Source organism: Dermacentor andersoni, chromosome 1 (genome assembly GCF_023375885.2).
Source record: "Dermacentor andersoni chromosome 1, qqDerAnde1_hic_scaffold, whole genome shotgun sequence".
In the NCBI taxonomy this organism is placed as follows: Eukaryota; Metazoa; Arthropoda; class Arachnida; order Ixodida; family Ixodidae; genus Dermacentor; species Dermacentor andersoni.
Genome location: NC_092814.1, coordinates 121,289,011 through 121,433,189, shown reverse-complemented (window position 1 = coordinate 121,433,189; position 144,179 = coordinate 121,289,011). Strand labels below are relative to the sequence as shown.

The 144,179-nt window shown below is 46.6% G+C and overlaps 2 protein-coding genes across 4 annotated transcripts; one reads left to right on the top strand and one right to left on the bottom strand.

Annotated features, from left to right (window-relative positions):
* The first annotated feature begins 27,769 nt into the window (after positions 1-27,769).
* On the top strand, positions 27,770-92,826 carry LOC126544027 (uncharacterized). The gene is made up of 6 exons (XM_050191214.3): positions 27,770-28,159; positions 57,845-58,012; positions 61,415-61,507; positions 73,283-73,372; positions 86,828-86,984; positions 92,483-92,826. The coding sequence occupies exons 1-6, from the start codon at positions 27,785-27,787 to the stop codon at positions 92,551-92,553; spliced, it is 954 nt and encodes a 317-aa protein (XP_050047171.2). The 5' UTR covers positions 27,770-27,784; the 3' UTR covers positions 92,554-92,826.
* An 11,712-nt stretch (positions 92,827-104,538) lies between these two features.
* LOC126544019 (ileal sodium/bile acid cotransporter-like) lies at positions 104,539-115,269 on the bottom strand. Of its 3 annotated transcripts, none has more exons than XM_072286900.1 (4): positions 114,566-115,269; positions 112,059-112,230; positions 110,173-110,862; positions 104,539-106,215 (listed from the first exon to the last, which is right to left on the bottom strand). In XM_072286900.1, exons 1-4 carry the CDS (start codon positions 115,076-115,078, stop codon positions 106,193-106,195), a joined length of 1,398 nt encoding a protein of 465 aa, XP_072143001.1. In that variant the 5' UTR covers positions 115,079-115,269; the 3' UTR covers positions 104,539-106,192. The 3 variants fall into 3 exon arrangements, with proteins under 3 accessions (XP_072143001.1, XP_072143005.1, XP_050047156.1); XM_072286904.1 differs by having other exon boundaries at positions 104,539-105,472; XM_050191199.3 differs by having other exon boundaries at positions 110,279-110,862.
* Between the last annotated feature and the right edge of the window lie 28,910 nt (positions 115,270-144,179).

The window sequence follows — 144,179 nt, the reverse complement described above, 5'->3', positions numbered from 1 at the left end:
TCCGTGAGACCGTTAGTCTGTGGGTGATACGCCGTAGTGGTGCGGTGAATAGTGCGGCAAGCGGCGAGTAGCTCATTAATAACTTCGGACAAGAAGACACGGCCTCGGTCGCTGAGCAGTTCTCGCGGTGCGCCATGCCGTAAGATGAAATGCCGTAAGATGAATGCGGCGACGTCGCGAGCAGCAGCCGAAGCAAGTGCAGCGGTTTCGGCATATCTTGTGAGGTGGTCTACTGCAACAATTATCCAACGATTTCCTTTAGCAGTGGATGGAAGAGGCCCATAGAGGTCAATGCCAATCCGATCAAAAGGACGTGCAGGACACGGCAAAGGTTGCAGAGGGCCAGTCGTATGAGGAGATGTCTTGCGTCGCTGACAGGCTACACATGACCGAATGTATTTGCGGACATAAGAATACATGCCGCGCCAGTAGTAGCGCTGACGGAGCCGCTCGTAGGTTTTCAGGACGCCAGCATGAGCTTGTTGGGGGTCGGCGTGGAAATACGTGCATATGTCGGAGCGCAAATGGCGAGGGATGACTAGCAGCCATTTGCGACCGTCCGGCTGATAGTTTCGGCGGTACAAGATGGCGTCCCGTAGCACGAAATGGGTGGCTTGGCGACGAAGGGCTCGAGGGCATGTAGCCTTTGAAGAACTGTGAAGAATGTCAATGAGAGACACAATCCACGGGTCTTTCCTTTGTTCAGACGGCATGTCAGTAACAGCAAGTGTAGCAACCGGGCACTCTACGGGTGAGGGTGGCGTTTCGTCGGATCTCATGGGTGATCGGGAGAGTGCATCGGCATCAGAATGTTGGCGCCCGGATCGATAGATGACGCGAATGTCAAATTCTTGGAGCCGAAGAGCCCAACGTCCAAGACGGCCTGACGGGTCTTTCAGTGACGCAAGCCAGCAGAGCGCGTGGTGGTCTGTCACAACATCGAACGGATGGCCATACAAGTAAGGGCGAAATTTGTTTAACGCCCAAACTATAGCCAAACATTCTTTTTCTGTGACAGAATAATTGGTTTCTGCCTTCGTGAGGGCACGACTCGCATATGCAACCACATATTCCGGAAAGCCAGGCTTGCGTTGCGCAAGGACGGCTCCAAGACCAACGCCACTGGCGTCTGTATGAACTTCGGTCGGTGCAGTCGGGTCATAGTGGCGTAGAACAGGTGGTGAGGTAAGCAGACGACGCAAAGTGGTGAAGGCTTGGTCACATGCCGGAGTCCAATCGCGAAGGTCACCTGGGCCAGCCAGGAGCTTCGTCAGAGGAGCGATGATGCAGGCAAAATTGCGTACAAAGCGCCGAAAATACGAGCAAAGGCCGATAAAACTTCGGAGCTCTTTCAGTGTAGTCGGCCGCGGAAATTCTGCGACAGCACGAAGTTTGTCAGGGTCGGGAAGGACGCCGTCTTTGGAAACGACATGGCCAAGTATGGTCAGCTGTCGGGCGCCGAAGCGGCACTTTTTCAAGTTAAGTTGAAGGCCGGCGGTGGCAAGACAAGTAAGGACTTCGCGTAGACGATAGAGGTGAGTGGTGAAATCAGGGGAGAAAACTACCACGTCGTCTAAATAACACAGGCACGTCTTCCATTTGAGGCCTCGCAGAATATTGTCCATCATTCTTTCGAATGTCGCGGGCGCATTGCAGAGGCCGAATGGCATTACTGTAAACTCATACAGGCCATCAGGCGTAATGAAAGCTGTTTTCGGGCGGTCGGATTCATCCACTGGCACTTGCCAATAGCCCGATCGCAAGTCCAAAGAAGAAAAGAATTCAGCACCATGTAGACAATCCAGGGCGTCATCTATGCGCGGTAGAGGATAGACATCTTTTCGTGTAATCTTGTTGAGGCGACGATAGTCCACACAGAAACGAATCGAGCCATTTTTTTTCTTAACGAGTACTACGGGCGATGACCAAGGGCTGCACGATGGCTTGATAACACCACGGTCAAGCATGTCTTCAACTTGCTCGGTGATGACACGACGCTCGGTGGATGACACGCGGTACGGACGCTGGCGTAATGGTGCGTGATGTCCCGTATCAATGTGGTGAGAGACGGTACTTGTGCGGCCTAACGATGCTTGGTTCCAGTCAAAAGATGCGTGAAACTCATTTAAAAGAGTAATTAGCCGCTCACGTTGTGTCGGCTCGAGGTCATCGGCAATGGAGCGACAAAAAACATCCGGTGGGACTCGGTTAGATGGCACATGGGGCGTCAGTGCTGTTACGTTGGCAGTATCGACGTCGTCGGCCATGGGGAAATGCACAATAGCGTCAGCGTCCACAGACTCGATGGTACCAATAGTCTCGCCACAGTGCAAAGCCAAAGTGTACGAATTTGGGTTAGAAATCAGTATTTCTGCAGCACCATGGTGAACCGTGAGGAGGGCGAAAGGCAACAATATAGGCTGGCGGCGAATGAAGACGGCAGCGGGTGTAAACATGACCGTCGCTTCGGCAAGCGATGCACATGAAAGAGGGACAAATACAGCACTGTGAGGAGGAAGGTCAGTATCTGAAGCTACACAGATCCTGCGAAGATCGTGAACTAGAAAGTCGCGAGATGGCAAATCGCACAGAACGGAGAACTGAACCTCAGCACGTGCACAGTCGATGACGGCATGATGGCGCGACAGAAAATCCCAACCGAGAATGACATCGTGGGAGCAACAAGTTAACACAAAGAAATCAATGGAATACAAAATGTCTTGAATCAGCACTCTGGCAGTGCACATAGCGACTGGCTGTACTTGTTGCGCACTGGCTGTTCTAAGCAATGGAATCGAAGGCTTTATGGTCACTTTCCGCAATGCACGACAAAGCTTCTCGCTAATCACGGATACAGCAGCACCTGTATCGACGAGCGCAAGGGATTTGATGCCATCAACGCACACTTCAATAACGTTAGCGGGGGAAAAACGAGGACTTTGATGTTCCGACGATGACGCAGTTCGTGCCTCAGGAACTGCGGAAATCAGTTTTCCGCCTCAGCAGTACTGGCACTGGGTCTACGACGCATGGGTGAGAGTGAGCGCCGACGAGGGGAAGGCGAGCGACGAGTGCCGTAGAGCTGTGACTGCGGTGCCGGTATGTCATCAGCAGCGTAGACTTCTGGTGGTGGTCGTGAAGGCATACGAAAAGGTCGGAAGTCGGAGCTGGGTCGTCGCGGGGTGCCCACGAAGGCCGGCAAGCGCCGGCGGCAGAAGCGCACTACATGACCCGGGGTACCGCAGGCATAGCATATTGGGCGGTTGTCAGCAGTGCGCCAAGGATTTGGACCCTGCTGCTGTGCACTGAAAAAGGGATCCGCCGGCTGGCGAGGCGAAGGCGGAGGAGAGAACACCGGCGGGCGAGGCGCTGAAGGCGGAGGAGAGAACCCCTGTAGACGAGGCGCCCGCGCAACGGCTTCAGCATACGTCAGAGGCGCGGCCACGGGAGCCGGCTGACACGGAGGTGGAAGAGCTTCGGTCACTTGCTCTTGAATTATCTGTCGGAGCGCTGGAGCCAAACATTGAGAAGGCTTCTCCGTGGTGGGCAAAATCGAGAGCTGTCGTGCGACCTCCTCGCGCACAAATTCTTTTATTTGCGTCAGCAAAGTTGTGTGGTTGTCGCCAATAATTAATGCTGCTAGCGAATCTTCCGTAGGCGGTGGGCGCCGAGCTAAGATGCGTTGTTTCCGTAGCTCGTCAAAACTTTGGCACAAATTGATAACTTCGGCCACTGTACGCGGATCCTTCGCTAACAACATCTGAAAGGCGTCCTCATCAATGCCTTTCATAATGTGTTTTATCTTGTCCTGTTCTGACATTGACGGATTCACGCGCTTACACAGGTCAATGACATCTTCGATGTAACTTGTGAAAGTTTCACCGTGATGTTGCGCACGCCCCCGTAAGCGTTGTTCTGCGCGAAGCTTGCGCACAGCGGGGCGCCCGAACACTTCAGCGAAACTTGTTTTGAATGTGCTCCATGTTGCGAAATCGTGTTCGTGGTTTCGGAACCAGAGGTTCGCGACGCCGGTTAAGTAAAACAACACGTTGTGCAACTTGGTGACGTCGTCCCACTTGTTATGTTGGCTCACCCGTTCGTAAGATGACAACCAATCCTCCACGTCATGATCATCGGTGCCGCTAAAGATGGCAGGATCACGCTGGCGCAACACACCGGAAACGATGACCGCCGGAGGCTGTGGTGCATGTTCCTGGGTGGTTTCGTCAGGCATGGTCGCAGCAGTCGGTAGCGTCCGGCTTCGGAGTTCCAGTTTCCGAGGTCTACCCCGCACCTCCACCAAATGAAAGGGGGTTTATTGCAGCTCGTACGAGGGATCGCAAGTAGCTCTTGATCGCGAGTCCTAGCCGTTCGCATCAGCAGCCCGAGCTCGGGTCTCGCGCCGCAGCGGTGGCAGTCCGCACAGCGCCACATGCATGTTACCCACTACAATATATATATATATATATTCAAACACGCGTCACGCGCGAACTTTGTCGCGGCTCCGCCAGATGGGGCAGCGTGTCCAAAGAGAAACGCAAGAGAAGAGCCCGGCTGCATACACGCCTCACACACGACGGGTATCTGGGTGGCAATACGGCGTGTCGCTACATTGCTTCAATGCTAATCGCAGTACCGTCGACATTAATCCTGAGATGGTTTTTGTTGAAATTTTTAGACTAGACAGAATTTTTAAAAATCACTTGTGGCAAATAGCGTAATTGTAGTCATTGAGTAGGATTGTTAGAAGCAGAGTCATCACTTGCTTGAGAAACCGAGATGCGTAATCGACTGCGTAACATTACAATTTCCAAGTAATACCCCTGTCAAGCGGGCAAGTTAAGTTCACTTACAGAGAGTGCCCCTTGGTTCAGGTGCAATTTCCCAAATCTAAACGTTGCCAGTACAGTGTATTCACAGAAGAGTGCACTCCGGTCGGAGAGAGTTCACGGAACGCACTTTTCTGGCCGAGTGCGTAGCCTCGCCGCAAGCGGTTTCATTGGTACGAAATGTAATGCATAAAAAAGGACACAGTTCATTTTAGTGAACAACTTTTAATAAAATTATAAGAACTCGCTTATATTCTGTTATAGCAGGATCCGATGCCGCCTCGTCGCACGCCGCCATATGGCGATATGGTGTACTCCATAGCCGCCATGTTGTTCTCGATTGGCTAAGCTAGGTCTTGGCTGGCATTGACTTGCAACACTCTTAAAATAAAATATCTATTTGTTTTTTGTTGAAAAAATTTGCTGAAGTTTTTTTTTATTTACAATGCAACGTAAAACAATCACTTTTTAGAAGCTTTTTATTTTTAATCTACATCTTAAAAATAAAGCGCGCTCTTAATCTGTCGCGATTTTTTTTTTTACTGCGAGTGCGCTCTGTTTTCCCGTTTAGCACCGCGTAGCCTAAAGTGTCACTCAAGGTCCCGAAGTGCACTCCACGTAAGTGCACTTAACTCGGCCGCTTGACAGGGGTATTAGTTTTTAAATAATTACGTAATTTATGGCCCATGTTACAATTGTTGCAGTGCATATCCACTTGGAATGAATTCTGTGGAGGGCACGGGTTTCGACTCTCGAGATATTAGCCATAAACGTTGCGGTAAAAAAAGACACGGCTGTTTTACATTTTTAACGAAACGCCGCTTTATGCATTGACGTACAAAATTAGCTGGAACGCCCATGTATTTCATCGCGCACATTGAAAAAAAAAAATTATGGGGTTTTACGTGCCAAAACCACTTTCTGATTATGAGGAAGGCCGTAGCAGAGGACTCCGGACATTTCGACCACCTGGGGTTCTTTAACGTGCACCTAAACCTAAGCACACGGGTGTTTTCGCATTTCGCCCCCATCGAAATGCGGCCGCCGTGGCCGGGATTCAATCCCACGACCTCGTGCTCAGCAGCCCTACACCATAGCCACTGAGCAACCACGGCGGGTACCGCGCACTTTGAGAATGAGTATCTAGAAACTGGCGTGATCATAAACACTTAAGTTGGTACGCCTTGTAAATTCACCCACTACTTTTCATAAATTGGTATATGTGCCGTAATTCATTAAAAAGTTAACTAGTGAATGCTTGTTAGTTAGTATACTATGCATTTCGATTTCTCGTCCAAGTTACGTTCGCCTATTTGAGTAATCCAGTTAAAGGATTAGAATTATATATGCTATCTGCCACAGGTGAACTTTTTGAAAATTTTATGTAGTCTAAAAGAGAAAAAGCACCTTATACTGTATATTAAAGCGATGGAGCGCCCCAATCACAACAAACACCTTCGCGTCGAACTCTTGGTGGAGAGCTATTGCAACGAAGTATAGCAGCCAGGAAACTACAGGCACACTATATACGGGGTTTCAACTAAGGTGCAGTGATTACTACAACACCTGCAACGTAAAGAGAGCAAAAAAAGAAGAAATGGGGGCTTTACTGGAGAAAACCACGATCTGCTTATGAGGCACTCCGAATTAATTTTGACCACCTGAAATTCTTTAACTTGCACCCAAAGCATGTTACATGAGCGTTTTGTGCATTCCGCCTCCATCGGAATGCGGTCGACGTGGCCGCGGAATCGAACCCACGACCTCGCGGTCAGCAGCGCAACGCCCACTGGGTTACCGTGGTTGGCGCCTACTTACGGGAACGCCTACGATTTAAAATTGGCTAGCTATACAACTTGACTATAAGACGACGCGATGGATTGAAGAAAATTTTTAACAGATTCCAGTGAAGCTAAATGATTACACTTCAAACCGTTCGCGAGATAAACCTTGAGTTCTCCAAGGGACCGTACAAGGGCCGTTGCTCTTTTTAATTTACATTAATGATATCACCTCCTACATAACTTCACTAGCGTGACTGTTTGCTGACGATTGCATCATTTATAGGCAAATAACTAGCCATTCGGATGTCCTTTCTTTACAATCTGATCTAATAAAAACTAACAGAATGGTGTAAGGCATGGCAGATGAAACTTGATGAGCAAAAGATTATATAAGCATCTAAAATTAACTTTAGCTTCGAACAAATGTGCTAACCAGTACACAATTAATGGGGTCAATAGTGAAGCGCTTTCTTCGTTTGAGCACCTGTGCGCCTTCTTTAACTTTGATCTAAGCTGGAATAATAACGCAGAATATATTACTACTAAAGCTCTAAAACCACTTGGTATTTAAGAACAACGTTTATACCTCGCGAATATGGATACAAAACTACGCGCGTACACCACCTTAATCACAGCCCCATTGGGATACGCATCATTCGTATGGAAACCTCATCATGAAAACTTTACGAGCCTGCTCCATTCAGTACAAAATAAAGCAGCATGGTTCATCACCACCTCAAACTCACGCTGCGAAAGCGTGCCCATTAAAAGAAAGATTGCTCATCTGACGTCGCTTGCCATACGTAGAAAACGTACCAGTTTTTTTTTTCAGGGCCTTTGTTCAGTGATTTGCCATAGGCTCGCAACTAACATTCTCCCCGCTCATCACGTTTCAGGCTGTAGTGACGACCATGCTTCTAAAATTCAACCTCTTTTTTTGCCCTAACTAAGAAATACCGAAATTCACCGCTTGTTTTATCAAGAAAATAATGGAACTCTTTAGCAAGGTAAAGTTGTAGGCCACTTGGTGAGACATTGTGAATAAAAAACCGCTACAGACACAGGGCGGAGGGAGACGACAACACAGGGCGGTACTAGCAACTGAATTTTTATTGAAGAACAGCATGGCTTTTATAGAACATGGCACGTGTAATCCGACAACCAAATAGTAACCAGGATGAAGCAAAAGACCAACAAAAAAATTTTGAAGATGGTAGAGACACGTGGAAGTGAAAAGCTGAAAGTGAGCAACACGAAATGTAATGAATAACATAAACGTGAGGCAACACACGGCTGTATCTGCCACCCAGTTGTAAAGATAGCTTCCCCGCAACGCGAATTTAATGGCGGCGCAGTCAGTTTGAACCAGCGCTTACATGTGCACTGTTTGCACGTTTTATGAGGTGGAAAATGTAGACGTCGCTCTCGTGGATGCAACCATGCACGCGCTGTATATAAACAAGCACCGTTACACGCAATTGCATCTCAGGGACTGCAGTCCTCAAGGACGACAGAGCTAGCCGTCGCTTGTGCACTCCACGAGCGGCGAAACGTCAAACGTCGTTACACCGAGGGTCCGAGGACTGTCGTATCAGTGCCATTAGGACGACGAAGGCACCGCCCGCAGGAAACGGGGACGGTCGGCGAGAGGCCGCGCAGCGCCATTATGCCATGGAAGCTCCCAGCGTTGTTCCTGGCAGCGGGGAAATAAGTCAGAAGGCGTCACAGAATGAAAGTCTTTCGCTCCTGCAGCTCGGTCGTCCTCATCTTTATGGCTGGTTACCGAGGGTCCCTATAGCCTGATTGAGCCTTCAATTCCTGACAACGCGTTATCGCACTTCGTCTCGATTTGAATATCACGGGTGTCGCCTTATAGTTGGACCAGTGTATACTGCATAGAAACACACTCGTGAATCAGAAAAATGGTCTACATGGGTTCCACGTTTTCGAGAGTGGAGTGGAAACGCATTCTGAGGGTTGCACTGAAGTACTGGTTACACCATATTGATCTTACATCCAAAAAGCACCCTCGGACACTTCGGAACAGTACTATGTGGAGCGCCAATGCATTTCGTATATAGCGCATTTTGGGGACGGCCACATGAAGCCAACGGACAATGAAGAAGCATCCTCTTAACTACAGGCGTCGCGTAGCTAGTACGTGCAACTCTGGAGCGGGAAACTGGCCAACAAACCTTCGTGTACCGCCTCACGACAGTAGGGCTGCAAAAGTCGAAACCTTTGCTATGCGATGAGCGAGAAGAGGGGAACCGAGGACGTCGATTTCTTGTTGAATACAACCACGTAAGGCCAATGTAATAATTAAATGCGTTCTTTTTTAATTGATACGCAGAAATAATATGAAAAAGGTAAATGAAAGTGGACGAAAAGACAACTTGCCGCCAGTGGGAGCCAATTTCGCTTCAAATATAACGAAAAAACAAAATCGAGCCCTTGGGCTCCCTTTATTTGGGGACGGATGTCTAGAGTGAATTTTTGCGAAATAGGCATGACTTTATTACTGCACGGCTTCAAGCCAGCATTCTAAATACGCGTATCTGCAGTGAATAAACAATGTGCTAATTAGTGGAACCTTGTTAACTAGCCATTGGGTTAACCATTGAACATTGTGATTTGTTGAACGCCAAAAACCCTCCGCGGTAGTCCAGTGGGTATGGCGTTGCACTGCTGAGCTCAAGGTCGCGGATTTGATTGCGGCCCCGGCGGGGCCGCCTTTCAATCAAAGAAAGTTATTTCAAGTAGTAAGAAAAGAAACAGCTCGTACATTGGCCCGAGCTGCGCCATTATACCGAAGTAAACATCGACTGCGATTGTTTTACTTTGTGTAAATTTATGTCTGACTATACTTTCATTCTGTTTTAAAACCCTCAGGTAACTGTTCCCATCTCTGCGTGTGAAATTGCCAGGCTTCGTATGCACGTTTTTATCATAACAGCATGGACGCGTCGTCCGCGCGGATTTTCTAGGACATAAAACGCTATATACCTAAAGAACAAACCAACACTTTAGCTTCCAACTAATTTTCATGTCCTTCAGTGAAACTTGGGTCGGACAGTCCTACTCATACAAATGTGAGCCCTTTTAGGAAAAAGCAAAATAGCGGCCTCCACAAGGTGCTAATAGAAGAGAATACATTAGAATATATGTAATAAGCACTAATGAATGGATTAGCTGAATTGGCTAATCAAATTCTAATTAATAACTATCATCATCATCATCATCCTGGTTACGCCCAATGCAGGGCAAAGGCCTCTGCCATACTTATCCAACTACCCCGGTCACGTACTAATCGTGGCCATGTTGTCCCTGCAAACTTCTTAATCTCATCCGCCCACCTAACTTTCTGCCGCCCCCTGCTACGCTTCCATTCCCTTGGAATCCAGTCCGTAACCCTTAATGACCATTGGTTATCATCCCTCCTAATTACATACCCTGCACATGCCCATTTCTTTTTCTTGATTTCAACTAAGATGCCATTAACTCGCGTTTGTTCCCTCACCCAATCTGCTCTCTTCTTATCCCTTAACGTTACACCCATCAATCTTCTTTCCATAGCTCGTTGCGTCGTCCTCAATTTAAGTAGAACCCTTTTCGTAAGCCTCCAGGTTTCTGCCCCGTACGTGAGTACTGGTAAGACACAGCTGTTATACACTTTTCTCTTGAGGGATAATGGCAACCTGCTGTTCATGATCTGAGAATGTCTGCCAAACGCACCCCAGCCCATTCTTATTCTTATGATTATTTCAGTCTCATGATCCGGATCCGCGGTCACTACCTGCCCTAAGTAGATGTATTCCCTTACCACTTCCAGTGCCTCGCTACCTATCGTAAACTGCTGTTCTCTTCCGAGACTGTTAAATTAAATTTTGAGACCCACCGTTCTGCTTTGCCTCTCCAGGTCATTGAGCATGCATTGCAATTGGTCCCCTGAGTTACTAAGCAAGGCAATATCATCAGCGAATCGCAAGTTACTAAAGTATTCTCCATTAACTCTTATCCCCAATTCTTCCCAATCCAAGTCTGAATACGTCCTGTAAACACGCTGTGAATAGCATTGGAGAGATCGTATCTCCCTGCCTGCCGCTTTTCTTTATTGGGATTTTGTTGCTTTCTTTATGGAGGACTACGGTGGCTTTGGAGTCGCTATAGATATCTTTCAGTATTTTTACATACGGCTCGTCTACACCCTGATTCCGTAGTGCCTCCATGACTGCTGAGGGGCGTGTAATCGCAAAACTAAACCCAGCGAGTACGTGAACATTGACCTTAAACGCGTATCTGCCAACTGTCCCGAATTTTCCGTAAAGTTTACGAATTTGGGCTTATTCTACGACTTCACGTAATTCCATCAAATTTTCCGAAAAAATAAACTATGTTCGCGGAAGTGTTTTAAAGCTTTTGAAAGGCTGGGTGGTGCAAGATTGCAAAAATACATGCAAAAATATATTGCGATAGTACCTGCGCCATATACCAGAAATGCCATATACCAGAAAGGTACTTGCTTTGATCAAGTTTATTCATTTAAGATCTCGAAGCAGGCAATATCGATAGCAGCGAAGGCGCTGAAAAAACTCGCCGCGATATAAAAATAAATTGTCAGTGTCTCTTGTTCCAAGTTTACTGCAGCCTGTGTGATGCATGTAAAGGCACATTGTACAGGTCCAACGTACAGTGCTCACGGAATGAAACGCGACATGGGGCATTTAGTAGAACCCTGCATGTGTGCAAAGTACGCGAGAGCACCATGCCATGTCGCAAAGAATTTGGTCACCAAGGGTGACGAGGGCTCCGATGTAGGTGTACACGCAAAAAATTACGTCGATGTAACACGAACTGCAGGCGGTGGAAACGAAAGTTTGCGCATTACTTAGCCCTAATTGACGCGTTTCATTCTGTGAGCACTGTACATCTTGAAACTAAGTTGACGCTTTTGCGTGCGAAAACCACCATACGATTATGAGACACGCTGTAGCAGGGAACTCCGGATTAATTTGGCCACTCGGTGCTCTTTAACGTGCACCCAAATGCACGGGCGTTCTTGCCTTTCACCCCCATCTAAACGCGGCCGCCGTGGCCGGGATTTGACCCCACGCCTTCGGCCTTATCACGGACAACGCCAAAAGCCACCACGGCGGGCATATCTTGGAATCTATGCGAAGCGAAGTTTTCGTGAGGCGGTCGCTCAAATTCTATATATTTGTCCGTTTCATTCCTGTGTCTTTGGCGTAAAGGACACTGGCACGCACGCACCCGTGCTACGCCATGTGCCACACGCGGTGATCATCTGAAAGATTTAGTTGGCGTTGTCACCATGGAGGTACACACGAGATTGTGGCCCAGTGGTGAGAGCACCGGGCTGCTTGGCCGGGGAACAGTGGTTGGGGCCCGCCACGTCACTCGGGGCGAATAATTCAATTTCATTTTTTTTTTTTTTTTAGTGTATACGCTTTTCCGCAAGACAGCAGCAGAAGCACCCAAGCAGGCACGGTTGGGCAAGTACGCGAGGGTTCGCAAAGAAAAAAAAATCGCCAATAAAGTGTGGTAAGTGTCGGACAGTGTGAGTAACGAAGGCAAAGAAAAAAAAATGCTTGCTCGTGGAACGAGTTGTGGCCGGAGAAAACGCCAGTTGCGTTCAACTTTTCCTTTTTGCTTCATTATTTCCTCGAGTGACCGCTCGCCGCGACGCTGACAGATCGTCGGAACCATATACCCGCGATATGGGTTGGATAAGGTGGAAATTAAAATAATGCGGAACAGCTTCCATCATCAGACCCTGCAATAACCGTTAAACCCATAGGCAATATGACTGTCACCCGTTACCTCGTCTGGCTTTTCCCTAATTGTGCAGCACATTTCGTTCAACATTGGCAACTGGAAACAAGAGTCGCTAGGTGTTGAGAAATTAAGCGATCTAAGGATCTAAATTAAGCGAATTACTAAAATTACTAAAATTGGCAACTGGAAACAAGAGTCGCTAGGTGTTGAGGAATTAAGCGATCTAAGGATCTAAATTAAGCGAATTACTAAGGGAGAGAGCCAAGGCAACAACCAGACAGGGAGTAAAATCGAAAATTCTTTGTGAAAATATTTATGGATCAACATCTTCTTATTTGAAAAGGAAGCAGAGAAAACGCCGCTGGAAGTGGAGAATAATTCCGTGTGTTTTGTATGGCGTTTCTACAGTTATCAGTCGAGCCGCCTATACTTCTATACTGTGCGAATGTTGGTGTTTTTCTAACCTTCCGCGGTTGGCGCAGTACGTCTAGAACCGCAGCGTCCTGCACTCTACGCGGTTGTACGAGACTGGTGACCACGCATCATTACGCAACCTCCCAAATAACAACACGAGTCGGTTTTGGCACTTGATAGAGCAATAAAGGAGGGATCGAAAAGAACTGTGATTGTTCCGCAAATATACATTTCTCTATAATTCTTCCAGAGCTAATTCAAATAACGCGACTAGAAATCTTAATTTTGCACTTTCGCTTGTTATCTTGTTCTTGGCAAGGTTCTTCCTGCGCATCTTTCATGCGCGAGTCCATTTGATGTGGTTCTTTGTTTGCCAAGTAAAGGGGAGGTGTATCTCACAGGCGTACCTGTGAGATACACGTTATTTCAATTCTCTTTTGCGGGTGCACCCGTCTTTATGGCGAATGGTGGGCATTATTCACATTTCTACTAGTAAAAGTACGTCCTCACCCTCATTTGCACCGAAAAGTTAACTTGGTTTGCCCCCCGACTTGGCTGCTGAAGCATAACTTTACGAATGGGCTTAGCGAACAGTCCAGAAAGCAGAGGTTGTGTTTTTGTCGTCGCAAACCACGAGCACGATCAGGTGTTGACACTCGTAAGCGAGTTTCGATCGTGGTGGCTACCTTGCAGAGTGAGGCTAGTCGAAAGTCGTTACTAGTGCGCTACCATGTGCTCCTACATAACCGCGCAGCAGCAAGTCTCCACCGTCGAAATTTCTTGGCGAATAAATTCAAGCATCGGGATACGAAGGGTTGGCGGTTGGGGAGGTGAATGGTTGGGTAGCGGACGTTCACTTGTTCCTCACTGTGCTGCCGAGACGTGTACCTGCAGTGACAGTCATCCAGAAGCTTGGGGAGACCCCCATTGCATACGCAGTCACTGTATATACACCCCATCCTCCCTTTTCTAAAGTGATAAGGAGAAGTGCTCTTGCTTCTTTATGCAGCACAAGTTAGCCGTTGTCAAGCCGAAAGTAACACGTCACCCTCTGTTCGTTCTCCCCAGTGGCGTAGCCAGAAATTACGTTCGGGGGGGGGGGGGGGGGGCTCACGCTGCAGCTCGGCCTCCTCCTTAAGAGGAAGCTTTGTGCTCCTACCTAAATACATGTAGAAAGGGAATTCGTTTTTCTCAACAACCACTGCACCAAATTTGACAAGGTTTGTTGCATTTAAAGGAAAAACTGAAAGTCTAGTGACTGCTGGTTTCGGATTTTTCATTCGGGTTGTCAATTTTATCAAAAATTTGGCCAAAATCGCAAATTTTCAGAAAACGAAACTATCTAGTTTATAACTCTAACTCAACAATGAAAATTGACATGAGAATTCTGTGAATTGCACCTAATAGTACATCTACAGTGAACAAAATTGATATATGTTACGCATGAATTAAAAAAAAATGTAGTATTGTGGAAATACGGCTTTTGCAGAAACCCTGCACACAACGTGACCAATTCACGTAAGCTACAAATTGACATACCAATTTAGGCCGCTTTTACTGTTATAATAGATGCCGTTTACAGAACAGCGATATCTGTTCTTTATGCAACGCTATTAGTTTGTAAACGTCGTGCTTATATTTTTTTCGAACTTGAATTTTTCGAAATATTTTAAACAAAATTCAGGCCCTAAATTGAAATTCCGCTTCCAATAGACACTAGAATTGAACTTTCTCTCTCAAATAGAACAAATTTCATTAAAAGCGATGCAGGGGTTATCACAGAAAAGCGTTTCTGCGTTTTACATGTATTTGAATAAGCCGCGTCAGAGTTGGGCCAGAGCTAAAGCTTCCTCTTAAACAATTTGTCGAGGGATGAAATACATGAATAATAATTGCACTGCCATTGCCAAAGATGTTGCAAACGAATTCTTGAACGCTACGCACTGTCAAAACAAGTAAAATATGTATTTTTTCATAAAATATACTCGTATGTGCCAAAAATTGTGCCCAAAATAACTTATATTATAGCTTCCACGTTTTCTGTGTATTTAATAAGTAAAGAAAATATCACACAATCTTTAGAATTTTATCAGTCCGAAATCAGCAAAGCAGTGCATGCCGCTGATATGAAAAATGTAAAGGCCATGGAATGAACAAGTTGAGGGCAAATACGTTAATGTAACTTTGTCATTCAAGAACTGTGTTTACATGCTTGTGCATATGCAACGGCCAGTGAAAAATCTCGATAACGCTCTCATTTGTTCCAATGTATTACGCAGGAGCAACTGTCACCGGTCGGGTATTGTGAGTAAATTCATCGAAATTATAGTGTCAACAGAGACCACGTGTAGACAGCAGGAGTTCTGCAAAACATACGAGGGCGAGTGAAATGAAAGTAAGCCAATGCGAATATATGAGAAACGGGGTACCTTATTTAAAAGTAGTCTCCATGAGCATTTAGACATTTGTCCCATTGACTAACGAGTCGCGTGATTCCCGTCTCATAAAAGTCCTTGGGTTGCTGCTTCAAAAAGTCAGCAACTGACTCACGTTATCGTCCGACACGAATCTGGTTCCCTTGAGCTGTTTTTTCGGTTGCCCCAAAATGTGGAAGTCGCAAGGCGACAAGTCTGGTCTGTACGGCGGATGTTCCAGCGTTTCCCACTTGAACTTTGCCAATTTTGTATTAACCAGATCAGCGACGTGGGGACGGGCATTATCGTGGAACAAGATGACCCCGTCCGTCAATTTTCCCCGTCGTTTGTTCTTGATTGCGACACGCAGCCATTCCGGCGATTCACAATACTGGAAACAATTGATAGTCTCTGAAGATTTAGCAAATTCTCTCAGTAATGGCCCCTGACGATCGAAAAAAAAAAAAGTCAACGCCACCTTTCCGGCGGAAATAACGGTTTTTGCTTTCTTTGGGCGTGATGAATTCGAATGTTTCCACTGTAAGCTTAGCCGTCGTGTCTGAGGCTCGTAATAGTGGCACCATGGTTCGTCCCTGATAACAATTGCAGACAAGTCGTCACCCTCTTTGTGATACCGGATCAGATGAGTCAAGGCAGCGCCGAACTTCTCCGTCATCTGGCGGTGGTTCAAAATCTTGGGCATCCATTGCGCACACAAGAGCCGATCACCAAGATGTCTTATGAATTATGGTGTGAACCGGACCGTGACTGATGTTCACCCGCTGAGTTGAGTTGAGTGGTTGTAGGCTACTGGTGGGATTAGCCTTGCAGTAGCTGCTGGCAATTGCTCCACCGTAGCGACACTTAAAATACATAAATCATATAAATCAGACACAGACCTCACAACTACACATAGTCATTCCTAAGGTCACCATGTGGAGGCCAAATCCGTGTCCTGCAGGTAATTTAATAGAAGGCGAGAAACCTCCTTCCTACCTAACTGGTTCCCGCGCGGGAAAACAATGTCCTGAAGAGAACTGTGGGGAATTCCTGCCTTCTTGAGGGACCCGAATAACACGCTCCTTTCCGCGTTATACAGAGTACAGCACATAAGGTAATGTTCTATGTCACCGCACACACCACACGTTGAACATAATGGAGACAACGCCAGGCCAGTCTAATACATCCACGCAGGGGTACGAGCAGAGCCCGTGCGAATGCGGAGCAGTAAAGTGGCTTGGTTTCTTTTGAGACCCTTAGTGAGCTCCACAAGGAGCTGAAGTGGCACGACACCGCTTCTCTGAAGAGTCTCTTGTCCTCTTGAGGCACTTTTCTCAAAGGATTCCCAGACAGCGCTCTATGGGCGAGGCTGTCCGCCATCTCGTTGCCTATGATATCTATGTGCGAGGGCACCCATAGGAATCGTATGGAGAAGCCTTTGATATGGAGATTGTGCACCGAGCGTAGGGAGCTTAGACATAAAGCATCAGTAGGGAACCCATGCTCTAACCTTTGAAGGGCGGATTTCGAATCTGTAAGAATGACAACGGGTTGAGGCGTACAAAACCGTAGCTTCTTTAGAGCTGCCTCAATGGCAACGCTTTCGGCCGTTGTGGAGGACACGACTGCAGTGAAGCGAACCGATCAATCATACTTCAAAGAGGGAATGTGAAAAGCACCTGCACTAGATCCTCTGACCTTGTCCACAAAGCCATCAGTAAAAATTTGAAGATGACGTGCATATTCAGTTTCAAGATGTTCCAGTACGAGCGAACGCGTTGCCGCCAAAGGAGAACTCCGCTTAGCACGAACGTGAGGAATTGTCAACGAACAATCGAGGCTCGCGAAAGACCAAGGTGGTTTCAACCTCTTAGTTCGACCTCTAGCGTCAAGACCCAGGTAACCAAGAGTATTAAGGGCCAAGTACGCTTGGGACTCGGATCTCTTTCGAAGGCTCTGTAGAAGGGCTCGACCGGCTATCGTCTGTTTGAGGCGGCCAATTTGCATCAATAACCTTTGTGAAGCGACTAGGCTAAGAGGTCTCGATAGAGACTCATAAAGTACTGCATTGTTAGGAGCAGTCTGCGGAACGCCAAGAGCCCTCCTTAGGCCCTTTCTGTGCAAAACCTCAAGTTGTTTCAGCTGTGATAGTGAGGGGGAAATTAAAGGGAGCTGGTACATTATTCGACTCGTCACTAGTGCATCGTGCAGCCTGATCATTGAAGAAGGGTGATTTCCTCATTGCTCACTTGCAACTCTACGGATCACATTGAGACGCGGAGATAGTGATGTCACAATAGAGTCCACAGCTCGTCGCCACTGTAGACGGTAGTCAATAATGACGCCCAAAAAGCGCTTGTGCTTCAATTGACGAAGGCAAGATTGATCAAGGTCTATCTTCAGCCGCGCATACCGTCTTCCTCTACCTGGAAACATGATGAAGCCAGATTTTTCCACCGAGAGAGTCAACCCTACACCTTGAAGGTAATTTTGAACTGAAAGTAATGCCTGTCGAACTATCAGAGCTAAACGCTTGTGTTGATATCCGCTTAACCAAATACAAATGTCGTCCGCATATATCGACATATGGATATGCCTGCAATATTTTTGCACTTCAGCGGGAAGACCAACCATTACAACATTAAACAGCGTTGGGGAAAGAACACTTCCCTGAGGTACACCTCGCGATACCGCCCTTTCGGTGCTTATGGTACTTCCTAACCGCACTTGAATTTTACGATCACTGATAAGTGAGTGAATGAATCGCAGAAGATAGCCGTGTACGCCTATGTCCATCAAGCTATTTAGTATTGAACTCTGAAGGACGCCATCATAAGCCTTTGATACGTCTAGGAAAATAGCTAGTGTTGAGAGGCCGAAAGCTCTTTGATGTTCAATGTGGCTTATCAAGTCCAAGACGCTATCTTGCGCGCTTAAACCTGCACGGAATCCAGTCATGCATGTTGGCAGAGCCCTTGTATCTTCGAGCCACCATGATAAACGTTTACTTGCCAGCTTCTCCATGAGCTTAGCCACACACGACGTCAATGATACAGGACGATACGAGGCCAAGTCTGTCATTTCTTTGCCAGGTTTCAGCACTGGGACAACACAAGCCACCTTCCATGAAGGAGGAACGTCGCCAGTCTCCCATACTCGATTGAGAAAGCTTAGGAGCATCTTCCGGTGTTCTAGAGGTAGGTTCTGCATAATATGGTTGGTAATGCCGTCAGGACCTGGTGCACATCGACGCCGCAGGCTGCTGAGTGCTGTCTGTAGCTCTCGAAGTGTGAACGGGGCGTCCATAACAGACGTAGATGTTGCAGGCCGAGCACATGGATGAACTAATGGAGTAACTAATATGTTTAATTTTATGGTTTTGTCAAGGTTTATGGCAATGCTGTGCTTCATATGATGGTTTTGTAAAAGTGTACGACCATGTGAACAGGACGTGTGTGCCTCTGCTGTTGTCTTTGCCAGCGTGGGGGCGAAGGACTCCCTCAAGCCATCCTTGAATGGCTTTTCCCTTCGCCTCCCATCACATGTATATGTGATAAACCAATAAAGAATCAATCAATCAATCAATCAATCAATCAATCAATCAATCAATCAATCAATCAATCAATCAATCAATCAATCAATCAATCAATCAATTCCTGAGCTTGCACGTACAAATGCGTCTGCAAATTCCTCTGCCAAGCAAGCGAGAGGTTTCTGCTTGAGCAGTGCAAGCGCTTCGAAAGGCTTACTAGGACGAGAATCACCAGCAAGGCTACCAATGACTCGCCAAATTCTCGTCATCGGTGAAAAAACAGACAAGCTGGCGCAGAAGGACGCCCACTGCGACCTACAGAGCTTGTTCGTATGGCGACGAATGGCAGAGTTAAGCCTGTTGAAGGTCGTCTTCAAGGATCTGTCGTCCTTCTTCCGCATCAGTTGTCGCTCCGCCCTTCTGCGCGCTGCGCAAAGGTTCCTGAGTTTTAAATCCGGAGTCGGAAAATGATTAGGCAACTTGACCGCCGTGGTAGCAGCCATCTTACCATAAATCATTCTGTCTATCACATCTCCACAAACACTTGCAAGTTGCTATTTGTCCCTATTTGTCCCAATTAACAACATGGCTCCTTTTAGCGCCGCGCGTATGGAAGTCGGCAGTAAACACTAAAATTGGATAGTGATCACTTCCCGTGCGGTCAGGTGCAGTTGACCACTTGACACGGACGTCAGGTGAATGCAGAGTTAGGTCTATAGATGTGGCTGAGGCTGGAGGCCGGAAGAAAGTGGGACTTCCGTCAATGGCCACGCACAGGTCCAAACTGTCGATAACTTCTACAAGTTGGCGTCCGCGGGAGTCTGTGTTCCTGTCACCCCAGACCGAGTGATGGGCGTTGAAGTCACTGCAGATAATTCGGGGCGCTGGGCAACGGTCACAAAGCTGCTGGAGAAACAAATCCATTGCTACCTTCTTCCGCGGAGACACGTATACGGATGCAATAGAAAGAGTTCGGAAGCCGAGCCGTATCTTCACAGCCGCTACCTCAATACTATCGGTGCAAAGATCGGTGACGTTCACAGCCACATGAGGAATCTCTCTTCGTATGTAAAGGGCGGCACTTCCTGTGGGAAATGACTTTATGCTGCAATTCTTGTGCGCAACATATCCAGTCAAAGATCTCCCCCTTGGTAGGCCAGCCTCCGAGAGGGCCAATACTGGAACACAAGTTTCTTTCAAAAATAATTTCAGTTCTGCTAATCGACTTATAATCCCAGCGCAGTTCCATTGCATAATAAACGGCACTTTTCGGTGATTTTTGGTTGCACGAGGTTGAAGAAAACTAGCCATATTATAAGGCAAAGTTCGCTGCGAAGGCGGTAATCATAGACTCAAAGGAAAGAACAAGGTGTAGAAAGTTCTTCAGGGTGCCAGTCTGCATCGCTTGAACATATGAGCGGAGGACTTCAAACAAAACTCGCAGAAGGTCGGACAGATCCCGATTTTTTAACTCCTTATTTTGCTGGACGCACTGCCTCACCACTTCAACAAAAGTTGCGGACTGGGACTCGCTCTTGGCCGCTGCAGCTGGTTTCATCGTCTCTTTTGAGGCAAGGGAATGTCCTCCTTGTCTTCGAGTCTGGTTGTGATCTGGTCGCTGAGGAACTTGGACACTTTTGGCTGAAGCAGATCGAACAACCGATTCACCCACAGAGGACTTTGCCGTCTTGCTAGGCTCAGGTCGCTCACTGACGTTGCTTGTTACCAAGCCACGAACTTCCGACTCTAACGCAGGGAACTCAACTTCCGTATCTAACGCAGGGAACTTGTCACTTCCAGGTATCGGCTTCTCAGAAGGTCGTGGTTTGGGACCACTAATGAAGGACACTCGACGGTGTAAGGCGCTTACACGGAAGGGGCAGCCACCGAAACTCGCTGGATGGTCACCCCCACAATTAGCGCAAGAAAAATCTGCCTTGCAGGCTTTGTAATCGTGGGCGCCACCACATCGTTTGCAACGTTGATCTTTGATGCAAACTTTGGCTACATGCCCAAAGCGTTGACACTTAAAGCATCGGGGAGGAGTTTCAACGAATTCTTTGACTGCATGCTTGGTAAAACCGAGGTCAATTTTCTCTGGGCGCTCGGTGTTGGGAGCAAACGTTAGCACAACAGAGTTAGTAGGCTTCGCTGCCCATTCTTTTTCTTGAGTCTACACCCGGCGCATCATACGCTTCACGTGCAAAACACCTTGAGGTTTCAAGTAGTCAAGAAGGTCGCTTTCTGAATACCACACAGGTACTCCCCTAATAACACATGTGTTCGTCATGTAGGTGTGGGGCAACCGGGCTTTAACTCTTATGTCACCAATCTGAGAGCACCGTCAGGGTCAACTATCGTCGACCCTGACGAGAAAGTGGCTGATATGGCGGAAGTGGACAGCGACGGCTTCAAGGTGGTGAGTCATCGGAAGCAAAGAACGGTCGGAATCCCAGTGATAGTTTTACCAACAAAGAAAGGTGCTGATTTGAGAGAGTTCACACGCTCTGCCAGTTCATTGATGCTTATCCTCCATTCTTGTCTCATCAGCTCATCAACCTTTGCAATCTTGTTAGGGGGGATTGCACGATGGCTTTGGCCCGGTCTTGGACCGTCTTTGTAACTTTCACGTCCTTCTTTGAACCGTTTGCTCCAACGCTTCACAGTGGCCAATGAAATGTAATGTTCAACATAAACGGCGCCATGCGGCGACTAATTTCTTTTTGGAAAATGCCTTCAGCTGTCAAAAACTTCATGGCACCACGCTGTTCAGCTTTCGGAGTGTCCATTATGTCACGCAACCATGTTTAACCCAGTTTATGAGATCATTAAAGAACATTTATCCTCACACCTGCGTGTCACTTTCGTAAATGAGAGATGCCTGTGTGCTACGCGCATGCCTCGCAGATAATGAACCGAACCATTGTTGTGCGGTGTGGGTTGGCTCACTTTCACTTGACTCGCCCTCGTACATTAGAAATACGAAGATACAATGAAATACGCAAATGCGAAGATACGGCTTGATAAAGGACAAAAAAGTGTCACTGTAAACAAAGTTCACTGCACGTATACACAAAACCTCGCAACGAAATATTTAAATATACATACAAGTCTCCAATAAATCTACGTATCTAAGAAAAAGTCACGGTATATAATTCGTCAAAGAAGGCAAATAAACATGTTGCGCAATTACAGATTCACAGAATCCTAGATCCCACCCCCATTCCATCCACTCCCCCCGATGTATCGCGCACGACGCGCTTGCTCCCAGCTTTTCTCCTTTGCGCACCCAAGACTGAGTCACCATCGTCAGCCCACCCATTCCAACCCGCCCCCCCCCCCCCCCCCGCCTCTACGCTTTCACTCGCACATACAGCATGCGGCGCTCGGTCACGATGTTATCGCCCTTGGAGAGAGAGAGAAAACAAGGGTAGGAAAGGCAGGGAGGTCAACCAGAACAGCATCCGGTTTGCTACCCTACACTGGGGGCGGGGGAAAGGGGAATAGAAAGAGGAAGAAAGGGAGAGAGGAAGCACTGAGTACGTGTGGGAACGACACCATACACAAGGACACTATAAACGGTCTGTTAAGCCCGTGCACTTCAAGTACCGCACTAGTGCACGAATCGCTTTTCCAGCCAGTGACGGGTGTGGCCACGGTCCGAGTATATCGCCCTTGGACTTTATCAAAACATGAGGGCGACGGCGAGGCCAGGAATGCGCCTGGAGTGTCCATGTAATTGCTACTGCAATAATATAATAACAGTATCCGGCAACTGAAGCGTGCCGTGGCCCATTACTTTCCGCAAAAGAAGAGGTAAGAAAATCGAACTTTCACCATACGACAATTCGCTGCCGCGCAACAATGTATTTTTTTTTCCTTTTGTGGGGCGTGGGCACCGAAATGAAAAAAAAAAAAAACGTAAAGGAAAGTATGTTGGCCAGAATCGAATGTCTACTTTGGGCACCTAGTGTGGCTACCGAAGGAATATCGAAGAAAACGTGAGACGCTTGGTCCACCGAGAACCATACGCATACTGCTCGGTATCCTACACCGGCGAGACAAGACTTTCTGGAGAGGTTGCACTCAAGCGAACGCGGTGCAATCCGTCGAGTCCCCATAGCGATAGCGGCGAGTGACCATTGTTTCTTTTTGTCGTCTGCTAGCCAGAAAGCGTCCAGAACTCTGCCAGGCGAAAATCCACTCCGCCAGAGCAAACCGAACGCGCACCAAAGTGCGCCGCGCGGTGGTCGGAGCAACACGAGAAAAATGTATGCACTCTGGCTGGCTCTGGCAGCACATTGTTAGGGTAGCGATAAAAAAAAATTGAAGCGGCTCATTGTGTCCTTGCGAGTCAAAGTCAAAGTAGAAAAAATAAATAGTGGTGTAGTTACCTTGGCTGGCTTTAGTGTCTTGACATGGATGATGTGGCGTAGGTGAAAAAAAATTTTGAGATTTTTTATGTGACATGACGGCACAAAAGAACCACCACAACGCTTCATATTATCGGACCTCGCTGCGTGCTTTGTCAACTTGTCTGATAGTGTGTTGAATTGGCTTGTCTCGTTGTATGTTCCGATGTAAGACTTTAGAAAAGCAATGCACTTTTAGCGTCAAATGTTTCTAACAGCATTAATCCCACAAAGTTCTGCAATTGAAAATCTAAAGCACAACGTTGGAAATGTCAATGCACCTTTCACATCAAAAGTTTATGGGAAATTTATACCCATAAAGTTCCGGAATTGAAATCCATGCGCTCCGTAGATTTCGCGGCCTCCGCGAGATGTCGCGGCGAGCCCTTTCGCCATCAAAACGCCCTTGAAACTTATCTTCGGTGGGGCTCCTTGCGTTACGGTATGTGACTCCCGATGCATGGGCGATGCCGCGAAATCCAGCCCGCTTTCTCAATGTTCGCGCTAAAATGTCTTTTCGAGCGTGAAAAGGACATTCTAGACAAAATCTAGCATGATTTCCGGCGCCGGGAGTTGTTTTGGCCGGCGGTGCATGGGCAGCACGAAAAAATTTCGGGGGGGAGGGGAGGCTGAAGCCCCATAAGGCCCCTCCCCCCCCCTGGCTACGTCCCTGGTTCTCCCCTATAGCCGTTTACTCATTGACTTCCTCTCATGCCTTCTTTACTGTTGGGTTTAATGAGCCCGTTCAAGTCCACTCAGACTTGTGACATTCAGACTCCCGGAAGGCCCGTATGGTTCCGAAAGGCATTTCTTTCCGGCTCGGTTTGTTTGCAATTTGCGGGGCGTACGCTCTGGTGACGTGTGCAATTTCGCCCGCATTACTACCAACATTCTGTTGATTTTTCCGCCCAAGCTTTTAAATTTCTATGTCATATGCGTCGCTGACTCATGACAAGATGCTTCCTACTTCCCGTCTTCGCTTATGCTGATTTGAAAGGTATTAAATCATTCGCCTCGTTCCTTTGCTTTGTCTCCTTCCATCCTATTTCTTGAAAGCGAAGAACACCGACCCATCTACTCTTCATGGCGGATATCTCTCGTCGTCAACTCGTCATGCTTTCAGCGTTGAATGAAATCAATTAGGGCTGAAAAAAAAGTGAGCTTGCTCAGGGTGCTATAACCGTAACATATACTTTTCACAATCCATGGTACCGTACAAGACTGCTTATCGCGTTTTGTACCCCAAAGGACAAAGCGCTTACAAAAAAATAATCATTGAGCAACGCGGAACATTATCCATCTCAAACGGCGACTGCGCCGTGCGCGTAAGAACAAGCCAAAAAATACTGCCCAGTGACTGCAAACTTAAGTTCTCAGGTGCACAGTGAGCTAAAACAGCTCGAATGTTATTTTATGACTTATACTCTATCCGAACACATTGGCAATGTCACCGCAGAAGTTTTGGCGGTATATGAGTGATTCCAAAAGTGCGGCAAAAAGCGTACTCTTGAATGGAAACACGTGTAGCGAACCTAAACTGGTTGCAGAAGCATTTAATCAGTTCTTCACATCTGTTTTCTTTCCAAAAATAAGAATGCTTCAGGGCTAACTCGACAATCGAGTGATAAAAGAAACCTCGGTATTTCAAAAGAAGGCATAATGGCAATGCTTCTCAATTTAGACACCAAGAAATCCCCAGGTCCTGATATGATACCCAATGAATCCTTAAAACGTTATTGTGACTGGGTATCAATGTTCTTGGGTATTATTTTTGACTTGTCACTCCGCGAAGGAAAAGTGCCACGCGACTGGCTACTAGCGAGAGTGGTACCAGTCTTTAAAGTAGGTAATAAACTCCCTGTGGATAATCATTGTCCCATTTCAATCATTTGTACGGCATGTAAAATTCTGGAACATGTCATTACAAAGCAGTTAGTAGAATATCTAGAAAACAATAGCCTGTTTTGCAGCAAACAACACGGATTAGAAAGGGCCTATCGACAGTAAGCCAACTGTTCGAAGCACTACATAGTTTTGCAAAAACAATTAACTCCCGGCAGCAAATAGATATGATTGCAATAGACCTGTCAAAGGCTTTGGACAGGGTGTGTCATGTGAAACTGACTGAAAAAAAATGTGTGACCTTGGTGTTGATTCTCAGATAATCAATTTGGTTCGAGCCTACTCGCATAACTGGTACCAATTTGTTTAAATATCTGGAAGCCATTCAAATACATTGCCCGTGTCGTCAGGTGTCCCGCAAGGGTCAGTTTTGGGACCTGTCTTATTTTTATTGTATATTAATGACATTGCAGTTGGTGTCCATCTAATGGTTGATGTGAGATTGTTCGCGGATGACTGCGTTTCGTTTTGTTGTGTCAAAAGTGTCAGTCACCAAAGAATTTTGAATGCGTCTTTGAAAGTTATCAGGGAGTGGTGTGCTACATGGGACATGAAAATTAATTTTGAAAAAACTACCTGTATGAGTCACAAATAAGAACCCCCCCCAGTATTCATATACCATTAACCAGAAAGAAATCAAACGTTCCAAGCATGTAAAGTATCTCGGAATCATTATTACCGATAATTTTAATTTGAGTTTGGGGCAAACATATTGAGTACATTTGCGGATCTGCGCAACGTAAGCTTGGTTTCCTAAAAAATGATTTTTTTCGTGCTACGACAGAAAACAATCCGTGACTTCGCCCCTTGACAGGGCCTATCTAAAACCCTTGTCTCAACGAAGAAAAATAGCGCGGTTGAAATTCCTGTACGAGCTTTATAATAAAAAGTTGAATATAGATCCAGACCTATATCTACGAGGTCCAGTATACGAGTATCAGCTCGTACAAATCACCCTTATGCCATTCAGCCTTACACGCCAAGGATTGACACATTGAAATTTTCTTGTCTCATTCGAACCATTGTTGAATGGAACAGACTCGATGCCAATGTGTTCACAGGATGCCACTCAAAGGAAATGTTTCAGCAGAGGCTGGAAATACTTTTTGTCTAAATGTGTTTAAAATGTTCTCCCACTCTGTAACAGCCCGTAAAGGCTTAACCGTATTGCAAATAAACAAAATTAATAAATTATAGGACTGCGCGTCACTTGAGGCATGACTCAGCTAATTCAAGTGAGGACTCACCTCGGAGACGGAGAGCGAGAAACATACATAGAGGATAAATCAAAGGCTTCCGGCCGTCCTTTTAGCAGAGCTTTCCGACCACCGTCCTTTTATTCTGGCTTGGGCCTGGCCGTTCGGTAGCTGGGCGGATTTAAACAACACAAAATCACACGTATGCTATGCAGAGATATAAGAAATCGCGCACAACAGATTGCAAATTTTATGCACATCTGAATAAGTAATTAATTTTTTGACTAACACCTGAGGTTATAGAGTAACTCTATAGCACATGATCATAACAAATCGTTTAGCTATAGAAGCCGGTGATAATGTAAACGCAGTCACTTCCCATGCACGTAAGCGCGGGCATCGAAAAAGGCTCATGCAGGTCGTCAGCGCGTATGTTAAGCACTTCCGGCTAGAAACAAAACATTCACGGCTCCGCGCTCGTTCGAGCACGCCGTCGGTGTGTGCACGCGAAGCTTCCACTATGACAGCAGCCCGGGTTTTGAGCCTTCAGGGTGGGGCGTCACAGACAAGGTGCAGTCGCAAGATGCAGATTCTTTGCTCGAATCACTCCGTATAGAGATCGTCAACAGAGAACATCGGCGTCGCCTGGGGTCGACCTTGTAAGCCACGTCTGTAGCTCTGGACCTCGTGAAGGCCTGACGCACCGCTTTTGGAAATATATCGGAACTATTAAATGCTATTGGAATGACCAGAACTTGCACGCAGTGCCTTCAGGCGCATCGAGACATGTTGCTATGACGCTCCATTAGAGTGGTGTCTGGAGAGTACATTGCACGATTTGACCGGCATCATTACAGCCGCCTAGTTGGATCCCGGGCCGTATAAAGGAATTATTTTCGGAAGAGGGTTTGACATCGCTGACATAATACCGTAAACATATTATACGTTTACATTTTGACATATAATTCTAAGCAAATATATGTAAGTTGTGCTTAATAGCACGTGCACGTCACCGCAGTGATGGTTTCGGTGGAGTCGAAACCTCCTACTCCTCCCCCTTGTTACAACCTGGGTTGGCTCCGTTTAGGGCATGGTTCATGCTTACGGATACGTCTGCATGTTCGAGCACTATAATGCACGGTTGTTGCTCGCACTCACTATGATTTGGTGTGCCATTTCGTTGTTTCCTAAATTACGTAAATTGTAGAGTTCACTCTCCGCTTAGGAGACAAACAGAAAAGTATGGCGAGCAAGAGGTTGCGTGAATGAAATTGCCGCATCCGGCCAGCGAAACAAGCCGCGTGGGACACGGATTCTCTTGCGACACTGAAAGACTCGGTCGGCACGCGTTCGCGAGCGCCTTGCCCTGTTGGTGCCGCGTTTTCGGAAGTCCTCGGCGGCGCAATGCACGCTGCATTCGCGGCTGCTCTTGGGGCGTGCGGGGTTCCTTGGCTTCCTCGCGTCGTGCGTCGGCGGCGGGGCGAGGGTCGCTCGGCGTGCGCTCCATGCTGGCAGCCACCGCGCTGTGCGTGTCCGCGCCAGCGAAGCCGGACACACGGTGTCGTGGGCCCACAAAGGCGCCGAGGCGCGCCGCGGCGGCGAGGGAAGGCACAAAATGGGGCTTTCCTCGGGTCGCGCTCTCGCGGGCGGCGTTCAACCTGGTTGGCTGGCTGCGAGTGCACTGTCCTACTTTGGACGGCGTCACGGGCCCCCGCCGCCTCGGCCAGCTCCAGTCGGTTCGCTGCAGGTGCGACATCACACACACAATCGCTGCCATGGACAAGGCCCAGGAAGCTGCTGCCGCCGCCGCTGGCATGGCGCAGATGGACTACCCGGCTAGTGAGCTGGGCTCCATCGGCAGGGACCTCCTGCCACCCCCGGTGAGTCACGCACTGCAGGGCCCCTTCTTAGTTCTGGCGAATGTTGCACCCCGTTCGAACAGCTGAGCCTTTCTTCCCAGTTCCTCCTCTTTCCCATGCCTTCCATGATCGTACACGCGTGTCTGAAAAATCGTCATATTGCAAGGCTTAAAGACCTGTTCGCCTTATGACGATGGTTTACGAGTTTTAATCACTGCGAGAATATTTGAGCCTTTTATTCGAGGTCTGCGTCTAACAGCTAGGCATGGTGAGCAAAACGAGAACAAGGTGAAAGCAGGAGCCAACGTGTCAACAAGTGGACTTGTCTTCTTCAAGCTAGGTATGGTGTGACATGTATATTTCTTACGGCTTTCTCGAGTCGAGAGCTGATGTCGGATTATTCCGCCAAGGAAACTTGTCGGAACTCATAGCATGCGTACCCTTGCTGAATCACAGGCCGCGTGTGTGGCATATACGTTCACACTGCTCTCTAGAGCGCTCGAGTACACTGCACGGGCTGCGGCTTCTCTCAAGCGTCGTCTCTCATGCCGAGCAGCAACGCAACAATATCGCTTTCTTAGCCTCGCAGCGCGCCGCTCAAGCGTTCTATACAGAAATGGGAAAATGCCGCTTCCGCGCTGCCACAACTGATAGTCTGATAGTTTCTGATAGGCTGATGTCATATTAATGCTTGGCACGGTTTGGTGGTGAAACGGAACGCTGGGAATATCGAAACAAAGTGGTATTATGCGTCACAATGTGAGGATCTTCCCAGTCTCTGTACAGAAGGCGCGGTGCCACAGAAGGACGAGGGCTCACTGACCGGCCCGGTTCTGTATCCTTCCGTAGCGCTCAAAAGCAAACAGCACGGATACACTAAACGCTACCCAGGGGAAGACAACTGTGGTGCACTCTCTCACAGCGTATGCATTGTATTAGAGCACTGTAAGGCAAGAGAGAGAGAGAAACGAAGAGGGAAAGGTAGGGAGGTTAACCAAGGACGTGCCCGGTTGGCTACCCTACACTTATGGAGGGGAAAAAGGGAACAACAGACAAGGGGAGAAAAGAAAAACAATAGTCAGTCATTCACAGCCAGTCGCAGAGGAATTTCCACTGTCACAAGCATTCACACAATCCGACCCGCCGTGGTTGCTCAGTGGCTATGGTGTTGGGCTGCCGAGCACGAGGTCGCGGGATCGAATCCCGGCCACGGCAGCCGCATTGCGATGGGGGCGAAATGCGAAAACACCCGTGTACTTAGATTTAGGTGCACGTTAAAGAACCCCAGGTGGCCGAAATTTCCGGAGTCCTCCACTACGGCGTGCCTCATAATCAGAAAGTGGTTTTGGCACGTAAAACCCATAATTTTTTTTTCACACAATCCAGTGTCCTTCAAGAAACGCAGAAGGGCTTTTGGGGCTTTTTGCATGCAAGAACGCATAGGCCATGGTCCAAGAACCTTTTCTTCTGAGAGCGCTCTATTGTCTAGCAGGTTGAGTTTCGCTTGTAAAGTACGTCGTTGAGTGTCAAAGGATAGGCAGTGACACAGAAGGTGCTCTAGAGTCACATTGCACCAGCACAAGTTGCACGCCGCACTGTTGGCCATCCCTATTAGGAATGAATATGAATTTGTAAATGCGTCGTCCAACCACATGCGACACAGTAAAGTTGTTTCGCGACGGGAGAGTCCAGGTGGCAGGCGAAGTCGCAAGTTAGGGTCGAGAGAGTGCGTGAGTTGGTGAAATCCGGTGAATTCCATCGTATATAGAAGTGTGATGTGGTGAGTAAGTGATTGAAGTTGTCGCGCAGCATCAGTTCTTGAAAGTGGTATAGGAACCCGCTGATGTTTTGGTGAGCCGAACGCGCAGCTTCATCTGCGCTGTCCTTGCCGACAATTCCGCAATGGCTTGGCAACCATTGAAATACAATGTCGTGGCCTTCATCGAGCGCGTGATTATGAGCGTGCCTTATTTCGTACACTAGCTGCTCGTGTAAACCATGACGTAGGGCAAACTGCAGAGTTATTAGGGCTGCTTTGTAATCGCAGAAAATGGCCCACCGATTCGGTGGCTGCTGGAGCACGTACTTGAGTGCACCTTGAAGAGTCGCAAGTTCTGCTGTTGTCGACGTTGTATTGTGCGAATATTTAAACTGCAAAATGTAACATCCTTTGTGATATCCCGAGCTGCCATCAGCCATGCCTTAACTTTGCTGCTGGTGCTTGCCATGAAAAATATATCTGACCGGTTCGTTGAAGGCAACGGGATGCATTGTTTTCGCTACAAAGTGATAGATAATATGGGGACCAATTCGCAAAGCGTTTTATTCGTGTTCTTTGTCATTGGCAGGGCCCCCTTCGCTAATGATATGTCCAGAATCGAGATTGGCTAAAATTTTCTCTTGCGAACAATTCTCGCGTAATAGAATTTTGTGAATACGGCGTACTGTTTGTCGAAAGGCCTCAAGGATAAGAGTGAGCAAATCTTTGGTGGAGGAACTGTTCGATGCGGTACTTTACATTGGTGACGTAGGCACTGTAAGGGAGTGGAGAGGAGCTCTCTGGTGTTCCGGGGTCTTTGTGAAGAACTTCAGTCTTGCAAAACTATAGAGGACGTACAAACTAGCGTACGACAACGAGAAAAAAAAGTCAGAGAAAAAATATAAACAATGGAACTTCGGAATTAGGCTGACAAGCTGGCACGTGACTCGTTGACCTTCCTTAAGATTCACTTATACGTACCACCTCTTCCCTCGACTTCTCAGTGACACCCAATGCCGCGAGCTGGTTCCTTGGTGCTATTGTACTTCTTTTTATCTATACGACTGCCTTGTTATACTGCATTTTTAAAAGCAAGGGATAATCAACTTCGTAACTGCGTTCTTGCGTTTCTTTGTTAGTTTGTTTAGAGGCTAATAAATTAAGCCATCGTATCTTCTTCCGAGGTTATATTACTTCGTTACGTTTTCTCTCGCTTGTGCACTCTCTCTTATGTCATGATTTGTGTCTATATCAAGCTGGCAGAACAAGTGTGGAGTCACATGCAAGGCTTTTAATTAAGTCATCGGAGTACAGGTCATACGCAGGCTGTATGCAGGTTGGGTTGTTTAATGCTCAACAACACATCATCGCCTGTAGCTTGGGCGATGGCACAAAAGCCAAGTACTAAAAAAAGAAAGAAGAAATGTGCGGATCGCACGCACTGTGGGAATCGATGTAAGCGAAGCTTTCTGAGCTGTTTGCTCTGATTGACGATAATTAGCGGCGATGTTGACGGCGTATGTTTAATTTCTTCAACTTTTAGTCCAATGCGAGAGTGGTGAGTTCATGTTAAACGTTACCTTGCGTGCACCTCTGGTCTTTCTCTGCGTGGTACACAGAACACTCGGGGGGAGGTGTTTGCTTGAAACATTGTTGTCCGCCATGCTTCATAACCTCTGAGAGGGTTGAGTATATTCATTGCCTCACATGGCACATCGCATCGTGGCAGAAGTATTAAACTTTAATTGAATTATGGGGCTGTACCTGCCAGAACCACAATCGTATTATGAGGCACGCCGTGGTGGCGGACTCCGGATTCATTTTGACACCATGGTGTTCTTTAACGTGTCCCAAAATCTAAGCGCATGAGCGGGTTTTTTTCCGCCCCCGTCAAAATGCGGCTGCCGCGGTAGGGATAAAACCCACGGCATCGAGCAATACCATAGCCGCAAAGCTACCGAGGCGTGCACAGAAGCCCTGATTTGACGTGTGACCGCTTCCTTCACGTCGCCTAGACCCTACGGTGTGATTTAATGCGGCTATGCTCCTGCACAACTTGCATAGGTTGAGAGCTTGACAAATTTGCGTGGTGTTCATTTTTCAGAAATAGAAGAAACATACCGTGCCATACCTTCAACTTAAATTTATCCAGTTTGCTCACAACCGCTGTTGTGTCTATGGTAGCAGCGTTTCCTTGCCTTCTCACGTCACCTTTTCCCTATCACCGGCGAAGTCACGTGCCCTTCCCTCTTGTACGGTAACTGCGAGCGAAGAGTGGCAAGGCTGTTATGCACTCTTTTCGCGACTGCGTCGGTGCTACCCGTTCTCTGCCTCCTCTCTTTCCTCCACTCTACCATTTTATCTATACTTGGATACAATTCAAGTCTGCAGTGAAGCCCCGCCCACGCCCTCATTACCGCTAGCCACTGTTCCTCCGCAAGGCTGCAAATAGTTCGTACTTCAAACTTTCCCTGTTACCTAAATTAGGCGGTAACCACAAAAATAAGATTATAAGCGCGTAATTTTTGTACGTTTTTACTCGTCTATTATAGCGGAATGGCGAAAGCCTAATTCTTTATTAAACTGACATAAAACGCTTGCTTCGATGCAACTATTTACTGTCGTTTCACTTCAGTTGGCACTGAAGTTTCATCAGTAAAACGGACTCAGCAGTGAAATGAACTGTACCGTGGACTTTTGAAGAGTGAAATGCTCAGACTCCATACACTTTGTCCCTGTCTGTTGCACACCTCATCGCTTCCGCCGATGAAAAGACCCTTCAAATACAGCAGACGCTCCGAAGGTATCAAGTACAACGCCATTTTGAAAGCTTTACATGACGACGACTTCGTTTGCTTCTGTGATTGGTTAACGGAGTAACACAACCCCACGCGGTCCGTGTGCCTTGGTTGCCAACTGCTGTTTTTTTTCTTTAATTTGTATCCTGCTATAGCTTCCCTCTGGGCTTGCACGTTAGTAGAAAGGTAGGCGCTGCAGTTTCTGCAATCACAGCTGTCAAGAGGCGAATGTGGCGACGCCCAGGGAGCTCCAGAGGGCATTGTGCACATTCGACGTATTGCAAATGTCCAAACGCGTTTATCGCGTCGCCTTTCCTCTCTGCCGCGCTCCTGTCATGTACACACACGCTCTGAACCACCCTCCGACGCGGCGTACCAGACAGCAGCAGCAACAGCAGGAGCAGCAGCAGCAGCAGTAGGAAAGTCAAAGGAAGAGGCAAAGAAAGCTTCGCTTTAAAATAAAATTAGCATTATTGCACATTTCAAGCTCGCTCCTCTATCTTTCGCTCTATAAATGTTCACACAATAAGCACAAGATGTACCATGTGTCCCAGCTAACGTTAGCCAAGCTGTTCAACGAAAAAAATAACAATGAAATATAACGGTGTGAGATACAGTTATAAGTTCTATGGCTACGGTGTTTGGTCGTCAGAGGTCTGACGACCGAACACCGTAGGTCTTAAAACCGTATCTTGCACTGTGCTTTTCAAATCTCTCTCTCACTTTTCTTCTTCTTCTTTTTTTGTTGGACAGCTTGGCTAACGTTATCTGGGACACCCTATACCGTGGGGCACCACGTTCCTAGCTGGTGTTAGATGATGATCCACTTTTAGTTGGAAAGTATTCCATAAATGCATGCTACAACTTGGTTATATTAAATGTCGGTGCATGTAGATCTTCAGAGTGCCAAGAACAAGAAGAAAAACACTGCGGCCTCATTACTGAAATGTTCACCTGTTGTAACACGTTTCCCGCAGCACTCCATGGCGGCACAAATTATTATTATTGTTATCATTATTATTATTAACAAGTTGCTTTGCTCGTTCTCATTTTGCACGGATTGGCCTCAGCTAGATTTGCCTATGACGTGTATGAATGCGCAAGAATTAACGGCTTTTTTAACCGGCATGTCTGCCGTTAGCTGCGTGTAGGAAGAGTCGCTCAAGTCCGAGCTCACAGTGCATTCTTCCCCGTGCCAGCAGATCTTGATGCAGGGAGTGAGTTCAGCGGCGGCGTTGCGCCACAAAGGGTTATTTCTGCTGACACCTACGAAGCACACTGCACTGTTGCTTTCATTTTTGTTAAGTGCCTTAGAATTGAAGGCGCGCCCTTTTTAACGCATACATACAGGGTCAGCGCTTTGCAAGACAGGACCTGAGCGCGTCATCGTCGTGCGTGCACTGCGAAGCTCCTGGTGACGTCGACCATTATTTATTGGAGTGTCCTGAATATGACGCAGAATGTCAGTAGGTGGGCTGAAGTTCAAGACTGCCCCACATACAAACTAAAGTGATATTTTGCTCCCACTGGATATTTAGGAAGGAGGTGTACCGGCTCGTCCCCAATTTCTTCTACGATGCAGAGCTGGAGTGTGAATGGTGAGATGTGTGGGGCGGGGTAGCAGGGCGAGGTGGAATGGATGGCGAGCAGCATGTTGCGCCCTTTCCAAATCCGTGCTCGCCGTTAGTCTTCCACGCACGTGACGTGACGTGTTTCAGACTCTACTGCACTTGATAAGCGGCGCTCGGGCAGTGGAGTTGCCGACAGCTTTTGCTAGGATAGGTCCGCCTGCAGCATACTCCTCCTCCTCCATCATCGTCATCATATTTGCTTCCCCGCACAATGTCATATTTCGCAACTATTCGCGTCACTCACATGCGCGAGTCACACGCCACCTTCCGGTAACGGCACTCTGCAGGGGTTTGCCGCGCTTCGCAGAGATGTCGCTCGCCTTCTTGCGACAGAGACGCGAAACATCGCTCATGAACCGACCAAGTTGTTTGCGCGCGGCAGAACTCCGCGGCACACACTGTCAACTTCAATGAGAAAGGACAATTTCTGTCATGTTGTGATCGTGCGCAATTTTTTTAAACACTCAGCGTACGACAAAGTTGCCGTCTCATTTGAGGAGCACTATAAGCTAATTTGTCTTACTTTCCTTTTTCTGAAAAATTCTGAGCCTGTAGATTGAGCAGCTTGCCCGTTTAATGTATAAACCTGTGCATACTGCTGTATTTCTACAAAGAACCAATCACACCGCACCCTGCCAAGCACACTGAAGAAAGAAAGCGTAGAATAAAATAAATCACAGAACTGTATTAAAAGACAGCGGTCGTAATGGGTGTCATGTTCAGGAATAAAAATTAAAAAAAAACGCACCATGATAAAATAAAATTTGTTGATTGATTGATTGATTGATTGATTGATTGATTGATTGATTGATTCATTCATTCATTCATTCATTCATTCATTCATTCATTCATTCATTCATTCATTCATTCATTCATTCATTCGTCGGGTTTAACGTCCCACAGCAACACTGAGTGAGGCTTTGAGAGATGCCGTAGTAAAGGACTTCCTATTAATTTTGGCCACCTGGAATTTTTTGACGTGCACCCAAATATTAGCACACGAGCGTTTTTACATTTCGCCCTCACTAGAACACTCGAGCGGGTTCTCAGCAGCAGAACCACTGAGCCAGCACGGCAGATAAAAGAAAAGGTGTCACTTCTAGCGCGAATCAAGGAAAACGTATGTGGGCTATGGGCAGAACATATGGGTAGGTTGCACAATAAATGGGCAGAAGTACCAACGCAGTGAGTATGGCACATCGTTGATGGCGGAGTTTTTTATTTGGGCATATCCACATGGAATTGCCAGTGATGATGATAATGATGATTGGTTGGGGGGCCCCACCTCGTAGCGGCAATTAGCGCGACGCACAGCTGAGGCAAATTTCTGGACGGTAGAGCAGGAAAAAGCGAACCCTTCCCATACCTGCCGGCGCAAACGCTCTTACAGCGTAGACTATCGTGCATCAACTTTTAGTCGTAACAACGTTTTGGTTTGGTGAATAGAGTTACTATACTAAAAGCCGACCCGCATATTCGAAATTAGATGCCACCAAACTCGACCTTCACCACTCCTCTCCTCCCTTCCCCCTTCCCCTTTTATTAAGGCGTAAGCCATTAGTGGCTCATGAGTGTCCGGGCGCAGTCGTGGGGGACGCAGTAAAGCGGTGATCACCGGCCAGGGGAGCAAGGAGAGGAGGCGCCATGCCAGTAGCGCTGTGCGAGTGGGCGCGTGGGAGAGCACGGACATGCGCGTGGGGGTGCGCGCACAAAACCTTGCAGCCATATGGCTGTGATTGCATCCCATGCTCGCGGCCACCGCAGCGTCCGTTTGCAGAGCAGTTCAGACAACAGCAACCGAGGCAGTCATAGATAGGCTTTCGGCTATCGCAGTTTAGATCAGCAAAGTGCCCATAGATTTTTTCTGCCCTTTTCAACTTCCTCTCTCGTCTTTCAAATTACCAAGAAGCTTTGCACTACTGGGTGCAAACGTTATGCATACAAACGGTTAAAAATTATGGGGTTTTACGTGCCAAAACCACTTTCTGATTATGAGGCACGCCGTAGTGGAGGACTCCGGAAATTTCGACCACCAGGGGTTCTTTAACGTGCACCTAAATCTAAGTACACGGGTGTTTTCGCATCTCGCCCCCATCGAAATGCGGCCGCCCTGGCCGGGATTCGATCCCGCGACCTCGTGCTCAGCAGCCCAACACCATAGCCACTGAGCAACCACGGCGGGTTACAAACGGTTACACCTGCAAATCTACACCTGCAAATTCACTTGTAACGATACTGCATAAACAATATATCGCGTGGAACGATCACCCGATTTAGAATTATCAATTTTTCATTGACTCTAGTTGTCGGCCATTGTGCATGCTGTTGGGTAGGGGGTGCCAAGCTTGCCCCTCCCCTTCTACCACACACAAACACGCCCGCCCCCCTCCCTTCTCCTTGAATCGCACTCTTTTCAAATCCCACAACGCACAAGCACCGCATGACCGAGGTTTCAACAATCCTATTCGTGAGAAGTCTCTTTCGAGATGAGATGCCGGCATTCTGTAGCTGCCTGCGCGGCAAACGAGCCTCGTATTGTATACTGCATCACGAACAGCTTTGGCTGTTGTCAAAGGATCCCTCGAGATCCCAGGTCGCAAGACCAGCAAACGCAGCAGGCGTCCGTGTTTCATGACAGCTTAAGCAACGCTCTGCCACACATGTGCGAGCAGATTTTTGAAAACATCGTGCACTTGCCAGCCGTGGCCGGAGCATTGTGGTCAGCAGCGCCCTGCGTCGTGTTCGAGGCCGGGCATCGCGTGATGAGGCCGCTTCACGCCACCGCCATGTCGCGCGCTTTGCATCGTACCTCACTGCCGGGCGGATCGGCTGCCGACCCTGCCCGCTTGGCTTGCAGAGCGTATAGGGGTCGGTTAGCGTGCGCCACACGTTGGCCCATCGACGCCATCCGGTGGCACGTTGACGTGCATGGCAGTTCCCGTTGCGCGCAGGTACACCTGCGCGCCGTGTCGAAGGCCGTGCGCGGCCTTCGACTTTTTACCGTGAGAGAGACACGTTACGAAGAAAGTAAGCTCAGTTGACGAAAACCGCGCACGCAGAACACACCCTAGGCGCTGTCAACGGATGAGCTCCGGACGACCGGCTGGCTGACCGAAACTACACGCTCGTGTCAGCGAGATTGATTGACACGGTTAAATTTGCACAACGAAGCAAGTCATCATAATCATCATCATCATCAGCAGCAGCAGCAGCAGCAGCCTGCTAACGCCCACTGCAGGGCAAAGGCCTCTCCCATACTTCTCCAACTACCCCGGTCATGTACTAATTGCGGCCATGTTGTCCCTGCAAACTTCTTAATCTCATCCGCCTACCTAACTCTCTGCCGCCCCCTGCTACGCTTCCCTTCCCTTGGAATCCAGTCCGTAACCCTTAATACACCATCGGTTATCTTCCCTCCTCATTACATGTCCGGCCCATGCCCATTTCTTTTTCTTGATTTCAACTAAGATGTCATTAACCCGCGTTTGTTCCTTCACCCAATCTGCTCTTTTCTTATCCCTTAACATTACACCCATCATTCTTCTTTCCATAGCACGAAGCAAGTACTGCTCCTCAAAAGAGCGTCGAAGGCAACAAATGAATGTCAGATGTCGAATGGCAAACTTCTTGACCTACGTCGCTAGGCTCGCGTTTAACGATGTCGTTTGACTACATGAAGAATGTAAATGACGGCGGCAATGATGAAAGTTGACTAATGGAAACACAGCTCGCCTAAAGCAGCGGGGGTATAAAACTCGTCTTCAAGTATAAGGCCACATGTACAGTACCTTGTTGATATTCGTCAAGACAAACCCGCGAATTCGATATATACGCGTGAAAGATTCAGCCGAGTCATCAAATGTGCATGTATATTCGTTCTACCCCCGCCGCGCGGCGCTGTATATAAGGTTTCTTTTTTTTTTTAAAGCTGCACCAAATATTTTATAAATGCCTGTGCCAGATAGCACAATTCTTACCCTTGATCTAAATTACTCGATGAGGAGATGATCACTTCTGCTAGAAATCAAAATGCTTAATTGGATAATTAACGTATTTACGCTAATCCACTTTTCAATTAATCATTTTACGGCACAAATATTCATTCACGAATTGTAGCTGGTTCGCAAGGCGTATTCACTTGGAACGAGTTCTCAGGACTGCCCCACTTTCGAGATATTAATTTTCAAAGTGTCCGACGAAATGCATTGGCGTCCCAATTACACTTTTTAAGAAAACGATATCTTATGCACTGACGCTCAAAAGTAACTGGAACGCCAATGCATTTCGTCGGACACGTTGAAAATTAATGTCTCGAAAGTGGGGCAGTCTTGAGAATTCGTTCCAAGCTGATACGCCTTGCGAACCAGCTACAATTCGTGGATGAATATTTGTGCCGTAAAATGACTAATTGAAAAGTGGATTGGCGTAACTACGTTAATTATCCAATTAAGCATTTTGATTTCTAGCAGAAATAATGGTCGCCTCATCTAGTAATGTAGATCAAGGGTTAGATTTGTGCTATCTGCCACAGGCATTTTTAAAATATTCGGTGATGCTTAAAAAAAAAAAAAACTCTATAGTATATACGCCGGGAACAAGCCCGTCGTCTACACGTTGTGTACAGTGCGCCTTTTCACCTACTCCTTAATTCTTTGCTCGCACAAAATCCCCCGTGTTCCTTCCCGATTCGCTACGTTTCTGTGGAGCTGTCCATCTCTGAGCGTATTCCCGAATGCTCGAGGACTAGTATTACTTACGTATCTCATCTCCGCATGCGTTTTGCGACGATGAGTAATAGCGCCGGTGTACCTCACAGCGACGCATTGTTCACGTGATTTCCCGTCGAACGAAACTCTCGCCACGTTGCGCACTTCCGCATGCAGAGATCATGTGCTTACTCAGTGTTCCTGCGGTTCGAGTTGCCATCTGCTATAGCCTACCCGTTAGCTCAGATAGCAGAGCGACAGCTCCTGAATATGCGTTGGTGTATCGTATCCAACTCCGTGCCAGGCCGTTTTACTTTTTTTCGACTGCAAACATTTCTTTCTGAGAAAAACCTGTACATTGGTTTTTGTGTACCCCCTAATTTCGGGTGAATGACCAATTTGATGATTTCTTTTTTTTTTCTCTTTGCGGATTTCCGCCGAATTTGAGTGATCAAGGAGGGTAAAAAAAAGAAGATAAGGACCTCTCCCCGCCCCGTTATCTTGCGTAACTCTTTCCGGCCACAGTGATGTTGGAGTTCATTACACATCGCCCGACTGTCTGAACGTGTCCCCATTTGTTCAACAGCAGCCCACTGTGCGTGTCGTCCTTTCGCCACGTCCCACTGCGGACGCCGGGCGGAAGTGGTTCGGCCGAGTCCGCCCCCCCTTGCCGCTGCTGCCGCCTGTGCCCCGTACCAGCGCGCATTTCCGGCCCGCTTGTGTGCGCGGCGGCGGGGAAATAAGAGCGAGGAACGACGGAGGAGCAATCGGAGAGAAAAAAGAACGTGGCGCAATTAAGCTGGAGTGCGGCATTTCTTCGAGGATGACGTAGGCCCTCGTCAGGGCGCGCGAGCGCCCAACTGCAGGTATAAATAAAGTTTCCTCCAATCCAATCCAATCAACATTATTTGCCGACCCTGTTGACTCGCGGCGCGCGCGCTGGGGACCCTGTACGCAGAAGGAGAGAACCTTTAACGACTGTTCATAACCTCGTAATCGCAGAGGTATATGCAAAGAAAGCTTTGTTTTGAAATAAATTATTTAGGTGATGCTAGCTAACAGCTTGCAGGTGCCGGAGCAAAGATGATGTGGCGACCGCTGGCGCCAGCCTTGAAAACAAGACTAACCATCGAAAGCGTGTCCGCCCATGCGACCCATTTATCTCTAGCTGTTCCTGGCCTTGGAATGCAAGGCCTGAGCACTGCTTTCGGCAACCTCTTGTACACGACCTCTGCGTGTTTCTCTCATCGTACTTCACAGGTGTTGTTATTCTAGCGCGTTTGAAAGGCCGTCTCGCGACCTTTGTTATCCACACAGCGAGCAGCGCGCAAAACGAGCGAGCGAGAAGAATAAAATGACGAGACCAACGATGAGGCCACGTCTGTCGGTGAAAGGGTGTGAGTTATACTATATGTAGACTCACAAAAACGCCCTTGCGGGTGTAATATTTTTTTTTTTTTATTCACAGTGATATACACCATCTGGAAGCGGCCTCCGTGCTGCTGTGGACACGACTATGATGATGATGGTGATGATACCATCGTTAGGCAGAGGTTGGCGAAGGGAACATGATAAAAAAAAGAAAGACGGGACAAGCGATGCTTAAACCACGTTATAGTCGTTTTGTGAGCTGCTGACTATATACAGGAGTATACTATACAGACTTCTGGGGTAGCTGATTTGATAAATGTACACAAGCGCCACCGTCCGTTCCTTTCTTATCCGCATCGCTTAAGCGCTATGGTCCCAGTCACTATATACACGTTCAGCTCGCCCAGTGTACCGGCCCTTCAAGCGTTGGTATTATGGTTAATTTTTTCTTTCATCATGTAGCTACGCCGTGCGCCAGAGAAGTCCCAATATTAGGGTGTGCGCCAAGAACATTTTGCGAGTAATTCTAGCCTCGAGGGCATGAACTTTGTCTCGTGTACGCGTACGGGCGCGGTTATTTGCGACTTCGCAAGCGCACTTGGAAAATCACGTTCTCTCTAACTGGAGCCGCGCGCAGGTGATGCTGGTTCGTCCAATGAAAGCGAATTACTAGTTTTCCAAAGCACCAACCCTAATAACAGTTCTGCCTGTGCGATATTCAATAGTGCTGGAACACGAGAATACAAAAATATGGACGCACGTTCTTTTCTTTTTTTTTTTTAACGCCAGAAATGCGTGATTTCTTTCGTGTGGCTTAAAGAGCGGCTTAAAGGCCCAGAGACCAGCTCTGGGCCGTCCGGCAAGCCGAAGATGCCGCTCGAGTCCAAGGACTTCGAGCCGTCACCTGAGGCCACCACAGCAAGAACTGCCGGACTATTCTTTAATAGTTTCTTCTTCTTCTTCTTGTCGCGAAACAACGTTACTGTGTCGCATGTGGTTGGGCGACGCATTTACAAATTCATATTCGTTCCTAATAGGAATGTCCAACAGTGCGGTGTGCACATTGTGCGGGTACGTGCGATGAGACTCTAGAGCACCTTCTGTGTCACTGTCCATACTTTGATACTCAACGACGTACTCTAGGGGCTACACTCAACCTGCTAGATAATAGAGCGCTCTCGAAAGAAAAGATCCTTGGACCATGAGGCCATGGCATGGCCTATGCATTCTTGCATGCAAAAGGTCACAAAAGCCCCTCTGCACTTCGTGAAAAACACTGGATTGTATGAACGCTTGTGACAGTGGAGGTTCCTCTGTGACTGACTTTGTGAATGACTTACTCTTCATTATTTTTCTTCTCTCTGCTTATCTCTTCTTCGCCTTTCCCCCTCCCCAAGTGCAGGGTAGCCAACTGGGCACGTCGTTGGTTAACCTCCCTACCTTTCCCTCTTCGTTTCTCTCTCTTCTCTTCTTTATAATCTTCTATAATCCTTCTATAAGCTTTCTGCGTAACATTCTTGTATTTTCCTCCAGAATGCGCATGATAACTTATCGAATAAGGAATACACCACTGGAATTTGTTTGGACGGGAGAGCACGTTCCCGGGCTGATCAGTAAAAACAGAAATGGAGAGAAAGAAAAAGGGCGGGAGGGAGGAGGTAGATTTAACATGGCTGCATGATAGCACCGCACGATTGACGAAGTGTCGCGTGTGCAGCATGCGCTGCCCGGCCGCCTAATCGAGCACTAACCTGAAATAAATTCTTGCATTTTATTTGCCAAAGCCATCTTGATTTTGAGGCATGCAGTAGTAACTTCAGGTTCTTTAACGCGCACCTAATTCTATGTACACGAGCGTTCTTGCCTTTCGCCCGCACGTAAATATGGCCGCCGCGGCCGGGATTGAACCCGCGACCTCGAGCTAGCTACAGCGCCGGGTTCCAATCGAGCACGCTTTCAATGATGAGTCCAGAGTAAAAAGCAAGGGGGACACTTATAGGTAGACGAGAGGTAATACCTCTACATAGTGCGATGCATTCCGCGCGTTCAACGCTAGCACTTCGCCTAACGCTATAGGATGGGAGTGACTCGAAGACATTTAGTTTGACCTACGGGAACGGCAATCGTAAAAAAAGAAAGAAAAAAAAAAGAAAGAAAAAACGCAAGCAGGCGTAAGCGCATAAATCAGATATGAGCCCGATAACCTTTTTATTTTTTCTCACTCTCCACCCCGTTCCTGCGTTCTCCACCCATAGTGCCCCTGTGTTTTTTTTTCCACCCCCCTACAGATGCAACCCTCTCAAATCGTCATTTTTTTCCACCACTGGCGAAACTAAAAGAGAAAGAAACGGTGACCCGAATTACGTGGGAATAATTGAGTGTGACTGCACGGTGACGGCAGGAGAAGCAGTACACGCGTCGTCGCCCCGTTTCGTGCAAGTGAGTGCCGACGTGTCATGAGACATCATCGCGCGCACAAGGACAGGACGGGTTCCGCGGGGCGCCAGGTGTTGCGGCCGCCGCACACGCTGCGCGTATCTCCTGCGCGATATTGCTCCTTCCCGCAATGGTATATTGAGGCAGGGTAAATAAATAAAAAAAGAAATAAAGAAAGAACCCGACGAGTATTCCGCGAAGCATTGCTTCAGCGGCGGGGTCGCCTGTTGCCCAACACCCGTTTTACGTCTGTAGATGCGTAATGGCGCCGCTTGTCTTCGACCATGGATGCGCGCGTTCCTGCATGGGAAACTTATCATCTTGACGCTCCGTATCACATGTGCGAGAAGCATTTGCGCGTCATATTTATTTCTTTTGCTGATTTGTTTGAACTCATGTGGAGGCTTCGTGGTGCTAAATGTTGCTGCCGCGGTTAAAGAAAAAAGGACGAGTACACTACGCTTCTACACTAAGCCCGAGGGCCGCTTATTACCGCCATAGCAGGCATTTGTAAGCCAGAGAAGAGTCAAAAACGAAAGACGAGTGGCGTCGCCGCTCAAAAGTTCCTGCGCCAGTTGACAGTGACGTCACATATTCTGACAGCTAGCCTCATCGCGCGTAGTTAATCCTTCATAAGTAAATAAGGACTGCACTGTCACGTTCTATAATGACTCATCCTAGCAAGCTTGCGAGAACGTTTCCTGTGCCAAGCTGGCCCATCCGAATACGAGAAAATACATTTAAACACATGAATTCACTCTTCATGAGGGCTGGGTACGAAGTTCAAGAAAGGGAAAGTTTGGCCCTTCATTTAAACAATAATAATTTATTACCCCCCTCCCCGTCCTTGAGTGGAAACGAGTTTTTTTTTTTAAGTACGTTGCCAGTTCAACGTATATTCTACCCCCGTATTCTGGATTGTTCCTACACTCCTCACTGCACCTCGACTCAAGAAAGTAGGTGGCAGCGCCGACTGCTGACAGAAGTGTTCAATGCGCTTCCTTTACAATCCACGACAATTTCTGAGAAGTGTATCCACTTCTTCAATCGAGGGCGGCGCTGTACTCAACTCGGTCGAGGGGAGGGAGAGCTTCGAGTCGAGGTTCGCTTGAGAATACGAGGGTTAGTGTCGCTCTTTAGCGCCCCTTCAAATGCAACCTAAAGCACCTAATGCCCTACGACACCGAAGGACAAAAAACGACGACGATGAGATCGCGGCGACGCCGTCAGGACGGCGACGACGCAACAGCTCGCACATAGCGAATCCTGTATCGAGTCCTGGTTTGGGACAGAGAGGGAGAGAGATAGAAGGCAGGGAGGTCAACCAGACGAGCGCCCGGTTTGCTACCCTACAATGGGGAAAGGGGGAACAGAAAGAGTAAAGCGGGATAGAGGGAACACTGTGTGTGCACGCAGCAAAGCGCCTGGAAATCAGTCAAGTCCAATTGAGCAAGCGCCCCGCCGATACGTTAGGCTCCCGTCATTCTGCTGCCTGAAGCTAACCTTGGTGCTTCCCTATAGCTGGTGATGCACGTTGAAGTCACCTGTGAAGACCAAGGAGCCGCTGGTCGTCAGCAGTACGTTGCAGTACGTGGCAGTATATCGTTAAAGGAAACCCCAGCCTTTTTGACTTCAGTGCAAATAGAATGCTGCGGGTGAGCCATAATGCCTACTCAAGACTTGCAAGTACTGAATTGAGAGCATCCCAGCACTTGCATTGCACTTCGCGCTGACGGAGTGTGGAGGTTATTCAAGAGCATTCGAAAAGTATGCATCAGAGACCGGAGTATCATAATCACTTGCCGGTCTTCTTCGGGCAATTTGTCAGGAACCTGCGCTGTGAGCTAGGACAAATGACGCTGTTTTCTTATCTGGCGGCTTCTCCTGCGGAAGAAAGATGATGATAATTCTTCAGGTGACATGAACATTACAAGAGTAAATTTGAACATCAGTGTCCAGTGAGAGGAAACACGAATAAAAATTATGGGGTTTTACGTGCCAAAACCACAATGTGATTGTGAGGCACGTCGTAGTGAGAGACTCCGGAATAATTTGGACCTCCTGGGCTCCTTTAACGTGACTTAATGTAAGTACGCGGGTGTTTTCGCATTTCACCCGCATCGAAATGCGGCCGCCGTAGCCGGGCTTTGATCCCGCGACCTCGTGCTTAGCAGCCCAACACCATGGCCACAAAGCAACCACGGCGTGTCGGAAACACGTATACTGCCATCAATGAGAACTAATAAAGACGAGGAACAGATTATATATAGTGCAGGTATATATAGTTATTTATATATAGAACAATGTACCTCGAGCGCCCAGTCGCGCGGCAATTTTTCGTGTATTCTCGGGCTTCCTTCATGATTAGAAAAACACTTTTATGTAGCACGCATTAAGCAACAGAAAGCTGTATCGGGAGTTTTTCATGTTGCTCTAAAATTTCCTCATTGACATTTTTCATTTTACTATAACATTTGATAAGTTGATTATTTAATTAAGACTAATTATGTAGGCGGAACGCAAAAAATAATCGGAGTATCTCCAAGCGACGGCAAACAACATTACCTTGGTTCTGTCCAGTCACGTGGCATTTGCATATCTTTAAAGTTTTGCTCAAGTTACATGGGACACCCTGTATACATATTAAGGAGAACTCGACCTAAGCAGGTGCATAAAACACAGCTTTCCAGCCGAACGGCACAGTTTTGTGGATAATTAAGGATGAAGTAGATGTTATATCTAGCCACGTTTGCTTCTTCAGTGGAATTATACTGAAGAAAAGATGATGAGAACGAGAGAAAGAACGAAAGAAAGGAAAGGTGAATAAAATAAGGAAGAAATAAGAAAAAACGACCGAAAAGAGCCGCCCTTAACAACTTCTGGCGTCTGGGATTCTCAAGCTGTGACGGGGCTCTCTACGCCGAGGTCGCTCATAACAATATAATTTTGGTAAGGCCTAGCTTTCTTTCGCATGAGCAATCACCTGCATTGTGCAAATGAGGAGAACAGGCACTTTGTTCGTTGTAGGGAGTACTTAGCTACAACCGTAAGCTCATGCTAACGGGGTACGGTACTCAACTAGATCTGGAAAACAGTTTATTGGTATTTTTACTACAACTTCTTCTATTCCAACTACTACTACTTCTACTACTACTACTACTACTACTAGTAGTAGTAGTAGTAGTAGTAGTAGCAGTAGTAGCAGTAGTAGCAGTAGTAGTAGTAGTAGTAGTAGAAGTAGTAGTAGTAGTAGTAGTAGTAGTAGTAGTAGTAGTAGTAGTAGTAGTAGCAGTAGTAGTAGTTGTTGTTGTTGTAGTGGTAGTAGTAGTAGTAATTGCTGGATGCCTATATTTTTTTTTTTTGTGCCAAGGGTTATCTTGAGCGCCAAACACAAGCCTCACGAAACGAACAAGCTACGTATATACGTAGTAGTAGACAAACAATAGCACTGCATTTCGATGGGGGTGAAATGCAAGAAACGCCCGTGTACCGTGCCCTGGGTGCACGATAAAGAACGCCAGGTGGTTAAAATGAATCCGGAGTCGCTCGCTACGGTGTGCCTCATAATCAAACCGTGGTTTTGGCACGTAAAACCCCACAATTTAATTTATTTAAACAATGGTAACTACAGAAGACCATCAGAGAAGACACAGCAGCTTCGCTTACGGACGTCGCTACACTGAAGCTCTGGCGCCTTTTCTTTTCCCCCTCTGTCTTTAAAAAAAAAAAAAAACTGAAAAGAGGAGCGCGGCAAAATGTACAGGTAAAAAAAGAAAAGGAAAGCTAACAAACAAAGGGGTCCGGTTCGCGCGTGCTGTATCGTGCGTGCAGACGCTCCACTTTCCAGGATCCCGCGCGTTGTGCGCACCCGGGCGGACCTACTTCTTCGGGGCCGCTCTGTTCCTCGGCACTAACCAGTTTCTACCGTGTTAGGAAGGAGGATGGAGCACGATAATCTTCTTCCGCTTCGATAACTTTTTAGTATATTCTGAAAGGCGCCCGGCGATCGCCGGGGCGCACTAGCTCGTCGAGAGCGCTGACGCATGTGCGCCTGTCTGGGAAAAGGAAGGACTGGCGATAAAAACGCGGCCCGAAATCGGCGACGATCCGCGCCCGCCGCCTTCCGCGCCGCCCCAGACGTCCTGCTTGGCCTAACGGGTCTCGGGCGCCCTGCGCGGCTGCAGTGATCACAGTCTGCCCCGGTATTGAACCGTGAAGGGCGTCGTGTATTCCCTGTCGGCCGGTCGGCAGAGGGCGCGGCCTTTTTGGTGCTGTAGTCCACGGCGCACAGCGAATGCGTGGACAGCAACACGAACGGTGTTCATGTTGCTGTCCACGCATTTTCCACTGATATACATCTTTTTTAGTCGCTCTCGTTCGTGATATCGCTCTGCGAGTAAACGTCTATCAGGACAGCGATCAGGCCGTTTGTCCGCGTCCTTCAGCAGCGTGTATGACCGCTTCTAAGTTGTCTTGCGATAGCACCAATGGGCTGAAGTACTTCGAAAGTATTGAGCATTCGTCTGGTTGTGTGCATAAAGTTACTAACATGCTCTATTCGCGCAGCGCCTAAGTTTGGCAATGTGCTTCGATGCGCGCTGCATGGTGGTCGTCCGAGCAGACCTCGTATACTGTCTGAGCAGACCTCGTATACGCATTTATTCAGAGTATACCGGAAAGCTTTAGATTAGGGGACGCAAGCCGCTTGCGTCCCCTAATCTAAAACACCCTGTTGCGTACACACGATGAGCGTAAGTCAGCATAGCGCATGCCGTGCGGCATCTGTACATGTGCGTTACGGGACCTTCGAAGCTCGACAAGGAGCTTCTCTCAGGCGCCCCGTGCTTCGATATTGTTCTTTAGTAACCCGCGTATAGAAGGTTCCCGTGCTCAAAGGCTGTGGAATAAATCAGAGCCGAGCACGTGATTTCATGCAGTATCGTTGCGTGCCCGTGCATGCATTCAAATGTCCAACTTTCGACTATATATAGCTGCTTCGCCTTGCTGTCGCTCGTCTGCTTCTCCCAATAAGACTAACCGATTCACGCTGCACGGTCTCTCTTTTCTTATGTCATGAGTTAGCACGTCTTAGTGGTTTGCCTGCTAATATTTAACCGCCACCCGCATTTAAAAACAAGAAAACAGCGAAAATGCGTGCAGCATACATCTCTCCAGCATGCGCAGTGCGCTTCGAATCGACCAACTCTCTTCCCGCGGCACTGCATATTGCGCTTGCAGAATTAGCGACGAAAGTACACGATTTTCGCAGCCGCAGCACAGGGAGAGAGGCACCAAATTGGGTCAATGAGTCTCGTGTATACATCGCGCTGGGTACATACGACCCGTCACACTCTCTTCGCGCGAACAAAAGAACGTCACAGGTTCAACGACCGCACGGCGGCTCTTACAAAGCGCAGCAACCTGTCGGTAATTAAACGCGCGGAACAAAAGGAGGGGCGCGACAATCGCACCATGAGACTCGATCTCAGCGCGTGCGTAAGAAGAGCGCAACCGCCCTGGAAGCAGTCGCAGGGGCCGTTTCGTGTCGTCGCAGACCTCACGGTCATAGCCGTGCCATGTAACATTTCGGCTCGGCGTCTTATTTCCATCGTAGCAGACGTACGATTATAGTGTTTCTATTTTGTCGGGACGACAGCGAGGCGAGCGCGGTACTTTGTGGTCGCTGTCAGGCCCACGCTTACAACGCCCAGTATCGGGATGCATGATCTCAACACATCCAGAGTACGGGCCTAAGATAAACTATAAAGACAGTGGTAGCTGGCTGGAAAACTGTGACGGAACGACATCTCACACATCGCGGACCTCGAACGGGGGGACAAATGTCGTTTTCTGCCATCCTCATCTTGCGCCAAGGAAACATGATGACGATAGCTGCGACAGACGCCGCAAACTTTCAACAGCCTTAAAAATGTACAGAGGACTTCGCACTGAGCACGGAATAAGGTTGTATTGCGTGGTCAGGGTTGTCAAGCGAACGTGTGCAGAAGTGCAATACTGTGAAGGCGTAACGCAATGGGCGAGCGGTGAAGTCTCGCCTTGCGGGATCACGAAGGGCCACGCCGAAGCGGGAATGGTTTTCACGCTCCAGTGCTCCAGTCATTCTTCATAGCGCAGCAGGTCTGCACAAAGGCTGTGACGCCTCTCCAAAAGTACATTCACATAATAAACATGTCTGTTCTCTCACTCTCTCTCTCTCTCACGATCGGTAGATTCAGGAGTCCCTTTGGGAGGTTTTTTTGTACACCGTTCCTGTGACTGCAGTGTTTCTTGAGGTCGCGTGTGGTCTGATGATAGCTCATTGGGGTGTAATCCCCTGCTGCTGCGCTTGTTTATCATGCTGTCTGGTCGAGAGAAAGAGAATGAGAGCGTGCCTGCTGATGTTAGACATGTGATATCCGTGAAACCGGACATCCCCTCCGCGGTGAGAGCATTCCAGTATAAAGGCGGATTGGAAAGAACGCCCATGTATTTAGATTTCTTTGTATACATTTTAAAGCTTGAGCAATAAAAAAAATACCTGAAACCTTCCACTTCGACATCATCCCGCGTCTTGCGTTGGGACGTTAAACCGCCGATGAATCGCCAGTCAATCCGAGTGGTACGGCTGCAGGCGCTCGGGATGTTGGCGCGAGGCAACTTTGTGAAATCAGATTATGATCGGTTCGAAGACAAAAGTTGTAGCACGTGCCTGAGATTGAAATAGATTATAAAATGCGATAAACGCAATGAGTGCATGTAGAGCGGGTGTGTTCAAATATCGTACGCGCGTCACGTAATAGCACACTGGATAGCCCCACCAGTGATGCCGAGAATCCGACGCTGCGATCTACAGACAGCGTGTCTGCGAACTCTCGCAGTATATATATATATATATATATATATATATATATATATATATATATATATATATATATATATATATATATATATATATATATATATATATATATATATATCTGTGCAGGAAACCAGGCTGGCGAGATTAAACACGAGCAAAGAAAAAATCGTTTCCAGCAGTGCATTACATACGAGCAATCTTCGCACGCGTCGAGGCGTGCATACGTGCAGGACCTTAGTGGGCCGGAAGCCACTTCCGCGAAGCATCACCCGATTGCAGCATGCCTTGCCTCCATATAGCATTCTCCGCCGAACAGATTTCGTTGCACGTAAATAGCACCGTATCGTCCAAATCAATTCAGAGGCCGCGATAGCACAGCGTCCCCCATGAACGTGTATACAGCAGTTCCAGCGAGGGAACCCGGCTCCAGAAACTGACTGCATGGTTGGCTGGCTGACTCACTGATTGATTGATTGATTGATTGATTGATTGATTGATTGATTGATTGATTGATTGATTGATTGATTGATTGATTGATTGATTGATTGTATTTCTGTATTTCCAGCGTTGTCTCTGTAGTATTTGGGGTGCTACTTATAGTGGACATAATCTAGTGGAAGCCTCCGATTAATTTATACCAGTAGAGGTCACTAGAGGCGATACGACATACGACTAGCCAAGAACCGCTATCCGAGTTTCCAGCCGACCCCAACGGACCGAGTAATCAGCTTTCAGTCGCGTCGCATGTAGTGTCGCACTCTGCGTCGCCCGCCATGAGCGCCGGAAATCGAACAGGCGACCTCGTACGCAGAAATGGGGCGCCATATGCAAGACACCGCGCGTGGGGGACGAAGCCCACACAAGAGGCTCATTGCCGCGACCCGCGCGACGTTCCGGCCTGGTGGCCTGTCGGGGCTAAATATAGTACCTTGGCTGAGCCCAGCAAAGTGGTGGCCGTGCGGAAAGAGTGGCAATGGGCTATGCGTGCCCGCAGTTCATGGCGCAGCTATGCAGCCGACGAGAAAGGGTTCCCGCCGCTGACCGCCCCGCGACGGGCTATGCAGAGGCGGCCTTGGGGTCTTCGGTCCAGCGGCTCTCGCCGGAGCGGAGGAGGCCGGCCGAGAAAGCCTACGCCTGGCCCCCAGACGTTCTTTCTCTTTTTCTTACCTCTCTCTATTTCGTTAGGCAGGATAAAAAGAAAAACACGCATCTGGCTCGGTCTCTTTGCGGCTGGAGTAACATCTAGACCAGCAGGAAACTGGCGGGCTGGAAGAACGCGATGCAACCGCCGGCGCAATCTAGCACCGCGACGGAGTATTTTACTATAATTTTTATTTTCCAACCCCGCGGTATTGGGGAAGAAAAGAAACATAAGCGAATTATAATGGGCACGTGCGCAGTGCGCCGTGTTCCCGCAAAAAATAAGAATAAAAAAATATATAGGAAGTGGTGAAGCCTGCGCCAATGTGGGCCGATTGTTCTCCGCTCGCTGAGGACCATTGTTTGCGCTGTCGGCTGCAGCCGGGCGTGGTGACGAGGGTTATTTTGGCGAGAAGGGGGTCAGCCGGCCATCAAAGCGAGTTGCGAGGGCCGAGACAACGGGGCCGTGACTCAATAGCCTGCGGCGGCGGACAAGTCCAGTCGGACCACGGGCCGCCATCGACCGCGCGCTATAGCGCCGACGCACTTTCTTGCGCCTTCCTCGATATATACCACCGGCCTCATAGGACCTTTTACGGAGGCGCTATAGTACATACTGTATATGAGCTTCTCCAAGTCTCTTTTATCGTATACGCGCGTCATCGACAGGAAATGAACCGCCAACGACTGTTTATTACGCCACGTATACGCGTTAGCTGCGCGTCTACGGCGGTGGCGCCTTTCTCCGCTGTTTGCCCAATGTCTGCACTCAACGGGGCGGGTATACTGCGTGTCGCTTGGAGAGCGTGCTATAGCGCCTCGTCACGACCGCCCTCGCCGAAACTGCAATAACCGGGCGCTCGCACGTCTCCCTTGATTGCAGTGTGGCTCGCTGGTAATTGCGTAGGCACCGCCGCAGCGTTGCTTTGACACACACAGCGCGGAGGCCGATGCATGGGTGCCGGGATGCTTTCCCGTGCGGGTCCGGTAGCCTCTCGCGGTCTGACCGATTTGGCACGCTTCCCGGTGCGCGCCTTGGTGGTGGAGTGCGCGTCCAAGTCGGGGGCCGCTTCCATGGTCAGTGTCCAAGGATGAATTCCGAGCGACCTTTTATATAGACAAGCTCTTACGGAATCGCGCTCGACTCCTCCCACTTGGAAACTACGCCTTCTCTGCACCGCTTGCACGTGCTTCTGCACTAAGCGGTTACGTGCTTAGTGCGGTGAGCGGGAGGACGGCGTAACAAATCAGTACCTTCAGTTGCACAGAGACTCGTTAACGAGAAGGACGGTATATACCAGCTGTATTGATGTTGACTCGTTTGTCTGCCTTCACTGACTGCGCATGCTCGTTGGAGGGACACGGTGAGAAGATGATGATACAACTCGCGGGATTGTGGTCGTCCTTGTTCCTTTTCTGTTCTTCTGTTGCCGTGTCCTTGTTTTGCTGCGTTGCAGCTTCCTGGTGGTACGACAACTCGTCTATTAGTCCGTCCTTCTAATAGTCGCATCTACGTTCGCTGGGCTGGTCATTCGATGTTACGCATCCCATTGTCATCGGTATGTTTAGTAATATCGACACAGTTCCGGTAGGCTGCGTCCTTCGCCGCCATTGCGCGACAGAACAAACGCCCTTACGTGCCGTCCTGCTCAGAGATACAGATGCTCTGCCGCTGAACACATTTGTTCGAAAGCCCTACTTTATGACTACTCGCTTATGTAAGTTTTTGCTCTTGTAAAACGTATGTGTGTGTGGTGGTGGGGGTGCGGGGAAGGGGGGGGGGGGTGCGGAGATGAGACCTGCGAATATGTAATGAATGCCCATATACGTAGCACGCGAACGTTTGCAGGTACACAACGCCGACGATAACGCGACAATTTACGCTCTAATTTAACTTCAATTCCTCGTCGAAAATCTCTGCGCACGAAATCCACCTAAATTCACCGTTTCCTAATTATGTACGTCCTGTCCCATGCATGCACTGTTACTCTATAACTTCACGTTCACCAACCGGACCAAGTTACCATTCCTTCACCTAAATATGCAATGCCGCCGTGTATCTCGCGCGGCAAGTGCGGGCACCCCCGCCGTGTTTGTATTCCCCAGAAAACTTCCGGCTCCACTTTTTTTTTTATTCGCGCAGCTGTTGGTGTACCATTTTGGCCGCATTTCGCATCGGGAGGGATTTTTCAAAAAAGCTGCTTAGCCCGCCTTACCCCAGTGGCTATGGCGTTGCGCTGCTGAGCCCGAGGTCGCTGGTTCGATCCCGGCCGCGGTGGGCGCATACTCACAGGGACGAAATGCAAAAAAAAAAAAAAAAAAGAAAGGAAAAGAAAAGAAACCGCTCGTGTACTTTGATTTAGTACACGTTAAAGTACCCCAGGTGGTCAAAATTAATTCGGAGCCCCCCACTACGGCGTGCCTTACAATCAGATCGTTGTTTTGGCACGCATTACCCGAGACATTAATCATTATATTAAAGCTGGTTAGTTGCGGTGCAAAACTATAGCTGAAAGTAGAGCGTCTCGTTTGAACGCACTTTTGTGAAGTGCTCTTCTGTCTGTTACTAGCTAAAATAAGCGGGCGACATTGAAAGTTTCCGGACAGCTTTTTTTTTTCTTTCTTCTTTAACGAGGAAAAAGAAAGGGGGGGGGGAGTAAATGTCGACGCGAGCGATGCCACCTGCGCGCATGCTATGTGAAATTCTCGCCTCATTTCGCCTGCTTTCGCAAAGTGCGCAGCAAACTTGTTCCAATGGTGGACCCTTCCTGAGAAGTCTGAATTCTCTGTAAGTTCGTGGACACTCGTTTGCTGACACCGTTGGGGATACATGGGCTGTGCCGAGCGGCCCCGCAGTGTATATTTGAAGTAAACCATTTCGCATACCGCTATATATAGCTCATTTTGAGCGGTATGCGTATACCTTCTGCATAATGTATCCAATAGATTCCATTAAATCCTCCGAACCCTTACCCCACTAACGAGCTTTGGGAGAGAGCCTTGGCCAGCTCCGACCTTGAGGATCAGCAACGGCTGATTGCGAGGTCCCAGGACGCGGCCCGAGCTCAAGGCATTCTGGAATGAGGACGCCTCTCCAAATCTGCATTCACCCAATAAAAATGTTTATTCTCTCTCTCTCTCTCCAATACATTCAAGCGCCATGCAGTTCTACCCGTAGAAAATTGTGTTAAACATATTTTCTGCATTCTTCAGCATCATCATAAAATACCACAGCAAGACAGTAGTTCAGAATACTGAAAATTTCAGTGAGTTTTATTGCATCTACAAATGTGGACTCCACGCCTGAAATCTCAGGAATAACTTGAGGTGCGCGAACCGTCAGTTGTTGTTGCGGAAACAGTAGGACACCTCAGAAATTTGTCTTGTTCAAATCATTATACTGCAAATAAATAAATAAATAAATAAATAAATAAATAAATAAATAAATAAATAGAAATGAAAGTAAACCAGCTCAAATCTTTTTCGCAAACACACTTGGTCCATATTCATAAATATTAGATAAGTTGTATCATAAGTATTTTAATATGCATATGACGCGTTTGAGACATCGTTATTTGCCTAAGTACTTCTGATATTAAGTCGTTTGCGTAGATTATATAAATGTATCCGCAGCGCTTGAAGGGAACATTGCTTCGAAGAAAATTAAAAATATATATAATACAGAATTCGCAACGCAAGTAGGCCGTGGGTAAACCATAGAGTTTTTTACTGAGTTACTGGAGAGAAATGTGGCACTGCGATTGGGAATGGTGGATACTTCATGCATTTTTGTCTGACATTCGTGCATGGGGCTTCAGACGTTCTTGCGGCTTTATTTATTGCGCCGTATCGGCCGTTATCAGCCTATATATATTATAAATGTCCACGCGTCACTTGTTGCCGAGGGAACTGCGTCATATGCTGCGCACTACAGGCGATAATTCGCTTTCAGGTGTCGCGATACAAAAAGATATACTATTTTGCAGCGACTACCGGACTCACAGTGCTGCGAGATGGTTTTATGCTGTTTGAAATCACGGATGAAATAAAATGGAACGTGTCGTTCGGTTACTGTTTCGTTTTATTGCCTACAGATAAATAGCATATACGGGCCCGTATTCACACATAAAACATTATCACGCAAGAACTGATCGTAAGCGCAGATACCAGTCAATCGTGATGTTGGACATATCGCTAGCAAAAGCGACCGGCCAATGGCAAATAGCTCTTACGAACGAAAAACTTTCTGAATTCGGCCATCCGAAAATTGGAGCTGAAACATTAAAGCTGAACAAGAAGAATAAAACAGGAAGAACACAATAACGAAAACATTTCATGCTGACTTCAGCGATGTACTACATGTATCGCTGTCAAAAGGGCTGCGCACTAAACGTAAAACAAGAGGTCGCAAGCACAGACACTACCAAACGCAGTAGCAGAAACAGCGAATAACTTTTAAACGACACGAGTCCGGATTCTACTCGACTCCCACTATCAGGACCGTGCCGCTGGGATAAATAGAGCAATCATTATCCACCCCCGTTTTCCTGGAATGTTCACAGCTGTAGGGGCAAATAAAGGAAGTGGATGTGAACGCAACTGCTTTCCCGCACCAGCCGTCGGTCGTGACGTTCTGGCCACTGCCGTTGATCGAGTTCGCACGATGAATGCGTCATCCTTGCGCTTTGCTTTTGTGAACGTCTTCGCAGCTGCGCAGCGCGGTTGGCGGTCGCATGGCTGCGGCACAGCCGCTAGCGTTCACCCTAAAACGCATGCGCTGGTTCAAAATCTGAAACTCCCATCTAAATTGTGCGGGAACGGAAAGGTCGTGTTGTGCCGGCGTGGCTAAAATCAGTTTTGATGGTGTTTGTTGCATTTGAAAGAGAAACTTGAAAAAAAAAAGAAAATCGTGACCGTTGTGAACAAATTATTCATTAGGCCATCGGATATTTTACAGATATTGCCGAAAGATGAAAAAACATTTACAGTTCTGTACTTTAGAAATAAAAACGGCACCACAAGTGCAGTATACGGCATGAAGTGTGAAATCTAAAAATTGGTGTAAAATTTATACATCATACACCACTGGGAACCGTGCCAATAATTTGTGGATATGACTTTCACAAAACTCACGTACACAATCTTGCGGTTTCGCGTAAGCTGTGAACTAGTACATATTTGTCCGCTATATACGATATGACAGACATAGTTTATACACAGAGTTTTGATACCTGTTTCTGCACTTTTCTCTTCCTTTTTTTCCCTTCCTTTCTTTATTTCTTTCTTTTTCAGTTACGGAGTTCTAAACTGCTTACTTCAAGTTTCTTATTTTAAATTGCCAATTTTTTTGTCATATTGTAATCATATATAGACCCACAAAAATTCTGCTTCCTACAGTTGGTAAAATTGACCTTTCTCTCTTAACTGCAACAAATTTAATTAATATCCATTCAGTGGCCGTCTAATGGGAGGGTTTCAGCGTTTCGTGTATATTTGAATAGGGAAATAGGAGTTTGCCCCGAGCTCAAGCTTCCTCTTAAGACGAGTCCGAATGCACCTATATGCTGGAAGAACGATTAATGCGAGAAATAACAGGGCGTGTTTCATGGAAGGAGGACATCACTGGCAGGGGGGACACCGTGAACTGTTCTTTGATAAAAGGGAAGCCATCAACATTCTCACTTGATGTCTTTCCCAAGCACTGCTACCAAGCGCAATGCTGCTTAACCCCGGACGTGTGATAAGTGGAGCATTTAGAATGGCAAGGCCGATGACCATGTTTTATAGAAAAAGAAAAGGGGGAGGAGGGGGGCGGAATATGGATGTCTGCGTGTCTGCTGGTAACACCATAATGACGTCATATATATAGAGGGGTCTGTTCTTTTGCAACTCGCGACCATATACAAGGCACGTTACTGAAGTGCCTGGGTGTCTTTCGGGCACACTGTATTTGAAAAAAGAAAGATCGTCGAGTTCCAATCGTGCCCTAAAAAGTAAATTGGACAAGGCCTTGTCGCCCGTCTATAATTTCCCGTCTCCCACGCATCAAGGACAAGTGTCTGCGCGATCTCTCGATATTGCCTGTACTGAGTGGGCGTGATAGAAGGGCGTACCAGAGGGTGTATATGCTTACAAATGTAGCGTGCATAAAGAAGGGTCACTAGAGTGCGTATACGTAAAATAGCGCATGATTTAGTGCATATACAGCAGAATGATTTACACAAGTGGGTGTGCAGAGTTGTCAACTCTCAGGGGAGAACGACTCATTAGCATTCAAGCGCTCGTGTAGCAGCTTCAATTTGGAAAGAAGGTCCGCAGAACAATGCTTGATGAATAGTCATTAGGGACTTTTCAAATACATATTCTCCCCCCCAAAAATTGAATAGTTATTAAATGGTTCCCCTAAGAATGGACGGCCTTGGTCAGCGGTGGCTGAAACTGCGCTTGTGAGCTGCACGCAGCTCTTGGGTCTGCTTGTGACTCGCAGCCCGCTGTACATTCGGGCCGTCAGTGTCTATTTCTGATGTAAATACAGATGTGCTAGTTATTGCCGAATTAGGGTGGTTTGTGAAGACTTACTTATCTGGACGTTAGCAGTGTGTTCAATGGGGCTGGTTGGTTCATCTTAGAATAAGAAGAGGAACAGCACAACGCAGGACAGTGCTCCTGCGTGCTTCTGTCCTGTGCTCTTTACTCGCTCGTCCTGTGTTGCGCTGTTCCTGTTTTTATTCTAATTTTGTTTATCTGCTTTTCTCAGAAACTAGACCAGCGTTTCTTAGCAGGAGAGACAAGTAGTCAAATGACAGTATATGACAATGAGGTTTGCAGTGTTTTGCTGTCCCACATGGAACAATGTGGTGAGGTTTTCTGTGGCTTCTTGCATATGTCTGCCTGGCACGCACGCACGCACGCCCACACACACACCTGGTGCGTACGTGATAATTCGCGCATAAAAGGTGCCCCTGAGTTGCACTCCCTTGACGTGACGGTGATGTGCTGTGCGCAGGCCTACCAGCGTCCGGGCTCGGAGCGGCTGAAGGTGAGCGTGGTGCTCGCCAGCGCCCTGGTCGCCATCAGCATCGTCGTCGGCGTGGTCGTCGTGCTCGTGGTGCACCTGCGCGCGCAGCAGACGCACTGCGCATGCGCGCCCCTGCCCCAAGCCGCCGCCCTCAAGGTATGCATATGCCGCCCGCACACGAGTTACAGACCTGTGCAGACCGGCGAAACGCGAGGACAACGGAGTCGGGCCTTTTCTTTCTTCTTTTTTGCTTCGGCCTTCTATCCCGAGATGTGGATGCATACATGGAATGAATTTTATTGGTCGATGATGGCGCTTAGGCCTATTGGAGGAAGAGAATGATTGGGATAAAGTTTATAACTCGTGATGGATGCCGGTGTCCTGCAAAGGATCACAAGCTCCGGGTACCTTTGCAGGTTACACGTGTTGCCAGCAGGCGTCCTCCAAGCCTGGGTGGTCCCAGACAAAGTGACACGTGGAACGGAAACAGAATGTGCGGGACGCTTCCCTCATTCGTGTTATCATGAACGGTTGCGTAGCCGCATTTCGACTTCTACCTTCTCCAGTTTTTTTTTTTCCTTTTCTTTCTTTCTTGCAAGTATAACTAACCTCCGAAAAGTTAGCGAATCAGAAAGAAAAAAATCGCTCCCCCCCTTTCCACCCCATTCTCTCTTAAAATGTAACAACCATATCGGCACCGTGACGTGCGGAAGATGTCTGAATCACGTTGAGAAGACGTGAACAAAAATGAACGAAACAGCGCCTCGAGACAAAATGTTTATCACGGAGATGGTCGAGGTATTCCGCGGACAGGAAACACGGGAGATGAGAAGAGCCATGACCTCATTGCGTTGTCTGAAAATTTCTCTATTCGTTCGGAGCGTCGTGCACCAGCATTCTCGCAAAAAACATAATAATAATAAATGTTCTCTAAATGGCTGCACGGCTGTGGCCGTGTTCGTGAGCGCGCGCGCCAGTCGGGAGCAGCGGCCGCGCACGCCGGGCTCCCCGCAGAGCATTGCAGGCTCGCCCGAGCGAGACACGCTCGCTGACCTCGTGCACTGCCTGCCCACCAACGCATGCACGGCGGACGCGTGCACTGCAACAGGTCGGACCGCGGCCGGTTTCTGCGCGTGTGAGCCGCGAAGAAGGGTGGCCGCCACGATCGCGGGGCCACTCGGCCGTGGAACGGGAATAATATCGCGCGCGCGCGTGTGTGCGACCCCGCAAATAGCGCCGGCGCATTTGGAGCCGAGCGAAACTATACGTGTAGCCTCTCTGTTGTGGCTGCGCCGCCGCGTGGCCCGTCTAAACGGCCGATTGAAACTGCGGGTCTCTTTCTTTGTCGCACTCTCGTTTCGTGTCGACGACCGCGCGGCGCCTATTGTGTACGAGCCCGTGCGGTCAATTCAGTGACCGAGAGCGTACGAACACGCAGTACGTGCGCGAAGCTTTCGCCCCAGAAACGGAAAGCAAGACCGCGCGGCCTTGGTGCGCTATGCGATATTAAACTTCCGGAGGTGTCAGTACTATTAAAGTACACGGGGGTGGTCCGTTCGTATAGCGCGCCGAAGCTCTGCCATGTACTTCCATTTCTAGTCCCTGTAGTCTCGGCCGTGTTAGGGACGTCGGGGGTATTCGAGTAAGGATTAGGGTACCGCTTTACCGGGACCCTCCACCTCTGTAAGTAGGAGGAATAGGGAGCCTTATCAGACTCGAAGCATTCGCGGAAGATTGAAGGACAAGTGCATTGCTGTTTGTTTCTTGTAGCAAAATGTAACCAAGGGGCGGCTATTAATCGAACGCTCCATCCCTCTCTATTAACTGCCGATGTTTTCCTACAATCTGGCCCCTCTTTGAACATTACATTTTGCATTTCTCTTTTCATTAGGTCGGTATTCAAGCACAATCAGATGGAATGTTAAATCTCAGAGCTTTTCCGCAAAGTATACTGCAATTTCAGTGCGCTATAGAGTCATTTATGAACGCTATTAAACAGCTCCAGAAATGATGAATTCGTGCACGTAGTTAACGCTAGCGGCACAGAACAACGCAACCCATATATATATATATATATATATATATATATATATATATATATATATATATATATATATATATATATATATATATATATATATATATATATACATACATACATACACCATGAGAAGCCAACAATAAATAAAGTGGATAAAGTGAATAGATAAAGTGGATGAAAAAACAACTTGCCGCAGGTGGGAACCGCACCCACAACCTTCGCATTTCGCGTGCGATGCTCTACCAATCGAGCTACCGCGGCGCGGTTTCCCCAGCCACTTTCTTGGGTATTTATGTGTCCAAGTAGAACGCTTGAACAATTGGTAGAGCATCGCACGCGAAATGCGTAGGTTGTGGCGCGATGATCCATGGCGGCGTTTCGTGTGACACGTGTCACATATATGTCGCAACGACATGACCTTATTGCCCGCTTTACATAGCTTTCTTAACTATGCCTTGACGTCGCCGGCATTTAGGTAGCTTCACGCGATGTTTGTAGTTTGAACAACAAAACAAAGCAGTAGAAGCGAGCTTCGGACATAAAGGTCGCCTCACCTCATTTCGGTGCGATGCGTTATTTAGCCGCTTACACAAACGTGCCGGCGTCGACGTCTCCTCCTTGACATACCGCCGTCCGGCTCGTTACTGCGATTTACCTTAATGTAGCGCATTTTCACACTCCTAGACACGATCGCAGTGCGCTATAAAGTGCTATATTCCAGCACAAAGATGAGACAATCGAATAGACAAGGTAGCGCTCTGTTTCGTCTATTCAGTTGTCCCGATTTGCGCATGGAAAGTACAGTGTGTCCGTAAAGTCACGGTGCACATTTGACCGGTCGCAGGAAATCAACGAAACAAGATATAAATGTGAAATCTCCACCAATTAAAAGGAAAATGCTCCATGTTTCATATCTGTTCAGTGCAGTTTGATGTGGCCTCCGTTAGTTGCCCTACACACATCTAAACGATATTCAAGTTGTTCCCACACACGGTTAAGGACGTCTGGTGTAACAGAGAGAATAACGTCTGTGGTTCTCTGTTTAAAATGATTAAATGGTGGCGCTTCGTTGTACACGCGACGATGTTCACGTTGCAGTTTGGTTTCGGATTCGAATCTAGGAAGCCACAGAACTCACAGGACTTTTCCTCTGTACCGTCTGGCGTGGGCTGATCCGCTGCTGCGAGTTCGTGGTGATGTGTCGTCACCTTGCGCATCATACTGCGGAAACCTTTGTTTGGTGAAGATTTCCCATTTCTAGCTTGTTTTGTTGCTTTCCTGTGACCGTTCAAAAGTGCACCATGGCTTTAAGGACAGGCTGTAGCATGCACCGAATATATGTCAAACCAACCAGCCCTGCAGTTTACGTTCTTGCGATATTAAGATTATCAGTAAGCGCTGGAACGATTATGATACGCGCCGCTGCTGCATTCGCGCATTCAAACACTTCTGTCATACAGTATAGAGCACGATTTTCGTTTTCGCTGCACTGAGGTCGCGTTTGTCATGTGCCGCAGGGAAGGGCCGGTGACCTGTCCTCGGCGGCCAGCGGCAGCGTCATCTCCAAGCTGCCCATGCCTCTCAAGCTGCAGCTGGATCCACTCGCCGGGGTAAGTCGGCGGCGTCGCCCGTGCAGGATGTGTCGCACGACCGCCCGACATGCCCGCTCGGCTCCCCTCCCCTGCTCTTTTTATCCATTTCCCCCACCCGCACAGCGCTGTGGAGGTGCTCTCGCACGAAAAGCAGTAACGGCGCTGTACTTTTCCCTTTTTCACGTAAAATCGCTCACACACACACTCACACAGCGCTGAAAGGACAGCGGTGCGATGGGCTGCTGTCTGCGGGGACGAAATGGTGGACGCGCAGGCAATCGCGTCCTTAACGTGAAACACATGCACACGGCAGAAGTGCGTTTTCGCTGAATTGGGTGTGGTTCAATGCATAGGGCATTGAAAGACGCCGGAAGGAGAAAAGGCCGCTGAAGTGGCCGTCGATCCGCGAACTGGTTGGACTTGCTGCCGGAAAGGTGCCTGGACGAATGTGTCAATATGCGATTATTGCCTCGCACTCCAAGCCAGGGTTTGCAGCGGTGGCGTAGAAGTAGAACACCCGCCTCGCGTGCAAGAGGTCCGTGGTTCGAATCCCGGTGCCGCGCAATTTTCCACCGGATTAAAAAAAAAAAAAAAATCCGCGTGTTGATAAAATTGCATAAACAGGCCTGGAGTGTGGCCTGATGCCGGTGACCAGAACCGGTAACACACTCCCTCACCAGAGCAGGATTGGCCACCCTGGTGCAGTACTTGGCCACAACCTCCTATATGAACACAAGAAATGGGCATGGGCAGGACATGTAATGAGGAGGGAAGATAACCGATGGTCATTAAGGGTTACGGACTGGATTCCGAGGGAAGGGAAGCGTAGCAGGGGGCGACAGAAAGTTAGGTGGGCAGATGAGATTAGGAAGTTTGGAGGGTCAACATGGCCACAATTAGTACATGACCGGGGTAGTTGGAGAAGTATGGGAGAGGCCTTTGCCCTGCAGTGGGCGTAATCAGGCTGATGATGATGATGATGACTCCAAGCCTGCGCTCTTATCGTATGCATTTCGGTACCGCTTCGCTATGACTTGCAATACGTCACCATATATATAAGCACCATGTTGGTGAACGGTGAGCAGCTGCATGCGTCCATGACGTCACGTGCCAGCTATCTATAGGTTGCGGCAGAAACTAATGCCCGTATTTACAACTTTTACAACGATAAGTGCTCTCTGCGATTGGCCGCCGCTGCAACGATCGTCTCGTTATCATGCCGATCGCTTTCATGACTGGCGGATGCCCGGATGCTGGCCAATGAGGAGACACTCTCGGATGAGTTTTCGGAATGCGAGCCAAAACTCGGTGTAAGCTCTCCGTCCCTCGCTCCCCAATCAGAGTGGCATATTGTAGTTGCACAGATGTCGACAAATATATCTTTCTCTCTGTCTAATCACCTCGGGCAAAATAATACGTCGCCCTCCATCGACTTCGCAAATAAATGTATTTTGTTGCGGCTTAGTTCGCACAATTACTAGAAGCATTTGATTGCATTCCCGCATTAAAATGTATGCCTGCGTTCAGAACCGATTAGACGCGGCGTGGTCGCAAAGTCTAATCGCCGCTTCTCTAACGTCCATTGCCGGCACAAAAATCGGCCAACATTGCCGCCGAAACCAAGACATGCAAGCAATCGCCTAACGTTGTACCAATTACGAACCATAAAGTCTCGACACGCCGCGATAGCGGAGCTCAAATGAGTCGGCGGATTCGTGCTTGTTTCTACGGGGACCACCTAATAACAGACCCTGTCCGACGGCCTCTGTCGCGAGCGGGCCGTTTTCGTGTTCGTACAGAAGAAACGTCATTTGCCGGCGCCAGAGTGACACGCCTCTTTGATCGAATATGCTCCGCTCTCAGAACCGACACGTCGGACAGAAATTGTCTTAGGTTTGAAAAGTAAAAGACAAGAAGGTAAAGAAGAAATAAACAAAATAGGGGAGGGGGGGAGCGGGAGTGTTACCTGGGCCCTGACATGCTGGACAGCTCGAAGAGACGATTGGGGGAACCGCCAGCAGATTCCTTATAGAAACAGATCGAAGCGCGAGACCACAAACCACCGAGGAAGGCTCGCCATAGGCAACGGGGACACGGACAAGCCACACAAACTGCGATTCCTTTAGCGCACGTCACGCACTACTTATTTTAGTTATCTTTTTTGCACGTGCATAAGGAAACAGGCTAAATTAAGGCAATTGTGGATCGCCACTTGCTAACATTTAACGAGAAGGAGGTACCAGAACCCAGATAGAGAAGACAACACCCCCGCTATTCTGTCTACGTGTTTCCCTCCCTCTTTCTTTCTACTACTTGCTCAAGTTTGAACCAATGCCAAGCTGCCCAAAATATCGATAACGCCGAGCGGCCATCGCATAAGAATAGCCGTTTGCACTCTCCCGTGATATCTGACTGGATACCCATTGCAATTTTCAGCGCATACGCATATCGTGTTACTGAAAAACTCGCATTCTGCCTTGACCTTTGGCCACAGACACCACTGCTTGAACTGGCTTACTAGCGCGTTAAATGTGCTGAGAGACTGGAGATGAAAGTGATTGTTTTGTACTGAATGAACACGTAAGAATGATATTGAGGTGAAATATACACGGAAGCTTATTAAGAATATTTGGCTTTCTGTTTGGAACAACGCCTATCGTACACACATCGCTTCGGATGTACATTGTCAACTGAAGGAAGAAGCGTCCAGAACAGTGAGATGGACGAAACCTGTACAGAAAGAAACAAAAATGGGGCATATGGTGTGAACGTCAGCGCAGGCATTTCGCTTACGCCCCTATCGGGGGGGGGAACTGTCTTCAAAACAAGTCAAGCTTTGCTTACCAGTGTACGTATCTGCATTTCTTCCTAAGACGTTGTATTTTCATATGCTTATTTTTTTTCCCTAACAAATAGATTTTGCAGATGCGTCGCATCTCTTTTAGCTGTTATCCTTAATTTAAGTCACGTCATGTAATTTTCTTTCGGTAGAAGTAGTCAAAAGCTTTTTTTATGCGAATGCATTATATACCCCATGAAGCGGAAAATTCGGCGTCGGGCGTTAACATCCGATGGTACCAAAACCCACGTGACCAAGTGGTGACGTCACGTTCCCAGCGCTCGACCTGCTGCGGCTCGCACCGCGAAATCCCGCAGTGAACAACCACGGCGTCGGACGGGCACCTTAACCCACACCAAAAAATTGCTTTCGCCAAATTCGAAAGCTGGGTTAACGGACGTTCAAAACCGACCTGGCCCACTCCCAAAATTTACTTGAACCACCCCCGAAGTTGACATTGCCCAATTATAAATCTGAGTTGACCCACGTTCAAAACCGACCCACTCCCACAATTTGGGCGGTCCAGCCCCAAAATTTGGCTGGCCCACCCTCCAAATTGACTTTACCCAATTCGAGCACGTGACCGAGTGAAAAGTATCGCGCGGAAGAGTGATACTGCTTTCGCATTCAACGCACGCAAGCAGACATAAGTGCCCCTGTAACTTTTTTACACGGATGTTGAAAGATAACGACGTTGGTTACTTCTTAAACGCACGTTTTCTATTAGCCCAGTGTGTCTTAGTCAGCTCACGGCAGAGACGAGAAAAGAAAAATTGAAAAGAACGAGCGGAGGCGCATTGTGAGGCTTTTCCGCAGCGCCCAGTCGTGTAGCGGCCGAGCGACGTTCGCGTCCGCTACGCCTGAAAGAACGTGTTTGTTTCTGTTCGTAGAGCACGTTGCAAAAAGTGAAGCATGACGTACTCTCTGTTGGAGGCTTTATTGCAAAGCTTTTAAATGAAAGGCGACACCCTCATCGTGACGAGCACGCTGATTTGACACCGTTTCTTAGTGGCGTATTTATTATATTAGTAAAACTTATTATATTGGTAAAACCAGTGTGTGTCGTGTCTTTCTTTTTGTGGTTCGTCTTACGTGTTTGCGCTGTAACATTAAGTTCATTATTATATTAAGCGCGTTGCTTGTGACAGTAACACTTTTCAGCTCAGTTTTGATCTGAATAAAAGTTTTGCAAAGCTATGATTCCAAATCCGCGCTAAATGATCTGCTAAGACGCTATGCGGGACTGAAAAGCGCGTGTCGTAATGTGCGAATTTACGCAATATTTGCGATATGACGTGATTACAAATAACAGCGCGAAGAAATGAGCGCGAAATCACTGCCGTCCATACCTGTCTCGTTCGTTGTCCAAGTCTGTTGGTGTAAGTCATTTGTTCGAAAAACAAGCATTCTTTATCGTCACAAAGTTAAGAGCGGACGCCTTGTCACAAAAGCATACCGCGTAAAAAAAAAAAAAAAAAAAAAATCCGAGCACGTCTGTCTTGGTAAGCAATCAGTTGCCTTCGATTAAAAAAGGAGTTATGTATCTTGAGTGCCGATAAGGGAATTCATGCCTTGTATGTCGTGTCCCCCTTCCCCCTTTTTTTTTTCATTGCTTTGTTTTGCTGGGTTTTTTTTTTCTAGCTCACAGCACACGTGCGTGATTTCCTGTGTTATATAACTACTGTTCTTCCACAAGAAAATTTATTTGCGAGTCGGCGCTTGTTTTCGTCATGCTTCCACTGCCCCTTGTCGTTTGCGCTGTTCACTTTCCTGCAAAGATGCACCAACTTGCTCAGCTAGCAATACTATCGCTCGCGTCCGTTAGATGTAACCACGGAATGCGTTTTCATACTTGCACTGGCGCAGCAGCAGTAATGGAGGCGTTGCGAGCTAACCACGGGCATCTGTTCCCCTATACGTCGCCGTCTTCAGAAAAAAAAAAAAAACGAAAGAGCGGTCTGTTCGAGAAGTACAGGAATTAAGCGGAGAAAAAGTAATCGTGTTGCACAAAACAATGGGTCCGGGTCCCAAAGCTATTTCGACAGCGGCATGGAAAGGAATAAGTACCTCTAAACGCGCGAAGGAATTACGCACCCGCGTATGACTGTTGCACAGACCGGCTGGAGATTCAGGAGAGACCACAGCTTAATAGTAGCGAAGGCTATTTGCATTGCATATCCCGTGTCGTGAGTGCGTTTCCATCAAGCTTCGTGCTGCTTCAAGGACTGTACATGTACGGTACAAGTTTCGCGGCCATGAACGCCATGCGGGAAGGCGTGCTTTGTCCGCCGTATACAGTAGGCAGGCGTGTCCCTCACTCCTAAGCGGGCAGCTTGCCCGCAGGTTGTAGTGCAGAGAAATAGCGCTTATTTGTGTGTGTGCGTGTGTCAAGTTAGCGGTGCGCTTGGTTTGCCTTTTTTGTGGCGGTTTTGTTCTTTATCGTTTGTTCGAACACGGTGACCGACGAAGTGACGCCGCCCGCGACTCTCGAGGCTCGGCTGGCCTGCCTTGCGCCCGATCGGCAGGTGTTGGCACGTATACGAGTCGTGCAATGAACTGCAATTCGGCGTTGTTCGAGATTGCTTTCAATTAAATATGTTGCGTCTAAATGTGTCCAAATAAAGCAGTATTTCGGAGTATCATTTTAGTGAACTTCAAGAGAGTTTGGTGCATTGTGCATTTCTAGTTGGTACATGGTATTTAGAACGAAAACAGTGCAGAACACTATAGGCGAGAAAGAGCGATAGTTCCTTTTGCGTTGTTTCGGCTTTGAATGCCATGAGAGAAGTCTTTCACCGCGTTTCTTCCTATGTTGCTTTATTTTTAAGGCGAAACTCTCTCATACCAGCACCGCGTAGTGTACGCATAAAGCAGCCGTTAAATGTCATCTATATGCTTTTAAAAACGTCGAAAAAGTTCAGCTATACCCACACGCTCCACTAACGATTTCATTGTTTGTACCACACCATAGAACACGCCTTGTTTATGTAACCTTTGCGTGGCGCAATATAAACAACTTAATCCTGTTGTTTAGCCTGTTGGCCTGTTGCTTAGCGCTACTACTTCATCAATATGGGCTATCCAATCACAAGCATGCACTCACACATGCGCAACCGGACTTGAATTTATCTCTCGCTATCGGATAGCGGCTGCAGACGTTTCGGAGATCCGCGGAGCTTATTTCAAGTTCGGCTACGGACTTGCTTGCTTCTGCCGAGTCTTTCTGTGTAGCCCTGATATTACGAGCGATCTCACAGCTGGTGCAGTGGCTGCAACTTATAGTCGCATCGTAGTGTTTATTTGTTCGTTCGAGCGGACGAACAAGGAACGAAGCTGCCTACTAAGCTAGGAAGAGAGTACATTGCACTGTGCTTGCGTAGTCTAGGCTGTCTTAATTAATGTTACTGCGCGAAACACTTACGTCTACATGGGGAACTGAATTCGAGCGTCCGCTATACGCCACGATGTAGCGTTGCCCGCAGTGCACACATTAAATCGTTCTCCTGGGCAGGGTAAGAGAGATGGAAATAATATATTCGGTGCAGAAACAGCCAAAGAACTGGGTATATCTGCAAAAATTTGGAGGTTGTGGAGCAATTACAATGGTCATGAATTATTGCTAATGTGGTATATAATCCAACGCCAAGTAAAGCGCATATAGCCGTTCGGAACGCGGCAACCAGCGCAGCAGTCATATAGCGTTCCGCGCACAAACACAGCTCTTCGTTGCCCGAGACGTCAGTCGATGAAATGCCGTCGTCCCGCCACCGTTGTCGTCATTGTCGTCATCCGGATGTCGTGCCGTCGTGCACGTCCTGGTACCACCATCGTCACTGTTATGCCATTTATTCCTTCATTCTATTAAAATCATAAGGTACAATATATCAATTCTCATATGCCTATAACAAATTTTGTTTACATTACTTTTTCTTATTGTTATATTGAACTACCCGGTGCTTAGCCAATCTCCCAGAGCGGGTATGTGCCACAAACACACGGGCTATACATCTACTATTAACTGCTTTGCCTGGTATATGACGATGACGATGATGACTACGACGACCGCAGAGGACGCGACGTTTACCCACTACGGTAGCTTTACCTACATTCGGGAGGCGCAGGCAAAAATGCACCATCGGTGTAAACTATGAAGAGCTAAATAAATGAAACCAAGAATATAGCAGACAAGAAAGCGTGTGGTTGAGCCGTCTGACGCACGTCTATTAAGTTGTGTGTATGAATGAAAGGGAAATCTACTAAAAAAAGAGACAGAGAAAGCTTTTCTTAATATAACTTCATTTCATATAATTTCATTTACGTTTTTTTTCATTTAACTTAATTTCAGTTCACATTTCTGTGGACAATCCCGCTCGTGGCTCTGTACCATGTTGAAAAAGAATCATCAACAAGAACCTTCCTCTGATATTATTTACCGCCCCGCCTAAGCCAAATGGCGATGATGAAACAGAAAATGGGAAATGAAGGATAAGAAACTTGTATACGAGCGACATACATACATACATACATACATACATACATACATACATACATACATACATACATACATACATACATACATACATACAAACAAAACACCCGTGTACTTAGATTTAGGTGCACGTTAAAGAACCCCAGGTGGTCGAAATTTCCGGAGTCCTCCACTACGGCGTGCCTCATAATCAGAGAGTGGTTTTGGCACGTAAAACCCAATAATTTAATTTGTCTTTAAATACATACAAGGTTTCGCATATATAACTTAAATTGAAGACCCCTCGAATTCTCTTACTTGAAGTTGTACGATTCTTGGCCGATTTCCCACAGTGGGGACACCGGGTAACGGTGTCTGTGGTCGTCATGGTCACTGCCTTAATTATAGTGACGAGAACCGCTGTGGCCAATATAATCGGCCATGATGGAAAGCTGAAGCGAAATATGCGAGCTCGTACGGGTAAAAGCAGACTAATTCAGGCTGGTACTTGCAAACAAATATGCAGCCTTAGAACAGAGAGATGATGATTACATAGAGCTAATGAATGAAACCGTAACTAGGCTGGCTTCAGAGGCAGCAATTAAAGTGGTAGGCAAGGCACCAAGGCAACCAGTATGCAGGCTCTCCCAAGTAACAAATGACCTAATGAAGAAACGACAGAAAATGAAAGTGTCCAACTCAAGAGATGAGATAGAATTCGCGGAACTGTCAAAACTGATCAACAAGGCGAAAATAAATGGTATTCGAAACTATAACGTGAGAAAGACTGAAGAAGCCGTAAAAAATGGACGTAGCTTGAAATCAGTGAGAAAGAAACTTGGCACAGGACAAACCAATATGTATGCGCTAAAAGTTAAGCAAGGTAATATCATCAGCAATCTCGAAGATATAGTAAAAGCAGCGGAATTCTATACTGACCTGTACAGTACCCAGAGGAGTCAGGTTACCTCAATTGGAAACAGTAATGAACAGGATACAGAAACTCCTCCTATAACTAGCGATGAGGTCAGAAGGATCTTGCAAGACGTGAAACGAGGAAGAGCGGCAGGAGAAGATGGAATAACAGTCGATTTATTCAAAGATGGAGGAGACATAATACTTGGAAAACTGGCGGCTCTTCATACGAAGTGTCTATCGACCGCAAGGGTCCCAGAAAACTGGAAGAATGCAAACATTATACTAAAATCCACAAAGAGGGAGACTTTAAAGAATTCAAAGATTATATATAGACCCATTAGCTTACTCCCAGTATTATATAAAATATTCACCAAGATAATTTGCAATAGAATAATGGCAACAGTGGACTTTAGTCAAACAAGGGAACAGGCTGGCTTCAGGAAGGAATACTCTACAATGGATCACATCCATGACATCAATCAGGTTATCGAGAAATCTGCAGAGTACAATAAGCTTCTCTATATGGCTTTCTTAGATTACGAAAAGGCATTTTATTCAGTAGAGATGCCAGCAGTCATAGAAGCATTACGTAATCAAGGAGTACAGAACGCTTACGTAGATACCTTGGGAAATATCTACAGAGGTTATACAGCTACCTTAATTCTACAGAATAAAAGCAGGAAGCTTCCTATAAAGAAAGGGGTCAGACAGGGAGACACAATCTCTCCAATGCTATTCACTGCGTGCTTGGAAGAAGTATTCGAGTTTTAAACTGGGAAGGCTTAAGAGTAAGGATCGACGGCGAATATCTCAGCAACCTTCGCTTTGCCGGTCACATTGTTCTATTCAGCAACAATGCAGACGAGTTACAACAAATGATTGAGGACCTTAACAGAGAGTGTAAGAGTGGGGTTGAAGATTAATATGCAGAAGACAAAGATAATGATAAATAACCTGGCAAGGGAACAAGAGTTATAACTGTCAAAACTGATCAACAAGGCGAAAATAACTGATATTCGAAACTATAACATGAGAAAGACTGAAGAAGCCGTAAAAAATGAATGCAGCCTGAAATCAGTAAAAAAGAAACCTGGCATAGGACAAACCATGATGTATGCACTAAAAGATAAGAAGGATAATATCATCAGCAATCTCGAAGATATTGTAAAAGCAGCGCAAGAATTCTAAGCTGGCCTGTATACAGTACCCAGAGGAGTCACGATACCTCACTTAGAAACAGTAATGAACAGGATACAGAAACTCTCCTATAACTAGCGATGAGGTCAGAAGGGCCCTGCAAGACATGAAACGATGAAGAGCGGGAGGAGAAGGTGGAATAACAGTCGATTTAATCAAAGATGGAGGAGACATAATGCTTGGAAAACTGGCGGCTCTTTATACGAAGTGTCTATCGACTGCAAGGGTCCCAGAAAACTGGAAGAATGCAGACATTATGCTAATCCACAAAAAAGGAAACGTTAAAGAATTGAAAAATTATGGGACCATTAGCTTGCTCCCAGTATTATATAAAATATTTACCAAAATAATCTCTAATAGAATAAGGGCAACACTAGATTTTGTCAACCAAGGGAACAGGCTGGCTTCAGGAAGAGATACTTTACAATGGATCACATCCATGTCATCAATCAGGTTATCGCGAAATCTGCAGAGTACAATAAGCCTCTCTATGTGGCTTATATAGATTACGAAAAGGCATTTGATTCAGTAGAGATACCAGCAATCGTAGAGGCACTACGTAATCAAGGAGTACAGAACGCTTACGTGAAAAGCTTGGAAAATATTGCTACATGCGTGTGGTAATTGTTTGTTTGAACGAGGCGCGTAGGCGCCATCACTCCAGAAAAGAGGAGGAAGAACGAACTGGGCTCGCGCTGTGAATCTAACCGGTCAGCGCTGCAACCGTTGTTGTAAATATAATCTGTAAATAGTTTCTCGTTTTACTGACTCGTCTTTCGCGTAAGAATATCTACAGAGGTTCTACAGCTACCTTAATTCTACACAAGAAAAGCAGGGAGATACCTATAGAGAAAGGGGTCAGACAGGGAGACAGAATTTCTCCAAAGCTATTCACTGCGTGCTTAGAAGAATTCAAGCTATTAAACTGGGAAGGCTTAGGAGTAAAGATCGACGGCAAATATCTCAGCAACCTTCGGTTTGCCGATGACATTGTTCTATTCAACAACAATACAGACGAGTTACAACAAATGATTGGAGACCTTAACAGAGAGAGTCCAAGAGTGGGGTTGAATATTAATATGCAGAAGATGAAGATAATGATAAATAGCGGGGCAAAGGAACAAGAGATCAGGATCGCCAGTCGGCCACTAGAGACTGTGAAGGAGTACGTTTACCTAGGTCAATTAATCACAGGGAACCCTGATCATGAGAAGGAAATTCACAGAAGAATAAAAATAGGTTGGATCGCATACGGCAGACATTGCCAGCTCCTGACTGGAAGCTTACCATTATTATTTAAAAGTAAGGTGTGCAATCAGTGCATTTTGCCAGTGCTGACATATGGGGCAGAGACTTGAGAGCAAGTTAAGGACCGCGCAAAGAGTGATGGACCGAAGATTGCTAGGCATAACGTTAAGAGACAGAAAGAGAGCGGTTTGGATCAGAGAGCAAACGGGTATAGACGATATTCTCATTGACATCAAGAGAGAAAAAAAATGGAGCTGGGCAGGCCATGTAATGTGCAGGTTAGATAACCATTCGACCACTAGGGTTACAGAACGAGTACCAAGAGAAGGGAACCGCAATCGGGAACGACAGAAGACTAGGTGGAGCGATGAAATCAGGAAATTCGCGGCCGCTCGTTGGAATCGGCGCAGGACAGGTGTAATTGGAAATCGCAGGGTGAGGCCTTCGTCCTGCAGTGGACATAAAACAGGCTCATGATGATGATGATGATGATGATGATGATGATGACGACGACGACGACGACAACGACGACGACGTATACATGGAAAACCGTCGCAGTACGGAATCGGGGCAACCGGTCTGCACTGAGTGAGTCCCCTGCAGCTGACGCACGTTGTGCTTGTCATGAGTGACTATGCAGATCACTCTGTTTCCCAACATTTACGTTTGACTAGCAAGCTGCTGAGGAGGAGAACACTCAGCAGCATTGCGGTGGCATACTCAAAATTTTGTCGCACTGGTTAGACACACATTTCTGCGGGCCCCATGTAGGCCTCGCGTTTTTTTAGATGGAAAAGAACTCCTGTCCTTGTGTGCTCTTCGGTTTATTTCTGCATCTGTTACATTACAGAACCATCTAGCCAAACCCTTTACGTGAGACTTCTGGGCCTGTGTTCATTCACAAAGCCGTTCAGTTAGAACGGGTCGTATAAGAACAAGTACCAGCCTCTCATGATGTCCATCACGTACGATTAGCGAGTATGAATGGCCGATCACTCCCATGACGAGTGAAAAACTTTCTGAATTGCACCTCTGGTTTGTATGGAGTGATGTACGCGAGCGCGGTGCGCAGAAGCTCATTGGTCATGGCCAGGTCATGACGTGCTTTGTGTGTCTTCCACAGCAACTACTGAAAAAGAACCAGCGGGCCCAGGTGAGCTGCGTGGTGGAGAAGAAGAAGGCCAGCGAGGTGATCGCCCACGAGCCCCGCACGGTGCGTACATGTATATATATATATATATATATATATATATATATATATATATATATACCACATTTTTTTCTTCGAACACTTTTTTTACAATCGCACGGAAAACATAACTCAATTCGGTCTGAACAGGCGAATCACCTTAAGAAATGGACATTGCTTATCAGTGGCAATAAAAGTATTATTATAATTATTATTATTATTATTACTTGTGCGACAAATCTTAATGCCTATGTGACTAAGTATAACAAAGTCTCTAATTAGCTCTTTAATTAGTCACTTTAGGACATATGTTCCAATTGCGAAATTGGTGTCGAGCAGTGGTGAATCGGGTGTACTTTGCGGAAGCCCTCAGACTATTATTTACGCACTTTAGAGTTATATAGCATATTTTGAGAGCGGATATCCATCCTCAAGATATACTAGTTCGAATCAAGTTGAAATCAGCTAGCGCAAGACAGGGGCAATTGGATATCGCTGGGAGAGGCCTTCGTCCTGCAGTGGACACCAAATGTAGAAGTGATGGCGATGATGACGATGATGATTCATCCTCAAAATATACTAAGCATGTATTGGTGTTCTAGTTAAAAGAACTGACTGCATACCGTGTGTAAAATACTCATATTTGGAAAATACCCGCGATGTGTAACAAATTAGCGGGAGAATAACTGGTTGCTTAGGAGTTAATGTTTAATTGACTGCGAACTTCAAAATTCAACGCAAACCATAGAATGCTGTCACGAACATTCGAGCAGTACCATTATGTTAACGTGATTGGTCTAATCGTGCTGATATACGAGAGGAGACTTCTGTTCGCACTTTCAAAACTTTCAATGTCTCTTCGTAAGCCACCCTTTAGTATGTCACTATCGTCAGTCATGCACAGCAGTAAACGCCGCTACAAATTTAGAAGTATTCGAATCATACTATGTCACTGGACAAAAATTTCTAAGCACACTACTGTTACGGACAGTTTATTCTGAAAAGTTCCAAAGCCACTTCACGAGCGACAGCGCCTGTCTGCGGGCCCTGCGGCCGTGCTTGAGTGAACAACACTGTCCGTTCCACTCTCCGATATCTTCGGGAAAACGGAAGTGTGAATCGGCAGAAGCCTCCAGCACGCAGCCCGGTATTTAAAAGATCCAGTCGAGCTCGCGCTGGCTTCGAAACTTTCGGCAAATAGTGCGCCGGTGAGCCGCACGCAGCGATCGGGCACTGGGCGGCGGTGACCTGCTTTCCTTGCGAGCGGCGCTTCCTTACCGCCGCCGGCAGCGGTGATGCGTTCTCTCTTCCGGCAGTGGCCTTTCTCTCGCTCCGTCCGTCCCATCCAGGAAAAGTGCACAGAGAGAGAGAGAGCGAGCGCTCCCATTTTGTGGCTCATTTTCGTCGACTGCGACGCCGTCGCTGTGCTGATCCGCTTAAAGCCCCATGATGGACACAGGTCCGCTCTACCGAAACAATCCGTCTCTCTGTCTCTCTCTACTATCTCTCTCTCTTACTAAATAAAATGAAAATAAAGGAAGGAGGTTTACGCTTTATCTCGCCAACTCCGTGCAATGCAACGAAATTGACGCGCGTCGCGTCAGCCAATCGGAACAAAGAAGGGATAAGCGTGAAGGGATAAGCGTCACGGGAGGATCCTGCTACCTGCTCTGTAACACGCAGCCGCTCTCGCTTCTGATTGACTTTACACGAGAACGCCCTACACAGCCTTCGCTGCGTACCGCAAGAAGTTTCTACTTTTTTTTTCTTCACATGACAATGAGGAAAAAGATAATATCGCAAGATAGAAAAAAAAAAGAAAAATAAGAGAAGAAAGTCGCAGTTTGAGAAAAGCAAGTACGAGAGAGTTAAAAAGAGTTCGTGAGGTGGCACGAGAACTGCTACGCCTAAAGGTTACTCTGTCTGCCTCTTCACTTTATATGTGACGTCATGATATTCATTGCGCCCGTTGGGCATGTTCTTCGAGCTGGGAAAATCGGCCCCGCTTGTTGGGGCTTGTTGTATAGAGCCGGTTTCGAGTTTGGTACCCTTTGTTGTGCTTGATGGTGGCGTGGTTTAACTATAACCAAAACTTGTTTATTGTTTAATTTATTATCTTCCTTTTCATGCACGAGCAAAGGTGCAGATTCCCTTGTGATTTTGCATCTTTGAATTCCGCTGCGATTCCTCGTAGAAAACACAGTATATATCCTAGCAAGAGTCGTTGGCTGGTTATATTCGGACGAAGCTATAACCACGCATTGTACGTCGTGCCGTGCCGCTCTAGCGTTACGTGTCATGCAGAGCACGTCGTATATTTTTTTTTTTCATTTTTTTTCAGAGCGTTTATCTACTTAGTTTAATATTGCTCCCCTTTCTGGTAACGCAATCGAGACTCGTGTTACATGCACTGGTCAAGCGAGTCCGCGTTATATCTTTTGTGGTAAAAGTAATGCAACCGAGATTTTGTTGCTTATTCTCCTGTTGCCGTTTGAGAGTGTCCAGTGGAACTCGCTGCCTGATTTACATTCAGTGATGACAGGATTTTACGAAAAGATCTTTTTTCTTTTCTTTCCCGTTTCCTTCTACTTTCTTGTCCACTGATTGCAAAGCACCAACACGGCTCTGCCCACGTCGCGGATGCTGGAGCTTTTAGGTGCCTGCGAGCGACCACAGACATAACAATTGAACGGTGTGCCGTTCTTTTCTTTAGCGATGTTTAACAATTGAGCGTGCGAGACCAATACGTGAGCGTCATCATGTAACCGAGTGGTACAGCGATATCAGTGCGTGCACGCTTTCCAGAGCTTTCTGGTCTATATATCAGCAAGTAGGGCAGCAAATCTTGCTTATATACATATTGCTGGCGTGCTGTGTCCAAAGATAAGACGATGCCGACCGCAACAGACCGGCGCCGAACTTAACTGAAACCATTTTGGTCTTTTACGCGCTACGACTGGTTCCCGAAGGAGCTCTCGACCTTGACCGAAATTAATTTGCTGCCAGCCAGCCCGGACTACATTCTTTTGAAAGTTCGGATTATTGCTTCTTTTCTTCAAGTTCTATTTTATGCCAAATCGCTCTCTCGACATTGCACGCGGGTTTCGGCTCGTTTGCACCGGGTGAACAGAAATCGACCTCTCCGATGACTAATTCTTCGCTTCTGGTTGAGGTACTGCTGTTGCAGTGAGTGTATACGAGGGTCGATCGCTGGCGATGCCGCTGCGCACGTTATTCTGCAAAGCACGCGGTGAATAATAGGCTGCGGGCACTGATTGGCTTCGCAGATCACTTCACGCGATGCGGTCGGCTCACGGTTGAAGGGGCAAACTAAAAGTTCAAGAGTGTACAAGTCGATGCAACTGTACTACAGGTCAAGTGGCAGTACAAAAGACGACTGCGACGAAGTATACTTACCTAACATTTCCAGAAAAAGAAACAATACTAATGAAACATTACATATGCGACTTACATATGACTACATACGGCGTAGCACATATTATTGTTAAATACGAAAAATATTTATCTATTTCTTATACTAGTGGGAAACAAAGCCTTAAGCAAGTCCTTTCGGCAGAAGCTGGCAAATTTTTATATATATATATATATATATATATATCGAGAGGAACGAAATCTATCGCAGTGCAGGCTGACCCCCGAACTTCCATTTTTGTTCGCGTATATCGAACATGGAAAAGCAAGAAATCGGCAGAATGAGGCCAGGCATTGCTCTTCGCGAGGGGAGTTGCGCCGTAGTAAGCATATTACTGCAGACCGACGCGTGGCCTCCTCGATCCTCTGCGACAAGGCCCGGCGGGCATCGCGAGGCGAAATGTGCCCCGCGATGCGAGGGCGCCGCCGAGGCGGAATCGCCTCGGCTGCGCAGGGACCAACCTGCTCGACTGACCGCGCGCACGAGCGGGAACGAGGTCGGCGACCCGCTGGCGCTCGCTCGAATCGCGGGGAGGTTCGCCTTCTTTATGTCCGGCCAACAAGAAGGCTTCGAGTGGAACTATACATAGCACGCGCGTAACTCACGCTATCACCACGAAACATCTATACTGTCACCGAGTCGCACGCGCAAGCTCCCGCCGGCTTTGCAATTAAGCCATCAGGTTATCGTAACAACACGCTTGGACGCGCTGCGAGAGAGCGAAAAAAAAAAAAAACGACGAATAAAGCACCTTGAACTTTCTGTTTCTGTCGAGTCGCGCTTTCTTCTACATATTGCGGTGCATTTATTTATTTATTATTTTTAAAAATTTCTTTCCCGTCCTCTCGCGTTCGTCCCTTCACTGATGCTGGCATTGAGCGAGCAAAACAACAGGAGAAAGTCGCTAGGACACGTGCTCAGTTTTTAATCTTCGCACAGGCAGCTTCTTCACCGACGGACGCCACCGTGGCGGTCGAGTCGGTGATAACGATTGAAGCCTTCCGCGCAAGAGTGGCATATCCGCATCGGCGCATCGCCATTGTGCAGCCGAGAGTTATGCTTCGGAGTGTGCAGATACACTCCTTAAAGAGCTGCTCGACTAATTTTTTTTTAAAGATAAGCGTTTGCTGTGGCGCTATATCACTGCCGCGCCCTTCGCAACCTCGACTGCTGCCATGCGAGCGCCGTTCTTGGTTTGAGGGGTAGCGCAGTCGGTGCCGTGCGCCGCTTTGTGGGCGCACGGTAAAAGCGCGTGCTTCGCCCGAGAAAACGGGGATGGCTGAGGATTTTAGGATATGACAGACGGCCGTAGATTCGAACGCACCTGCTCACAGACCGGTGCATCTCAGCGCCCAATAAGATAAGGAAGCTTTTGCGAGCTACAGGCGTACGTCATATACGCACGCTGCGGTCTTGAAGGCTCCAAATTACCGTCGCTTCCGTTGAGCAGGGCACAGAAGGAGAGAGGGAGAGAGAGGAAAGAAATCCCAACGCAGGGCACTGACACAAAGGGCCGCACAAACGCACAATAATGAAATGTTTTGAAACACGTGTCGCATATAGGCTCTATGCAGTTTCCTACTTACGAACTTCACGATGAGCGTGATATACCCAACCGTGTAACGCCTGATAGCTGCTTTGATTCATTAACGGACGACGAGGTTGAGTAGCCAGGGTGATTGATTGTTGGCGTCTGATGGCCCAGAGTGACGCAAGAGCTATGAGAGACGTCATACAACGTAAGAATACTTGTTGCTAGGCTAGTTGGTTTATCTTATTCTCCCAAGTTAAGACGCAACCAAGGGCGAAAAAAAAAAGCTTTAGGACAGGAAAGAGCGTTCTTTCCTGTCCTAAAACTCTTTTTCCGCCCTTGATTGCGTCGTAACTTCGGGAAATAAGACGCCATATAGTCGAGGGCTTCGCGTTAATCACCACCTGGTGTGTGTGTGTGTGTGTGTTTTTAAGGGCATGCAAATGTCGGTAAGATAGCGTTTTTGGTTTCTGTATTCTACTCCCATTCTAATGCCAGGGTGACATCCACTGGGTTAGTTGGTTGCGGCTGAAACACGCAACATTGTACTGTAGAGGTAGCTACGTGTTTGCGTTGTCGTTCACTCCTGTCCATGTTGTTTCTGCTATACAGTGCAATGCGCAGTCCAAAAGCTGGTTGTCTCGGACTGTCACCTCCACAGTAGTCAGTCCTCATTGAAGCTACAACGACCGCAATTGCAACAAGCTACAAAGCTAAGCGAAAAACACGCTCAACGCATTCCCGTTACGCACGACTAAGAATGTTGTCCCGCAGATTGTCACAGTCTGCGAGAACCTCACGCCACCGGCGGTATATATAATTTCGGTTACCATGCGTAACCGCGGTGGTTGCTTAGTGGCTTTGGTGTTGCGCTGCTAAGCACGAGGTCGCGGGATAAGATCCCGGCCGCGGCGGCCGCATTTCGATGGGGGAGAAATGCAAACACACCCGTGTACTTAGATATAGGTGCACGTTAAAGAACCCCAGGTGGTGAAAATTAATCCGGAGTCCCCCACTTTACGGCGTGCCTCATAGTGAGATCGTCGTTTTGGCACGTAAAATATCATAATTGTTTTAAATGCATATGCGTATATACCTTGGCTACTGGCGCCCCCCCCCCTTTTTTTTCTTTGATATGAGCGCGCCTTTAGGTGGCGCCGGCTGCTCCTCGTCTGTCCCTGTATACGGGGACTACTCGTCACGAACTCGTCACGAACTCGTCACAGAACAAACAATCCTAAAAAAAGAAGATAAGAAAGAAAACTGAAAACGCTCAAGGAAATCTTCGAACACAAACGAATATATACGCAAGCAATCTTTTCTTTTCCTCGATCACAAGTGAAAAAATTAGGCACAGAGAAAAGAATACAGGAACGCGTTCAGAGATGCAGGCTCTGTGTGAATTATTGAAACAAATAAAGCAAAACAAGAGGTTGTGCCCACGAAAGCACTAATTAAAGTTACGTTATTCCCGTCCTAAATGTCCTGGTGAAGACAAATAGCGAGAACAATCAGGAAAATCAAGGCGCTCAATATTTTGTGCCAAATACATAAAAAGAAAAAGCCATAGCCAGTGCCGCGGTGGATTCGAGGAATAGAAAACGTCCTTTAGTCCCCAACGAACGGGATAGACACGGCAGTCTCGAACCGAGGGGCGCGTTGGGAGGCGGCCCTGCTCAGCCACGACCTCGCCGATCAACTGTGGGCCGTCCGGCACGCCGAGGAAGCCGCCCGAGTCCAAGGACTCGAGGCCGTCACCTAGGCTGGGGTGCTTATGGCCCCACCCCGCCCAAATCGCCGGACATCTCGAATGAAGATTTCACTCACTCACTTACACCGCAGGTTTCACGCGTACGGGGTGATAATTTTTTAAGATTTCCGGAATCTTTAAATATCGCCTCCGGCAGATAACATAATTATTGTCCTTGAGCTGGATTATTCGAAGAGGCGGACATTACAAGCACGAGAAATCGAAACACATATTCAAATAACTTTAAAAAATCACTAATTAAATTCTTAATAATTAATCACTTTACGGCCCACGTAACCATTTACGAATTGTAGCCGGTGAGTTTGCAAGACGTATCCACTTGAAATGAAAATGAATCTCCAGGATGACGCCAGTTTCGGTATATTATTTCCCAAAGTGTGGGGCGCAATACATGGGCGTTTCAGTTACTGTTGTGCTTCAATGCATAAACGAGCGCTTTGTTGAAAAAGTGAGTGGAACAACGGTGCATTTTTACTTGGAGTTTTACGACGTATATGTTCAAACTGGTGTCGTTCTGGGAATTCATTCCAAGTGGATACACCTTGCTAATTGACCGGCCACAATTAGTAAATAGCAATACGTGCAGTAATGTAATTAATTGAGAGGTTGATTAGCGTTCTTTAAATTAGTTGAATATTTGTTTCAATTTCTTGTGCTAGTAATGTCCGCCTCTCTGAATAATGCAGCTCAAGGACTTGAATTACGTTATCTGCAACAGGCGATGTTTAAAGATTCCTGGAAAACTTAAACATGATCACCCCCGTATGGTAAGTGCATGCATGACGAGATGTATAGGAGCACGGAAGCGGACAATAAGCCCCCGCGTGCTACGACACCTCCCGGCATGAAGGCTGCCAGAGTCGAGACCCTCGCGATTCGACGTGTTCCACATCCACCGCCACGGCCGTTGAGTGTCTGAAGAACACACGATGCTCAGGCGGCAGAGATATTGAATCGTGTCCTGAGCCCCAAACCAAGAAAAGGAACTCGTTAGGAAGTGATTGCGGCTAATCGTTCCAACTACACGAGGAGGCGTGGATTATCGCGCTATAGCGTCTGTTTACTGCGCACCGCCGTTCACATATATTATACTGCGAACGCCCCTGGCAAGGGGTCACGACTTCTCTGCGCGCCAAAGGGGGCTTATCGGTAAGCCGGGCATGACAAAGTGGCGCTCACCCCCTCGTGTATATTGGCGCCGAAAGCCACGGCCCTCTCGACCGCGGCCGTTTCGGTCGTTTCTCCGGCATATAGATAAGGCGGGAGTGCAGTTGGCGCCCTTTGTTCAGCAGGAAGCGGGCGACGGGCTCTTGTTTTGTGCACACAACCGCGGAATGTCGCAACAACCGTCGCTCGACACGCGGAGCACGCGGCCCGCCTTCACCGGACGCTAGAAGACGGCGGGCTCGCCGCACATAGCGCGAGACAAAGTGGCCGCAAGGCGCGGCTGGCGTGGCGGCCAAGCGAGACGCCGCGGTTTTCTTCCACTTAGCGAGTCGACAACTATGTACGGGGTCGACCAGTTTGAAACTGAACACATCATTTGCGCTAGAGGGCTTTACCTCCCTCAAAAAAAGAAAGAAAAAAAAGAAAAGGAAAGAAAATCTGGGGTTTCACGTGCCAAAACCACGATCGGATTATGAGACACGCCATAGCGGGGGACTACGAATCAATTTCAACCACCTGGGGTTCTTTAACGTGCAACCGATGCGCGGTACACGGCCGTTTTTGCATTTCGCCCCCATCGAAATGCGGCCGCCGCTGCCGGGACTCGATCCTGCGACCTTGTCCTTACCAGCGCAACGCCAGAGCTATATAAGCAACCACGGCGGGTTACCTCTCCTTGTTTTGGCATTGAAAAAGAAAAAAAAAAATATAAGAAAACAAGTGAAACTGCTCGTGGCACGTTCTTCAACACGAAGACCTTCAAAGTGAGTTCTAACCTCACTGCCGCAGCGATTCAGTTTTAATTCCGATTGGGCGTTTGCCTTTCTTATATTCTATTTCGTCCGTGGTGCATCTACTGATGCTGGTATTCAACGTTTTCCTTTTTTTTTTTTTGTAAGAAATACCTTGAAAAATTGTACGGCTCCAAAACGACCACATGATCGCGCAGCAGTTCGCGCAGTATCTCAGCGCCCGTAACTTTCTGCGCAACGTGCGCGAACAGATCACTGTGCTATAGGCTCCCTGTTCAAGCGTATACGGGCTAAAAAGGCAACTTTAAGGCAGAAAAAGAAAGGTACGGAAATGTAAAGCCAACGCTTAAACACCTGCGCACGTGCGAGGACAGTGTCGCCCCCAGTCTGTAAGAATTGATATTCCCCACTTTCGCTTGATGCGACTTTTGCTGTTTTAGTCGAAAGTTTATGTCGCATGCAGTGCAGGTTTCTGATAATTTGCACACATTCATAGTTGCAGAAGGTTCAAGAACGCTTAGCACACGGCAGTTAAATGCGAATACGTGCGTTATCTCGGTGCACTAACGTGTGCGACATATAGTGCACAACGCCAAAGGCCGATATGCAACAGGCAGGACGGTTATGTGCTCGTCTTTAGTCCATTGAATGCGTTGCGCGCAAGCGAGCAACCGACCGGCTCATGGAAGGACATTAAAGAGAAATATTCGGTTTAGTTTTATAGGCAACGCGCACGTTCGTAATGCCAAATGTGTCAATCTCAGATTCAGCTGAGGGCCTGTAAGCCAGAATGGACGCAAAAATAGAAGACACGTGGCAACGCCGCGTTCAAATTTCCGCACCAGCTTCACGTGACATCATAGCTTTTGACAGCGTCTTCCCAGCGCTATAGTGTGTGTCACAAAGTATTTGAATCCGCACTGAACCCTCCCTTCCCCCACCTACCCTTCCTAAGAACCTAGCCTCACTACTTTTGGAAAATGGGCAACAGTTGTAATAAACAAAAAATACGGTGAAATCCGTGACATGGCACTTACATCATTGGTACCCCGATCTAGGCACGAAATTAAGGAAATGGAAAATTTGGCGTCAATTTCCTCTGCCGATAAAAACCCTTTCCGCCTAACACACGAAAAATATAATTTTGATTTAATGTACTAGATTACCCGCAGCGGTGTATCTTTGGCGATATGACGTTGTGCAACTGCATAAAGCACGAGGTCGTCAGCCGCATTCTGATAGGGGCGGAATGGAAAAATTCTCGTGTGTCGAGCATGGGAATGGCTGCACTTGAAGAACTCCGGGCGGTCAAAATTCATGCGGAGCTCTCTGCTCTACTTAGAAGCGATCAATCAATAATCTTCTAAATTGATTTTCTTTCTGTGTAGTGTCCCTGTAACTAACGCAATAACTTTACAGAGGCGGCAACTGTACTGTACATGACATTAGAGAACATTCCTGTCAGCTGCTCAAGGCAGTCTGGCCATATATAAGCAGGCCGCCTAACACGGTCGCCGAGTTACACGTGCTCTCGAGGTGCACACTTGAGCTGTCCCTGAACATCCGCATTTGCGTACGCGCATGCGATAAAAGCGGCGCCCGAGGCAGCTAGCTCGACAAGAAGTATGCAAGCAAAACGCTTGTACGTGAAAATGTAGAACATATTTCGCAACGTAGACATCTCTTTGTCTCGCTCCAAGCTGATAAGACACGCAGATTTCGGGATATGAAATGTACCTCCGCCACCGAGGCTGACTCTTATTTTATTTCTTCGTAATTGTATAGTTCGAGCTCTATAGGTGTAGTCGACATCGTTCAACAGTGGCAAAGCTTCTCGCCCACTCTTCCTACAGCGATACTTCCATATATATATATATATATATATATATATATATAAAACATTCCCAGAGTTAGTTCTAGCAGTAACACATAAATACCCCAGAAAAGTGGATGGGAAAACGGCAACGCGGTAGCTCAATTGGTAGAGCATCGCACGCGTAATGCGAAGACGGGGGATCGCTCCGCAGCTGCTGCAAGTTGCTTTTTCATCCACTTTCAGTTGCATTATTTTTTTCATTTCTTTAATTCATTTAGTAAGTACGAATAAGTTCCCCTGTGTTGTTCTTGTTTGCTGGCTTCTTATGATGTGATTACATATATTTTCTTTCTTTCTTTATGCGGTCCTGAACACTTCACCGTTATATTCGTCGCTACCTCATCACCCTCTGTTCCTTCCCTTTGTGTGCACACGTGTGCATCCGGTGATATTTACGAACACAGCTCGGAAGCCGCGTGGTTCTTGCGGCGGTCGCCGACTTTAACGTCACGCGGCCCATTTCCGTTCGCTTATTCCACGAATCCGCACCAGGGCCAGCGTTTAATTCACCGATGCCGGCGGGAGCTCGCGCGGACGCGTGCCGCCGAAGGAAAGCTCCGTACCGGTCAGGTCCACCGAGTCAGGTGACGAACACAAATACGCCCATTTCTTTATTTGCGCTTATTCTGCGCAGTAGATGAAGGTAAAACTTCTTGTCTTGAATTTCAACGCCAAATGTTCGACATGTTGTCATGTTCAGCGAGACATTATTGAGAAATCTACGGGATTGTATGAACAAAGAACTCGAGAATGCAAAAGTCGCGCCGAAGAAACAAAAATAATAACAATACGGAAATGCCGGCAAGTAATCAACGTGGTTAAGAAGGAACTCGCGGAATTTACGCACCGACAAGGAATGCAAGGCTGTAAAGGCGCAAAAAGTTCTGATCCCGTCGTCAAAAACAAAAGCTTTGCCGAGTGCAGTGGGCGCTTTTACATCGCAACGAAGCTGAGAAGTTATGGCGTTTGAGTAACGCTGATCGAGATAAATATTTCATTACATGCGCTGAGACTGGGCTTCATGCTTTGACGGGAAAGCAGCCTTCGCAGCGCGGCTGTCCGGCATTCCGTCTCTTGTTCTGCAATGGAATGTCGTTGTAACCACGGCACCGAATGGCAAATAGATAATGATTTTCTTTTACTTTATTATAACCGCAGCTCCTGGCTTGGAACTGTCAGGAAATATAACTGCTCGCCTCGGGCGGAAAAAAGAAAGCAAGATCCCTAATCGAAGCACTAACGATGTAATTTCGGCTGTTTGAGACAAATTAAAGTGCAGTTCGACAAGTGTTTTTCTGAAGCCGGCCGCTTCCTCCCGCAAGGTGCATGCAACCTTCTTGGCGTCCTTAACAGGGACATAGGAGTGCTGAGGATCAATTGTTTTCTCGCGAGCCAAAAGAACAAAGATAGCTGTCACTACCCGCAGAATAAGCACACGCGTGAAGTGAAGTCTTATCCAGAGAAGAAGGTAAGCAAACAGAACAAACGGGGGAAGCAAAAGTCGCATATAGGCCGACTGGAAATGCTGGGTGGTGCGGCGCCGAGGCACTTCTGAGCGTCCTTTACTGAATCCGTCGCCGCATCCGACGAGGCCACCCGGCGCTTTAAGCTGGCATCGAGCGCCCTAAATAGAGGTGACGAAAGAAAAGACTATCCGAGTGTTTCGCACTTGGAGCAGGGCATCGCCCCGATCACATTCGTCCTGGCTCGATATATGAGCGCAGCCACCGCGATGGCTCAGCTAGTGGCTATCACGTTTGGCTGCTGAGCACGAGGTCGCGGGTTCGTTTGCCAGCCGCGGAGGCGGCAGTCCGACGGAGACGGAATCCAAAAAACGTTCGTGCACCGATCTCTAGGTGCAGAACCCCAGGCAGCCGAAACGAATCCAGAGCGCTCCACAGTCTCGTCTCGTGTAGGCCCTGCGTTGTTTTGTAACGTTAAACCCGATCGACCGATCAATCAATCAATCTGTATCTGTCTATCAGTCGACTTATTTTAAGTACAGAAACTCACAACACGTACTCCTCGCGAACGAAACGTTTGTGGTGGAATCAAAAGGACAGAGATGGGAAAACATCTTTACCGACGTTTCCATATAGAGCTACACTATAGAGCATGGGATCTACTCATTGGCATTTCGACTAAAGCCACTTCTAGTAGCTCACTTAGGCGCCTTCTTATAACCAACCTGAATTTTTTGCATGACAGACATGCGCTGTGCACAAATGTCCGCTTTCTTGGATCCTGCGGCTAGTTCTCGATTTCGCGCTGTCGATGTCATGGTGTGTACCCTGCTGTCCGTTTTTCAGTTCTTGTGCGAGCAGATGGGTCTGCGTTCCTACTTTTCTCTCGTCGTGTGATCTATTGCTATATATTAAACTACTTGTAGCAGCATGCCAAACGTTTTGTTCGACTAATCTCCCCAACCATCATTAAAATTTCCCTCACCAGCGCACACGTATTATCAATATTCAGCATTATCAGCGTTAATGCTGGTTGATATTACGCTTTCCTTGTGATACAATAATGGAATACGCAAATTGCGTACCCTGCGGATGGGCTGTGCAGCGTGAATAAAGTACGATGACAGTGTATGTTCAAGAGACTATTGCTCTAGGCCAGCGGTCTTGCATAACGCAGCGCTCGTTAACATTCTGAACGGTTGAGCACACGGGACCCAAATGCCAAACGTGATGTATTTGTTGTTCACTACATACACAGCGAGCGTGGTTACAGGGGGTGCTACAACGGCGCTTATTTAGCCTGTTATGCGTACCGATGCCGGAGCGCCGGCACAGGAGCAGATGCAATGCATGCTTCCTCAGCATGCAGGGACCACGGTATGCTAATTTGGGTCGCGCAGGCGCGCACACACGTTTGCCATCGCGGAGCAACAAGGCGGAGGGCGAAAGAGGCCTGACGCCGTCGTGCGGTTCTCGTCTCTCGCAGCTCATGACGCCGTTCGGCAACATGACCACCGAGCCACGCATGGTGCACCTGACCGGCGAGCGCATGATCTTCTCGTGCCTGACGGGGACCCGCGACGAGCCACGCGGAGCGGGCGCCGCGTCGCGCGGACCAGCGGGCGCTGCCGCAGCGGGCCAAGGTACGTGCACTATCGGTGCGCTGCGCCGTTTGTATACGTATACAGTGTGCCCCCAATCGACCCCGTGCATGGGCACAGGAGGTGAGTTGGTATATTGCAGAATGACCCGCGGACTCTTTCCGACTCGCCGGGTCCCAGCACATAAAAGAAAGCTATTTCGTGCAAGCACTTTAGCGGGTCTGCCTCGCTGCTGCCATTAATGAGTGAAAGATGAACTCTCAAACAAGAACGAGGTCCATAATTCGGCTCTACTGCCGTCGGGCGTGAGCGTCCGATGGCGGACGTCGGTCCAGTCGGTCGAGCTCGAGCGCTCGGTCGGCGCCCGCCGAAGAACTCTCCCCAGTCTTGCAACGCGCTGCTTTTTATATCGTACAAAAAAAAATGTGCAGCGCAATTTGGCAGCAGCCAAATTAACATATAGCAGAGGAAATGGCACCGGACGGCGTCGTATATAAAGCTCTGGGTATCCTATTTTAAAAAAAGATAATTAAAATGTGTTGCACTGCTCGGTCCTTCCCCTTCAGAGGTTCTTGTCCCTACTTTTACTGTGGGCACTAGTTCGTTAGTTAACTTTACACTTCTGCCCCTAAAGAAAGACGTGAAAATGAATTAGCACTTCACGGAAGGACTCCGAAGATTTTTTTCGTCCCACCGAAGAAAAACGTACGGTTTTATCTTTTGGTAGTCTCTCATAAGTCATCCAGGGAAATCAAAGCCGCTTGTTCAAATAAAATAAAATGCTTGGTCGGAAACAAACGCAAGGAAGAAAAAAAAATGTCTTGCGAGGTTAATTTGAATACTTTTGTCCTTCCTCATTTCTCTCTCCTCCAGCCTACTTCGAGAGAGCACACAAATGATATAACGTCGCCTGAAGCGCCCTGGTTCGCGCCCTATGCAGCGCGCCCTCATATTTGTTTGGGGCCTTCCAACAAAGGGACAATATATGAATGGCAGGTGCGCGCCGAGTCGGATGGCTCGCTTTCGGAATCACCGCCCAAGCTTTGGCTCTGTTCAAGAGAGAAAAAAGGAAGAAAAACAAAAGAGGAATGGAGGAAAAAAGTAAGGACAGAAAGAAAAGAAAAAAGGTCTCGTATAATCCACCGCGGACCTCCTGCGGCAAGCGTTAAGAGTTGTGCGAATTCCTATTGTCTGCTCTTTTCTGCCCTGAGAAGCGCACCTATAGCGCAACAACAGGTAACGGTGAGATCACGCGCACGCTATACACCGGCCCGTATATATGGATGCACAATCGAACAATGTACTCCAGTTGTGTCGCTGTGTATGTCTCTTCTATGCTCGTCCCTCATTCTATATACGCGCTGTTATTACATGATTCATGAATACCCAAGTAGCCCAAAGTTTCGCCATTGTTCAGTTTACCCTACGTCAGAGGCCCGCAGTTTCAGGCGCTTTTGGATGCGTGCGAACAGAATATTCCCGACCTTCTTATGTTGCGCAGCCGACGCTCGCGAGCTTCATACAGTGCGGTCGGCTACTCAAGTCTCGAGAGCATAGCTCTGTAGAGCCCGGTGTTTTCAGGATCATCACCGCAGTTTTCGGCGAAAGCTACGGTAACTCTCGCAACATTGTTCCACGCTTTTAGAACTTAACCTTCCTTGATTCCTTCTTACCGGCTTCGCACATTTCACAGAAGCGGCGATACATTACACTTCGAGGCTATCACTTATTTATTTATTTATTTATTTATTTATTTATTTATTTTACCTGCAACAGCTACCCGCCGCGGTAGCTTAGTGCCTATAGCGCTGCGCTGCAGAGCTAGAGGTCGCGGGTTCGATGCCGGCTGCGGCGGCTGCATTTCAATAGAGGCAAAATGTGATTTAAAAAAACACACACACACACTCCTGCACTTAGATTTAGGTGCACGTTAAAGAACCCCAGGTGGTCAAAATTGACCCGGAGTCCCCCACTACGGCGTGCCCCATTATCAGATTGTGGTTTTGGCACGTAAAATTCGAGAATTTCATTTTTATATTCTACCTGCAACAGCTTGTATACGGCTCAGACTGCGACGCACCTTTTTTTCAATGGGTTCGTGAAAGGTGGCTTATCCGCAGTAAGAGCGCTCGTAGGGAGAAGCTCGCTTTACTGGATCACTTTGTTTCATCGGTGATCCGGCCGGTACATAGAACGTGAACAGCGCAAGTATGGATTACCAACTAGCCCAGTCAGCCACATTCTATATTGAACGCACGCTTGCCTGCTTAGCCGAAAGTTTTACCATGGTAGCGGGAAACGTTTTTTTTTTTTTTTTTTTTTAAGGAAATTATAACTTAAACAAAGCGCTTCAGATGGTATCGAACTTTGACTCTCTCGCTTCCGAGATGGGCTGTCAACCTGCTGCACCGTGAGGACGTCGACTACCCGAATGCGTTCGAAAGGAACCAATGCTTTGCGGCACAGCGCGCATGGTGCCGGTGCGCACGCCGCACGCCATGGAGGAAAGAAACAAAATAGGAGAGGCCCTGACGTCACGTTTTTGAAGCCGGAACTGCAGTCATGTTTATGCGCCATCTCCCTTTGCGCTTCCAGTCAGCTCGCCGGAGCAGATAGGCGTGAGCTTTGAACCTGCATTGCTACGAGCCGCCGGAAGTGGGTGCTGCTGACGCGCGTCAGTACAAAGCCTACGAAACTTCTGTAACAGTTTCAGTGAAGCAGCCGCGCTCCTGTCTTTTTTTTTTTTTTTTTCGTGGAACGTTGAAGAAAACGACGATAACCCGCGTCGTGATTGCTTGAGTGTCTCTGTTGCCTGTTGACACTCACACACACACATACCCAAAACGCAACTGTCAAGCTCGCTCCAAAGTAAGCTTGTCTTGCGAACAGAATGTGCTGCGAGAAAGACGCGGGCCGAAAAAACTTATCTCACTTTTCAGAGACCTAGAGCAGCAGTGAAAGCTTCAAGGGCGCGGTTGCTATATGGCAACGTTGACGTTTGGGGTACCAGTCTCAGTGCTCCTTTGCGAAAAAGAGCAAGTGACTTCCGCCACACTTTATCCAACACGTCAGTGCTGGCCGTGGCCACTCCCACGCTTTCATTCCTCCATGCCGCACGCTGATGATGCCTGCCGCATCCTGTAGCAAGTTAATCACGTGACAAATGGAACGCGGCGGCAGTGGCGAGAGAGTGAAAACACGCTCGAAAACGCGCGCAGCCATCGCTTGTTACGTTTTGTAATGCTTGTAACGCCATTAAAATGCTGCGAATATATCTGAATTCGTTTTGCTTAAGTAAAAAAAAAGCACCGCGTGAATTGGCTGGAAAAAAAAGGGGGAAAGCTGAAACAACCGTCGTCTCCGTCGAGTGTTCGCAGAAAGCTTGTCGCCAACCTTGCACGTGCAGCCGACAAGGCGTTTCTATGTACTTAGCGTTTCCACGTGCATGTGATCCAGCGGGCCTTCACGGAAAACATTTGCTTCACTGCACGACACACGGAAACTATTGCGCTGCGGCACATTTGTCATGCGAGGAACGGCGGCCATCGCTTCCTGAAGCGTCGGACCCGGCCCCCGCTGTAATGCGCTCGTGCCTGTTATTTTCTCGGCGCGAAAGCCAAGCGCTGCTCAGACAACCCCTAAATTTAGATATATAGGAAACACAGGCGCTGTCAAAATGCCGCTGCAGTTTGAACGTGTGCCTGTCGTTCTCAGATTGTACACGTCGGTTATATATATATATATATATATATTTCCTGCCTGCTTGCCGGGAGCGGAAGGCTCTCTGCAAGAGTTTGTCACCAGCTCAGGACGTCAAAATGACTTGTAATTTAACCTAATGAACTTTGCCTACTTAACTGCAAGTCTGCAAAACAGTGTGGTATTACAAGCATGAAACATTTCCCATGCACGGAGATTTCCAGACGCTTTCGCAGCGGCTAACGCTGCATGCGCGTATGATATTTCACTGCTACAAAGTGACTGACTCTGAATAAGGGGCCGCAGACACAAAACTTTTTGTTCGCAAGTGATTTCTTTCCACTGGCCGGCCGCCTTCACTAATACGTCCAGCTATATGATTGCCATGGGTCGCATTTGCTCCTACGAACAGTTGTAGCGTGAAAACATTTTTTTTTTTTTTTTTGTGAATGCGGGGCCAAGGCTCTTGTAAGATATCATGAACACGATGTCATAAACGCATTCTCGGTTGCGACCCAGAAAGCCTTGAAACTAAAGCACCACTGCCGCTAACAGAAGGCGGAAACGTCGTAACAGTGCATCACGGGAATGGGGAGACCTAACTCAAACCGCACCATTGCCTGCTGTGTAGGTGCCGTTATCGAGATTGCAAACGCTGCACGCAAGGGTAACAAAGGCACCCCTTCGGATATCGCGCAGAAATCTCCATGTAATTTCGCGCAGTTCCCGCACAGACAGAACTAGTTTACCGCCAGCTGTTTATTACTGAAACGGTCACTCACTAAAGTTTTACTCGTGTTTCCGCTTTAAAAGATAATAAGGGATCTCCTTTAGCTTTTTCTCTCTCTCACAAGTTTGACTTAGCGAAAGTATAGCCGGCTAAAAACGAGACGGAATGACGCGAGCACTAGTGGCCAACCGACCGCTGTCACATAGAGGTATATACTTTCGCATGTTTCTCTATGCTTTAAATAGAATACGCCATCGCAAATAATACATTGCGCTGAAGTACATAAGAAGCACGAGCCTACGATGTCAAGCAAGCTCGAAAACTCTACAAGGTTATCCACAATACTCTGTCGTATATAGAAGCGGCCTGAGACAAAGCGAAAGCCGTTTACTCAGTCATTTGCTACGAACGAAGTGAATTTTGCAAAAGCAACGCCAAATTCAATTCGAAGCGGGCAGCCGGGACCGCCGCCATGTTTTACGTAAACTACGCAAACAACGCAAAGACGCTAACGCTAAATCTAAGAAATAGCGTGCGTACGCTATATACGCTGTGGGTCGTTTAGCGTTCTGTGCATGCGCAGTGACGACCCGCTATATTATAGCGTACGCACTGGTATAGCGCACACTAAACTAAAGCTGTCTATACTGCGACAGTGCCTATATTTCACCTGCATTAACCAAGCTGTGTCGACTACGTTCAATCTCACCAGCTACCTGCATTGGAGCGAAAGCGACAGGTCTCGCCAACCAACGAGGAACGAGAACCGGCTGACTTGTCTCCTATTGATAGTAGAAAGAAGAGCTCATTGTCCGCCACTAATCCTTCCGCGGTTCTTCCTTTTAACCTACATCCACCGCGCGGTGATTTTTGTTGTTGTTACTGTTCTGCGATATTGTGCTAATTCTGCTATAATCAGCACTAATCTGCGATAGCCGTGCGAACCGCCGTCCTTCTTTTCCTCGCCCTTCATTGGCTGACGCCTTTGCCGACACGGCTCGTAGCGTTCGCCGCATCGGCATAGAGTATATGGTGTAGTATACTTAGGTGCGTGGGACCGCCCACGCCGCCGTTGAAAGCGATTGTGTGACGTTTGCTTCCCTCTTCCCAGGCAACGGCCCAAGCCGCATGAAGCGGGGCATCGCCGAAGAGAAGGACTGCGCCTGCAACTGCTCCTGCTGAGCAGCGGACACCGAGGCGCTCTCCGCTGGCCAGTGCGCCGGCGGCGACCGGACCGCGGCACGACACCGCGTGACCAATATCCTATCACCCCACAATCAAAGAGATGCAACAAACGACCGGCCCAAAGAGGCATCTGCCCTAACCACAGACGCCACGTCTGTGAAGTACATTTGTGTATACGTTCCGACACCCTTGGCAAATAAAACAAACGCGGTTGGGAATTGGCGAACGAGACGGACCAGGCTGATTTCCCAAGGCTTCCCTCAACTGAAACGCTATCATTGTTATCAGCTGTACGGCGTGTGCTCCTATGTCGGCAGGGCGGCGAATGCGCTCATCTATTTTGATGAACGCAACCACACAATGGGGACGCCTGGCTGTGCGCTTCGTGATATCCTCGCGGTGACCCTCGTCACTTTCGGAAGAAATTTCTCATTGTCGCTTGTACAACGGTTATCCAGACTGTGCTGCGCGATCGGTGGCTTCCCAACGCCACGAAAATGTCTCAGCCAACAATACCTGTGCCCATCAAGTTTTCTCTGTAAGTTCCCGGCGACTATACCTGGGAAGTTCACGCAGTTTTGAAGGCATGAACTACAGACAACGCGCTAACAAATAACTCTACTGGTTACACCTATTTCAGATAAGTAATATAAACAAAAAATATATATTTATTGGAATCTCCGGCCTTATATACTGCATGCAAGAACCAGGTATAAGAAGCATATATAGGGAAAAAAGGAGGGGAGGACATGCCCCCTCTCCCCATTAACGTCAACTTACAGAAATATAAATCGGATTCATCTCGTCATCACCGCAGCCCACTTGCGTCTGGACTAAATTAGTTGCTGAGACACCGCCCATACCCGGAAACATAATTTTTTTTTTCGTTTATCCCAAGCTGTTCAAGAATTTCATAGAAACGTTCGGCTAAATGGGTATCGAAATGTTTGGACGCTGACGAAACGCGACGTAGAGTGGACAAATAAAATTTTGTTTGGGGGGACATTTAGGGGCTGGATCGCAACTTTGTGCAGCGACTGATCGCTGCAGACGAGCGATGAATGCGCGACTATGTTCAGAAAAGCGAAGCCACCGTAATGGTGGCAGCCCGATTCTCAGCAACCCAAGAATGCCACGTATCAAGGATAAGTCAAAGAGCTGAAGGTTATAGATTTTTACGAATAAATAAGGCGTTCTAACCATCACCGATTTTTGTAATTTTGATATACTGAACACAGATTAGTTATGCAATTCTTTAATTCAAGGGAGAACTGAAAGTATCAAGGTGATGGAAGTTCCGAGGAGTTTTCGCTTTGGAAGGACAATGCCCTAGCTGCTAGGATTTCCGAAACAATTAGCCTTTCTTAAATAATTTGCCATGCACTGACCCTCCTCGTTACTGCCAAATTTTGGCCTTTCTATTTTCTGTTTCTTAATCGCTATATAGATCGATTGAAGGGAATGAATTTTTAGAATAATATTGAAGAGATTGTTACAGCGCGGAATGTCAGCGACCAGTCATCATAACTTCTTTCAGATTGTCCAAAAAAATATTTTGCAAACAATTTCATCAGAGCATTTTGAAATGCATAAAGGGTATGCCGGGTCAGCTGATATTTTCGCGGCTTTATTACGCCTCTTCTTTCTCGGTCTGGGTGGAAGCTTTTCAACAGCCATGTATGTTTTCTTCGCGTTATGCTTATGCTTATGTTATTATTATTATTATTATTGTTATTATTATTATTATTATTATTATTATTATTATTATTATAGGTAAACTCTTTGGGATCCATTTAATAACTATAGTTACCGCGAAGTAAATGGCAAGGAACAAAAATACATTCAAACAATGCCCTGCAGTTTCCTTCACTGACCTGTATGTTTCGTATACGCCCTCGCACATACTACCACCCATTTCACGGCGTGGGTTTAACATACACTTCGGAGAAAGGTAGATGGGTTGTTAGCTGGTGGATTAGGTCGGCTACTTCATTTCACTTCCGAAAGGACACGAAAATCCAACTACGCACTAAACGGGTGCAACACATGCTAGAAAGAACTCGGGAATGAGAACAGTTAGTAACCACGAATGTTTGGAATTATTGGAAGCGAGAACTAAATCTAACCAAGGACAAGAAAGAAGAGAGAGAGAGAGAGAAAAGCGGCGAGCGAAAACTCAGATTTGAGCGGGAAGTTAAAGTGCAAAAACAAAAACGCTCATCGAGTTCAGACGCATGCACACAGTGCTCTCAGCACACTAAGCGACGCCAAGCTTAGGCCATTATCGTCAGCCTTACACGCTGTAGTCAATGTTGACGGCCCCTTGACATCGCCGAGATGATCACGCAACGTTCCCATTCACAAGCACAGCAGAAGAGGAACGCTTCGGTAACAACGCGCACGACACGCCGCCTTCACTATGCTTGCTGTGTATATGCCTCATCGCGATGAATATGCGAGACACTCCCCCCCCCCAAAAGGGCCGTAACTTCTTTCGCCCCATTCCGCGCTCATATAATCAGGCAGTGAGTGGTTGCCAAACTACGCCATACCAGTTTACTCGGGAAGTGACTTTACTACTCAAAGTGTATTCATACTATCAGATGTCTTTGTACAGCGCAGACGACATACGGACCAGGAAAAGAAAGAAAAAACGCACACGAACGCTGCGTTGTCTACGAGAAGCAGACGACACAGGCGGTTTGTTGTGACTACGTTCCCCTCCGTGCGAAAGAGAAACGCGTTCCGCACAGCGCTCGATTTGCCCGTGTACATCCCTCACCTGCGTATCTTCCGCGCTGTACATTTGGTCGCGTGAATATTTTGACGACTGCAGCTACTTGTCGCCAGACCTGATGCGTTGCCTGCGCCGAAAAAAAAAATTCACGCTCGCCTTGACGTCTTAAAACAATACGAACACACGGAATATACCGACGTCCCTTCTGTTTCCAATTCGCATCGGCGAAGCGTTACTGTCGAGATGCTGCGCTCTCAACAGCAGCTGCAGCAAGGATTAAGAGGAAGCTTTAGCTCGGGTGCTCCTATCTAAATACATGTAAAAGGAGAATTCGTTTTTCTTGGCGACCACAACACCAAATTTGACGGGGTTTGTTGCATTTAAAAGAAAAACTTAAAATCTAGTGACTGTTGGTTTCGAATTTTCGATTTAGGTCGTCAATTTTTTATAAAAAATTGGCAAAAATCGCGAATTTTCAGAAATCGAAACTATCAAGTTTACAACTCTGTAACTCAGCAAGAATAGGTGATATCGCAATTCTGTGAATTGTACCTAATAGCACATCTAAAGCGGACAATTTTGACATTTATACATGAATCTCAAAAAAAATGTATTAATACGTAATTACAACTTTTGCAGAACCCTCGTAAACAACGTAACAAACTCACGTAAGATGTAAAATGACATATAAAATTTGTCCGCTTTGAATGATCTAATGGATGCCGTTTACAGAACCGCGATATCTGTTCTTGATGCAGAGCTATTAGTTTGTAAACTTCGTGCTTCTAGTTTTTTCAAATTTCTGAATTTTTGTAAATCTCTTTAACAAAATTCAAGCCTTAAATCGAAATTCCGCTTCCAACAGTTACTAGAATTTAACTTTCTCTCTCAAAAGCAACAAATTTCATTAAAATCGGTCCAGGGGTTATCTCAGAAAAAGGTTTTTGCGTTTTTACATGTATTTGAATAGGCCGCGTCGGAGTTGGGCCCGAGCTAAAGCTTCCTCTTAAGACAATATTCCCTGTTCGTAACTTTCAACCCGTATTTTGAGCGCATTCCAGGTGAATCGTGATTGCGCTACAATGTTTTTTTTCTCCGCCCGCTAAAGTCATGCAAAGCGAAATGTCAGCCAAATTATAATGTACACAACTGAATAAACTTTGCTCTTAATGTTTCGAGATATTAATTCCCAAAGTGCGCGACGACACACATGGGCTCGCGCGATATTAATAAAAAAAAATATTGCAAGGGTGTGCACAGGGCAACATGCTGAGGCAACATTCCGTTAGTGCTGAAGCGTCAGCCTAAAATTTACCGAAATATTTTGTTGAAAAGAAACATTCATTAAGAGTCGCAATGAATACTCTCAAAGTACATGCGACGAAACACATGGGCGTAATAATGATTTTCGTGCTTCAATGCATAAAACGGCGTGTTGTTAAAAAAAAAAAAGTCGAACAGTGCGTTTTTACCGCTAGCCTTCATGGCGCATATCTCGAAATCTTAGTCGTCCTCAGAATTCTGTCCAAGTGGATATGCCTAGGACCCCCACCAACTACAATCAATAAATTGCGATACGTGTCCTGAAAATGATCAGTTAAAAGCTTAACTAGTGAAATTTTGTTAATTAATAGATTGCGCATATCGATTTCACGTGAAAGTAATGTGAGCATCCTAGGGCAATCCAGCACAAAGACTACAATTATGTTATCATGCCACAGGAAGATCTTTAAAAATTGTGTACAGTCTAAAAAATGTATTAACATCGTACGTTGGCGCATATACTTCTCGTTCGTTATGTACCACCAGTTTCGTTGGATACATATGTAACTACGTATATTTTATAATAAGCGCCACAGGAGAAACATTCAAATACGATACCAAGTTACGAATGCCGTTAGAAGTATGACAGAAATGATTAAGTTTAGCTGCATAGAAAATGGAGGAAATAGCAAGTTTGTCATCTGAAATATGCATCGCAAATTATACATGCGCACAGGAAGAACTGCGTGCGACTGCCGTAACTTCTACTTTCTTGTGTATACGTTGTTCGCAATACATCGGAGTGATCGGACGGAGGAATGCATTGCCTGAAAGGAAGCAGAACTCATTCTGCGGAAAATTTGCAGCCGTGCGAATTTCTTGGCAATAAGTACACGTCTCTTAACCGTGCTCATATTAAGCAGATATTTGCCGCAACACGTAAGTATCCGTCTGCCAGCACGTGACCAGCATCACAGATTGACTAAGACCATTCCGTTAATACATTGCACATACAGGGTGTCCCAACTATCATATGCACCAAGATTTAAAAATATGCAACTGCCACGTGACTGGGCAGAACCAAGGTAATGTTGTTTGCCGTCGCTTGAAGATACTCAATATTCTTTTGCGTTCCACCTAATTACGTATAATTAGGTGAAAAGTGTCAATGAGAAAATTGTAGAGCGACACGAAAAACTCCCGATACAGCTTTGTGTTGCTCAATACGTGCCACATAAAAGGATTTTTCCCTAGCGTGAAAGAAGCCCACGAATACGTGCAAAGTGCCTCGAGCGGTCAGTCGCGCGCCAATTTCGCGCGTATTCGCGGGCTTCTATCAGGCTCGGAAAAACACTTTTATGTACCACGTACTGAGCAAAACAAAGCTGTATCGGGAGCTTTTCATGTCGCCCTACAATTTTCTCATTGACACTTTTAATCTAACTATAGTATTTGAGAAATTGATTTATTTAATTAAGACTAATTATATGCAATTCGACGGAACGCAAGAAATAAGACGAGTATCTCCAGACGACGGCAGAGAACATTACTTTGGTTCTGCCCAGCTACGTGGCATTCGCATATCTTTAAATCTTGGTGCATTATAGTTGGGACAGCCCGTATAGAGCATTGCGGCATTATTTTTCGAATAACAACTGCAACGTGGGAAACAAAAAGGCCAGACCACTCTAGTTCCTTAGAATCAATCGCAAGTTCCGTTTTAACTCATTTCTCAGACAGCACGCTGCTAAGCTCGCGCATTCGATCCCGGCCGCGGCGACCGCATTGCGCCAGGGACGGAATGCAAAAGGCGCGCGCGTGCCGTCCGTTAGAGAACACCAGGCGGTGAAAATTCATCAGGATTCCGCCACTACTGTGTGCCTCATAATCAGACCGTGGTTTTAGCACGTAAAATCCAAGAATATATTAATTGTTTTTTTTTTTTCAGTTATCAGAACGAATGCGCCGGGAAGACAACCTTCGAACGTTCCCAGCCGTCACACATCTGGAGGAAAGCAAAGGTAATTGCTGTAGAATCGAAGCCACAAATATTCTCGGACGTAACGCGCGGCGTCTTCTTTCCCCAGTACTTCCTCAATGTCTCTCACGGCGCGGTTGGAAATAACACACGTACAACCGTGCGGGTTACCTATATATCGAACTTTTTTGTGATCCCTTTCAGATTCGATATATCCGGGTTCGACTGCATTCTTTATTTTTCTAAATAAAGTCTGCTACTACTACTGCGGTGGCTACAGGGCCGACGCCCTCGTGCGTCGCACTGTCGGTTCCGCAGCTCACACAACTCGACGGTTTACATTGAGACGAGATCCACTGGCATTGTATAAGCGGGGAGGCAGATGAGGGACCCAGCGAAGTCCAATGTTGCCGTCGAAGAGACGCTAAAGGGGAGAGAGACAAGTGCGTCCAGCGTGGAGCAAGCAGCGTACAGTGTTTCGCGATCTCCCGAGCGACCGCGCGCCGAGGAACGGTCCGTTGCAGCGGCAGCGATAAATAAAGGTGTTCAATATCGAGTATGCCTTCTGGAGGCGCGAGATCTTCCAACTTGCTCAGCATGACAGGGAGGAGAAAAAGAGGACTCTGACGTGTGCCCGCAGAACTCAACCATTCGATATGCGCATCAGCCGTTGGACGACGACCGACTAACTCCTTCGATGGTAGGAGCGGATTCGGTGTCCTTCCTCGGGGACAACTATTCGCGAAGTGGCGTAGACCAGTGATGTTCCGTGCAGGGAATTCTCGGCCACAATTTTGGACGAAAGGAAAAGAAAGAGAAGGAATCTTTGCGATATCGCGGGGAATTTTAATATTGGTTAATATTACAATTATGCCTTTGAGCGAGCCATCGCTTCGACAAAGCACAGCGCACCCTCCTCTGCGCACGGGCCAAACGTGGAGTCGGTCGGCTTCAAGTTCTAATAGCCATTGTTGTTAAAAAGCTGATGTGCTCTTTCGATACAACACGCGAACTGCAATTTGTTGCACCAATATTCGACAAGGCGACCGACCCAGTATCGCTGAACAGCTGCGAGCCACCAGTGTTAGTTGAGGCTATAGAGCTCTACGTGGTAGATATGTCGGGAACAGACATTAGAAAGTGCCACATCAAAAATCGACTTCTCATATTGCTGTTCGGCCGACATGTCGAATAAACTGTGCAATGTTTTTGAATACACACACACACGTGTGTGTGTGTGCAGGGAAACTTGCGGGTTTTCTTTTTCCTTTTTTTTTTTGAATAATACAGGGAGCATTGTCGGAAACAGGGAATTTTCGTGCATGGGAATTCTGCTGCAACGTATGCAGAACATCACTACTGTAGGCTGCTTTCGGCGTACTGATTGCAGCGAGCAGGTGCACAACTTGGCACAACGAACTCGATTCTGTCCCAATAAAAAGAAGACAAAAGAAAACGGTTTATTCCCGTTTCTTCATGCAAATGCTAATGACACAAGCTGCAGTGGCTCGAGTAGTCATGTGCCTATGAACAGTATAAGTTGCTAAGGTGCGCCGATAGAGAAACTACCTATATTAAAGCCAGCGTCACGTGACGACCATGTGCTCAAACCATGGTGCATGATATTCTCTTTAGGGTGTGGACAGTGCTCCTTGCAGAAAGGCCTGATAATGCCCCCTATTTCGAAACCATAGGTATGTCATGTGGAAATGCTTTTCTATAGGAAATGTCCGCAGTTCTGTCACTGTTCTGTTGTTGATCCGCGCCGGTCCTGTGCACGATGAGCGAACGGACTGTCTGCTAGATACCCTGACAACGAAACATTTGCTTTCTTTCATACGTTTCCCTGGTATGTTGCGCCTATTTTTCAACAGTTCACACTGCAATCATCGGTCTGTTTGAGAGCAGCATGAAGGGACATTATCTAGGGCCCTATAACGTAAAACTATTCCAATATGTTTTTATTTCAATCTCCTGACGTCAAATTTGCGTAACCGCCGACGCAAGCATCGGGCGCTTACCCGCAGGGCTGTCTGAGCAGACCAATCAAACGCTCTCCTCGTTCACAGGAGATTACGTTTGTTTGCTTGAAAAACGAATAACATTGCCTACACTGAGCGGCTTGCCTTACCTAATTGGCTGGCAAGAGGCGAGGAGTACGCTCAAGTGAAGAAGGATTCGACGGGGCTGAGCCACTGAATTGAAAATCGATAACCGGATGAAGAGGGTGGTGCCGGCGTCTGCGATTGGTCCGCTTTTCCTTAATTAGCTCGCGGTGGCTGGTCGAAAAACGTGGCAGCATGTAACGGAAGCTTAAGAATGACGCTAAAACGGATCCTCGGCAAAGAAGAGTTGTCAGAGCGAGGTCGTAAATGTGCCGAAACTGCTCGAAAACGTTACGCGGCCACGCAAAACGTTTTATTATACGCAAATAAACCCATGCTCTCCGGCCGGTGCGAGTGGCCAGCGCCTGAGCGATCGGCCGCAGCTATATTTTATTCCTTTCGGAACGGGGCAGCCTGCGGCTATTCAGAAGAAAATTCAGTTTTGTTCGGCATATTGATGCATCTTTAACGCGTACACGTCACTTTGAGGCGGTGAGTTCTTGCGGTCTTGTGACGTCGCGTGATAACAGGTGGAGTGGGTGCAGCCCGAAAGCTTTTGACCAATAGCCGAGGGCTAATGGCTAAAAGGCGTCGAATCAGAAATAACTATTTTTCTTTTGTTCGGTCAAATCATGCATAATCAGTGCGTACACGTCATATGAGATCGGGAGCTATCACGCTTTTCGCGACGTCGCGTGGCAGACAGGTGAAGTGGGGGTGGTCCAAAAACGTTTTTGACCAATCGTGGAGAGCTGATTGCAGAATCGGAATAGAAAACTTTGGAATAGTTTAACGTTATAGCGCCCATCGACGCGCTCGAGATGGCATTCATTGCAACGTGCCTACACCTTAAGAGCATAAAAATTTCACAGTGGCACACATTGTGGCACGCTGCGATACGTCATGCGTTGTCGCGACCAAAGAGAGTGCTGCAAACATGTCAGACAACGGATAAAGGAACACCAAGGAGTAATTCTTTCCTAGGGCGCTTGAGTTTTCTATCCATCAACTGCTGGCCTTTCAGCCCTCAAAGGTTACTAGCCAACATTTCAGCAAGTGTGGCGCGACAGCGTTTCGCGAGCTGCGTCCAGAAGAAAGCTGACCTTCGTGTCTAGTAGCAGCTGCACTGACTGCATCGCGGGAACACTGATCGCTGATATAGACCCTTGGCAACGGCGTTTTGCTTTGCGTAAGAAACAGGGGCGTAGCCGGAGGGGGGGGGGCTTATGGGACTTCAGCGCCCCCCCCCCCGAAATTTTTTCGTGCTGTCCATGCGCCGCCGGCCAAAACAACCCCCGGCGCCGGAAATCATGCACGATTTTGTCTAGAATGTCCTTTTCACGCTCGAAAAAACATTTTAGCGCGAACATTGCGAAATCGGGCTGGATTTCGCGGCAGCGCCCATGCACCGGGAGTCACATATCGTAACGCAAGGAGCTCCATCCCAGCACAAAGTTCCAAAGGCGCGGCGGGCGAGCTCGTCGCGGCATCTCGCTGAGACCGCGGAATCGGGAGCAGTAGGATTTCAATTCTGACACTTCATGGGTATAAAGTTCTAATAAACTTTTGATGCGAAAGGTGCATTGATATTTCCAAAGTCGTGCTTTAGATTTTCGATTCCGGCACTTTGTGGGCTTAATGTTGTTATAAACATTTGAAGCCAAAGGTGCATTGACTTTTCTAAAGTCTTAGATCGGAACATACAACGAGACAAGCCAAATCAACACACTATCAGACAAGTTGGCAAAGCCAGCAGCAGTACCCCGTTTGTCATATATTTGCATTGGCTCACTTTCATTTGACTCGCCCTCGTATATTTTTCAGAACGGCTTTATGTAGATGCTCTCTGTTGGGACAATAATTTCGGCGCAATTACTCACGATACACGACAGGTGACAGCTGCTCCTGCGTAATACATTGGAATAAATGACAGCGTCATTGAGATCTTTCACTGGCCGTTGCATATGTACAAAAATGTAAATAAGGTTGTTGAATGACAAAGTTTCATTAACATATTTGCACTCAACTTGTTCATTTCATGGCCTTTACATTTTTCATATCAGTGGCATGCACTGCTTTGCTGGTTTCGAACTGATATAGTTCTAAGGATCGTGTGATATTTTCTTTACCTATTAAATAGACAAAAACATGGAAGCATTGATATCAGTTATTTTGAGCACAATTTCTGGTACATACGAGTATATATTTTTATTAAAAATACATATATTACTTGTTTTGACAGTGCGTAGCGTTCAAGAATTCGTTTGCAGCATATTTGGCAATGGCAATGCAGTTATTATTCATGTATTTGATCTCTCGACAAATTGTTTAAGAGGAAGCTTTAGCTCGGGCCGAACTCCGACGCGGCCTTTTCAAATGAATGTAAAACACAGAAACGCTTTTCTTAGATAACCCCTGGATCACTTTTAATGGAATTTGTTGCATTTGAGAAAGTTAACTTCTAGTATCTGTTGGAAGCGGAAGCTCGATTTAGGGCCTGAATTGTTTAAAATATACTGAAAAATGTGAAAGTGAGAAAAAATAGAAGCACGACCTTTACAAACTAAAAGCTCTTCATCAAAAACAGATATCGCGGTTCTTCAAACGGCATCTATTATAAGTCAAAGCGGACAAATTTGGCATGTCAATTTGTATCTTATGTGAATTAGTTACATGGTGCACAATGGTTCTGAAAAAGCCGTATTTCGATAATGCCAAATTGTTTGAGATTCAGTTGTAACATATCAATTTTGTCCGCTGTAGATGTACTATTAGATGCAATTCACAGAATTGTGATATTATTTTTCCTTGTTGCGTTAGAGTTTTAAACGTGATAGTTTCGGCTTCTGAAAATTTGAGATTTGTGCCAATTTTTAATAAGAAATTGACAACCTAAATGAAAAATTCAAAACCAGAAGACAGTAGAATTTAAGTTTTTCTTTTAAATGCAACAAACCTTATCAAATTTTGTGCAGTGGTTGCCGAGAAAAACTAATTCACCTTCTACATGTATTAGATAGGAGCATCCGAGATAAAGCTTCCTCTTAAGGAGGAAGCCAAGCTGCAACATGCCCCCCCCCCCCCGCCCTCCTGAAAGAAGTTTCTGGCTACGCCACTAGTAAGAAACTGGTTACGTATTCGCAGTTCAGCAGTTAGACTTCCGCTGCTTTTTAAGATCATCTAGAATAACCCAGTAGACGATGAGGAAGGACCTCCGACTCGGTGTTGTTGGAAATAAACTTGACACTTGCAGAAATGCACCACAGTAAAGGGTTGGTTGACTGCATCACGTAGGTAGCGGAAATAACGCCAATCGAGCTCGCAGTCTGTTCATGGTTTGGTTACAGTGCGCGCGCGCGTTTCGTTCGCACTCGTTAGGGCCCACCTGTGGCTGTTGAAAATGCCAAGAACACGACCTCGAGCTTGACTCGTGCTAGTACATTCGACATTTTTTGACATTCGTTCCCTATAGCAAGAATCGTGAAAACGAGCTCGGAACGAGAGCGAGCCAGGTTGCCACTTCCTGCACTGTCAAGAACTGAGAATTTTTTTTTTTTTTTCATACCAAGTTGGTACTCAGTGCTTTCACAAATGCAGTACAAACGGGATATATTTTCTTCTATGTAGATTTAAGGAGGCCCACGACAAAACACAAGTCAAATAAGAGTGAAGACCAGAGTTCACACTCATATAGCAATATAAGGTGCAATTCTGGCTCTACTGCTAGTAAAAATTGGATAATATGGGCTCCCACAAGAAAGCACCATGACCACACCTGACCAAGCCTCATTCAAGGAACATTTGTAAAAAGCAATAAAAGAGTGTGCCTAGTCACTGCAGTTGCAGGATACAGCTGTATCCAACTATAAGCATGAATGAAACAAACAAGTCTACACAAATTTGCTTATGCTAGTTTATTTGTTTTTATAACAGGAAAGTATGCATCTAAATAATTTGTTTGAACATTGGGCTACAGCGACACAGACATAATAAACACACTTCTGGTCACCCTGAAGCATCAAAAATACTTTTGTGCTTCTTAATAAGTATCAGTACATATGGGCCATTTTAAAAAGATCACCAGCCACATGTTTAAGTACCAATCATAGTTGCACATTCCTTGTAGCTTAGCTTACCAAAGGTAATGATGCCACATGCAACAATGAAAACACTCCCAGCTGCAGAATGCAAGGTTCATGAAGTGACTGCACAATTGAGATGATTTGTTTCTGACAGTATTAACCAGCCAGAAGTCAATTCGTTAAACTACAGCCTTTAACAAACGCCACTCCTTAAGTGTGCAAGCACCTAAGAAATGAAGCCACAAGAACAGTGTTTATAGAAGTAAAACTATATGATGGCCCTTGATATTCACTTATCACCATGATTCCGACAAATAGAAGAGCAATGCTTTGAACACCAATGACAGAAGGCAATGAAAAGTGTTCAAAGAATCACCTGGAAACATCATTGAGGGCTCAGAATAAGCCAAACACTTGGAACTCATTATTTGTTCACAGCACAGCACAGTGTAAAGCATACTGCAATAACTCCTTTCAATAACCACAACAACAGGAACAGAGCTATAAAACCCATTTTACATGCACGGTTAGCAAACATGCAAGCATTGAGAAGTAAGGAGCTAACATATCCTACAAAAGGCTTTATATGAAAAGGTAGATTGCACCAGTTGACTGACTCGGATCCCAGCAGCCAGGCAAGCTAATTCCTCTTCCGTTCAGTGGATGGCGTAAAAGGGTTGACCACTTGTCAAGGACCAGCTGCAAGCTCCACTGCTAGGACATGCAGTGATGCCAAGTCACGAGATGGTCCCTAGGAGAGTCAACAAGGACAGGGCCACACAAAGAGAAAACCGACGCAGACAAGAAAAAAAAAAAGAGAGATAGAGACCGGTTAGTAAAGCAGTCATTCCGCTTCTTTCTGCATTCTTCACATGCACAAAGTCATCCCACTGCATTAGCAATCTGCCTGATTTCCACACCGATAGAGGAAGACAAAATATTTGCTTTTCCACACACACAAAAAAAATAAGATTACTGCAAGAGAAAATTACCAAGAGGAAAATTGAAACGTGTTCTGGTCTCCCACCTTGCCATCAGAAAGAGCTTGTCAGGCTTATCCTTGAAGCTACTATGCAGAAGCATGGTGTTACAAAGCTGTTTGTTAGTGAAGCACCAAGCACAGAACAGCTAAAAAACAAAAAAAAGGGGCTCTATAGAGGCCAAGCTGTGCTACGTGACAAAGATCTGAAGAATGCAAATACTAATGTTTTCACAAGATAATGTGTAGCACTCGCATGTCAGTATTTCAATACTATAACGAAATGAAATATCAAAACAAAACAAACAAAGAAACAATCAAACAGTGCTTCAAACAGGCTAACAACTCACCAAACACAAGGACAAAACAAAAGGAAAAGAAAATGAAAGTCAGCAGAGCCACAAAACACGCTAAGCAGCGCTAAAATAAGGCAGACAGCAATCCACACGTATCTGGTTCCCTGCTCCATGAAATCAGTCAGACAGTAGCGGACTATCCAACTTGTCGTACCGCACCTGAAGATCAAAAAGAAAGATAGTTGGAAGAAAGAATTTTGTAGTGCCCCCCTCTCATTCCAGAACTGATAATTGAAATGTGTCTAACTGAGGCAATTTTTTAGCGGTACACATTTTGTCATTCATTGAAGGAGCAAGAGCTAAGGCACTCATGACTTGAACACATGGAACATTAACCAGTATGGATTTTACTGGCTACAGAACAGTATACTCGACAGCCACTTGCTATTGTTGCAGTTGTCACACAAAAGCTATCTAACCTTCTACCCCTACTGCTGAAAGTCGTCAATGATTGCTTCACTGTGGCATGAGACACGCATTAGAAAAACTATCATCTTAGTGTTTAAACTACCTTGGACCACCAATAGATGAATAATCTCTAGCAAGTTTCCACAAAGACAGACTGGATTTTTTTTGCATATATCTACAGCCGCTGAACGATTTTTCGGACACAGAGAAGGCAAGGGTAGTACCAGAATTTTTCTGTTGGGGGTGCAGAGACAGAGTCTCCCTTTTCGTTGGGGGTGCAGGAGCGCACTTCATTACTTGGCATACCGTGGTTGTAGGAGAGGGCCATTGCAAGGGGGGGGGGGGGGGTCGGTCGTCCCCTTTAGAACTACCCCTTAGAGGTCGTAAAAATGTCATAATTAGGCAGTCTGAAAAACTAATTTTGAGAGAAAAAAAAGTTTTGCTTCTTTTTTTACAAGGCCAGCAGCACGGAAAATTTGTTTAGACTTTTGTTTGGCATTGTACTTTAGTGACGTAACATCTACTTGAAATTTTGTGGAGGTCAATGCTGAATAGATGTTTCACCACAGAACACTTATGTTTCGTGTTCCCTCATTGCATGCCATCGCAGGGCCACTATAATGTGAGGATTTCTTTAGCTCAATCAGATTCTATGTGCTTCTCATTATCCACCCTTTACAACAAGCCGATCCTGCTGATAACGTGGGCTGAGCGCCACTTAACCCCTCATGAGATGTGTTTGAATACAACCGTTACATTAACCCGGCCTAAATGTCGCTTGCAACCATTTCTGCACGATGCCAGCAGTTTAGCCTGTTATGCACAAATTCAGTTTGGAACTGTCCATACACGCGAGTGCTTACACCTTTCCCTTAAGTAAGCACACACACGAGTAAGCACACGCTCGCGGTAGTTGCCAGCTGGTCACTCAGGGACCTGAACGTGGCTTCTGCGACTGTCAGTCTAACCCATGCACGCAATCTCTGCCGTCATCACTGATGAGCTGCTCATATGAACACTTTATAGCAGAAAGCTTCGATAATCATCAAATTTTGGTCATGGCCACATAGCCACGATCATAGGCCTAATGATCGCTGCTTCGTGTGTCAATTAAAGTTATGGTTTGGCACCGAATTGGCACAGAACTATTAGCAGCAGCTGCATGGAATTCGGAAAGCCGTAAGACAAGCTTGTCAACAAAAGTGAGGGTATCGGCAGCAACTTGAATGGTACCCACCATTCACAGCTGCCACCGTTGCGACATAACATGCAAAGATCATATCCGAAAGACTGAATGAGATGTCCATGAGGCACCATACAACATCCGAAAGTTCAGTTGTTGTCATACAGTAGTCCTACGGAGAAGGTGGCTCCACCGTGGAGGATGTCCAAAAATTCGGTTAGCGACTGTATGTATGTGCGTCTATATATAAACAAGCAGTTATTTCCGATATACTTCCATTTTAATGGCAGCATGTCCCATTCATATGTCTCTATTAAGCAATCTGCCAGACATAACTTAATGGCCTCATAGTGCTTTTGCCACAAACTTTGGGTGCTGAGACAGACATAACCAATAAAGACCCCTCACAACAAAACAAGCACAGAGCACAGCAAGCAATAGTTGTTAGCCAGTGTTAATTCAAACAAAGCAAGCAAAAGCAACCACGATGCAAGTTTATCCTCCACCACATCTCTCTTACAAGTTCTCAAGTGGTGCTGGAAAAAGGCTTGTCATGTGGGAAAAAAGTTGGCCATCACTGCTAAGTACTACATAATTAAATTAAAAAGCATGGATTTCAATTTGGTGTCAAAACCTGGTGCACTATGAATAACAAAGTAAACTTGAGCCAGAAATCAAATATGAACAAAACAGGCTATCACAGTGTACTGAGAGATTTCACAAGCACTTTTAATTATATTAAAAAAGAAATAAAATGGTTCCTGCTGATACGAGATTCTTCAAAGCCGTCATTACTACGTTAAAAGTCAGATCGTCGAACTCAATTTCCTCTGCAGTTGCAAAGCAAAATGCACGACAGCTATTTGTAGTGCAGTGAACAAATGAAGCTGTCCAGGCTTAAGTTTTAAGTTTCAGAGATCTCTGTAAAAGAATTATGCAGGCACAAAAGACAAAGTGACATTCTTGCACACTAACCATAGCATTCTGCTAGCTACCAGGTCGCTTCTGTTCTTTTTTTTTTCAATATAAGAATGTTTGGCACACACTATAAGATATGCCTGTTGGGTCCACCATAACAGCATGCCTCCTGCATTAAATTGAAGCATAAAAATGCCTATGCAAATATACCTCACTTAAACATGTCAACAGCTGTACGTATTGAAATGAAGGTCGGACCACGTAACTGCACTGAGCCCACTGCAGCCAGGAAGAAGGAAAAACAGAGGCCAGAATAGGCCGCTTACAATGTAAGCAACACACATTCCTCCTGAATGCAAGATGGCAGCATGCACTAAGAAAAAAAATCAAATGCTTACAGAAATTTATGTTAGTTGTAAGGGGGGATGCGGGGCTAAAATTACAATTTTCATCAGAACCCCACATTTCCCAATTTTGTTTTTGATTTCTAAGCATATAAAGGAGGTTCTTGCTAAGTTTGCTTATTTGCATGATAGAAGAGAAGAAAACGAGCTTCTTATCCAACAGTTGCATATGTTTTGGCATGTTTTGAGACCTTTGAAGTGATTTTTCTCTATTAGCACTTTCTGGCCAATTCACACTTTTAGGAAACTACTGCTTTGAAACAGCAAAGGTGAAAACTGTTTCTAGGCTGAATACATGTGAGGAACATGACTATGGACATAGCAAGTAAATATTTCTGGATTACAGTTAAAGAAAATAAACACCACTTTAGCTTTCTAGCAATGCGGTTCCTACAAAATGCATAAAATTGCAAGCAGCTGCTTCTATCTAGTAATATAGGGTGTCCAGAAGATATTTATTCAAAAAACCTTCATCTAGCTTTATAGTTGTGAAAATTATAGTTTTCCTAAGATGACACAATCATTTGCTCAATGGGACATGCATAACTTTTTTTTGTATTTGTGCTAGGTTAATCAAATTTGCTACATGTTCTAATGACAAGAAGACAAAGCCTCATGCAAAATTTCGTTAAAATTGGCACATCAGCTCATAAGTTTACCTTTCGGCCCCGCATCACCTCTTAAATGTTTCATTTTTTACTCACATTATCATGCTTCAAGAGGTAAATACATTTTACTATCTCAACTTATCACTAGGTTCCGTAAGCATGTGTGTCCCTATATTTGGCAAAGCAAGCAGGTTAGGGAAGTTAATGAAGAAGTGGTAAACTTAAGGGTGTATGATTAAATGCACAAGTCTTTTCTCAAGATCATACAAAATATGAAATATGATGTTGCAAGCGCTTCTTGTCTCTCAATAGAATTGACTCATAAAAAAACATGACACATATAAAATTGAGAATACTTCTGACTCATAATTTCAGCTTGCTCTTGGGCACACTTATTGGTTAAAATATTGTGCAGGCCAACAGTGTCAGTAGTAAGCAACTGAATCTCCTCCCAAGTGTTCAAAGCGTGTGCTTGTAGGGAAAGGATGGAAAGACAGGCAACCCCCAAAACAAGGCCACAGCAGGTGCACAGGGAACAGGAGCGAGGGACACCAAGTCACACCAACAACACATCACAGCCGCTCAGGATCGTCACCGTAGCTGGCCTCAGCAGCCTTCCCGCCACCGAGCGTGCCGTTGGCTACTGTTCCGTTGCAGACTGTCAATGCCCGCTTCTCCTCCACATCACCCGCGGCGCCTACCTCAGCAAAGGCTGCCACACCTTTTGCGTCCGCCACTGCGTCGGCCCGGTGACAGCAGCGGCTGTACACCTTCTGCCCCAGCAGCAGCAGCAGCAGTGGGATGGGAGTCACAATGGAGGCCGCCACAGGCACCACTGATGCAATGTCTGCCTCCGGCTGAGGCAGGGAGAAGCCCAGCAACACAATGGCAATGCCCGTGTTCTGGACGCCAGTCTCTATGGACACTGCGAGCACGTCAGCCCACGGAAGGCCTGCACATCGGGTGGCCAGGGCACCCACTGCAAAGCCTACCCAGACGTTGGCTGCTGCAGCCAACAGTACTTGCCAGCTCATCAGCTGGAACATGTACAGGTTGGCATATGTGCCAAACACAACTATGTACACTATCATGGCCACGGACACTGGGGCCAGCAAGCGCTTGCACACGTCAGCAGCCTTGGGCCGCCAACGCTGCAGGGCCAGACCAACACCGAGTGGCAGCGTCATTGACACCAATGTGGTGAATATGTTGCGGAAGGGAATGCGCAGCGATGCCTCTTGGAACAGGTTGCGTCCAAGTGTGAACAGCCAGAGGGGCATAGTGCCTGCAGTAAGAAAACAATACTCTCAAAAACACAACTTTGCCTATTGTATATGTTGGTCACAGAGTACCAAGTGCATTTCCCAATTCAGTGTCACCCGCCAAAATGTGGCTGGCATCAGTTATGAGAATTCTATTTTCCATGCAAACTGGCCCAGGTGGTACCTTTCAATATTTTCTTGCCTAATTGATTTAGTCAGCTTACAGAGTCAGTTCAACGGTTAATATCGCTTTCTCTTTGTAAATATATTTAGATGTATCAAACCATTTCTCGATAAAAAAATGATGTTCAAAACCAATGAAAGGCTTCAGTGGTCATTTTTAGTACATTGCTAAAATAGCAAGGTATAATAATTAGTCTTGCCAGCTAAGTACATTTCAAAATTGTGTAGTGAAAAATTTGCTGTTGTACAAGCTGAAATAATATCCCAGACGCCTCAGTTTTCACTGCAAGTACATTTTCTATGCAAATGAAAGTCACATTTACAAAATAAAACCAAAATCAAGAAGGGGGCTGACAGATGTAGTAGCACACTGCGGTATAAAGGTTATAAACAGGCATAAGGCGCCTCAGAAAGGCTGGGCAATGTCTCAGTACGAGGACCATGACAAAGATCTTATCGAAACATTGGCCAGCCTTTCTGAGGCACCTTATCCCTGTTTATAACCTTTATATCACAATTTACAAAAGAAAGTCAGTCTAAAGATATGCAGCAAGAGCCTATGGAATATAGAAATCTTCCACAAAATGCACATGCTGCATTTCATGTACATTGTTAAACAACGTGTTAAAGAGTTAACTTTTCAGTTTTTCATACTACATATTTCCACAGTGCTGAAACATATTAGCTGGAACAGCCATGTATTTCATGGCACACTTAAGAGTCCACATTTCTCAAAACATGTAGTAGGCACAATGTTTCTAATAAAAGCTGGTGCTCTGAGTGCTGGCCAATTTCAATTCTGCCATTATAACACATCTCCTAAAGTAAATTGTTAATAAGTTAATTACCAAAACTGTTACTCAATAACCGCATTGACAATTATCCTCCAAATTATGATGTTTGCCACTGCTGCGATGCTTGCCCAGTTGAAATGGTTATTTTGTCTTGAATCGCCTATTTTTAAAAATCCAAGACCGTTGTCGCAGAAACATGTGGAATAACAAAGTTCTCTAGAATACAAAGAAACAAACCTTACCCAAAGAAGCAATGGTGCTGATGAAGGTCATGGCAATGCTTAAGTTCAGGTTACCACCAAGAAGAACCGTCCACATGTTGCTAGCTCCTCCGCCAGGGGAACAGCCAAATGTGAAAAGTCCTAGCTGCAGGTATGCTTCTTCGAAAAGCCACTGTGCCATTCCATAAGCCACCTGCAGCAAGGAAAACAGTTCCATGCCAAAAGGAGACTAATAGATTAGGTGCATCGTAGGCATAATGTGGAAAACTAACGTGACCAATGGAGGGCAACATTTCAAAGCAACATGGCAGCTGCAAGAGACGCTGTAATGGAATGCTTCAGATTAATTTTGATCCTTTGCAATTCTTTATGAGCATCCAAAGGTCAGCACATGGATGTTCTTGCATTATGTCCCTATTTGAATGCAGCGAGTAATTGAACCTGTGACTCCAGGTAAATTAGCTAAGAATAATGCTTATCTGGTGACCAACAAGCACAGCAGAAAAAAAAATTTACCTTTTACGAGGAAATAAGTTTCCCCGAAGCCAAGCTCATCATATAGCAGCAGTATCAAACTTGCAGAGAAAAAAAAAAATTTGTTTCATATACTGCAAATTCTTGTACAAGTAGTATTTACATGTCTTGTCAGAAAAGAATGAATCCATCTCAAGGCTGGTCTCAGAGGAAGCATGATACTCCAGAAACGTTAAAAATATTGGCACTGCAGCAAGTAGGCAGGACTGAATGAAAATACAATGAAAACGCTAAGAAACAAAGAGAGGTTGGCTAAACATATTTTTGTGAAGCTTTCTCAATTTTTGTAAAGATTTTGTTGCCCCGAAGGGTAACAATAGCTCCACAAAAAGTACCCAATTTTGCTCAAAAGGCAGGGAGTCCTGCAGTTGAATCAGCAGACGTTTTGATAGTCTTGCCCTTGCAAGTGCATGGAATCAAGGCAAGGGTGCCTCAAATCCACTGACCTCGCATCCTGCATTAGCACGCCCCAAAAGCATATGAGAGGTACCAGGTGAGGCAGCCAGGCACTTCTCATAAGCTTAACCAATCCAGAAAGAAGAAATAAAATCAGAAGTAATAAGGAAATTGACAAAGAAAAAAGCCCTAACCCCTTCCACCTACAACAGACAATGAACAAAGGTTTGCACAAGAGTGATGCTAAATACAACCCAGGAAAGAGGAATCACTTGGCACAGTACTCAAGGGGTGCACTTTGGAAGCCAAGTTTATCCCTTTGCAAATCCACTCAACACAGTAAAGCATCTGCTGTGCCAATCATTGCTTGCACATTTAAGTGTGGCTCAACATGTCAGTTATGTATTCTTAATGTAATGAATATTATGTAGTTTTAACCAGTCATACTTGTGACGTGGGGTTAGTCGGAATAATTTTTTTTTCATGCCCCAAAGTCATGCAAAAAATAGTGTGTGGAATACTATAAAACTGCAAACAGAAAACAATACCGATAACGCATATACTGCAAAAAAATGTACGGTAGCTACTCAACGTGCAAGGCAAGAAGACTATAGAAATGAAACTGTTTCTACAGTGAAATACCTCAAGGTGAAGAGGAAACAAAGTGTAGTTCACACACAGCTTATGCTCTAGCAACAATTTGGAGCTTTTCTTTCTGAATGAGGAGGAATATAAAAAGAAGATTAAGGTTGTATGACAGTCCAGTACAACTACCTTTTTCGGTACAGCCTCCAGCAGAATTGTCTTGAGCTCACTTTTCACGTGCTCTAGACAGGTGTGCTGGGGGCTGTGCATTTTCCAGTTCCTTGCACTCGCTTTCAACTGCTTTTGAACCATTATTTAAGAATAAGCAATGTATCACATAGTGGACAATAAAACTGATCGTACACTGAATGAACATGGGATTTAAATTGCACAAATTCTCAACATAACCATATTCTTGCCCGTTTAACGTGGTGGAAGCATAACAATGAAAGAACAACCCATGCCACATTGAAAATATGTGGTTAAAATCGATCATTTTGTCATGACGTGCAACTGCAAGGGGCCTCCCTCACTCGTGCCACATCGAAAATAACTTTTTGAAAGCAATCATTTTGTAGTGAATTATGTAACTGCACGAAACCTGCAAGGAACTGACAGCGTCCACGTGAAATACCTGCTATCTGGTGACAACAAGCTATAGGAAACCAGTGGCGACCGACACACCACATCCGCCACTCAATGCAAGACCTCTTGCGACAGGTTTCCTAGAAGAATGGGTGGCGTCAAGGTCCGTCTCTAGACAAGGCCTCTGGCGTTCACTCTCGCGTGCCACAAGCGCGGTCTTGTTGCCGGCACGCGAGGGTCAGCCACTTTCAGCCAACGCCGTGAGCGTGTGTTATGCCAATAACGTCGCTCAATCATCGGCTGCCTCAGGCGACGCCGTTCAGCGAGCAGTGCACGGCAGTTGCTGGGATTAAGTGCGCACACAAGCAGCACTTTCGCACGACAAGCGCCTGGACGGAACAACGACTATGTAGGGCAGTGGAACTCACCAAAGGCATGGCAAGATACTGGCTGAAGAAGCCCACCACTGGGCCTATAGGTCTTCGCAGCACATCTTTCACAACTTCCATGTCTAAAGCACAACCCATGTTGATGTAGTTTAATGAAACTAGCACGGCCACGGATACCGTGAATATTAAGGAGAGTCTGTTCTGCTTCCGCACTACGCTGACGGGAAGAAACTCGTTCGACTCAGTGCCATTGGTCACAACGCGCACCTTAGCGTGACCCAGAAAGTTCCCCTTCACGGCAAACGTCCCGTTGACAAAAGCGCCAGTTTCAGTCACATTTAGATCGGCCACCGATGCCACATACGGATTGTCTGAGGCGACGCTGAAGAATCGTGGCTCCAGAGCGGGTGCGGAAAACGAGACACGCGCCAGGTCGCCTTGTTTCAACTTCTCCACGCGCGCTGGGTTGAAGGCCACGGACAGCGCGGCCACAACCTCGAGCAAAAGCAACAGAAGGCTCAACAACAGCGCCAGCAGAACCACGGGACACATGGCTCAGGATAGGTCACGACAACAGCTTGATGGAGACACACTTGATGTTCCAAATGCCGGCGCCACTTGAAAAACCAGTCTCCACAAACGAGGCCGCGAGACGAAGCACCGCTGCCTCGACCGCCCGGCAGCTGAAGCAAGGACGCTGGTGTGCGCGCCTTCCACCGCTGAACACGAACCAAATGCCGAGCTGACGTCACGCGCCGCCAGCGGCGACAATGAACGTAGGCGCTCTGGGGGGAAGCAGAGGGGAAACGAAGCGCGCACACCTGGCGGTGGCAGTAGTAACTAAGAACTGCGCTGCCGGCATGTCGGGGCGTGCGTCGTCAGCTACGTTTCGCCCGAAAAACACGACGCGTCCGAACGTTGGGAAAACTTTCAAATTCATTATTGGTTCATCCAGTAAATGCTTTTTATGACTCGCAGGTACTTGAAATAAACTGCAGAACACACGCTGGCTTTACCGATGTAGAACATACGGGAATTGTTTAAGTAGGCCAGAAGAAGTTCCGGCGCTCAGAGGGGAAATTCACTTTCGGAGAGAAATCACGATTTTGCGCGGGTAATTCATTCTAGTTGGCATCTCACGCTTTACCGACGACAAAAACACACCCTCGTAAAAAATAGTTGTTTGCTGTTATTAACGTAACGGTTGAAATAACTGTAATTTTACAATCACTCGCACAAACCTTTAAAAATCTTGCTTGAGGTAGACGCCTGTGGATTTCGGTATAACATTTTTGCCTTCTTCTTACAGAATAAGACGTTTTCTAACGGGTACATTTTTCTTGAACAGATAGAATGTCAGGGGCAAAATTTTAATTAGATGTTTAAGTTTCAGTTTGCTGGCACTTTACAATATGAGTGTCGTGTTAGTAGCAATCTCCGCGCGATAGGCTCTTTATTGCCCTGCTTGTGAACAGTGCGGTCGCAATATTCATCCATAATATTAATGACACCCTACAAATAAGGCAGAGCAGCGGGCCGGGAGATTAACTTATGCGTGATGAATATCTCGCGGTACAATAAACGTGTAAGAAAATAATCAGCAAGAAGGGAACAACTTAAATCAAATACTGTAATGGAGACAAGTAGTTAAAGAAATATTGTTTTAGAAAAAAAGATTTGTTTCATAGGCTTATATGGCTCCATATCTGCCAGATTTTGTATTCGCACAGACGCAGCCTCCGTAGATACTGAAAAAGCAGCTCCAGCTAGTACCTGGTGGTGACGGTGCTCAGAAAAAAGAAGAAAGAAAAAAAGAGAGCACCAGCGCAAAGAAGCATTGAGAGGAATATACGTGGCTCCCTATCCACAAAAATATTCGTACGCTCTAATTGTAAATGACGATTGGCATGTGCCTGCCAATCGTCATTTAGGACATGCTATTAGCGAAGGCGGCCGGCGAATGTGAAACAGCTGTACCACTTGCGAATAAAAAGCTTTGTGAATGCGGGACCTGTTCGTTGGGCGCATTCGCTCCCAGGAAGCGAAGCAACACTTAGGTGACAACGATAGCGGCGAACACGGTCGGCGATCGTCGAATCGAATCGCACGCCTGCGCTAGTCAACAGCCAGCGGTGCCGGCGGCCGGTACGAGGACTGTAGCCGCAGCGTTCGCGACGCGCGTGCAATCTGGTTGGGAATGGATCCACCGAAAGCGCATGAACGCGACAGCGATTGTTCGGTGAAAGCCAATCACGGGCCAAAAATAAAACAATGCACGCGTATCAGTCCGTGTGCCTTTTGATTGCTGAGTATAAGTACGCACTCACGGTCATTGTTCAAACGTGAATAATTAGGTCCCAGGATACTTGGAGTAATTTAGTTCGAGTTCATAGTGTTGTCACGAGACGCCTGCGGTGCTGTACGGACGAATGAGGACGGCGTCTCGGCTCGAGGACGGTGTCTCGTCTCGAGCGCCTCTGCGAGTGTATTAGGACACTTTCTCCTCTTTTGCCGGCCGTTTCCTACTGTAAGAAAGGGTTATTTGTAATTTTCGGGCAATGTACTTAACCTCTCTGCTCTTACTTTATCCTTTCGTGCAAGCAGCCTGGGCCGTCACCCGCCGCGGGGGGCTGCAGAGAGATTGACGTTTATAGAAGCGTTTTGCCACATTATGAATGCGGTTTTCTCCATCCCTCTCTCCCTCATCTATCTATCTATCTATCTATCTATCTATCTATCTATCTATCTATCTATCTATCTATCTATCTATCTATCTATCTATCTATCTATCTATCTATCTATCTATCTATCTATCTATCTATCTATCTAATCTTTCAGCATTCAAAATTTTATGAATCTTATTTTTTTCAGCCGCCACTGATACTGGGTCCGTTCCTCACAGTTGCAATGTGCGCGCGTATAATACCAACATGCAAATCTGGCAGTAGTTCGTCCTCGTAACGATTACCGCTCCATTTCACTTACCTATATTACCAGATTATTTATTCCGTCTACCCCCCTACCTCCTCCCGCATATCACGGGTCACCTTAACTTATATAACTGGCTACTTGAAAACCAAAATTGCCTCAGATTGAAATGTTCATGCCAGAGGCAGTTACTTGTATTATGTAAATATTTTACACGACATATGCATATGTCGATTGATTAAGATGACGATATATATCTGTCTATTTCGCAGAAAATCCGGTGACGGCATCCGGCGCCGGTGTCCCCGTGAGCAAGTATTCCCGTATATATTTAGGTATATGCCACGCCTTGCTATATGACATGCGGCATATGCGGGTTATATCGCTACACCATTCCATCACTAAAGTTGCTCATACCTTATGTTACATTCTTGACAAAGAATTCAAGGAGATAAAGATTCTGGGGAGAAGCCAGGACCAGACTGCACGCGAACTGATGGAGGCATATCACACAAAAAAGAAATGCCAAGACTGTGTTAGTTACACTTCCAATCGGTTGTTTCAATCGGAGATAGATTTTTTTTATAATTGATTGCCCCGCTAGGCTGATGAGTGTTCTTGTTGCTGCGTTCTGAGCATGTTCTATTTGTCTATATATTGCCACGGGTCGCCGTGAATAAACCCGTTGAAACTTACCGCCCGCGTCGCTTTTGTGTTCTCTTCCGTTGTCCCCGTCTTTATTTGCGGGCAATATGATATGCATTAAATGTACATGACTGCCCAGGTGAATCATGATATCATCGGGTGCGTAAATTGTAGCTATTGAATTTATGCCTCTTACTGTCATGCTCATTTACTGAGTACATCATGCGTACATAAAGTTGGTGTTATGTTCTATTCATTTTTTCCTTCGCACTTCAACAGCATCACACAGGCACAGTTGAAAAAAAAAATGATGTAAAACTTGACAATGTAGCTGCTAGCCGAACTTCACGTACTAATTTTTTAAAAATATTTGTATGAGGGCTACAAGGGCAGACAGCGTGTCACGTCTACCGGTGTATTATGTTATTCGCGCATCACAAAATTAGGCAGAAGGGGAAGAGGGGCTAGACAAGGCAGCTTCTCCATCGTGTCCGCTCTTCCTGCTCTTCCCCTGCCGAGTGCAAGACACCGACTTCTCGCTCTTGTTATACACTAAGTTGTCCGCGAGATAAAAGAAAACAAAACATAGGAGAAATACAAGTTATATAATAAAAAGCGAAACTGTGAGTACTATGCAATTATTTGAAATAAAATTACCCAATGTTTACAAGCTTGTACGACACACATATAATACAGCCAAGAAAAGAGCAAAGTAAAAAAAAAAAGAATAAGAATAAAGAAACAGTTGGGGGCCGCAGAAACCATCGCTCACCATTGTAAGCTCGTCTTTAGTAAATGCAACAGAATCAGTTTGAAATAAATTAAGATCGATCATGTTGACAATGCCCTGAGGAACGGTAGTTCCTTCGTCTATACAATATACTAACCAACAGAAAAACGTTTTCTTTTTCTTTTTTTTTTTTCGGTGCGCACTTGGTATAGTAACTCCCGAAACGTTGTATGGAAGTATTTCTGCTTGTGGTTTCCTCTAGCAGGCCGCCGCCTTCCGATTTAATATTCCAGTAGTTGAATTGATTTAAAATGATACCATTTCATCGTTTCAATTCCTTGCTGCTGCGGTTTTGACAAATGAAGTCAACGAACTGTTCACCCACATTTTGATTCTCTCTATGATATAGGTACCTGCGTGCGCTGTGTGTAACGAGAGTGAACTACAGTTCGAACGTAAGTAATTAATACTAGTGTACATTGCCACGCGAATGATACGCAATGATACATGCGTGTGACACTCGGTTCATCTACCTATGTACTCTCATAATGCTCGCACTTCTTTTTCTTTTTTTCACGAGAAATTGAAGTGAAGTTGGGGGATGGCGATAAATTCATGGGCAAAATTTTTCGATAGAACGTTATAGGTGCTAAATAGAAAAATGAAATATAAAGGGGCTGTAAATTGGGAATTATCGCACCAGCCATTGTAAGCTCAACCAAAATATAACTTTCAAACAACACTTACCTTTGTAATAAAAGCACAAGTATTACACAAGCAGAAACTACAAGGCGCCTTTATTTGCAGACACTATAGGCGAACCCAGAGTCACTAAACGAATAAATAATGTCACCCTGGCAAGGTCTATTCAGAGTCGGTGTCAACACTGACGCTGGAGCAAGCAGACGACGGTGGGAGCGCTATAACGTAAAGCTATTTCAAACTGTTTTTATTCCATGTATGCAATCAGCCCTCCACGATTGTACACATTTTTTTCGGGCTACCCCGGCTTCATCTGTCTGTCGTGTGAAGTCACGAAAACCGCGAAAACTCTCCATCTGATATGGCGTGTGCACACTGATTATGCGTGATGAGACCGAACAAAAGAAAAAAATATATTTGTGGTTCGACACCCTTTTTGCCATTAGCCCTCCGCTATTCGTCATATGTTTTCAGGCCGCGCCCACTTTGCCTTTCTGTCACGCGACATCACAAAGCCGCGAAAACTCACCACGCCAAAGTAACGTGTACGCATAAAGATGCACTATAATACGCCGAGTGAGTGAGTCAGAAAAACTTTATTTCGAATCAGAACGATTCGCGTCCGGCGAGTTAGTGAGCTGGGGCACCCGCCGGCCAAGAGTTCTTGCCTCCCGGCGGCTTCCTTGGCCCGCTGGACTGCCCAGAGTTGGTCTTCCAGGTTCGAACTGAGCAGCGCGGCGTGCCATCGCGCGCGGAGGCTGTCGATGGAGGTATCGCTCTCATTGTCGTGTATTAGTCCCTGGCATTCCCACAGCATGTGTTCTAGCGTGGTTCTGGTGCCACACACTTTGCTTCTATCTGTTGTGTATATGTCCTGATAAATAGCGTGCATTAGTATCGGACTCTTGTATGATTTGGTTTGTAGTTGTCGTCACTGGACAGCTTGCGATCTAATGAGTTGTGGATGGGGTGGTGGATAAGTGCATATTTGCATCTTGTAATGGTCGGTGATGTCGTTGAACCTGGCCATTCTGTCTTCCCATTGCCATACTTCGGAGGGCCCTGTCGAGGGGCCTACGTTCGTCGCAGCTCGGAAAGTGAGTCCTCGAGCTACTAATATATAATATATAATATAATAGCCGTTCCGAAAGGAATAGAAGACGTCTGCTTACCAATTTCTCTGGCACTGGCTGCTCGGAGCTGCTGGGGAGAACGGATTTATTTGCGCATAGTAAATTTTTTTACGTGGCACTATAACGTTGTCGAGCCCTTTCGGCACGTGTACGACGTCACGCTGACAACTCTTCTTCGCGAAGGATCCGTTTTAGCGAAATTTTTAACCTACCGTTGCCCGCCGCCGCGATATCCGACTAGCCATCGCAAGCTAAGCAAGGGGAAGCGGGCCAATCCTAAACGCCGGCACCACCCTCCTCATCCGATTATGTATGTACACTCTCATTAGCTATCTATAGAATGATTTCATTGCACTCACTCAGCGTCATCCTGAGAATTCATTCCAAGTGCATCCGCCTTACGATCTCCCCGGATAGATTTTTGTAAATTGCAATATGTACCATAAGGTAATTCGTTAAAACTTAATTAGTGAACTTGTGTTAATTAGTCGATTATGCATTTCAATTCTTTGCGTAAGTAATGACCGCCTCTTCGAGTACGTAGACGAGCTCGTGGACTAGAATTGTGCTATCTGCTCCAGACAACTTAACGAAAATATTTTGAAAGCGTCCGCTGAAACACCTGGTATAGTATATGAAGAGTGATTGTTCGTTGCTGCGCGCTGCAACATTGCCAAGTGGCTAATTATTTGAACATAGACTGCTCACATAATAAAATTTCGATTCTGCATACTGTTTAGCAGTGTCAACGTATATAGTCAGCTTTCACTGGAGGGAGATGTAAACTATCATATTTTAAACGCAGGAAATCGAGTGTTAAGATGGGCGAAGCATTCTTGATATCTGACAGTGAGTGAGGGTGGAAGGGAAATTACGTACTCAGGGCGAGGTGCATGAATGGCTGGTAATGGAGGGGCGAGATGAAACGTTTGCACAAGTCGTTTGGCGGGCTACTGACGAAGTTTCATTGGAACTCGTTACGCACGACCGCGCCGTGCCTTTTCTTGTGCCATAATTATTTCTTTTTCTCTTATTTTCTTTTCTTTGCATCGCAAATGGTGAGACCTTGCGAAGTGCGCTTGCATGTTTGGCTTTTCGGTGTACACGCAAGAAGTCCACGCGGCAGGTGTTGATCCAGCGCGCACACCCCCGTACGTCTTCTTGAAATGCGAACAAATAAAGAAACATCGACTTGTCATATACCATCGGTGTGTCCTCGGCGGTGCTGTAACTGCCGAACCCCTTCCCCCAGCCGCGCGAGCGTTGGGCGACGGACGAGGAAGCATCGTCATCCGGCGGATGTCTCGGACGAGCTGAGTGGCTCGCCCTTCCAGGGTCGCCGTTCGCATCCAAGGGAGGCCGCCATTGTCGTCTCGCTCCGCACCGCGCGCGTTCCCGCCAATCTGCTTTCAGAGGAGACAGCGCCGATGCTGCTCCGTGGCAGTGTGCAAGAGAAGCCCTGCTGTTGCGCGAGAGGCGCCGAGTTCGCTTCCCAGCTGCGTTTCAAGCGGTGCGCAAGTAACGTCCCCCTCAGAGGTTAAAATTCGGCCGCAGCGCTCCGCTGCAGCGTTCCTCGTAGACCAGACGTAGGTTTCGCACATCAAAATCAATCAATCAATCAATCAATCAATCAATCAATCAATCAATCAATCAATCAATCAATCAATCAATCAATCAATTGAACCAAGCACCCGTTGCAGAGCGCAACCGCTCTGAGAAACAATGCCCAGAGAACGAGTGTGAATTGTATAGAACACGTATAACGATTGTGCGCAGCAAAATAAACAACAACAACAACAACAACAACAATAATAATAATAATAATAATAATAATAATAATAATAATAATAATAATAATAATAATAATAATAATAATAATAATCAAAGTTTTTTTCAAGTGCCAATGAACAACTTCGAGAGTCTTGGTGCTGGCGCACTCGGCAAAATAATGCACAGGAAGAGCAATGCAAGCTCACACACACATACACACGCGTGCACACATAAAAAAAAGATAATTTCACCAATACGTTTTTTAACAGAGCATAAGATGTGTTCACGAAGAGAATACAAAGCAAAAGAGGAGAAACAGAAAAAAAGGTTTACAGAACGACGGAACACACAACAGATATGAGAGTTGTCGTCCAGTTATTGAAATTCCTTTGCAACTCCTTTCAGGAAAATAATAAAATTAGGCACGAAGATATTCAGGCACTCTGAATGGGCATTATATGTCGCCTGCAATATAGATAGAAGGTCACAAAAATCTAAAGACTCAAAGGCCCGCTGTTTCCTTGTGCCTTTCTGCGGAATGTAAAAGCGCACGTAATAGAAACCAAGTGGGAGCAGCAGACTTTTCCACATGCATTAATTTGTGAAGAAAAAGAACACCCGATTTGTTGCGTCACCAGATGAGGGTAGGTAACGTGAGTGTCTGTGTTAGCTGTATGGAGATGGAAGGTTTTTGACAGAGTCGATGTTCAAATATAGATGTGAACCTTTTTTGCACATTTTCGAGATGTTAACAATTTGACCTACAAGTGCGCACGGATGCGTACTCAAAAACAGGAAGGCATGCGCTCTTATATAAATTTAAAAATAGCCCCGGTTGTTTGAAGTCTCTCGTCATCCGACGTATACTGTGCCGAGCGCTCGGAGGGCACGCTGCCACGTCTGTTGAGCGTGGGGCGAGAAACTCAGAGAGCTATCGAAATATACGCTCCAACGTCCTTCGTTTCCTGAGCTCTTTACAGGAGAACACCTTTGACGCTATAGAGAAATAAAGTCCTGTTAGTCTTCCGCGTGAAGCTTACAACTTTCGTTTTTGATGCATTTATGACCAGCTTGTTTTCAGCGCACCATGACGCAAAATTTGCAATGTCCTTCTGAAGAGCGGCGCAATCATTAACATTTTTACCGCTTTGAAAAGCTTCCCGTCCTAATAAAATTGAAGAGTTTTGAATGACTGCCGGGACGTCGTTAATAAACAGCGGGAAAAGAGGGCCCAGGACAGACCCTTGAGGATGGATGGATGGATGGATGGAATAACTTTACTGAAAGGCCCTGCGAGCTACGGGGCGCAAGGCCCCATAGAGCGGGCTACTCCTACGTTGGGAGCGGGAGTTTTAACTCCCTGGCCGCATCGTGGGTTCGCTGGACGGCCCAGAGATGCTCCGCCAGGTCCGTGCTGTGCAATGCTTCTTGTAGCCTGGCGGAGTCTTGGTTCTTGTTTGCGTGGGTCCGACCACACGGCCAGAGCAAGCGATGTACGTCTAGTGTGCTAAGGCAATTTACGCAATATGATGATGTTCTGACGACTCACCATTTACGCTAACGTAGCAGTATACCGGTCGCGTAGGTACTAAAAATAATCAATTTCATTAACGTGTTCAGGAAGAAGTTACTGATATTGGTACTAGCGCGCATGAGAATTGGTATAGTATACGCACGCAGCTGGTCCAGCGTCCACTTCACACTATATATATGTGGCTGCATACAAGAAATAAGTGAATTCAGTCAAAGCAACTGTGACTCAGAGTACAGGCAGGCACTAGAAATATATGAAACAAAAGCAGTATTGAAGCTTCGTGACCCCAAGCATGGGAACTCTTTACATGGAGTATACGTATGGATCTCTGCAGGGTGTTTCTCGTAACTTGTGCCAAGGATTTGAAAAAGTGGTCAGCCGCGGCTGAATGAAATCAACGGCATATGGTTTGCCGTCATGTGGCGCTCCCTTAGAGTATATATTATATTCAATTTAATTAGTTGATTAACTGAGATGAATTAAGCAACATTTTTAATATTCATTTTAGGGTCAAGTGCGTTTCGTTACGTTGTAAAGGGGATTCAGAAACGACCGGTCCAATTTTTTGTCGCAAGGTATAGATGCTGCGTGGTGATTTCTTTCGGCATTTAAAGAAAGCCCGCGAACTATGAACTATATATTAGCCACGTGACAATGCTGATGTGCTATATTATTCTGTTGCTCAATACATGCTACACAAAAGTGTTTTTCCGAGCGTGAAAGTAGCCCGCGAATACACGCAAAATTGCCGCACGACTGGCCGCTCGAGGCACTTTGCGTGTATTCGCGGGCTTCCTTCACGCTCGGATTGGATTTAGATTGTAAAACTTTATTTGTCCAATAGATGTAGGGAAGGCTTTAAGCCTCCCCACCTAGACGACGGCCAGGAGTCCTTGAACCCTAGCGGCGGTTTCGGCCAGTCGGACGGTCTTCAGTTGAATCTCCGGATCGGAGCTGAGTAATAAGGTCTCCCATTGTTCTAAAGACTTTATTCTTCCCCCAGAGGGAGCCTGTGGGCATTCCCACAGAATGTGATTAAGATTAGCCCTGGCTTTACATAGCTTACACTGGCTGGAGTACTGACCCGGGTAGTAGAGGCTGCACGACACCGGGCTTGGAAACGAGTTGGTTTGCAGGCGACGCCAAGTGGAGGCCTGGCTCTTGTTTAAGGATATATCAGCCGGAGGATATTTAACCCGCCCTAGTCTGTAGTGTTGTGTGATCTCTCTGTAACACACTAAGCGGTCCCGCCCCGCGAAGCCTTCGGCTAGCCCACCAGCTCGGAATGTAAGTCCTCGAGCTCATTCGTGGGCCGCCTCGTTCCCCGCGCAGGTGCCCAGATTATTTCAATTTTCCTGCTATCTCTGCAGGTCTGCAGGATTCTGTTCGCCTCGGGAGAAATTCCACTCGGAAAAACACTTTTATGTAGCACGTATTGAGCAACAGAACGCTATATCGGCAGTTTCTCATGCTGCTGCACAATTTTCTCGTTCACACTTTTCATCTAACTTAACATTCGCGAAGGCGATTAATTAATTAAGGCTAATTATTTAATTAAGCGGTATGCAAAAATATACTCTGAGCATCTCCAAGCGGCGGCAAACAACATTATCTTGGTTCTGTCCAGTTACGTGGCATTTGCATATTTTCAAATCTTGGTGCATGATAGTTGGGACATCCTGTATATGATTTCTACTGGATTGTGGGAGTGTACAAGTGTTTGCGATAGCATATCTGGCAGCTCTCTTTCTCTGTAATTGTAGGCTACCTGCCATTGAATGTGAATATTATTGGCCGATGCGCTGACAGGTGTTTAATGGTATATGCGATTGCTTGAAACGTGTCTCATTGAGATTGATTCTCATGATAGCGAGCATCGCCTCACCTCAGTGAAAAAAAGAAAAGCACCAAGTTAAGCCTCCAGTGGGAAAACATCCGCCTCATATGCGCATGGTGTGTTCGAAAAGCCGAGCACATCGATTTTCATTTATGGGTAGAGACATATCCCTAGCCTAGTGCTCAGCAGCAAGAAGAGGGCTCCTAAATAAATAAATAAATAAATAAATAAATAAATAAATAAATAAATAAATAGGAATTTTTCAGGCGGTCTCGTCGAGCCGTAGACAGCATCGTTGTGCAGCGTCCACTCCAGGTGGGGGCGGCAGAAAAGCACACACGCTGAGCACCTAAACCGATAAAATAGGTGCAAGCATGTGGGCATTTGGCCACTGTGGAACCTCGCTGTTTCTAATACGGTAAAAGTGCCCTAGAGTTTTGGGGCGTCCTTCATTCCAAAATCAGTATACTCGGCCTCCTCTTTATAGAATTGGTCGAGGGATCGAATACATGAATAATAACTGCATTGCCAAACATGCTGCAAACAAACGAATTCTTGAACGCTACGGACTGCCAACGTAAGTAAAATATGTATTTTTTTATAAATGAATGTACTCGTATGTCCCAAAAATTGCGCCCGAAATAACTGATATCAGTGATTCCATGTTTCTTTTTGTCTTTTTATTACGTAAAGAGAATATCACACGAACTTATGAAATATATCAGTTCGAAACCAGCAAAGCAGTACATGTGACTGATATGAAAAATGTAAAGGCCATGAAGTGAACAAGTTGAGGACAAATATTTTAATGAAACTTTGTCATTCAATAACCTGGTTTACATTTTTGTACATATGCAACGACCAGGGAAAAATCTCACTGATGCTGTCCTTTATTCCAAAGTATTGCGCAGGAGCAGCTGTCACCGGTCGTGTATTGTGAGTAATTGCACCGAAATTATAGTCGCTACAGAGAGCACATATAAAGAGCAGGAGTTCTGCAAAATATGCGAGAGCGAGGCAAATGAAAGTGAGTCAATGCCAATATATGACAAACGGGGTACTTTATTTAAAAGTAGCCTCAGTGAGCATTTAGACATTTGTCCCGCTGACTGACGAGTCGCGTGATTCCCGTCTGATAAAACTCCTTGGGCTGCTGCTTCAAAAAGTCTGTAACTGACTATTTCACGTCTTCGTCAGACACGAATCAGGTTACCTTGAGCTGTTTTTTCAATTGCCCCAAGATGTGGAAGTCCCAAGACGACAGGTCTGGGCTGTATGACAGATGTTGCAGCGTTTCCCACTTAAAACTTTTCCAGTTTCATGTTAACTACATCAGCGACGTGGGGACGGGCATTGTCGTGGAGCAAGATGACCCCATTCGTCAATTTTCCACGTCGTTTGTTCTTGATTGCGACACGCAGTCGATCCGGCGTTTCAGAATACCGGAAATGATTGATAGCCTCTCCAGGTTTAGCAAATTCAATCAGTAATGGCCCCTGATGATTGAAAAAGAATAAGCCAGCACCTTTCCGGCGGAAATGACGGCCTTTGCTTTCTTTGGGGGTGATGAATTCGAATGTTTCCACTGTAATCTTTGCCGTCGTGTTTCAGGCTCGTAGTAGTGGCCCCATGATACGTCCCCGGTCACAACTGCAGCCAAGAAGTTGTGACGCTCATTGTGATACCGCATCAGATGAGTCAAGGCTGCGCCGTACCTCTCCGTCTTCTGGTGGTGGCTCAAAATGTTGGGCATCCATTGCGCACACAAGAGCCGATAACCGAGATGTTCATGAATTATGGTGTGAACCGAACCGTGACTGACGTTCACACGCTCTGCCAGTTCATCGATGCTTATCCTCCGTTCTTGTCTAATCAGCTCATCAACCTCTGTAATTGTGTTGGGGGTGGTTGCAAAGCTTGATGAGATTTCATGGTGGCTTTGGCCCGGTCTTGTATTGTATTTGGAACTTTCACGTCCTTTTTTGAACTGTTTGCTCCAGTGCTTCAAAGTGGTCAATGAAATGCAATGTTCAACGCAAAAGGCAGCCATACGGCTACTAATTTCTTTTTGGGAAAAACCTTTAGCTGTCAAAAATCTCACGACACCACGCTGTTCAACTTTTTCAGCGTCCAATATGTCACGTAACCATGTTCAACCTAATGTATGAAAATATTAAAGAACATTTATGCTCACGCATGCGTGTAACTTTTGTAAATGAGAGATGCCTATGTGCTTCACGCATGCCTCGCAGATAATGAACCGAACCATTATTGCGCAGGGTGGGTTGGCTCACTTTCATTTGACTCGCCCTCGTACATTAGAAATGCGAAGATACAATGGAATATACAAATGCGAAGATACAGCTTGATAAAGGGCAAGATATTGTCACTGGAAACAAAGTTCACTGCACGTATACACAAAACCTAGCAACAAGACAAATGAATGCACGTATACGTCTCCAATAAATCTAGGCATCTTAGAAAAAGTCACTATATATGATGCGTCAAACAAGTCAAGTAAACATGTTGCGAAATCACAGATTCACAGAACACAGAATCCTAAGGCTTGCCCCCGGCCTTCCCTCCACTCCCCCTGATAATCGCGCGCAACGGAAGGCGGCGCGCTTCTTCCCCGCTTTTCTCCCTTGCGCACACAAGACTGAGTCACCATCGTCGGCTCACCCATGCCACCCCCCACCCCCCCAACACGCTTTCACTCGCACATGCAGCATGCGGCGCGCGGTCACGATGTTATCACCCTTGGACTTTATACGGAACATGAGGGAGACGGCGACGGCAGGAACACGCCCGGGGTGTCCACATAATTGCTATCGCAATAATATAGTAAGGGTATCCGGCAACTGAAGCGTCCCATGGCCCATTACTTGCCCGCAAAAGAAGAAGTAACAAAATCGATCTATTACCATACGACAATTCGCTGCGCCGACAATGACTTTTTTTATTCTTCTTATGTAGGGTGGCGGCACCGAAATAAAAAAAAACACGAAGGAAACCATGTTGACCACAATCGAATGCCTACTTTGGGCACCTACCAAAGGAATATCGAAGAAAACGTGAGACGTTTGCTCCACAGAGAACCATACGCATATATACTGCTCGGTATCCTACACGGGGCGGACAAGATTTTCCGGAGAGGTTGCGCTCAAGCGAACGCGTTGCAATCCGTCGAGTCCCCACAGTGATGGCGGCGAGTGCCCATTGTTTCTTTTTCTGGTCTGCTAGCCAGAAAGCGTCCAAAACTCTGCCAGGCGAAAATCCACTCGACCAGAGAAAAACGAACGCGCACCGAAGTGCGCCGCGTGGTGGTCGGGGCAACACGAGAAAAACGCACACGCTCTGGCTGGCTCTCGCAGCCCGCGGGTAGCAAGAACAAGAAAATTGAAGAAGCTCAATGTGTCCTCGCAAATAAAAGTAGGAAAATAAATAAGAACGTATAGTTACCTTTGCTGGCATTAGTGTCTTGGCATGGATGCTTTGGTGCAGGTGAAAAAAAATAATGTTGATATTCTTTTGTGTGAGATGACGGCTCAAATGAAACGCCACAACGCTTCGTCTCATCGGACCTCGCTGCGTGCTTTGTCAACTTGTCTGATAGTGTGGCTTGTCTCGTTATATGGTGCGATGTACAACTTTAGAAAAGTTAATGTACCTCTGGCGTCAAATGTTTATAACAACATTAAACCCACAAAGTTCGGGAATTGAAAATCTAAAGCACGACGTTGGAAATGTCAGTGTGCCTTTCGCATCAAAAGTTTATAAGCACCTTATACTCATAAGGTTTCGAAATCGAAATCAATGAGCTCCGTAGATTCCTCGACGAGCTCGCTCGCCATCAAAACGGCTTCGAAACTTTGTGCTTGGATGGGGCTCCTTGCGTTGTGTGACTCCCGGTGCATGGGCATTGCCACGAAATCCAGCCAGGGTTCGCAATGGTCACGCCGAGACGTCTTTTCGAGCATGAAAAAGACATTCTAGACCAAATCCAGAATGATTTCCGGCGCATGGGTTGTTTTGGTCGGCGGTGCATGGACAGCACGAAAAAATTTCGGGGGGGGGGGGGGGTGCTGAAGCCCCTGAGGGACGGTACTATATATATTCAAGATTTTATTAATCAAAACAAATAATAAACAAGCAAACCCTGGCCAGCCATCATTATTACTGTCTCGCTGCATAAGAAAAGTCGCAGTTTCGCCTGAAAGGGGAAGCAATTGATAGCGATATCAATGTAATAAACAATTACACGAAGTAAGCTTCGTAGTTTAATTTTATCGGCCATATAACATATAATTTCAATAAAAATTCGCTACTAATCAACTTAACAAGCTCGGTCTCACGCGCGCACAGGCACACATGAAACGATCTCACTAGATGACCCCGAACACTCATCGTGAAAGCGCTGGCGTGATGAAGAGAGCAATCAGAGGGAAGCGAACGCATTATGCTGCCTCTGGCTTCAACGCCCTTCCGAAGCTTGAGATTACGCAACCTTCAACGCAAGACGTGTGGGAAGACAGCGCGCGTGAAGCGATCAGCCATATCTCGGCTGGCCCAATCTTTGCACCCGCCGCAGATTACCTCCAAGATACGACGCGTGAGCCGGACAGCCATGCGCAGCCAGGGCCGGAGGAGACACGGAGACTCGCGTTTCATCGCATTCATCATCATCATCAGCGGCCTATTTTTATGTCCACTGCAGAACGAAGGCCTCTCCCAGCGATCTCCAGTTACTCCTGTCTTGCGCTAGCCCTTGTGCCTGCAAGTTTACCAATTTCATCACCCCACCTAATTTTCGGCCGTTCTCGACTGCGCTTCCCTTCCCTTGGCACCCTATCTTGTAACTCTAATGCTCCACCGGTTATCTGCCTTACGCATTACATAGTCTACCCAGCTACATTTTTTTTTCTGTTAATGGCATCTAGAAGAGCGGCTATCCCCGTTTGCTCTCTGGTCCATACCGGTCATTCTTGTCTCAACGTTACACCTAACCTTTTTCGTTCCATCGCTATTTGCGCGGTCCTTGCTCTTGAGCTTCATTCTTTGCTGACGTCCAAGTTTCTGCTCCATATATTAGCACCGGTAGAATACAATGATTGTAGAATTTTGTTTTAAACAACAGTGGTAAGGCCCCGGTTAGGATCTGGAATTGCCTGCAGTATGCGCTCCAACCCGTTTTTATTCTTCTGCAAATTTCCGTCTCATGATCAGGGTCCCCTGTGAGTAATTGAAGTAGATAAACGTACTCCTGCACAGACTCTAGAGGCTGACTGGCGATAATGACTTTTTGTTCCCTTGTCAGGCTGTTGAACATTACCTTTGTCTTCTGCATATTAATCTTCAACTCTACTCTCAAACTTCCTCAGTTAAGGCCCTCAGTCAAGTCCTGGAATCCGAGACATCGACTACTGTGGCGAAGCCGACCCTGGGGCGATGCGGTCGGCATAACTCAATGGGAAGCATATTTTGAAAATTGATTGCTGAGCAATGCATCGTTTTTCGCAAATTGCACTTTAGGAACTGAATCCTGACAGCGGTCTCACTTTATATGTTGCATCTAGTTTAATTCCGCTAGCTTTTAATATGTGTTTAAAATGCGTGGTGTGATCATTCAAATGTTGTTTCTAGCGCAGCGAGAATTCATCCGCTAATTGAACTCTAGTGGTATATGCTCTATGGCTCCCTCTGTATGTAGGTCCAGTTTGGCTTTATTCCACCGGTTTATTTTTTTTCCTGGGGCGCTTTTGATCAGCAGCTATGCGGCAAAGCAGTACTACAGGGGCAAAATATTCTTCCGTCGTTGAATTGACGGGAAAGGGCTCATCGATCATGTTAAAACTCGTGAACTCGAATGTGCAGCCATGATGCGCATTCGCGGCCTCATGTATAAGGAAAGATGACCCGGTCAGATTCTGCAAGAAGCAGCGGACCGAATGACTTTATGGAGTGACATCCGAGCATTAAGCAGGCTGCGCGAGCAATTTTTTCTCAGGTTTCGGTCCATGGTAAAATGTTTTATTGCATATTTAGAAAGGTAAGCATTCCGTTCCAGATTACCTCACGAAAACAAATCATTAGTTACACTGTATTAATGAGAAGTTAACTAAGTAATTACACAATACAGCTAACTCACAGGACTATATTTATTAGTGATCACAAGTTACTAACATAGTATGCTAAGTTCTCTCGGTTTTACACACCATTGATGTCATGGATATCAAACGAAATGTCATAAAAGCAGTGATTCAATAACGAGACCGGCTGGGAACTGGTATGATGAAGCCAATAGTTATGATGAATCGCTTATTTAACTAGCACAATGGTAGTTTTGATTCGTGCACGTCGTCATTGGTGTCATTCGCACTTTAATTAAATTAGCATTTTAAGATAACCTTGCTAAGTGATAACGCAGAGGTTAACTTTCATACTGCATTGCCTCATAGATATCAAAGAAAAAGTCATTCAAACAATGACTAATTTATGATAAATAGGAGTGGTATGACTGAGTTACTAGTGATCACGAATCACCTCGTTTAGTGTGACATTGGTAGCATTTATTCATATACGTCGTTACTGATATCAATCCAGAAGTCATTAAATGACTATTTCTGTGGTTACCGCTGCTGACCAATCACGCCTGGTTATTAGTGATCTCTAGTGATACGCTCAGCATGATGTTGTCGTATTTTATACAATGTGAGCATAAAGGATATCAAATGGAAAGTCACACAAACGATGATTCAATTATATTAACTAGGAGATGGTAGGACCGAGTCCCTAGTGATCTCAAATCACTTTGTTTAGTATAACAATGGCACCCTTGATTCGTGCAAGTCGTCATTCGTATTAATCAAAAAGTGATTGCATGAGTAATTTGGTTACTATTGTTAATGGATGATGCCGGGTCATTAGTGATGCGTTCCGTTCAATGTGTTCGTAATTTTAAGCTCGTTAGCGTCATGGATATCCCATGAAAGATAACAAAAATGGTAATTCAAATATTATAACTAAGATATGGTAGGGCTGAGTCGCTAGTAATCGCGAATCACTTTGTTTAGTATGACAGTGGTAGTCTTCATTTATTCATTTTCATTTCTATGAATCAGTTTTACTAAACTTACTTTTTCTGTATATATGCAGACAGGGCCGAAATGCTGGGGATCACTAGTGATTATGTGCTCTTCAGTGTTCTCTACTGAACTCCTAACATTCTCACAAAATTTTGCTTGTCTCGTAATTCGTAGGTTCTTGAAGGACGTTCGGCTTGGACTAAAGATACTCGCGCGGGGAATAGATCGGTTGGCGTTAGGATTAATTTGGGCGGGAGAACCTGCAGTCTGCATAAGCGAAACCAAGTGCCGCTGCAAACTCGGCTTCAGTGGTGCACCTGTTTATGCTTCGCAGAATTGAGCCAAAGGTGTGGTTGCTAGCAAAGGTCTGCCATTTCGTTTCAATCGTGGTGGTGAAAGCATTCCTAATAACAACACCTAGACGATGCTAAACATGGTGGTTAAGGGGAAAGAAAAAAGACGCTCGTAGCGCGCGCAGGAACTGCGTAGGTTTCTGGCGAGGGGGAAAAAAACTCACGTCGCGCCATGACGCAGCAGGCGCTTCTAGCAATGACCGTGCAGGCTGCAGCATGCTGCCGGCCGAAGTGCAAGTCGGACGTGGCAGGGGGCTCACGCCGTACCGTTTCTATCTCCTAGGTTTTGCTTTATGCCACACGCATTGTTTATTCCGTGAAAGACGACGACGAAGTTACTGTGCTCGGTTGCTGGTTTTCTTCTGGTGCTGCAGTTTTTCTCTATTTATATTATTTTCGTGCATTAGTAACAGGCAACGACGTTTGTGCTGAACCCTAAAGTCTCCTACTCTGCTGGGAGATCCTCCTCGCGGAGCTTGCCATGGAAGATATGGTCTTGCACGCGTCTGGCGGTCCGCATAGACCGCCCGCGGCTCGGAAGTGGCTCAGTTCGGCAGTAGGATCCGACGCTGCTGATTCCGAGCTTTCTGACTCAAGATCGGAAGATTCGGATGCTTTCATACCTGTCAAGCACTGCCGTCCAAGACGGACGTCTCCGGCATCGTCCTCAAGTGAAGGGACTATCATATACAGCACCATCAAGACTACAACAGTAGCTTTCATGCCCGTCGACGCGATGGTAAGCCTGAATGCTATCTCTCGACAGAAACTTAATGATTTCTTCTTCAAGCTTGCCCCTGGACTAATCCAAGAGGTTCGCGTGAACCCCTGGAAAAATGTCATTGCTGTTGACACAACTGATGACAAGATGGTGCAAACTCTACTTGGTTTGTCTGAAATCTGTGGGGTCCACACGCGTCCCTACATACCACAGGGTACAAATATAGCAGCTGGTGTCATGTCTGATGTGGACTTGGATCTCAAAGACATTTTTAATAACATGATCGTTTGCACGCCACCATGCAAAATAATTAGCGTTCGAAGGCTGGGCTCGTCAAAGTGTATGAAGATACTTTTCGCCTCTGGAAAGCTGCCTAGTCATATAAAGGCTGGACTTGTGCGCTATCCTGTTCGACCTTTCGTACCACGGCCTTTGCAATGTCATAAGTGTTTTAAGATTGATCATGTTCAGGGATTTTGCACCAGAGATCTGGTCTGTGCCAAATGCGGTGGGAATCACCATGTAGATTCCTGGGAAAGTCAGGGATATCGGTGCCCTAACTGTAATGGTGACCATTTGGCAACGGATAAAGAATGTCCCGCATTGAAGAATGAACTAAAGGCACTAAAAGAGAAAGCCAAAAAGAAGGCAGCAGGAGACGAAAGCTCCCGTCGCCGTAGTGCTGCCCCAGCGACTGGTATAGCAGCGCGTTCAAAGAGTGACAGACACAACGCATCGGAAAGTGGGGGGGCGGACTTTCTGCCTCTCAGACACATCGTGGCCAGCGCTTCCATCGAAACCGTCGGAACAAGTATCTACAAAGACTTCGACCACAGTGGGAAGCACTGCAAACACAGTGCTTAAACCGGTATCACCCAACGACGATGTGCAACTTGTCCATCTTCTGAAGATGCTTGTCAACGTCATCAGATCTCTAATCGCCGGTCGCCAGACACCAGCAGCGTCAGCAGCAGAGCAACTTTTGGAGGCCCTCGTTCCTGTCCTTGACGGTCTTCACTAGACGTTTTACCGGAAACAATTCTAACAGTTGTCAGCAGCCTCGCCCCTTTGTGCTGCGATGGAATGTCAGGTGGATGCGACCACGGCACGCTGATCTAGTCCTTCGACTCATCGCTATGAAGACTCCACCAGACGTTATAGCGCTTCAGGAAACTAGCGTAAGGAAAGACGAATATCGATTGCCAGGCTTCGTGGGTGTCCACAGTGACACTCGATGCGCGAAACCAGCTTATGGCGCTTTCCAGTGTGTGGACGTGGCGCATACGCGCAATGCTTCAAAAGCATCAGTGTACGTTCGTGCTGACTTGGACTTCGCGGTTATTGACACAGATGGCATATGTGACGATGAGTTTGAGTGTGCAGCTGTTATTGTGAGCCTCAGAGGTGTGTGTGTACGACGGTGGCAAGCATATACAACAGGCCTACACGTTCTTCCGGTACCTCGCTACTTGAGTGCTTAGTGTCTCAGTGTGGGGCATCGTTTGTGGTATGCGGATATTTTAATGCCCACCATCCACGATGGTGTAGCCGTCCCAAGACAATCGTGGGGCAGAGATTAACGAGATCATTATCAAGAACGATCTGCAAATACTGAATGACGGTTCACCTACATTTATAGGTAGAGGAAAGGAGCATTCCACTATATACCTTGCGATATCAACGAGAGATGTGTGCTTAGCCTGGTCATGTGAACCCGACTCGTGGGGCTCAGATCACCTACCCATTTGGTTAACACCAACACATACTGCGTGTCGCCAGGATGTCGTTTATAAAGTGACTAACTGGGACAAGTTCCGACAGCTGATCTCAGAGGCACCATCTCAAGACAGCTTATTTAAACTTACGAGTGAGTGCTTACGAAAAGCTACAGTACAACGACGACGGAGTATCGGCAAACCAAACCCCGATCTAAAGCTTTTGCGGCTCCGCGCATGTCGACGGCGCGCTTATAGACGGGCACAGCGCTCTAAACGACGCACCGACTGAACTATATACAATCGCATTGAAGCAGCCATACGGCGGCATACAAAACAGCTTCGTCACAAGAGCTGGGAAGCTTTGTGTAGTTCGTTGCATACTGGAAGTGGTTTTGGAAATGTATGACGCATACTGAAGGCTCTCCGCACTCCTGAAATCTGCAAGAATCCTACAGCTGCATTGAGCATAGCGACTGGCCAGTCACCAAACGTAATAGCGGAGGCATTTGCAGACATTTTCGTCTCTCCTGCATCCAGTGCCACCACAATTAGTGACCTTCCTTCTTTGACAAGTCACAGCACCATAACCGCTTCCTACGGTCCAGCTTGCCAGATGGACGAGGCAGATTTCACTCTTGAGGATCTGCGACACGCGCTGAGCCTCTCCAAACCCCGCACTGCTCCAGGCGAAGATGGTGTAACGTATCAAGCATTGCGGAACGTTGATAAGAGTTTTCATGACCGTATATTGGACGAGTATAATGAAGTTTGGAGAGCCGGTGTAATCCCTGCTGAATGGAAATCGTTCGTGGTAATACCAATTTTAAAGCCCGGGCGTCCTCCAAGGCACCTCAAGTCCTACCGGTCAGTATCCCTAACTTCAAATGTCATCAACTTAATGGAGCGAATGGTCTTGTTTCGCTTAGATGTCAGGATAGAGGAGCTGAATTTTTTCCCTGATGTCATGAGTGGCTTTCGTCACCGCCGTTCAGCTCTGGACAGCATATCAGACCTTGTCTCAGGGCTCGAATTTGCTAAAGGAAACAAGCTTTCCGCCTACATGCTCTTCCTAGACATACAGCAAGCCTTCGATTCAGTTCCGCATAAGGCGATTATTTTCGCTCTTGCCACCGCGGGAATTTCGGGTCGTCTGCTCCACTTTGTGCATAATATTCTATCGGAGCGCCGGATGAAAGTGCGTGTCGGAGGAGTAACTAGTGATCACCGAAATGTGAAGTGCGGTGTTCCCCAGGGCAGCGTATTATCGCCGCTTTTGTTTAACACCGTACTCGCCGCGCTTCTAAGTCGTTTGCCTCGGGACACTGACTTCCCTGTAAGCATAGCTGTCTACGCAGATGACATTTCTCTGTGGATAAGCGGCCCTTCGCACCTTTGTCCGCGGCTTCGTGCAAGCTTGCAAAGAGCTCTAAACGCTACTTCGGAGTACTTGGGTGAAGTTGGCCTGCTCATATCACCTGCTAAGTCGGCTGCAATAGCATATCACCCTAAACAACGCGCTCGCCGAACAATGAGCCGACTGTATCTTGACGATACGACTATAAACTGGGTGCGACAACACCGTTAGTTGGGGTTAATTGTGGATGATCGCATCTCTTGGCGTCCTGCTGTTAAATATGTACGACGCAAATCGCACTCCCTCCTTAAGTATATATGTGGCCGCCTTGACTGCTAGAGGTGCTGGCTGCGACCAAACAACGGCTCTCCAGGTGTACCAGTCATCTGTACTCTCAGGCATAATGTACGCATTACCAGTTTTGAATATACCACCTAGTTTGATGGCCCAACTGAAGCGAGATTATCGCGTTGCCCTTCGACTAATGCTTGGATTACCTCGTGAGGCACAATCCGTTGCATTACTCACTGGAGCGCATCAGTTACCCCTGAGGCTGCAAGCAGACCAGAGAGCTCTGTATCATATTGAGCGTCTGCACCGCGCATCGAATGGTCAATCGCTCCTTGATCGTCTCATTCACCGCCCGTTATCTCGCATGGGAAAAATGGGGGCATTGTTTATGAATATCACTACCATTTCTGAACATGCTGCTTCAGATACGTCTCCGCCTCCAAAAGATTTCACGAAACAAGTATTCCCCATTTACCTCACAACCCCTGACATGCACAAAAGTCTGATATGCCTGTTTCGGCAATATTCCAACTGGCTCAGTCTCACATGTTCGAAAAGTTTCCAGATTATCTTCAAGTATTCACAGATGCATCTGTGCACAACGACGTTCAAGGCGCCTCTGCAGCTTTTTTCTGCCCTTCAACTCATGTAGGGCGTATCTTTCAAATACCTCATCCAACTTCATCAACAACTGCGGAGCTAGCAGCGATTAATGTTGCACTGAAATACGTGCAAGAGGAGTTAACTACATCCAAGGTTGCCATCTTTACGGACTCCCGTGTTGCCCTTAGCAGGTTACAACGCAGTGAGATTGATTGTCCACTGGTGCGCAGCATTACTGACTCTGCGAGCAAAATTACATCACGTGGGGTATCTCTCGTTGCTCAATGGATACCTTCACACGCAGGAATCGCCGGAAATGAAGAAGCTGAGCGGCTCGCTTCAACTTGCGCTCATAACAACTGTGACTGCCCAGAAATTTTGTGCAAGCTTGATGACGCTCGTCTGCTGATTCGTCGCCACCTACTCAAGCAGCATCCAGACCAGCGCGTCGCAAATGGAACATTCCCGCCCCGTCTTCGCGGTCGAGGCTTGCCTCGTCGCGCTAGAGCACAACTACTCAAGTTGAGGGTTGGTTGCGTGAACGTGCACGAACGTTTATACAGACAAGGACGCGTGGCAAGTCCATTGTGTACGTGTTGTGGCTGCTGCGAGACACTTGAGCACCTTATATTTGAGTGTCCCGCTTTCAGTGCGCAGCGCATGTCGCTAGTGAGAAACTATCATCTCCTTGGCCTGCGGTGTGCGACACTCGAGGAATGTTTATACCCCAGTGGTTGTGCGTGTAAACGTGATCAGGCCCATCGCGCCCTACTTACCTTTCTAGAGTTAACCAACTTAGGTTCACGTTTGTAGCGTGAACATTCGATATTCTGTAGTAGCGTGACCTTCAGTGACCGGCCCTACTGTGTGTGATCTGTACTGTGTTCTACTTTAGTCTTTAGATTTGTCCTGTTGCTCTTCCTTTCCTCTTTCCTCCCCTCCTTCCTATCTCCAATTTCTGTGTTGCTGTCACCTCCCTTCAGAAGAGTAGGCAGGCGTTGTGCCCCTTCCGGTGGCAGTTGCCAGCCTGCTCCTCGCTCCCTTTTCTGTTAACTGTGGATGTGTGTTCAAAACAAATAATAATAATAATAATAATAATAATAATAATAATAATAATAATAATAATAATATTCCGTGTGCATGCTTAATTCTGAATGCAAAAGCTTTTAAAGTGAATAGCTCTATTCGTCTCTTATCCGCGATTTCGTGGTGGGTGGTGGTGTTTCTCACGCTTATAGCTTTGTCTGGTTTGGTGAAGACACAATGAAAGTTAGTGAGCCGATGTGACGCGGCATAGGTTGCAATTGCAGTTTACACTAAATAATTGATTTGTGGTAAAAATATGTGCCGCAAACTTAAAAATGAACTTTCAAAGTGATAGCTGTCGCCTTGTGTATACTATGATTATATGACTATGCTGTTTTTTCAGTGAAGGGTAGCGAAACTCAATGGGGGCTGTCGTTGCAAGGAGAGGGTTAATGGATATGAAGGAGGTTGGCGCCTAAGATTTAAAGGATGGTTGATTTTAAAGCGGTAGCTGCGCCCTATCACGTAGCCAAAACGAGTTTTAACGTTGCATTGTGAACGCTATTACAGCGAAGGTTTACTCCAAAGATTAATATGGCTGGTAGAGGCGCGTTGGGTTTTAAAGCGATAGCCCTGTCGCGGCCAATACGCAAAATTGACAGTCACTTAAAGCATCCTTACGTGATTTGAATGCGAAAGCATTATGACCTCTCAAATTGTTTGTGTCCATGATACGTGACGTCATACATTGCCACACGTGTCCTTCACAACTCTACCTAAATCCACCTTGCTCTAATTTGTACCAATCTTAATTCATCTTAATCCACCTTGCTCTAATTTGTACCAACCTTAATCCACATTAATCAACCTTAAGCCACCTTACGCTAACTTGTTCTAACTTTCTCTGTTACTACTGACGCAATACAAGACGCTGACGACGTCACTGATGATGATCTTCGGTACCCCTCGTTGCCTAGAACGGCGGCTTTTCTGCGCCATGGGACATATATATAATGCTTTCGCATTAATTTTTGTAGACGATAACGGTCCGTTCGCACGGCACGCAGTAAACAGCTTTCGCCCCTTTCAGTGCGATTCGTTCAACTTCGGTTCGCGGCAGCCCATCATACTAAGAGATGTTGCAGAAATGGTATCACGCGGCGACGAGAGTGAGCGTATATAGACCGTTTTTTTCGTAGGCGCCGCCATATTGTGAACGCAGTGGCGCCGCCTATGAGCAGCGCCATACTGGCTTGGGTGAAGGCGGTCTTTTGCATGGCAGGTATACGCTCAGCGGTAGGTTCTGGCGTTTGTTTTCGCGGTCGTGCGGTCTGTTTAGTATGACGTGCGTCTTCTACGTGGTAAACGGTTCTGTGATACGTGCTGAAGTGGTTTAATGCGTCATGGCTGGAATTTCTGCTTGCCTTAAGGTGGACGGAACACGCAGCGCGATGTGTGAGCGCATATTTGAGCCTATATACAATCAGCCTCGGATATCAATTGTGTGTTTCTGAATGTTCCAATAACTAATGTGACCTTATTGCAGTATTATCCTCTATTTCTAAGCTGCGGTTTAGGGGCCATGAAACATACGCGACGATCGTAACAGCGTGGGTAGCGTTCTGCTACGATAGGAGCTGTGCTGTTTGACAAGCGTTCAGACTGTTCGCTGCAGGTTACATTGCGTGACTACTTGGTTGGATGGATGAGGTTTACACCCATGAATAAAATAGTTTTGGGTAGTAATAGCAGCATACCTTACAGTCTGAATTAAGCTTGTCCAGCAAAGCGACCGTTTACGAACTGTGCGAGCGTCCTAAGCAGTAGTAGGTGCTGGATTACAGATATCTTTGTTCTATATAGCGTATGGTCCAAGCATACGGCATCAACGGTTATATATTTATAAACGTTGTGCGGCGTTAGCCCGTTTTCTCTTGCTTTTTAGAGAAAGGGGATGATAACCAATTTTCTTTTCGGTTGTGTTCGTTCAGTTCTCTACGACGCACTCACACGTATTACGAAAATTTTGCGCTCAAAAATAGCCATCGCATTCTTTTTATGCGAACCCTCTCATATATGGCTGTATACAGGCCAAAAAGGCAATGCCGAAGCAGACAGCTTATATATGTATCGTGCTGGCTCACCAACCACAGTGATCGCTGTGTTGAGCAGCGCCATGGGCCCCATGCAACAAGGCTAGCGTAGACATATGGTAATTTCAAGCATACTAGACTTGAAACGCGTGAGAATGATGCCGGTGTATCACAAATATTTGATAGAACCTACCGCTTAGATGTTTCATGGTTGCCTTAAGTTGGCCGTGCACGAGCATGCGCTCTTGTGTTTTGTGTTTTACTCCCTACGCCAATCGATCAGACAGTGAGCTGATTTACCATTTAATGCTGGTAATACAGAGACGCCGGTTTTGATTGTTGAATTAAAATCGATATAAGCAAAAAGTAAGCAACACATGCACGCACCGCGACTGATAATGCGCGTACACCGAGGCTGATTATGCGCGTCACATTTTTGCGCCCTCAAGACATATTTATGCCTACAGTCAGGCACGTACCCAGGATTTCTTTTATGGGGGGGGGGCACCACCTCCATCATCATCATCATCATCATCATCATCATCATCATCAGCCTGTTTTATGTCCACTGCAGGACGAAGGCCTCTCCCTGCGATCTCCAATTACCCCTGTCCTGCTCCAACCGATTCCAACTAGCGCACGCGAATTTCCTAATTTCATCGCTCCACCTATGTTTTGTCGTCCTCGACTGCGTTTCCCTTCTCTTGGTACCCATTCTGTAACCCTAATGGTCCAACGGTTATCTAACCGGCGCATTACATGACCTGCCCAGCTACATTTTTTCCTCTTGATGTCAATTAGAATATCGTCTATACCCGCTCGCTCTCTGATCCAAACCGCTCTCTTTCTCTCTCTTAACGTTATGCCTAGCAATCTTCGTTCGATCGCTCTTTGCGCGGTCCTTAACTTGCTCTCAAGTCTCTGCCCCATATGTCAGCACTGGCAAAATGCACTGATTGCAAACCTTACTTTTCAATAATAATGGTAAGCTTCCAGTCAGGAGCTGGCAATGTCTGCCGTATGCGATCCAACCTATTTTTATTCTTATGTGAATTTCCTTCTCATGATCAGGGTTCCCTGTGATTAATTGACCTAGGTGAACGTACTCCTTCACAATCTCTAGTGGCCAACTGGCGATCCTGATCTCTTGTTCCTTTGTCCGGCTATTTATCATTATCTTCATCTTCTGCATATTAATATTCAACCCCACTCTTACACTCTCTCTGTTAAGGTCTCCAATCATTTGTTTTAACTCGTCTGCATTGTTGTTGAATAGAACAATGTCATCGGGAAACCGAAGGTTGCTGAGATATTTGCCGTCGATCTTTACTCCTAAGCCTTCCCAGTTTAATAGCTTGAATTCTTCTAAGCACGCAGTGAATAGCTTTGGAGAAATTGTGTCTCCCTGTCTGACCCCTTTCTCTATAGGTATCTCCCTGCTTTTCTTGTGTAGAATTAAGGTAGCTGTAGAACCTCTGTAGATATTCTTACGCGAAGGACAAGTCAGTAAGACGAGAAACTATTTACAGATTATATTTACAACAACGGTTGCAGCGCTGACCGGTTAGATTCACAGCGCGAGCCCAGTTCGTTCTTCCTCCTCTTTTCTGGAGTGATGGCGCCTACGCGCCTCGTTCAAACAAACAAATACCACACGCATGTAGCAATATTTTCCAAGCTTTTTACGTAAGCGTTCTGTACTCCTTGATTACGTAGTGCATCTATGACTGCTGGTATCTCTACTGAATCAAATGCATTTTCGTAATCTACATAAGCCACATGGAGAGGCTTATTGTACTCTGCAGATTTCGCGATAACCTGATTGATGACATGGATGTGATTCATTGTAATGTATCTCTTCCTAAAGCCAGCCTGTCCCCTTGGTTGACAAAATCCAGTGTTGCCCTTATTCTATTGAATATTATTTTGGTAAATATGTTATATAATACTGGGAGCAAGCTAATGGGCCTATAATTTTTCAATTCTTTAACGTCTCCTTTTTTGTGGATTAGTATAATGTCTGCATTCTTCCAGTTTTCTGGGACCCTTGCAGTCGATAGACACTTCGTATAAAGAGCCGCCAGTTTTCCAAGCATTATGTCTCCTCCATCTTTGATTAAATCGACTGTTATTCCACCTTCTCCTCCCGCTCTTCATCGTTTCATGTCTTGCAGGGCCCTTCTGACCTCATCGCTAGTTATAGGAGAGTTTCTGTATCCTGTTCATTACTGTTTCTAGGTAAGGTATCGTGACTCCTCTGGGTACTGTATACAGGTCAGCTTAGAATTTTTGCGCTGCTTTTACTATATCTTCGAGATTGCTGATGATATTATCCTTCTTTTCTTTTAGTGCATACATCATGGTTTGTCCTATGCCAGGTTTCTTTTTTACTGATTTCAGGCTGCGTTCATTTTTTACGGCTTCTTCAGTCTTTCCCATGTTATATTTTCGAATATCAGTTATTTTCGCCTTGTTGATCAGTTTTGACAGTTCCGCGAATTGCGTAACGCTGTGGGGCCGCCAGTCCCGTACAACCGCGTAGAGCGCAGGACTCTGCAATTCTAGACGTACTGTGCTCACCGCGAAAGGTTAGAAAAACACCCACATAAGCAGAGCAGAGAAGTGGCTACGTGAGGCGGTTCGACCGATAACTGTAGAAGCGTCATTCAAAACAAGTAATTGTTCTCCACTTCCGGCGGCGTTTTCTCTACTTCCTTTTTAAATAAAAAGATGTTGATCCATAAATAATCTCATAAACAACGGTTAACTTTTTTATTATTCGCTTTTGCTTGCAGTTTGGTTGTTGCCTTGCCTCTCTCCCTTAGTAGATCGCTTCATTTCTCAACTCCTCGCGATTTTTGTTTCCAGTTGCCAATTTTGCACGAAAAGTGCTATACAATTAGGGAAAAACAGACGAGGTAACGGGCGACAGTCATCTTGCTTATGGGTTTAAGGGTCATTGCAGGGTTTCATGATGGACGCTCTTTCACATTATTTTATTTCCCACCTTATCTAACCCTATCACGTATACATGGTCCCGGGCATCTGCCAGCGTCGCGGCGAGCCGTAACTCAAGGAAATAAGGAAGCAAAGGGAAAAGTTAAACGCAATTGGCGTTTTCTCCGGCAGC

Coding starts and splice junctions, on each gene's coding strand:
- LOC126544027 (XM_050191214.3), top strand. CDS start 27,785: ATGCTGGCAGCCACCGCGCTGTGCGTGTCCGCGCCAGCGAAGCCGGAC. Junction 28,160..57,844: donor GGGACCTCCTGCCACCCCCG/GTGAGTCACGCA, acceptor TGCTGTGCGCAG/GCCTACCAGCGTCCGGGCTC. Junction 73,373..86,827: donor TCGCCCACGAGCCCCGCACG/GTGCGTACATGT, acceptor CGTCTCTCGCAG/CTCATGACGCCGTTCGGCAA.
- LOC126544019 (XM_072286900.1), bottom strand. CDS start 115,078: ATGTGTCCCGTGGTTCTGCTGGCGCTGTTGTTGAGCCTTCTGTTGCTT. Junction 112,231..114,565: donor AGTATCTTGCCATGCCTTTG/GTGAGTTCCACT, acceptor TCCTTGCTGCAG/GTGGCTTATGGAATGGCACA. Junction 106,216..110,172: donor GGCTGCTGAGGCCAGCTACG/GTGACGATCCTG, acceptor TTTGATCTTCAG/GTGCGGTACGACAAGTTGGA.